Source organism: Carassius carassius, chromosome 45, assembly GCF_963082965.1.
Source record: "Carassius carassius chromosome 45, fCarCar2.1, whole genome shotgun sequence".
In the NCBI taxonomy this organism is placed as follows: Eukaryota; Metazoa; Chordata; class Actinopteri; order Cypriniformes; family Cyprinidae; genus Carassius; species Carassius carassius.
This window is the reverse complement of record NC_081799.1, coordinates 6359366-6503544: the sequence shown is the minus strand read 5'-3', so window position 1 is coordinate 6503544 and position 144179 is coordinate 6359366. Positions and strand designations below refer to the sequence as shown.

Here is a 144179-nt window from a genome sequence, read left to right as displayed (position 1 = left end):
TCCGCTGAAATCCGAAAAGTAGTTTATTCCAGGGAGTTTTAAACTAGGGGTAGGCCCACTGGGTCCCTCAGAGGACCTGTGGAGAAGTTAAAAGTAAAAAACAGTGTAAAAGAAATAACTAAAATTGCATTTCCATTTGATTCAAATAAATATATTATTCTAAAAAATAAATCATCTATTAAATAAATTGATAAATATTTTTTTTACTTTAAAAAATGAATGAATAAAAACATGTGATTAAAATAAATAATACATTAACAGTAACAGCATATATATATATATATATATATATACACAAATATATATATATTGCAAATATTATTATTTTTTTGACAAATAATTAATTTAGGGGATCATATTTAGGGGAGATTGAAACCCATGGATTATAGTGTATGCTTGACTGTTTATATTGTGCTCTTGAAACAATCGCACATTGTTATGGTAGCATTGTTAAGAAGAAAAAAAATATTAGGAACAATAATATAATCAAAATAGATGATACACAACAGTGTATGCAACCCAGGGGAGCTTAAAAAAATAAAATAAATAAAAAAAGGAAAAAAGGACACAAAACTGCAAACCTGGATAAATCATTTATTTAAATATTATGTATTGCCACAATTTCTGTTCGGTTCAGATTCATTTCTACCACCGCGCTCCAGAACACTAGAGGGCGCTACATGATAAGCGTAATCAATACAGAGAGTGAGAAAGAGATTGTAGTTTTTATGTGTAGAAATACAAAAACGTGTAATATTAATAATAAATTATATTTATTTATTTATTTATTTTTAACCACTACATCAATTTTATTTTAAGGAATTTTAACATACATACATATGAATTTGTCTTCTTTTTAATTTTATACACGATTTGAACAATATAGTGTTTTGTTATAAAGCAAAAGGGCTGAATTCGGTTTACATGTTTGTTTACATGTAAAAAGTAAAGGGTAAATAAAAACCATTTGATTACAATCTAATAATATACTTTACTATTTAGTGAAATCATGCATTACTAGACTCGTTGATTAACACAGCAATTAATAAAGTATTTGTTGTTTTATTTATATGACCAATTCCTTTTCAGCTTTCCTTTCCTTTCTCCATTGTTTTTGTTGTTTGCCGCGTATTTGTTTTATATTTATATATTTTATATTTATATCTTTTATAAAAATACTAGAGTGAATAAGTGAATGAATGATGCAGTGTAATCTGTTTCTAGAGCACGAGCGAATTCCCAGCCATCGTGTTCATCTGGAGGTGTTTGTCTCGCTCAGTCCGTGTCGAGTTTAATGTTCCACGCAGTGCTTCTGAAGTTCACTCGTTCCCAGACACAGTGCAGGAGACACAATGCTGCAGAACACAGGGTGAGTTTGTCTCATACTTGCTGCTTAGCCCGTGTGTTTTGGTGCGAGTACACTTTAAGAAACCAAGCGGTTGTTTTTACTAGTATTAAAATACTTGGTTTATATGTATGAGCTTATATTACGTTGGTGGCTGTGTCTTGAATGACCCATACGAGGACTGGACTGTGCTGTCAAACTTTGCAGCCAATGTAGCTAATTTAACTGCAATTTATTGAACCTGACTTCAGAAGATTATAGAAACATATTTCCCGTTATTATGGTATGTTTGCAGTATTTTTAAGATGTTGACATTTACCCTGATTTCCTGTGCGCAGCCGTCAAGGAATGCCAAATCAAACATCCATTGGTATTATACAGCAGTGCTTCACGACACAGGACAAAATAGACAACAAAAGTGCAATCAATCAATCATTAAAAATAAGTTTATATATAAGAGAACCTCTGTGACCTTGTTGAACTCATAGCAGGTGTAATACAGAAAAAACAATTAAAAAAAATATATAAAATATAAAATCTTAGCCTTTGCTGTTTATGATACAAATGGCAGGTCAAATTGTGAATTTTGACAGAATCAGTCGCAATACTTTAATAAGAATATGATTATATCCACAGATATATCCATCTCTGATTAGTTATGTAATGTTTTGCCTATCAATATCTGTTTGTATAGTGCAGTGATTACGATAGGATTGGATTATTATATAATTATGCATTAATTTTAGGAAGCTGGCAGGATATACCATCTTCATTACCGGAGCGAGTCGAGGTATTGGCAAGGCTATTGCTCTCAAAGCTGCGCGGGACGGAGCCAATGTGGTCATCGCTGCCAAAACTGCTGATCCTCACCCCAAACTGCCGGGCACCATCTACACAGCTGCTGCAGCGATTGAGCGCAGGACTCGCTTGAGATTACATACCTTTAGAATCGGACACGACAGAGCCCAAAATTCAAAAGTAAAAATCCCATTCATTGTCTTTATAGAGAGAGTGATTTTGTGTTCTGAGTGATTTTGTGTTCTAAAGTGTTCAACTTTTCAACAGAGTTTAGTTCTTAAAAACTAAATTCCCTGTTTATTTCTACATTTCCCATAAAGCCTCCAGCAGCGAATGCATTGCTGATGATTCGGTCAAGTTTTTCTTCCTTGCAATGTATTTAGTGTTGTTCATGTCAATATCATAACAGGCTATATATAACAAACATTGAAGTGATCTGTATTACCAGGCCTAATGTGTGCCAAGAAAATATTCCTGACACCGTAACATCACCCGCCTGGACTGTTGTCACAAGGCCATGGATTCATGCTGTTGATTCTGGCTTTGATTAACGGCCAGAAAACAGTTAAAAAACAGCTCTAAACAAATATGATTATGGATTTTGATGAGACACACAACATGGATGAATGTTTTCACTGGAGCCAGCATTATTATTGAGTATGGATACTCATATTTTGGTCAAGTTAAAGCAGCTTAATGATGGATTTGTTTCTTGCAAACACATTTCTTTGGCTCACAAGACATGATGGACTGGAGTTATGTGGATTACTGTGTGAAGTTTTTATCAGCTGTTTTGACTCTCATTCTGAAGGCACCCATTTACTGCAGAGGATCCTCTGGTGCACAAGTTACATAATGCTAAATATTTCATAAATAATTTAATGTGATAAGTCTGTCTAATTAACATCTGTCGGATAGTTGAAGCTGCTGGAGGGAAAGCAGTGCCGTGCATCGTAGACGTCCGTGATGAGAAGCAGATCAATGAAGCTGTTGGAAAAGCTGTGGAGAAATTTGGAGGTGAATTACAGTATATGAAATGTCTCATATTCCTAGCACCAGGTTGTAATTTTGTCTTTTATCTTGTATGGTTCTGTTTACAGGGATTGACATATTGGTCAACAACGCCAGTGCCATCAATTTAACAGGAACTCTGGTAACTCCAATGAAGAAAGTCGATCTTATGCCGGGCATCAATCTCAGGGGAATGTAAATGACATGAGCAGAAGTTATTCTTTAGAGTAACAGATCACTGTAAATGTCAGAAATATTTTCTGTTTTAATTGACAGCTTGTCAATTAAACTTCATTTAACTTGCTTTGAACCCACAATATCTATCTGTGTCCGCTGTTTTCATTACAGGTCTAAACTGTGCATCCCACATCTTCTGAAGAGCAAGAACCCTCACATACTTAACCTCAGCCCTCCTCTAAACCTCAATCCCATCTGGTTCAAAAACCACACGGGTGAGCGTTCTTACATTCAGTGCTCGAGGGATTTGATTTCAGACTATCACTGAACATTTATCCAGTAATAGTGACACTGATCTTGTTTTCTGCTGTGTCTGTGAAGCGTACACTATGGCAAAGTATGGCATGTCCATGTGTGTACTTGGAATGGCTGAAGAGTTCAAGGGATCTATCGCTGTTAATGCATTATGGCCCAAGACAGGTAATGGCTTTCCTGCATCAGTCATTAAATAATTCAATTTAGAGATCATTAATGCATAAGTAGATATTGCGAGTCTGTATTCTGTAATATATATATATATATATATTAATTAAAGTCTTACAAATCAAATCAAATCTCTTTATTGTTATACATCATGTGCACAGATGTAACGATGTTGAAATTCTTGGGTACAAGACTTGGGAAGTGACGTCTTGAATATTAAAGTGATAGTTCACCGAAAAATTAAATACTGTCGTCATTTACTTATCCTCATGTCATTCCAAACCCATAAACTCTTATTCATCTTTGAAACAGTGCTGAAGATATTTTTAATAAAACCTTGGAGGTTCGTTTATGATGTCTCTTGTGAAAATGGTGCACACGTATCATTTTTTCCCTTTTATTGATATTCAGAGCTTTCGAGCAGTTTGTGTTGTGTAACATGCTATGAAAAAGAAGTGGTATTGAATATGAATCAAAACCAACAATGATAACTGAATTAGTCTTGTTGCTTCATCTACTTCCAGCCATCCAGACGACATTAATGGACATGTTGGGTGGTTCTGGGATTGGTTAACAGTGCAGGAAGGTGGAGATCATGGCTGATGCAGCCTACACCATCTTTAAACAACCCACCAGCTTCACGGGACAGTTTGTCATTGATGAGGACACTCTCAGGAAGGAGGGCATTAGGGACTTTAATGTTTATGCCATTGAGCCAGGTTGGTTATGCAGTATTAATATTTCATGTTAAAGTGGTAAAGTAATACATTTTCCTCCTCAATAATTAGGAATATCAGTAATTTGGTTTGTTATTTCAAAGTTATTTTTTAGACCCTGTATACAATAACACGACATTGCTGACATACTAAACTATGAATGTCGACAAAGCACATAAAACATAACTTTTTTTTCTTTTAGGTCATCCATTGCTTCCTGACTTTTTCTTGGATCAACAGCGAGAGGATCTAGCCAGGCAGATGAAGGAGCATGGTGAGTTATGAGACATAACCAGTACATTTCCATTCATTTCCAAGCATACTTCAGGAGACGTTTCAGTTAGTGCCAATATTTTAAGTCTCTCTTCAGGTGCCACTCCAGCTTTCAATAGTGCAGATTCTGCCCCCACGGGACCTGTTTCTGACTTGTTCAACAACACAATCAGAGGAGTTCTCAGTCCAGATGTAGTGAAAACCACACAAGGAGTGTACAGATTCGATTTAACAGGTACTTATGATATCACATTTCAAGTTCTGTGGCTTTCAGTTTTAGCTAAAACACTCTTCAAAATGTTTCCTGTTTTGTTCTACTGAATAATAAACTGTAGGGTATGGAAGTCATTTCTGACACACGCCGGCACGGGGGGGGCTTTGGTAAATCAGTTATGACAGATCTAAATGATGCCACACAAAAAGTCAATATAATGAGGTCATATTATGAAGTCAGTTTTAAAGATATATCAAAATTATGAGATTTTAATTGCTGACAAGTGTATTGTGACTTTTAATCTCATTATTAGGACAAAACAAATGATGAAATAGTCATCATGATGACATAAGTCAAAATTTTGTGATAAAGTCAAAATTATGAGATGCTACGTCATAATTATTTGATGTAAATGAAAATGATCAGTCATTTCTGACTTTACAAGCTCATTATGACTTAAAGTCAAAATTATGAGATATGTCATTGCTGACTTATAAGCCCCTTGACATATCTCATAATTATGACAAAAAAGAATTTATTAAATTTTTTTTTTTGGCAAAAATTGGAAATTGACGTGCCATGTCAATTTCAACTTTTATGTAAATATGATTTAATAGAAATATGTAACTGCAAATAAACATTCAAATGTATAGTATTTCATATTGAAAATATCATGTTGAATCCAGAGGTGTATCCCAGTTTTGTACAATTAAAGGTTTCATAGAATTATATAGAATCCCTGAACATTAGCATGAAAGTAATACTTTCAAACTTTTAATTGTATAAATATGAACATAAATATAAACGAGTATGTCATAATTTTATAACGTTTTATGTCATAATTAGGTTTTAAGTATGAATTAACACATATACAGTACATTAAAATGTATAGTATTTAATTTCTGGGAAAATGCACTGAAAATATTAAAAACATAATCTTGGGTTTACAGGTACAGTATATCTCATATTTGTCCAATGAAATGTTTATAGAATAATTATGTCCCACCCCCAAATATCACCTACATCAAATATAAATATCATGATGATTCGTGGCTTTTACTGTCCTGTAGACTTCAGTCCCAGCCCTGCTGCACCACACCTGTGTGTAATTATCAGGAAACCCTGAACATCTGGATTAGCAGGTTCAGACGTGTTTGATTGGGTTTGGAGCTGATATCTACAGGACGGTAGCTCGCCAGGAGACGGGTTGGAGACCCCTTTCTGAACAAGAGACAAGCTGCATATGTCCCACCCTTCACATCTGTGTTTATTAATGTTTGCTGGCTTGATTGACAGGTGATCACGCTGGAGTCTGGTACATTGATCTGAAGAACGATGCAGGAAGTGCTGGCAGCGGGGAACCACCGGTCAAAGCTGATGTCATCATGGCCTTGGACAGCTCAGATTTCATCAAGATGTTTGAAGGTAGATAAAGAGTCGCTGATGCACTTTTACACACTACTGACATAATCATATGGGGCGAATGATAAAAACCTGAAGCACTGATGAAAACCATGTTCTCTATCAATAGGGAAATTAAAGCCCACGATGGCCTTCATGTCTGGAAAGCTGAAGATTAAGGGTGACATGGGCCTTGCTATGAAATTGGAGAAGATGATGGGCATGATGAAGTCTAAGCTGTGATATGATCAATCACTCTACCATCTCTCCTGCCTTACATGATCTACATGATCTCTTTTCTAAATCAATGTTTGCATTAAACCATTTCCTCATCATTTGTTCAGCTCATACTAATTTTAATAAATGATTTTTCTTTATACCTTCTTCACTGCATGTTCTTTAATAGTATAGTTTGCAACATTATTCTGAAAAGTCTCTTTAATAATTGTAGCATGGTAGCCGTAGTTTTCAGCAACATATCATGATGAATATAGTTAATGTTTTAGGATTTAACCACATTATTATAGGAGCTCATTCAAACGGTGTGAGCAGCTTTCACAATCTTCTCGTCATTTTTTTTTTTTTTTGTGACATGTTTTACTATAATAATTGTAGTATTGTTTAAGGGATGGAGGTCTAACTCCTAAAACTCGATGCTTATATATTTAGTTTCCTTCCTTCTTGAAAATTACTTTAGAAAGTACAAAAACAAAAAAAAGAACATGAAATTTCTTTGCTTTGATTTTCTGCTTCGGTAGGAAGCTAATATTTGTCAGAACAGGCATCTGATGCTCTAAAATTGTATGATCCTATATAGTAAAATGCATTTTGGCTTGGCTTTCGCTAACAAAAACACTTTTTTCATTAAACATCTTTGCAACTAACACAACAAAAGTATTTTAACACGTGCATTTATTTCTAGTCTTTGTGCACATAGACATTAGGTTAACATTCCTATATAAAGGTGTTTTTTTGCCACGAGTATAGTTATAATTGTAAATGCAAATGGATGTTTTGACGGAAATATTCCGTTCTGTCATGCATGGTTGTGTAATACATAAAATATGAATTTCATACTTGCATATTGCCATATCATATATCTCGTACACGTACTTCCGGTGATTGCGGAAGTACCCTCTGAACGTCCATTAAAAGCAAAATTAATGGCTTTTGTATAAAATACTGTCAAATGTAGAAGAACCGCGGACAACTGAGGGGTTTGCAGTGACAAATGATGCTTGATATCGAACAAAGAGGCAGCGAGCACCGCGCGTGAGCGGACACCGGAGCTGATTCTCCGTATGAAGGTAACGTTACAGGATGATGATTTGGGCTCTTTGTGTTGATGCAGATCATCAGACTCGTGGACTCTGTGTCAACACCGATGTAGCTGTCTGTAGGGACGACAGTTTTGTAACGTCCCCGTTATAAACGCGTCTGTGAAGAGCAGAGTCGCGGCTCGCTAGCGTTTCAGACAGAGTCGCGCTGTTTGGAAGATAAGCGCCAGATATCAGCGCTTTATGTGTCTCATAACTGAAGAGAACAGAATAATGTAGTAAAACAATGGCTGTGGGCGGCGATGTGGATGACAGGGGTGTGTCTTCAGCTTATTCGACTAATAAAACAACAACAATAATAATAACAACAGTAACTTTACTTTAGAAATTCCATGTTTTGTTTTGTTTTTTAAACTTGTGTGAAAAAATGCCATATCTGAAGTGCTTTAGAATACAGTATAATTATTAATTATTAGTTGTATATCAACATGCATCACTGTACCAGAATGTGTTGTAAATGACTAGCCGATCGCACTGATACAAGCATTTCAATCTGAGATGTTGATATTCATAAGAGCTAACCTTTACATTTTTATTTTAAAAGATTTAGTTTTTTAATATTATTATTAACCGAAAAATTTAAGACCAAAGTCAAATTTGATTTGAAAAATTTCATTAAAATCTTGAATTAATGTCGATAATGGAAATTCACCCAATCTGTATTTTAAATGCATCTTGATGCTGTTGTGAACAATTTATACTTATTTTTTATTATAAGATATTATAATAACATAATTAATATATCATAATATAATTCCAATTAAACACTTCTCCACTTGAAAAAATGTTCCCAAGTCATTTAGTCCTCTTTAACTTACCTTCAGAGATCTACCTTCATCCAATCATTGGAAGCAAAACCCCTTTATGAAGTAGTTGTTTGATCATTGAACCCTGTTGTTTATTAAATCAAAATACTTTAAATTGGATCGCTTAGAAATTTGAGGCTTTTTACTTGCTTACTAAGGACACATTTGGTGCTCTCATTTTGTTGGTAAAATCAAGTCCTGGCCGAAATTATTAGTATTATTTTTATTTTATTTAAAAAAATACTAGGCGTATATTTGCTTTGTGACAACTAATGACAATTATCACTAACTATTATCTTAACAATTTAAGATAAAAGTGAAATTAGAATTTAAAATTTAACAAAAATACTGATTTATGCCAACCTTTTATTTAAAATCGGCATTAAAATTCTAAATAAAGTTGTTGTTTTTTCCTAATGCATCTTGATGTTATTGTAAACATTATGTCAGTAAAATTGGTTTCAGCTGCCACTTCATGATGACTATAAGTTTATTATAAGCCAAAATAATAAAAGTAATAATAATAAACATTTGTATTGAAAAATTAATGATTAATCATTTTATCATTCCGTAATGTCACTGCACTTCATTGTAAATGAGTAGACTGATATCATAATCCATGGTTTATATGGTTTATAAGTGTTTATCTGTAAAAAAAAATTTATTTAGCTTTTTTCTTAAAATTATATTGTCAGCCTAACATTTTCAAAAATGTAAGTAAAAAGTTGAATTGAATTTTTTTTTTTACAAATACCTAATTTTTTGTCGACCTTTTTCTGTAAAGTTGGCACAAAATGGAAATTCGTTCCATCTGTTTTCTTAATGCATCTTAATGCCATTTCATGTTGACTGAGTACAGTTGAGGTCAAAAGTTTACATCCCCCTTTCAGAATCTGTGTAAAATGATGGATCTCAAAATCATATAGTCATTGTTTGAAAGGATTCAAAAACACGAAAATGCTGGAAAAGCAAAGAATTTGTGGGAGCTGAGGGATTTTTCTGAAGAACAGCAGGCAGTTTAACTGTTCAGGACAAACAAGGGACTCATGAACAACACCAATAAAAAAAACACAGCTGTGGACCGTTCAGGTAACAACACAGTATTAAATCATGCAAACTTTTGAACTGGATCATTTTTATAAATCCAGCTGTTATTTTCTCTCGTGGGCTTTATGTAAACATCTTTTATGTGAAATATCTTATTCAGGTCAGTACTAGATAAACAACAACATGTATGATCCCTCTTATTTTGGTAAAATAATTAACATTTTGCAGAATCTGAAAACTTTATTGAAAATGTATTGAAAAACGAATACATTTTGTCATCTCAGGGGAGGAGGCTCAACATGGAGGACTGCTTGCACACTTCCTCTGACAGTCTGGCTAAACTGGTCAAATGGGCCCACAGTCACGGGACGATCTGCACCTTGATCCCCAACCTCAAACACATGCTGAACGAGGGCTCTCACGGGACCCTCACGGCCCTGTGGGGATGCAGCGCGGGGCACGCCTACCACTGGCCCCTTAACACCACCTGCAAAAAGACTAACAAGGAACGCAACCTAGAAAGCCGAAGCATCAACACGGACAGCATGATCCAGGCGGTCTCCGTCATGCAGAACACCTCAGAGCGCTTCCTCGGCAGCGCCACCAAAAACAAGGGCGATCCCAGTCAGATCCACGACTCCTGCGACATCTCTAACTGCAGCGAGCCGTCTGAGATGGACGACAACGGCGAGGAGTACAACAGCCACCTGTACGACATCGTCTGCGAGTCCTCGGCCACCGACGAAGACGGCGACTCCGACTTCAATCATGCCTCAAATATCACGCCCAGGAAAAGATCGGGAGCTGAGGACAGCACTGACCTGGCGTTGAAGAAAATCAAACAGGAGAGAGGCGAAGACTATTACAGTGTGGCCAACCCTCAGATGCCCAGCAGCTCGGATGTGAAGCTCACTACACAGTCACCCAAACCCAACGTCCAGACCACCCCATCATCCAGGTCTTCGATGTCCCAGAAGCCTTCCTCAGTAGACGGGGACTCCATGATGGTGTCCTCGTCTCCGCTGGATGGCTCCCCTTCGTCTATGATCAAACTCCTGCGTGCACCGTTCCACGTGACCCAGAACAAAATGCAGGTGAACTCGAACCCAGCTTGCAGTCAGAGTTTGGCCAGCTTGCCCCATTCGGGAAGGATTGACGCTATGGGGGTGCTGCACAGGGACGAGTATCCCAGGCCTTCTTTGTCTTACGGAGAGGCTTCTATGGGTGTGAACCCTGAGATGGATCTTCTAGCAGCACAAACACTTAATACAGAAGCTCGAGCGGACAACTCAGGTAAAGAGCCTTATCTGGAGTCTGTGATGAGAACATCTCTGAATATCGTTGCATTGGATAACACAATATTACACGCATGCGACATCAGCAAGATTTTCTCCAAACCTCACTTTTTGGAGTTACTTTTAACAAATTGGTCTTTTTTTGTTGTTGTTGTAGTAGCCTGTCGCTATTTTATTTAAAACTGTTATTAATTAAAATATTAATTGGCATAATCTTTTATTATTTCTTAGAAGAAATTTTTTTTTAACTGCTACACTTAATGTTTGGAACATTTTTCTCTACAAAATCAAAGTTTGGCATGACCAACAAAATTGTGTTATTGTAGCTTTGTTTATTTATTTTTTATTAGAGTATTTATTCATATTTCCTATTTATTTAGGTATTTTTATATAATTTTAGATTTTCTTGTTTAACACAGTTAAGTGATTTTGTTTTGTCCTTTCTTTTTAATATTTCTATTCAGCTTTAATTTATTTATTAATTTATCTTGTAAAGGCAACATGTCTAATTCTTGTTTTTTTAAAGTTTAAGTTTTTGTTTATATTTCAACTTTATTTCAGTTAATGAAAAATATTTATTTTTCATAGTTTTAGTTAACAATAACAATACTGCAACAAAGTCACATGGTATTTGAAAATAATTTTAAGACGCTCACAAATACTTTGTGTTATTTTTTTTTTATACTTTAATACTTTATATATTAGGTTTAATTTTTGACTTTATTAGACCAGGCATTAAATATATCTACCTGATTTAGATATAGAAATATATAGAGAGAGAGAAAGAGAGAGTATAAACACTCAAAAATAATAATAAAAAATAAACGTATAAAACCAGCATGAATACACAGAGTACGTTTCTAAGAACATAAAATAGTTTTGCACAAAAGGATTCTTTTCTTCTTTATCTTGGACACTCTTATTTGTCATACTCTTAATTATAGTTTATATATATATATATATATATATATAATTGTCATTTCATTTTTTGCTTGAAAGGCATGCTTGTCCATTGTCTTTTGAGATAATGAGTCTTGGATCAATATTTTGTTATCTAATGCAAAGATATATATTACTGGTTGGAGTGACTATATAGTATTTGAATTAATGTATATGTCTTTTTGTCTGTTGAGCCTTTGTTTGCGTGAAAGGAACATAAAACCTTTTAATGATCTCAGAGCGAACATAAGGTGCTATAAATAATAGAATAAATGAAAACCTACATTGCTCAGTTGTTCAGAGCTTCAGAGGCAATGCTGATGCCTCATGAAATGTACATTCAGCTTGCTTTGAACATTGCTGAATGCAAATTGAATGCTTCTGCATGATTATTTAATCATGCCAGGCACTTTTGTGCCTAACAGCAATCAGACACTAAATGCAAATCGAATCATTTTAACTGAATTAAATAGCCTGAACAAAAAAATCCATACTTATGATGTACTTACAGTACATAGAAATAGCAGACAAACACAGAAGGTTAATGTATTCTGCATGTGTTTGTGTGAGTGCTGTGAGCTGCCTCATATTGATCTTAATTATATTTATGACGTCATCTCAGTCAATGCCATGAATTAGATTTATTACACCGCAGAAGTGTAACCCAACACTACACAATGGACATGAAACAGACTGGGCGTTTCTTAAACCTCAGAAGGGATTCAAACCTGGCAAAAATGAAGAATGCTGCACTCAAGCAATGATTTGAGTTTGGAGAGAGCATTTGCATTTGCCTAAATGTTTTCTTTAAAAGGAACAGTTCATTAAAAACTGAAATGTAATGAAATGTACTCACTCCCGGGCTATCCAAGATGTAGATGAGTTTGTTTCTTCATCAGATTTGGAGAAATGTAGCGTTACATCATTTGTTCACCAATGGATGCTCTGCAGTGAATGGGTGCCATCAGAATGAGAGTCCAAACAGCTGATAAAAACATCACAATAATCCACAAGTAATCCACACCACTCCAGTCCATCAGTTCATGTCTCGTGAAGAGAAAAGCTGTGTGTTTGTAAGAAATAAATCCATTTTAACTTCAAACTATTCCTAAAATTCAAGTCCTTTATCCAAAATATTGCTTCCACCAGTGAAAAAAAAATATCTCGTCTGAATCAGGAAAGAAATATCCATAGATCAAACACTATTTGCAAGCCAAAACAGATCTAAACAGTTCTTAACAAATATGTGGGTGGATTCTGATGTGAGACACAACATGGGATGGGCATTTTCACTGGAGAAAGCGTTATTATGAAGAATGAACTCATATTTTGGCCAGAGACCAAAAGTAACAGTCTGAAGTTAAAATGACTGGATAGATCTGTTTTTTACAAACATGCAGCTTTTGGCTTCTCAATGCATTAACTGACGGACTGGAGTGGTGTGGATTATTGTGAAATAGGCCTTTTGTGTACACAGAAAAAGTCTCAGATCTTTGAGTTCAGCTCATGAAAAATAGGGGCAAAAACTAAAGTGTCGCATTTAGAACTATGTTCAGTGAATATAAACCTTTCAAATTCAACATTTGCATCGGCCATAACTGGATGTATCCAGATCCAGACTGACACAGACACATTAGAAACTGATTTAGGCCATGTTCTTCTGTAATGTCATTCGTCCATAGGACTCCATTTAAAAAAAAAGAATTTAAAAAATAAATCTTTTTTTTTGCTGCAAATGTTTGATTTCATAACAAAGTAATGCAAAAGTTTTCCTCATTTTATTCAAGTTGGTTGAACGTTATTTTTCCGGGGCCTCCAGCTGAGAGGCCTTACGCCTTAAAACAGATGAAACAAAGAAATCAAAAGCAGATGTGACTTTCTCATATGTGCAATGCAATTTCTTTTTTTCATTGCATTATCTCTTCGAACAGTTGCGTCAAGAGAGGGCCTGGTAATATATATATATATATATATATTTATATAAAATATCTTTTACATTGTGGTTTAAATTTTTTCCATTAATTCTAGACTTGTGCTTAATTATGATTACTTTTTCATGCTAAAATTCTGTTTCCTGGGAAGTGAGCGTCTCTCTCTTCATGTCATGAATAAACTCCCTATGACACAGGCAGTTATTTAGTCTGGGTACGCTAGTTAATGAGATGCCGTCCTCTCCCATTCTGCAATAAGGCATTAAGCTGTTTTCCCAAGAGACTCTGGGGATATTTGACATTTCAGTCAAGATGGAAATGGATGATGAGGCTGTTATTGCTTTAACTCCAAATAAACCGAACAAAAAAAACAGGTGAGTTTTCTTGACACCTTCTCTCTTTATTGAGAGGAAAATGGATGTCAGTAGATTTAATGTCATTAAAATGTCATATGATTATGTGTTTTATCATAAGCATGCATTGAGACGCTTAAAAGATACTATTAAGATCTCTTTATCATGGACAAACTATAATTGTATTCTGTTTACAGGTTCACAGGAGAAGATGGATTACGCTGTGATTTTGAAAGCCCTCCATGGTTAGTTTTTTTTTTGTGCAAGAAATTAAGCTCTAAAAATATTGCAGTTTTATATGAATTGGTAAATCTCACAAAACCTGTCAATAACCTATCCTGCTTATATTTACCTTAAGAAACACTTTTTTTTGCATGCACATTTTTTAAGGTGTTACAAAGACATATTCTTGTTACTGCAATTTAATTACATTTTATTTACATATATATATATATATTTATATATATATTAATGTCAGAATGCAAACAATCTTAACAGTCACTGATGTTTTTGCTTGCAATAAAATGGACAGGTTTTGTGATCTTCTCCTTAACACTGCAGCTGTGCTGTGGTGCGCTAGTCGAAATTATCCTCTGTATTTATTTCTATAATGGATGAATTTGCATGAGGCAAATGAATTTGGAGCAAACTTTGCATCATGGCAAATAAAATAAAATCTTTCTGCTGAAAAAGGCTTTATTGTCTGTGGACTCAATACAGACCAGTCCTTTCCTGTGATGTTGTGTGGGAAAAGCATTTTGTTTGAGGTGTGTTGTGATCTGGTCCCTGCCTGCTGATTGGTCGGGACAGAAGAGTTCATCCTCTATTAAAGCTCCTAAAACGCTCATTTGATGTATTACAGAGCATCTGATTCCAGCTGCACACAGTTCAGAAGAGCAGTTCTGCCCGTCAGATCTCAGTCCAAACAATGAGAGGTATTTTGAAGAGAGAAAACACCTGGAAGAGTTTATAACAGGCATAGGTGAGCTAGCAGTCCGATGCACATTTTGGAGAATCTCAACTGTGTCAGTTTCGGCAGGGGAACTCTTTTTAATGCATGTCTCGTGATCTACGCAGATACGATAACTCTACAAAACCTGCAGACGGTCATTGATCGGATCCTGGTGTTTCACGAGCGGACGCAGATGCCTCTGTCCAGTCCGGCCCGGCTCGGGGAGCAGGAGCTGTTTCCGGGGAGCGGACTCTACCTGCCGCACTACAAGCTGGCGTCCATGCTGCAGGAGTCCCGGCAGGACAGCATGAGACTCTTCCACCTGCTGTTCGAGCACTTCTTCAGTGAGGAGGATCTGAACGGAGCCGTCGCTTTTGGGAAGAGGGGGAAAGTCCCTGATGGGAAAAAGATCTTGGACAGAAGAAGAGTGGATGGGATTATGTGTGAGTATTTGAAACGGGACAGCCAGCTTTTACTGATAACCTCAGGATGATTTATCACTTTTTTTTTGCTTTTTTTGTGCAATGGTACATTGCTTCGATTCATCAAAGAACCCTGTTGTACTTTCCACAAAAATGTTAATATCAATGACAATACTACTACAAATATTAATATCAGTTTCATTATCAATGATAATAAGAAATGAGCAGAAAATCATCATATTATTATGATTTCTGGAGGATCATGTGACACTGAAGAGTGGAGTAATGATGCTGAAAATTCAGCTTTACATCACAGGAATCAAATACATTTCTAAATGTATTCAAATGGAAAACAGTTCTTTTAAATTGTAATAATATTTCACAACATCACTGATTTAACTGTATTTTTGCTAAAATAAATGCAGCCTTTGTGAGCAGAAGAGACTTCTCCCAAGAATTAACAAAATGTTATCGATCAGCCTTCTGCTGATTTTTCGCTGATATCTTTAAATTTACACTCTAAATGGATAAAATTTGGTCTTTTTGTTTTTTCAGAACCATCAGGTAGATTTAAAATGTTATAGACCAAAACAATGCCGTTTTTCACTAAATAAAGATTTTTTAATATATATTTAACTGCGCTGATATAACAATATAGCAATAATAGCAATGACCAGTATATATATATTTTATTGCAACATTGAGAAATACAATATTTTTTGAGTGATGATACAAATGAATCATTGAGTCAAAGTTTGAATCAATTCATTGAAACTGACTGATTCACAGAACTGATACAACTTCAACATAGATTTCTCTTTAAATCAGACACTATTCAGATATTACTTTAAGATTATTTACATTTTAATAAAAGTGCATTCAATCATTTCACGTAGTTCATTTTGTGAATATTCTTTATATTTCAAAGACCAATCATGTGACCTTTTGAGTTGGTCTCAAAGCCTTCACTCACTGTTGTGTTGTTTTCCCTAAAATATTGTTCATTCAAATGTAATTTTCCTTTTTCTTTTTTTTTTGCAGCATATGTTTTGCGTTGTTCTACTATAGACGGATGGACACCTGTGGAATCGTCTAAACTGAAGAAGGCCTGTATTAATAAATGCAGGCTTCGAATCGGTCAAAAAAAGAAGCAAGAAACTTCCCAAGAGTCCTTTATTTTTTGTGACGAACAATCTTCAGGCAAAAATGACCCTTCCTATATGTAACTGCTGATCCCAAAAATTTCCATTCACAGACAAATGCTATTATTATAAATGAAATGAAAATGAAACCGTGTTTTGGCCAGCGGTTGAATGAAAGCTGTGTCTAGGACATGAACGATTCAGTCTGGAATCGTTTAAAGTTGATTCAGTTTAGCAACAGCATTAAAAGATGAATGATTCACGGTCAGACACATGAACTTTTTCTATTCCATTCATTTCAACAAAACCAACATTATCTATACTGTGATCGTTACTGACTATTGACTTGTTTAGTCAACAGAAACCTGTTTATAACCATTTAAACCTTTAGATAAGTCTAGTGCTTTAAGTCATGTAGCATTGTAACAATCAAGACAAGATATTTTGAGCTTTGTCAAACCATTCTGATGATTTTTACTCATATCCAATATCTTTAAATATAAAAATTTGAATTATCACTATATCGAAACCAGCTTAAACTGTATTTGATTGTTTTATCTTAATTTTTTCCTCTGCTGGTTTCATGAAATGATCTGTTTTATCAAGCAGCATCACACTATTTGACAATAGCATCGATTTTTCCACAGAAAAATTGAGTTTTTAGATATAAGCATCCAACAAAGTTTTATTACTCTGCTCTTTTTTGTATTGCATTTGTAATTTTTACCTAAGTGATTTCATGTAGACCAATCAGCATTTAACAGCATATAAAATGAGAGACTGCGAGAGATTATTCGGTATAAACATTCAGACAATTAACAACAACTGTTCATTCTTAATATTTCAGAATTTCTTACTGTGAGGTGTTGCAATGAGTGTGTAATAAAAACATCACTCAAGGGCTCGCACATTTACAATATTTCCTGGACTTCTTTGGATGGCATTAGTAAAGGAGACTTTAAAACATTGGAAGGCTCAGCTAGTCAGTATTATGTTTCTTACAATAAAAAAAAAAACTAGGTTGGTATATCATGTTGTCCACAAGTGTTTAATGTAAAGAGAAAAAAAATGACATTAGCATTTATTATGGTTATGAAAGAAGAGTCTTTTCATAATGGATGGGAAGTCTTCACCTGACCGGGAATAAAAGTGTCTTGTTTTGTACCTTCACACTGATGCTGAACTTGACCTTATTTTAGCACTTATACAAACCTGATGTTTATTTTCAAGTGTGTAAATGCTCCATCATCCTGGTGTGTCTTAAGTGGTCTTATTTGTCATTTTTCTGATGTGTTACAATAAAATCAATGACCAAATGTTGTCCCTGATCTGTTTTTGCCTTTGAATCAATTGCTCTGATTAATCGGCTTTTTTGCATATGGCATATAAGGGAGTCTTTTAGTGACTGCTTCTTAATTCAATGTATTTTGTTTTATTTTAATTTGGCTTTTGCTAGTTTGCATCAGTTATTTGATGGCATTAAAATTAAATAAAATAAATATTTTTTTTTAATTTTTAATATTTTAAATTAATTTACGTTTACATTTAGCAGACGCTTTTATCCCAAGCGACTAACAAATGAGGACAATAAAAGCAGTCAAAACTAACAAAAGAGCAACAATGTAATTTATATTTATAATTTATTTGAATACTCATGGTAGAAGTAGCAAAAATAGATACTTTTTTACATTATTCACACTAAGCATGTAGATCTGTGTGTTGTGATAGAAACAAAAGTAAAGAAATATGCAATACAAATTTGCCAAAATAGTGCGTACTGACTTACTGCTACAGTGCAGTAAAGTCAAGTTGCAAAAAACAACAACAATCATGATGTAAGACGCTAAAAAATCTGTAAGATGCACATGAAACAAATAAGATTAACATTACAAATTGAATAGAAGAATGTCCTGTAAACCACAGATTGCTGTAGATATACCGTATGTAGTTAATAGTGATTAATTTGGATAATAAATCAAAATGTCTTGTAATTAATTCAATTGTTTAAATCAGATGGCAGGCCTAAATGTTTACCACTAGCCACGTATTTCTTTGTTTTCTGTTAAGTATTTATTTATTTTTTTAGCAAATTTCAGATTAGCGCACAAAAATTACATTTAGATATACCTTTCCAGAGGTAGAAGGACCTCCTGAGGTAAAGCTCTGTTTCTATTTCAAACAGTTTCTCCAGCTGTGTATGAAATAGAGAGACTGAAAGCACTACTGCAGGCTGAGAGAAGCAAAAATGAGTTGATGGGTGAAACCATCAGCAGCCTGAAGCAAGACAAAGAGCTTCTGCAACAGGAACTCACCAAGAAGGCTGAGCTCATCTGTGACTTCCTGCAAGACCAGCTACGACCAGGTGACTATTCCTTATAAACCCATCATATTCCATTTCTGGATAATACCTAGATTTTATGATATGAATAAAAGCATGGAGATCAGAATGCAGGTTGTAATTTGGATAAGGAATGTCTGTTTTCTTCGATTGGTAGATAAAAGAAGGACACTTTCATCAAGTCAAATGGAGTCAGGAAGCTCACATCAGATTATCGCCTCCATTCCTGAAGAGGGCGCTGTGTTTGACCCACCAGCCCTCTTTGACTCTTTTGAGGAAGTGGAGTTGCATCCACTGGACAGGCAGAGGACCATCAAGATTTCATCAAAGAGAAGCAGAGACGGCGAGAACACACGTGTACGAAGTAAGTACTGTAAAACGGGGATTGGGATCCAAAGTCTAGCTATTTTAGATGGGCTCAGTAGATAAACTGGGATTTGCTAAATTCATTATTAATGAGTATTAATGCTAGATTTTGATTTTCGCTCAAGTTAAATTTTGTCCCAGTGTGTACAGTTTCACTTAAGAATTATGTTACTATTTTTCAGTGAAAAATGTTGTGGGCGTGATTGCACGATATATGGCGGCACTGCAAGAGTTTCGACGTAGCGTATCCATGAAAGTGGCTTTTGATAGAGTTGGCGTCGACCGTAATACCATTTCGAGAACAGCAGCCATTGCAGAACTGAGCTTGGCGGCTCCTGAAGTCTTCCATGCTCTGCCTCCATGGGACGAGAAGGAGGAAACATTGGCCCACTATGCAGTCAGATGCCGACAGGCCATGGACGACAGCATCAAAGCCAAGATTAAAAGCATGAAAGCAAAGGGGGAGCTTCTACCAATCGTCAGCAAATAAAATATTTACCTTATCTGATTTACAGTGGACATGTGACCACTCTAAAAGAACATTTGTATTTTCTAGTCACATTTCGGCCTTGATCTCTTTTGTCCTTAGCCATAATCCATCACAAAGTGAGGAATGTATGGCAGCACATTTATTGGAAACTTTCTATCAGTTGTTGTTTGCCAATTTGTCTTATTAATGGAATCAAATACTTGTTTTGTATGCCTTGTATCAGTATCATTTTGCCTGACCAGTATTTGTTTCAGTGTTAAAATTAGGTAAATAGGTAATACTGATATTAATGACTGTATGATTGCATGCTCACCTCTTCCTCTCTGAATAGCAGATTTGTGTCACGTAATAAGATTGTCAAGGTGCAGACTGTGAAAAATAAATGCGTAATGATGTTACACTACATTGTATGAACCAGTGGGTTCAATGACTGTTACTGTGAGTAATAAACAGAATATCACAATATTGAGATGCTTCTGTATTTTATTGGAAAAATTATTTTGAAAATGAATAACTAATACAAACACTTCAACCACTACAACAAATACAGAGTCAGAGATTAGAAATCTTTACCTAAGGATTGGACAGTACCCCAATGGAATCTGAGCAATGGAGCATAGTCAGGATAGTCCTCTTATATTTAACATGGTACAGTCTGTTCAATGTATTGTGCCTTGAAAATCTTGTTATCCCTTAAAAACCTTGTCTTTCCAAAAACACCTTATGGACAAAAAGTTCTTGATGTTTACCTTAGACCCTTGGCCCCCAACCCTGGCCCTGGAGTGCCCTCAACAGTACACATTTTAGATGTCTCTCTTATCTGACACACCCATTTCAGGTCTTGGAGTCTTTACCAATGAGCTGATGAGTAGATTTAGGTGAGCTTGTTTAGGGAAACATACAAAATGTGCAGAGTTGAGGGTAACTGAGAACTAGGGTTGGGGACCACTGATTTAAACCATTGTTGATCTGTATGTGTATCCTTTACTGAGAGACAGAAGGGTAGACTGCATATTTAGTTTGACATGAATGGAAAAGTTATGTCAAACTAAATATGCAGTCTACCCTAACTGAAGTCCATTTTGTTTTCTAAGTTTTGTTTCATATTACATATGAAAACACTACCTTCTTCCATTTCAGCAGACATGGATGAAAGAGCATACAGAGAACAGAATGAGAAGACCATTCGCAGCACCCAAACAGCTCTTCGCAACTTTCGGGACTTTCTGTTTTCTAAGTATCCAAACGAGACCAGAGAGATATACTTCATCCCCTGCCAAGAGTTGGACATCTACTTGGCCTCCTTCTTCGTGGATGCACGCCAAAGGGATGGCTCGGAGTATGAGCCCAACAGCCTGGCCAACTACCAATGTGGACTGGAGCGTTATCTGAAGGAGCATCACTACGCCTACAGCATTACAAGAGACCGGGAGTTCCAGAGATCCCAGGATGCCCTCAAGCAAAAGCAGCTGGAGCTCAAGTTCAAAGGCAAAGGCAACAAACCCCACAAGTCAATGAAGCTGACCTTTGCTGATGAATTGCTCCTAAGGAAACGGGGGCTTCTGAGTCGCTTCAACCCTGAGGGTCTGCTTAACCTGGTGTGGCTCAACAACACCAAGGCTTTTGGACACTGTACAGGCTTCCATAGCTCCATGCTCAAATGGGGAGATGTGCGTTTGCTCACCACAGAAACAGGACTAGAGTGTCTGGAGTGGACCTACCAGGATTTTACTGACCCTAATGCCAGAAACCGAAGGTCCACAACTGAGTGCCACATCTATGCTACCCCACATGCCCCTCAAACCTGCCCTGTGCAGGACTACAAGGAATATGCTCAGCGCAGACCTCAAGCAATGCTCTTTGAAGATGCCCCCTTTTATCTCTCCATCAAGCCGGTGGTCAACCTCGCCGCCCTGCATTGGTACAATTGCCAAGCTCTGGGAAAGAACAAATTAGCAAAGATGGTGAAGACCATGTGTGAGAAAGGCAACATTCCAGGGAGAAAGACCAATTTCAGTGTTTACCAGAGTTGCAGCTCCTTGTCCGAGGCCCAGAGCAATCAGCTAGTCCTGATCTGCAATGACCTCAGGCAACAAGCCGTTCAGTCAGGGAGTTCCCATCCTGGCAGCACCAACTTTGTCATTACTGGTTCTTTTGACTCTACTGACTCTGCTTAAAGCTGAAGTGTAATTTTTGAGCCACTAGTAGCATCAAACCGATCTGCTGTTTCCAAGCAAGTTTCCCAAACACTTCTTCTGTCTTCCATTTTTTGGACAAGCAGGTAGTCCTGACCCAAATGCATGGCATTTGGTGAACAAGAAGTTGATGTTTTGGACAGCTTAAACCAATCAGCCAAGGTTCGGGTGATTAGGAAGGTTCAGTTAGCCACTGTTGACAGATGCCTACACCAGGAGTTACCAACTTTCGGACATGAAGTGCCATTTTTTTTCCATTTAAAATGATCTGTTTTCTGATAACCTTATATTTGCCAAGTGACAATTTGGAGGGCTCTTCAAGCCTCTAATGAACTTATATTTCTCCCTAGTCTGCTGCCTTTTGTGTCACTCAGGATAGTCGCTTGTGAAGGGCTTGGGACTATGCATGTTCTCGTGATGCCATCAGCCAATCAGTGTTGTCAGCATGTCTCAGTGTAATTTTGCAGTGGCTCCAGAGTTATTAGTCACAAGGCATTCACAGCTCAAGTGATTGGATCAGAAAAAAAGTCTGTGTCCATGTTCAAAGAAAGTGGATTCTTACAGAGGTCTTGCGCCAGCTGAGCAAATGCCTTTTGGATAAATGGGAATGCTAATGGATATTTCTTTTTTTATGTATGGCTTGAATAAACCAAGAAAGGGCCACAGAGTCACTGTGTTTACACTCCTAAGTCAGTCTACAAATGGTTGCATGGTACGGGAGGAAGTAATTTATCATTAGAAAACATACAGCAGCTTTAAATTCAGTTGTATGACTGATTTAGGCCATCATGTTTCATGTCTCAATGCTCTTTAAGGTAAGTCTTAATTGTTGTTTCTGTGTATGAAACTATGTTGTTCTCTTTTTGTCTTGATTATATTGTAACTACACTTGTCTTATGTGCAATGCAAAAGGTTCTTTATCCAGTGCAGTATTAAGTCATCTTAAGGCATTTGGATGCTAATTTTGTGTTATAGTATTTTTACGATGTATGGCAACAATTGCGAGTTTGATGTTGAAGCTAATTTGTCAGTCCAGTTATTCCATATATGTTGTAAACTTATGAATGTAGTGGAACTAATCCTGCTATTACTCGTATATATTCCCGTTTTGGAAATATTCTGTGTTAATGTAGATATTCTCTTCAATAGTGAGCACTTATCAGAAATGGTTCATTGTTAGATACTGTATGTGTTAGATATGTTACAGTTATGTGCCTGTTCAACATATGTGCCTGATATTATAGAATTTATTCTAGAACATACACAACAAGGATTATTTAAGGTTACAAAAACAAACAAAATGGTTAATACTACCATAAATAAAGCAACCCTGTGATGCGAATAAAGTCAGATTCGGGTTTTAATCTCACATGGCTCAGTTTTAGAATTTAGAACTAAGATTTTTGTGGACCACGTAATTCTACTTGACATACATAACATGTTTAACTACTTAGTCACACATTTAGTTGCAAATATAAACTATTACAAGTTATTTTGCTTTATTATTGACCTTATTCTTTGGAATGGTGAAAAAGATTTGACTTTAGTAAACTATTGTAGTCATTAGATGAACTTATGAAATAATGAAAATAACAACAGAAATACAACCCGAATTCCGGAAAAGTTGGGACGTTTTTTAAATTTTAATAAAATGAAAACTAAAGGAATTTTAAATCACATGAGCCAATATTTTATTCACAATAGAACATAGATAACGTAGCAAATGTTTAAACTGAGAAATTTTACACTTTTATCCACTTAATTAGCTCATTTAAAATTTAATGCCTGCTACAGGTCTCAAAAAAGTTGGCACGGGGGCAACAAATGGCTAAAAAAGCAAGCAGTTTTGAAAAGATTCAGCTGGGAGAACATCTAGTGATTAATTAAGTTAATTGATATCAGGTCTGTAACATGATTAGCTATAAAAGCTTTGTCTTAGAGAACAGGCTTCCATAGCTCCATGCTCAAATGGGGAGATGTGCGACAGCTCCTTGTCCGAGGCCCAGAGCAATCAGCTAGTCCTGATCTGCAATGACCAGAAGCAGAGTCTCTCAGAAGTAAAGATGGGCAGAGGCTCTCCAATCTGTGAAACACTGCGTAAAAAAATTGTGGAAAACTTTAAAAACAATGTTCCTCAACGTCAAATTGCAAAGGCTTTGCAAATCGCATCATCTACAGTGCATAACATCATCAAAAGATTCAGAGAAACTGGAGAAATCTCTGTGCGTAAGGGACAAGGCCGGAGACCTTTATTGGATGCCGTGGTCTTCGGGCTCTCAGACGACACTGCATCACTCATCGGCATGATTGTGTCAATGACATTACTAAATGGGCCCAGGATTACTTTCAGAAACCACTGTCGGTAAACACAATCCGCCGTGCCATCAGCAGATGCCAACTAAAGCTCTATCATGCAAAAAGGAAGCCATATGTGAACATGGTCCAGAAGCGCCGTCGTGTCCTGTGGGCCAAGGCTTATTTAAAATGGACTATTTCAAAGTGGAATAGTGTTTTATGGTCAGACGAGTCCAAATTTGACATTCTTGTTGGAAATCACGGACGCCGTGTCCTCCGGGCTAAAGAGGAGGGAGACCTTCCAGCATGTTATCAGCGTTCAGTTCAAAAGCCAGCATCTCTGATGGTATGGGGGTGCATAAGTGTATACGGTATGGGCGGCTTGCATGTTTTGGAAGGCTCTGTGAATGCTGAAAGGTATATAAAGGTTTTAGAGCAACATATGCTTCCATCCAAACAACGTCTATTTCAGGGAAGGCCTTGTTTATTTCAGCAGGACAATGCAAAACCACATACTGCAGCTATAACAACAGCATGGCTTCGTCATAGAAGAGTCCGGGTGCTAACCTGGCCTGCCTGCAGTCCAGATCTTTCACCTATAGAGAACATTTGGCGCATCATTAAACGAAAAATACGTCAAAGACGACCACGAACTCTTCAGCAGCTGGAAATCTATATAAGGCAAGAATGGGACCAAATTCCAACAGCAAAACTCCAGCAACTCATAGCCTCAATGCCCAGACGTCTTCAAACTGTTTTGAAAAGAAAAGGAGATGCTACACCATGGTAAACATGCCCCGTCCCAACTATTTTGAGACCTGTAGCAGAAATCAAAATTGAAATGAGCTCATTTTGTGCATAAAATTGTAAACTTTCTCAGTTTAAACATTTGCTATGTTATCTATGTTCTATTGTGAATAAAATATTGGCTCATGTGATTTGAAAGTCTTTTAGTTTTCATTTTATTAAAATTTAAAAAAACGTCCCAACTTTTCCGGAATTCGGGTTGTATATTAATATATCAGTCACATATATCAAAAAATGAAAACACGATAATGGTCAAGTTTTTTACCTTTTATATAAAATCTTGAAAAAATACTAGTATATAACAATCTCAAAATCAGAAACCTCTACATTAATGGAAAACAGTCTAGCATAACCACATTACAGCTTTGAGTAGCAAGTCAGTCAATGTAGCTGATGTTGATTTACTCCGGGTCGAGTCTGGGTAACACAGGCAGTATAAGGTTACCGAAGGATGAATCCTGAGTGATGAAGAAGCCGGATGAGTGTGCATGTGCATGCTGAAACCAAACCAGAGAAAAATATGATCTGATGGACATCATCAAGAACAGATGAACACAGAAACTCCCAACATGAAGCTTATGGTACCTGTAGAGCTGCTTTCTGCTGTGCTGCGATGTGCTGCTGTTCGGCCTGATCCCTGAACTCCTTCACTGCTGGTCGAGAGAGGGGGATGCTGGGAAAGAAGAGAGAAAAACATCTTATATGGCAAAGGGTAGGGATTTTTATGAGTATGCAAATAAGCTGGTTATTGCTAGGACAGATACTGACTTAAGAGTATGGTTAATTAGAGAGAGAGAGAACACTGAGAAATACACAATAAATAAATATTATAATAGTGTCATGTTGTTAAAGCAGTACCTGGCTCCTGGGTTATTCATCGACTGACTCTGTATCAGACGTCTCTTCTCCTTATCCAGCTCAGCTAGAATAGCAACCCTGTTTTTGTTCTGAAATCCTACTGAGATCAAATAAACACACACATATAATAGTTAATAAGTAACGAGTGAAATTGAAAACTCGCAAATCTAATAGAAACAGGACGAGAGGGACACAACGACTGATTAAAGTTTAATTCCTTAATGTTTGATGTGCAACCGCACTGTGTAAGTAGTTAGCGATATCTAGGGATTTACTTTGTTTTTGGCATCTGATATGCTACAGTATTTACCTTGTCCAGGTGGATTCGAGGCCATTTTACATATGCTCTTAATCTAGATATGAAACAGTGGTTAGTACTTCTCAAATCTGCGTCAAACAAATAAACGTAATCTAAAACAGACGCATGTTATCCTATCCGCTGATAAATGAAGCAGCTCTCGTGTGTTCTTCGGTAAGCGCTTGAGGCAGCTGTTTACTCGCTTACAGCGCCACCTGGAGAACTGGAGGAATGATCGTTTGGGCCACAGGGCGAGTTTGTTTAAAGTAGTGCTGTCGAACGATTAATCGCATCCAAAATAAACGTTTGTGTTTACATAATATATTTATGTGTACTGTGTTTATTTATTATGTATATATAAATACACACACATTCAGTATATATTTTGAAAATATTTACATATATATTTATATAATTATATTTAATATTATATATATATATATATATATATATATATATATATATATATATATATATATATATGTACAGGGTATATATATATATATATAAGCAGCATATTTTTCTTAAATATATACATGCATGTGTTTGTATTTATATATACATAATAAATATACAAATTTATTGTATATTTCAGAATATTACATCCTATTCCTCGCTGCTGCAAAAGGCAAATCAATTTTATTGTTATTATTATTATATTGAAATTTAATTTATTTGAACTTGTTATTTTCTAGAATAAACCAGTTTTTGCAGCTTTTATATTATTGGTTAGAGACACATAAATCTATTCAAAATCTATTTTAATTTAAATCTTTATTTAAAAGCTTACCTGACATACAAATGAAAATCAGACAGTGATTTCAATAAAACAAGTTCAAATAATGAAGTTTCTTCATAACTGTAATGAGTAGGACCAGACAAACTTTACAATGTAGTTCAGAGGGATTTTAATTTTGACTGATACGTTTCAATCATGGTATTACCAGAGAGAAAAACAGAAAATACAAAAAAAAACCTGAACAACAAAGTCTCTAACGCTAAAGTCTGCCTAATACAACTCACCATATGAAAACATTTATACATTAGTGAAGAGTTTCATTAGTGGAAAAAAACAACATGGCAATTTTCAGAAAGGTACAAAGGAGCACTAACATTTACATTTATACAAGATGACATTGAATGGATATATACGTACAATGACATGAACTCATTGTTCATGATCTTCTTTCTCGGCCAATGTACAACCTGAAAATCATTTGCATCTGTCAGAAATTGAATGGAGGAAAGGGTCTGGAATACAAACAGCATTCATCACCATAAAAGATGATCCATCAACAACCAAAGCGGGGAGATATTAAAGTTTTGGATGGCACAGGTGAGGAACCCTGCATTCTCATGTCTTCTCCACAACAAGTAATAGCAAAAAATACTGCAGGCTATGCATTATTTGGATGATGTTTTTATGAAAAGATGAAAAAGGCCTGATGAAAAAGAATAATGCATTAATGTGAATCAGGAGTCGTCCAGCAGATCGCTTGCAGTCATGCAGCGAAATAATCTTTACTATTAGTTATGAGGATATTTACATTAAAAAGCCCTGAGGATAAAGACGGTTATTAAGGCATAACAAGGTGCATAAGGGTGTTAACCTTTAACCAGCTGTTTAATAGTGAAGTATAAAATGTGCTGTGAAATGTAGGGCAGACCAGAAACCTGTCAAAGAATGGTATGTCTTCATGACAGTGTGATGGTCTGTTTATTGATGAATAAAGGCTGCATTCAACAAGCATATTTGTGAGTCTGGGAAAGATAAGATTGAGTTCCGTCATAGTCTGATAATATAAATAAAACAGAATAAAATCAGACTAAAACTATTCTTGGCAGATTACATGCAGCATCTACTGTTGATGTTTAATCCGTGTTTAAGAAAGCAGACTTCCAGTGAGCACGCTGAAGAATCATCTGAGCTGTCATGTGAAAAGGCACTATGAGCAAAATGAAGTCAAAAAGCAGCCTGTCCTCCAGTGCTCTCATTAAATACTGCTGGGAAGTCTGTATTAAGCACCTGTGCCAACCAAACCTGAAGACCACCTCTAGTTCAGGATTTCTTTTGATTCTAGCACTTCTGAGTAATTTGATCTACCAACTGTTATAATGTCCCATACAACACTTTACTTGCCTTTAAGAAATAGCCATTAATAGAAACAACATTTTGCCAGTAAATCATAAACAGCATGTTCATCATATTTCACCCCAAAATCAAAAGATAAAAAGTAATACATAATCCCACTTAAAAAAAAAAAATATATATATATATATATATATAAAACAAATGTTTGGTTCTAATCACTGTAAAATAATTTTACTAAAGGAAAACCAACCAGTGATAGAATTTAAATGATCAGATTGAGACTTTTTGTTTCAATTATGCATAATGATTGTTTTACATATACAAAGTCTATGTAAATCAAATTTTTGACTCATTACGGTCAATGTTTATGCTATATATATATATAGAGAGAGAGAGAGAGAGAGAGAGAATATCAAATAATGCATTACACAATGCTTTCATTATGCAAGGTTATTTTTGTATAGTTAATTAAAAAAAAATCTAATTTTTGATTACTGTAAAAAGTTATCAAATTATAAATACGGTAATAAGGAGTTATTTTTATATACATATCTTCATATAATTCTATATGAACTCATTTTTTTAGTCTTAATGTAAAATAATTTTACACTACTAAAAAAAGAAATCAAACTAATACAATTATGTAAAAACATTTACAGTAATGAAAAAGAAGACATTCCTGCATTATGCTTAATGATTGCAGTTAAGGATCATGGGAAAAAAGGGGATTATGAAAAATCCTTAAGGGAGTAGTTCACACAAAAATGCTTTTTCCATTTACTCACCCTTATATATATATATATATATAACCCTGCCATTTCTCGATTTCTTCTTTTATATTCCAAAGACAGACATCATACAGGTTTGGAACAACAGGAAGGTGAGAAAACTACAAAATGTACATATTTGGGTCAACTATCCATTTAATGAGTTCTAAAAGCTTCATTTTCTTTAAGCAATATAAATGAATGATTTTGGGATGCAATATGAACTAGACATGTTCTTGGAAGGTTTCATAAAGGGTTTTAGGGACTACACGAGTGTGGACTCATCAGACTCAGAGTATGGAAAGGTTTGTTTTAATTGGGCCCTCACAAAGCTGATCAACCAATGACTGCAAATAAAACTCAAACCAAACAAACCAAAAAGCTCATTAGAAAGCTTATTGAGCTGCTTGTTTTTTCAATATTAAAGATTCTAATCTAATCTTAGATTTCTGGAGCACAGGAAACCAGTACATGCTCTGCTTCAATCTGGCGCGGCCCTCGTCCCATCCAGTGACTCTCAGACCGGCCCGTGCTTGAACATGAAGACTGAACCCGATTCTGCTCAAGGAACTAAATCTGCTGCGAGCAATTAAATATAATGAAGCTACAGTACAGGCTACTTACTGTATAAGTCATGATCAGACGGCTAAATATAACATGTGCAGGGAAGTTCCTTCCTCATCCAGACCTCCCGAGGTTATTAGTAAGGGCTTTCAGACGACAATGAATGACGATATGAAAATCCAGTTTTAAAAGACAAACACATATCATGATTATGCAGATTTAAAAGTGGAAAACATTGCCAAACAAAACAAAAACTACTTTAAAATAGCATCGATCGTTCTAAAATAAACCCTTCCGTTAAAGCAAATAGTGTAAGTCCATCGCAGGGGCTACAATGAAGTACTGTAGTCCTCCTCCTGAATATAGTGCGTCCTCCTCAACACATCTCACAGGCCAATGGGGAAGTTCTGCTTTGTGTCTTTTTATTAGATGGCCCATGAATCCATATGAGGGCCGGTAAAAGTGCCCCCCAGTGGAGCCCGAGTCTAGGTTCAGCAACACCCTAGGCCCCAAACGAGCGGGAGAGCTCCGAGGCACAGCTCTAGCAGTTGATGGGACAGTCTGTCTTGACTTTGCCAGCAAAACTGATGATCCTACTGAGGCAGCGACCAAACTCCTCCAGAATGAGGCGCTCTGCCACGGCCTGAGGCTGGTCGGTGAGTTCGGCCTGCTCGGCCTGCTCCAGCAGACAGTCACACGTCGCCTCGGCCACTTCCTTCGTTACGAATGTGTACGGCAACCTGGAAACAGATTTACACGCTTACACATTTACAAGAGAGTACATTACATTAGCTTGCAGTAGCTCTGCTACTAAATTCATTTCGAAATGGCAATCCATATACAGCTATGATCAGCTGTTCCTTCATCTTAGCTGAGCTTTCAACGTTGTTACAGGAAAGGATGAAGCTGATTGGTTAGTTCTTGTCACATGACCCGCGGTGCGCTTGCGGCATTCTGAAAAGTTGAGATGTTTTTAACTATGCGGTGTAGACTAGCCTGTTTTCGCGTGCGAGCCGCGACTGCATTGCTTCCATTATGAGCGCGCATACCGCACGCCTACATTGGAAATAACGAACCTGAGCGCGCAAAAGACGCAATATGTCACCGGCCCCTTAAAAGACAGCGCGCCGCGAGACAACAGTCACAAACCACAGAGCTACCCCGAATCAGCTCCAGATCTCTGGAAACCATGCTAAACCATAGCAGAACTCTGACTACATTTTATGGTTTGTGATGCTAAAGAACATTTCATATTATCGTAAACTCATATTTACCATAGTAAAATAATTTTCTTTGCCTCTTTATTTTTGTATACTGTAAAAACTTCGACCACATTGGTTGAAAATGAATAAAGGTTGAAATATTATATTAGAAGTTGTACTTATATTTTTTTGTAAAGTTGTCCAAAGGATTCATTAGCTAATCAAAAAAAGAACATCAGATTAATTATTTATTGTAATAAAAATAATCGTTAGATTAGTCGACAGAAAAAATAATCGTTAGTTGCAGCTCTACATTACATGTGTACTCAGTAATGCTCACAACACCATGGTTTGGGTAAAATAGAGCAAAGAAAATCCTCTAAAGAAAAAGGATTCCCTGAATTATCGTCATTGATATCATTTACTGCAATACCGGAAATATCGTGAACTATCATATACATTTTCTTATTATTATCATCAGTGTTACTAGGAAGCAGGTGAGGTGTTCTGGTGATTCATGGATAATTGGTTGATATAGAGACAGCTCAACAGAGTGAATGACACAAAACTTGTGATGGATAGACATCATAATGCAGAGCTGATAAAGGTGGGACGTACTTTCCGCCTCCGCTGGTGACGGCCGGTGTGGTTCTGGTGAGCAGGTCTGAGATCTGTGAGGACAGTTTGGTTTTGGCTGCGGTTTGCTGCTGGACTCGCACCTCTGCAGCGTCTGCCAGGTGCATCAGCGTCTTCCTCTCCGGACTCTCCTCGAAGTTCTTGCAGCCCATGCATTTGCAAATGGACGAACACATGATCTTTGCCTAATGCGAACAAACAAAAGAATGATATTTGGGCCTAAACACAAATGAAAACCAGAAATATCTTCTGTATGACACTTCCACATTCTTTGCAGTGTGCGAACACTCACCTCATAACACTCGCAGTAGTTTTTCAGACAGCCAGATTTCTTACAGTTGCAGCCTTTGCTGTGTCTCCTGTCTGACTCTCCTTCTTTGCCTTTGCCGATCTTGGGCTTAAAAGCCACAGGGTTTCGGTCTAAACATGACTGGGAGAAAATACATTACTTCATTTGAGGCCTATAGATTACAGCATTACAGAAGAACGGTCCTGTACAGAGACATGAACAAGAGGGCATTGCTATGCGGTTGTTAACTGGCAAATAGCCCACCTCTTAGTGTCTGATATTCTAAACTGTGCATCTGAACTAAAAAAATAATAATGGAATATTTGAAGTACTATGTCTGATATAAGAGATACAAAAGATATAAGAGACTACAGGTCTACAGAAAGGCAGTAATTCGTTACCTTGATGGCCTTCAGTCTTTCACTCTCATGATCAAGATTGTTGAAGCAATTAACACAGTTGCAGTTATTACAGAACTCCCCGTTGGCAAAGCAATCGCAATACCTGTGAGACGAGAGATTCAACTCTTAGAGAGTAAACTGCAGCTGCCTTAAGAATTACACTACTGTTCAAAAGTTTGGGGTGGGTAAATGATTATGTTTTAAATAAAGTCTCTTTTGCTCACCAAGGCTGCATTTATTTGATCAGAAATACAGAAAAATATAGTGAAAAATGTGTACAATTTAAAATGGCATCATTCCTCCAGTCTTCAGTGCCACATAATCCTTCAGAAATCATTTTAATATGCGGATTTGATGATCAAGAAACATTATTGTTGAAAATGGTTGTGCTGCTTCATATTTTTTGCTGCTTTATATTTATCATAGAAACCTTTCTTTTAAATCATAGAATCTCTTTATCATAGATTTTCCTTTAAATAAAAATGTTTTAACCTTACCAACCCCTAACATTTGAATAGTGGTACATGTGATGCTTTATGCAAAGCTTAAAAACAACTGGCACTGCCAATGTGTAAACTGTTTGATGGTGTGCTTGTGCACAATACAATTTCAAGCTATTCTGGCACCTCTGATAATCTGCTTCCTGTCTGCCAGAATAAACTGTGTACTTGTTGGTAAATTTGACAGTATGAGAATTGAACCGCAGATTGTTAAAAGGAAGAAAGGTGTTGCAATATTATACAACTGGATATAAAAACTATGAAAGCACTTGCCAAATGTAGCAAGTGAAACAGATTACACCCTTCAGATGGGCCAATTTCAATTTTCAGAGAAAGGAAAACAAATGACAGGTGACACTTACAATTTCAGACACTGTGACCGTGTGCAGTTGCAGGGTTTTCTCGGCCTCGAAGCTGCTTCAGACGTTGATAAACTATAATGAAAGAAGCAGAATGTAACCTGATGGTTCATTTCAGAGCCAGACCGATTTATTGTTTTGCCGATTTTATCAGCCGATGTGAGACTGCTGCATATATATCGGCGTCAGCGAATATCCTGCAAATATGCCACCGTTAATATATATTTATTTACAGAACATATAACCAGAGAAAATGCTTTTAAATGGTGTAATAACTAAGTTTGTCCACCATTGTTTGTTACTGGTGACCCAGGTCACAATGCAGAAAATTCTGACTGACACGGAATTTTACAGAATTTCTTATTTTTGATGAATAAAAAAAAAAATAAAAAAAATAGATAGATAGGTCAGTACAATCAAAGCATGATACAGAGCAGTGTCTACGAATAATTAACAGCAAAAAGACTGAATATGAATCCTCATGTTCTTTATTCAAGTTATATACTGTATATACATACATATATACAGTGTTGGGAAGGTTACTTTGGAAATGTAATAGGTTACAGATTACAAGTTACCCTATTTAAAATGTAATAGTAGTGTAACTTTTTCAATTACTTTATTAAAGTATGTAGCGGATTGCTTTTGATTACTTTTAAAAATCTCTAATAAATGTTTATTTGCAACATTTACACCATGCAGGTTTAACCTTAAAGTAGTGCTCAATACTGTCAGACTTTCACCATCCTTCATCACTTGAATTAAGATGATCAAATTTGAACATCCACTACACAATCAGACTTTAGTTCTGCATTTTACTTTAAGATTGATCTGAAGTTCAATGCAAATTTAAAATCATAAGAAATTGTTTAGTGAAACTTTTTTTGAAACCAAATCTTTGCATACTTACAGGAAACACTGCTTCTAACAATAGTTTGGAAAGAAGAAATTAATAAAAAAATAATAAATAAAAGCATATACATCAACTCAAATATGTTTATCTAATAAGCATACCTCCTATTCTGTGTACTAAACTCCTGAAACATTGCTGCTCTTTGTATATGATGATAGTTTTCTCCAAACAAGTTAAATGCTCATGAAGTGATTCATGATGGAGATTGTGTTTATGTGTTCATGTACTCATATATCGAGACGGCAGAGGTTGAAAACACTCCGAGCTTCAGTAGGCCTATGTATAGTAAATGAAACTGCAAGTCTGCATCAATATCCATGAGGGGTGGACTGCGAAAAAAATTTCAGACCAGGAAATCTCTAACTCATACAAACAAATTCATGGACAACACTATTTTTTGTATGGACCTGACATAAAAAAGGTTTAAATCTTTAGTTTGGGGACATGCAAAATAATAAAAAATTCTCTGCTGAACTGCACCTTCACTTCCATTTTTCTCTTCAGTCTCTTTATTTTGCCCTGTTATCCATCTCTTTTATGACTTTAATACTCAAGAGTTAACAAAACTATACTATCTAAATTGCCTACATGTCAAAATGAGTGCATCACTTCAATATATTTATAGAAAAATCCTAATTCATGAGTCATGTTTTTCCCTTACACAAATTTACCATGCTTTTATTATATAAAAGTACATTAACCTTGTTTTATTTATTTGCAAATGGATTACCATTTGTATTTGTTTTTAAATAAATAAATTTGTAAAATAATTTTTAATTTGTGGCATGGTGTATTGTGTGCTTTGTTGCAATAGTAACCTTTGTCTCTGGATTTATAGCAAAATATTAAAACATAAATTTTCGTAAGGGTTGTGTAGTTGTCTGTCGTAGCTTCCCCTAAACCTATAATAAAATCTCATTATTTTTCAGCTTAATTACTACTGCAACATTACAATAGATAATAATGATGTCGTTTATGCAGTATTTTGAGTGAGTGTGATCAATGTGCTGTTGCTCCTTGACTAAGTGAACAAATACAAAACTACAATAGCATCTTTACAGATGAAACTGACCTGCACTGCAAACCCTGAAAAGTAGTTTTGCTTCTCTGCTCCAGCTGTGCGCTACAGTCCACTCCGGTCTCTCTCTCTTGCATTGATTACTCTGAGTCTGATCCAAACCATTCGGCGGAGGCGCGGAGAGCGCGCGCGCCAAACCATTGCCAGTCACGACTAACCGATCCATGAATTATTAGAGATGTAAGTATCGAATGGCGGATTCGGAAATGATCGCTTTAGTACAGTACATTCAGCAGGCAATTATACGATAATAATATTAAAATAGCGGGACAAATCGTCTGCCAGGCCACCGGGAATTGTCCTGGTTCTCCCGATGTCCGGTCCGCGCCTGTTCTCCACAGACATGCAGAACGTGCAGGATTCATAATGTCTTTTGCGGCTTAATATTCATAGACACTAGTCCATGCTTTGATTCAAGTGTACTGACCTACTTTTGATTTATTTGTCCAAAATGTGGCATATTCTGTCCGCGTTAGGCAATAGCAACCCCGTTTTTATGAGTGGATTCTACGAAACAGACTATGTTTCTGCATCGTGGAAATTATAGGGCCGTGTGTCTCAGAAGAAATCATTTAAATCTGTATGTGGATGTGTGAAATATTCATATGTAATCCCCTTTGTAATCTTTAAAAATTTCATAAGTAACTGTAATTTAATTACTCACTTTTTCTTAGTAACTGTAACTGATTACGGTTACATTTATTTTGTAATTAAATTACGTAACGCTGTTACATGTAACTAGTTACTCCCCAACACTGCATATATATATACAGCATATACATGTATGTATATACAGTATATACATATACATATATATATATATATATATATATATATATATAGTTTGTTCTAATTGGGTTTAATGTTATTTACATGTGCATCAAATTAGAATGTCGAGGAAAAGTTCATTTCTTTCAGCAATTTAACTCAAATTGTGAAACTCACGTTTTAAATTTAATGCACACAGACTGAAGTAGTTTAAGTATTTGGTTCTTTCAATTGTGATGATTTTGGCTCAAATTTAACAAAAACCCACCAATTCACTCAACAAATCAGAATACTTCATAAGACCAATAATTAAAAAAAAAAAAACCTTTTAGTGAATTGTCGGTCTTCTGGAAAGTATGTTCGTTTACTGTACATGTACTCAATTGGTAGGGGCTCCTTTTGCTTTAATTACATCCTCAATTCGGCGTGGCATGGAGGTGATCAGTTTGTGGCACTGTTTAGGTGGTGTGGAAGCCCAGGTTTCTTTGGCAGTGGCCTTCAGCTCATCTGCATTGTTTGCTCTCTTGTTTCTCATCTTCCTCTTGACAATAACCCATGGATTCTCTCTGGGGTTCAGGTCTGGTGAGTTTGCTTGGTCAGTCAAGCACACCAACACCATGGTCATTTAACCAACTTTTGGTGCTTTTGGCAGTGTGGGCAGGTGCCAAATCCTGTGTGATCCAAGATTTCTCAGTAAACGAGTGCATTGACTTTGGTTTCCAAAAAAACAATGGACCAACACCAGCAGATGACATTCCACCCCAATTCATCACAGACTGTGGAAACGTAACACTGGACTTCAAGCTATGAGCTTCTCCTCCCTTCCTCCAGACTCTAGGACCTTGGTTTCCAAATGAAATACAAACCTTGCTCTCATCTGAAAACAAGTTTGGACCACTGGGCAACAGTCCAGTTCTCCTCCTTAGCTCAGGTAACACGCCTCTGACGTTGTCTGTGGTTCAACAAATTCCTTGACACGTCTGTGTGTGGTGGCTATTGATGCCTTGACCCCAGCCTCAGTCCATTCCTTGTGAAGTTAACTCAAATTCTTGAATCAATTTTGCTTGACAATCCTCATAAGGCTCAGTTCCTTTGGTTTGGTTGTGCATCTTTTTCTTCCACACTTTTTCCTTCCACTCAACTCTCGGTTAACATTCTTGGATACAGCACTCTGTGAACAGCCAGCTTCTTTGGCAATTAATGTCTGTGGCTTACCCTCCTTGTGAGGGGTGTCTGTAATTGTCTTCTGGACAACTGTCAGATCAGCTGTCTTCCCCATGATTGTGTATCCTACTGAACCAAGACCATTTTGAAGGCTCAGGAAACCTTTGCAGGTGTTCTGAGTTGATTAGTATGTCACCATATTCTAATAACAAGTGAATTATTGGGGTTTTGTTAAATGTGAGCCAAAATCACCACAATTTAAAGAACCAAAGACTTAAACTACTTCAGTCTGTGTGCATTAAATTCATTTAATACACGAGTATCACAATTTGAGTTGAATTACTGAAATAAATGAACTTTTCCATGACATTCTAATTGATTGAGATTCACCTGTATAATAAGTGAAGTTTACTGTTAAGTGCACGGATGTCATTGATTTTGAATAGTAAATTTTGTTAAATTGTTAAATACCCTGCCTCCATTACACATTTTTGTCATAAGTATTTTATCAACCTATTTGAGAGATCATTGCAAAAAAATGTGTTTATGTACAGTATTTTTCGGACTATAAGTCGCATCAGTCCAAAAATACGTCATGATGAGGAAAAAAAACATAAGTCGCACTGGACTATAAGTCGCATTTATTTAGAACCAAGAGAAAACATTACCATCTACAGCCGCGAGATGGCGCTATATGGCTACGTTCACACTGCAGGCTGAAACGACCCAATTCCGATTTTTTTTGCCCCTATGTGACCTGTATCTGATCTTTTCATGACAGTCTGAATGACACAGATACTATCTTTTCAAATACTTGGGTATGTGGTCTTGAATCCGATACGTATCCGATCTTTTGAAATGCGACCTACTTCTGAACGGCCAGGCCACATGTATCCGACCCGTACGTCATTGATACGCTACAAACGTCATAATTCTGCGTTGAAGTAGGCGGGAACGAGAAGATAAACTGATGAATTCTGTATTAGTGAAGCCACTCACATCAGTATCGCACCACTCCTGGCTGCGACTCCGCACCCACACGTTTCTCTGTACCGACGTCGCTAACACTGCTCCACAAAACGCCGAGGCCAAAAACCTTGCTCTCCTCCTTTTTAATTTTCTTCTTAAAACGAGAAGATTGTAATTGTGCTGGCTCCGATGGGAAAATAACTTTAATATTGCAAAAAGAGCTCCGCTGTTGACTACACTGTTGTTGACATCCATGTTTAACGTTAGCTACTTCCGCAAACAACGAGTGATGTCGTTGAGCGTTGAGTACTCTTCCCACATGCGGGTCACTTCTGGGTCATTTCACGTTCACACAGGAGATCACAAAAGGTCACATTTAATTGGAAATGTGAACAGCCTTGCAAAAAAATCAAATTTTTTCAAAAAAATCGGAATTGAGCATTAAGCCCTGCAGTGTGAACGTAGCCTATGCTGCTTAGTGTAGACTACAGGAGCACTGAGCAGCATAGAGCGCCCTCTCGCGGCTGGAGGTGGTAATGTTTTCTATTGGTTCATTTCTCTTGGTTCATTTCTCTTGGTTCATGTCAAAGTAATTTTGATAAATAAGTCGCACCTGACTTTAAGTCGCAGGACCAGCCAAACTATGAAAGAAAAAGTGCGACTTATAGTCCGGAAAATACGGTATATATATTCCGTTTATGTATATTGTATTATACACATTACCTGTCAAAAGTTTAGACATGAATGGGGAAGTGTGTCCAAGCTTTTGACTGGTACTATACTATAATACACAAGGAATATTGACCGATAAATCGATATTGGATTTACTATTACTCCCTAGTATCGGTATCAGCCCCCAAAACCCATATCAGTCAGTCTCAGGTTAATTTATGTGTGTGTGTGTGTATATATATATATGCGTGTATACGCGTGTATACATATATATACACATACATACATACATACATACATACATACATACATACACACACACATAACAGTGTGGCACGTGGCACTCGACTCACCCGTTAAGTGAAAGCCTGGCTTGGGTCTGTATAGGGGTGGCTGTTGAGAAGGTGGAGCTGCTGGTCAAAGTCACAAACGCAGACTGAGAGATCTATGAGAACAGGCAAGGTGAGACAATCCCACAAAAACAACCAGCCAAACTCATATGTCCTGCTCTATCGCTGATATACAGACCTGCGTGACGTATGGGGCAGGTAACACAGCGTAGCTCATGTTTCCAGAGCCGTGGGCGGGGGTGAGCACAGTGCCCGGCGGCAGGTTGGTGAGGTTAGGCTGGATCTGTGGCAGATGTGTGGCTGGCATGATGAGACGCTGGGGGGTCTGACTGGTGGTCACCACCTGGGCTGCTGACGCCAAGGGTTTGGGTACTACCTGTGTACAAAAAGATGATCAAGCATGTGTGAAATTAGAGCTGCACAATTCTGGATAAATTGAGAATCACAATTTTTTTCTCAAATTGAGATTACGATTCTCCCACAATTCTGAACTTAAAATAATGTGACACAAAATACTTATTGCTGCTATTTAAAAATGGATTTATTAATTTGAATGAATTACATATTTTAATATACAATATGCTTTTAAAATAATACATTTAATACACCAATTTTTTATGTCAAAATTATGCAAAGGTGGTTTGAATGTAAGGTTCAATGACTCACTCATAAATACTACACTTGTTTCATTACTGGATGAATTGGTGTTTTTGAACAAATCTTTTGAATGAATGATTCAATGACAAATCTATGTCACTTATCACCAACCCAGGGGCAAAACGATGCTGTCGACACAAACATTATTTGCAGCCCCAGTTACTTTCACAAGATGACTTGCTCTATTTTGATCGCCATCACAGACACCAATCTTTATATCCTAACTAAAAACTTTCCTCTTAGTATTTGTGATAAAATGAATGATCGTAAAACAGAAATAATAATGTGTAGCTGAAGACTACTGTTTGTGAAGCTGTTCTTACCTAAACATGCTAACGGTCTGCTCTCTGTGTCAGCGGCAGCACAAACACAGATTTTAATCTTCTGGTATGACTTTTTCCAAAGGCTTAATAGACATGGGTGAATCGCGTTCATTTAGAAATCAGATGTCATGGCTGTTTGAATCGAGATTGCGATCTTTTAACGGTTAATCGTGCAGTTTCTACTATAGATTATCAACATCAAACCAAACAGCAAAAAGACCAAAAGCTGCACTACCATCTGTAACGATGTCCCTGTTTAACTGTGTGTAGTGAGCAAGGTGTTTGACTGTGTACCTGTTTGATGCTCTGTGCTGACACGATTGGTACAGACATCCGTACTGCAGCGTTCATCATCACAGGCTTGGCTTTGTAACACAACAATAGATACATTATTGAATTTTCTTAAATCACTCATAAGCCTATTTATTTTCAATCCTATCATTACAGTCAGTCTTAAAATGGATTAAAAGGTTACATATTGACAGATCATTGCCTATAACAGGAATGATGTAACTAAATATTTTGAAAGACTGTCACAGGGGTACGGTTGGGAAATGAAAACCAGTTCTTCTAAATCTGTAAAGTGTAGTTTGATCACAGAATTAAAAGACTCCTATGGTTCTTTTAACTAAAAGAATAGTTTGTAAAAAGAATAGTTTGTAGCTTTGTAGCTCAATTGGTAGAGCACTGCAATATCGAGCGCAAGGTTGGGGGTTCCATTCCCCGGGAACACATGATATGTAAAAACTGATAGCCTGAATGCACTGCAAGTCGCTTTGGATAAAAGCGTCTGCTAAATGCATGAATTTAATTTAAATCAGACACATTCAGTGTAATAATTTAACACCTGAAAAGATAAACCTTATGAGTTGATTCTCTTGAATCAAAAACTTGGTTTACATCAAAAAAATTAGTGCTGTAGTTATTGATACTGTTCATGACTACAGTAGTACTACACATGATGCAGTCACATAAAAAAAAAAAGGTTACCACATTCAACAGTTACAGTTATTAGTTATATTAACATACAGTTCAGATCAATTAATGGATTGCATTAACAAACTTCTAAAGACTATCTTCTAAAAGTAGATGTTATGGTTTAACAAATGTATCAAATAATGAAATTAAATTTTTCAGAACAAAACACATTTGTCTAACATGGTGCTGCACAAAAAAAACTTACATACTGTATAAATTAAAAAAGATGAAAAAATATCCTGGTTGTATGAAATTCCTTAAAATAATAAGTCAATGTTTTAATATCTTATTATTATTATTTTTTTTATTATTGAGAAATATATGATTTACTATAAAAGAGTAATACATTTCTGTGGTAAGTTTAAGCAAACTATTATTTGGCAAACTATTACACACAGTTGTGTGAGAGGAGTGTGTGAAAACCAGCGGTCTATAACGGTCAAAATCCACCAACTCATTTTTTTTTTTATAATCCCAATAAATCAAAAACAGTCTCTCAGAACAAGCGATTTCTGCAGACGATGACACTTGATTTTTACAAAAGTTGAATCTGAAAGTGGGATCAATATCAACACTTTGTGCATGAACATCAGCTCCAGTTAGAGTAAGTGCGTCACATTTTGTTTTCCAAACGGTCTTTCTGAAAGAGCTTCTTGGCACTCAGTAAGGCTAATGTTGCTAAAGCTACCACTGTCTCTGCTAGTTTTCACTGATGCTGACTTCACGTGCTACCAGAACCTTCATAAATTGGAATGTGGTAGTTAAAAATTGCAAATTAAAGCAATGTGAAGTTGGCTACTTGCGAGTTTGACATTTTCGGTGCCCGTGATAGTTTGTTATTGTCTGTATGACAGAGCATGAGCTCTTGAAGCTTTGCCTTCTTCTGAAAGGGGGCAGGGAACTCCAGCTAATTTTCATTTAAAGGGACAAACACAAAAATGGCACATTCTGGCTCATACCCTAAAAGTGGTGATTTTAACAAGCTTTAAAAAATTATCTGTGGAATATTTTGAGCTAAAACTTCACATACACACAATCTCAGAGCAGTTTCTTTAGATTAAGTTCATGTCCTCATAACGTGAGATGACAGATGCTGAAAACATGCAGACTCCCAGATTTTTTCATAGATTTCTTTTTCTTCCTATGCACCTGATTGTTTATGTGTAGGCTAAATAAAGAGAAAGAAAACTGACCAGCCCTATTTGGCAATTGGAATTGCATTTTTCTTTTTACCCAATTATCCATAGAAGTATTAGCAAATTTGCAAACAGAAATCGTGATACACTCACCTGGTTGGATTGAAGGGTTGGTGTTGGTGCTGCCGCTTGACTGTGCGGTGCTGCTGCCGGTGGTGGCCGTTACCAGACGCACATAATGGAATCGGCTGCCCGGCACCTGGATCTGCTGCACATTGGGAGGCGTGGAGAAGGGGATGATGGTCTTAAACTGGGATGTTCCCACTCCTCCCACCGTCTGCACTTGCTTTACAGTCTGTACACAGAAACCAGCATTAAAATATAGTGCTGTTGTTGTACACAAAACTGCACTGTAATACAGGCTGTTATTGCAGAATGGGACAGTTAAAACCTAGATTTGACCGTAGAGCAAACTGGTTTGGTTTGTGAGGGCTCTGGTTGGACGTACCTGTGCAGTGGACTGGCTGGTTCCTGCTTTAGCTGGAGAGGTGGCAGCAGACTGCTGAACTGTGAGGATTTGCTGGCCCAGAGCCACGTTGAGCGGCAGCGTCACAGACTTCTGAGGTGAGTTTGGAGACTGACTGGCCACTGAAACCACAGTCAGCTGCAGACAGGAGAAACGGGAGGAAGAGGGTGATGTCAGAAGCCAGAGTGTGGCCATCATTGAGAAAAAAATGGCATCACAAAGACAGGCGAAGGACATTGCAATGCCAGTTTTTATATTTAAAAGATTTAATACCTTGCTGGGAGACTTGAGAGGTGAGATGGCGACTTTGCTGTTACCAGACACATTCTGTGGCACAGTGCTGACGGTCTCACCAATGGTGATGGTGCGTGGAGGTGTCACCGGAGTACTCTGGGTTACAACTCGCCCTGTGAACAAAAAAAGGGAATTCAAATTTAGAGCTGTAAAAAGAAAAAGCACTCTTGCTCATGGTATAGTTTATGAAGACAGACAGAAGAGTACCAGTCACTACAGGAGCCACAGAAGCTGAGCTGGACAGTCCTTTATTGTTCAGGGCTTTTGTGATGATGAGCTTTGTAATCATCGGTCCAGCTGTAGATACTGGGGTCTTCTTTGTGATCTAGGAGGAGAAATACAATTATTTCAGCCGCCTATGATAGACAATGAACAGGAAATAAGATTGGACTTTAAGGTCATTAAATTAACCAATGCCATTTTTCCTTAAAGAAAAAAAATAAAATACAAACATGGCTGTAAGAAATTAATATATTGAATATAATCGATGATTTAAAAATATATATTTATATAAAAATATAGATCTTTAAAAAATTACTGTAAGCATTATAAATAGCTTATTTTAAAAATACAGTAACAAGACATTTTTCCTTACAGAAAAACATTCACAAATATGTAATATAACAAAAACAATTAGTAATAGCTCATTTGAATTATACAATAAAAATAACTCATTTTGAAATATATATTTTTGAAATATTACTAAGAATATCTGCACATTTTAAAAATACAGTAATAAAAACAGCCTTTATCCTTAAAAAAAAAAAACTATAAAGATAATTCATATTAACAATAAGTTATAAACGGTAAAAAAAGTTATTTTTTGCATTAAAAGAAAACAAATATGACTAATTATAAATAAGCAAAAACCGCTTATTAAAAATTAAGAAAAAATAAAATTTAAGTTTTTTATTTTTAAAAATGACTATAATAATCAGAGATGCAAACAGGTGAGGGGGGTAAAAGGTGAGAACCGAGGGCCTGCTCCACATGGAATTAGTTTTAAAGGGATACTCCACCGTGTTTTCATATTAAACTATGTTTTTCCCTTACCTAAGACGAGTTGATACATACCTCTCTCGTCTCAGTGCGTGCACTCAATCGCTTTGGCACGCGGTGACACTTTGAAAGCACTTAGCTTAGCCCATTCATTCAATATGGGCCAAGCAGAGAAGCTACCAAACACCTCCACGTTTTCCCTATTTAAATACAGTTACTCGCGTAGTGTAACTCGACCTAGGACGGTAACACAAAACAAAACGTTGCACTTTTCTAAGCGTGTAAAATGGATAACTATATTAAGCACTTCGTCTTGGCGCAGTAATATCTTCACTCGTGAAAAATCCTCTCACCGGCCCTCGCTCCCTCTAGTGAAGATATTACTGCGCCAAGACGAAGTGCTTACAAGCACTTGCCATGGTATTCCGCCACACAATATAGTTATCCATTTTACACGCTTAGAAAAGCGCAATGTTTTGTGTTGTGTTACCCTCCTAGGTCGAGTTACACTACGCGAGTAACTGTATTTAAATAGGGAAAACGTGGAGGTGTTTGGTAGCTTCTCTGCTTGGCCCATATTGAATGAATGGGCTAAGCTAAGTGCTTTCAAAGTGTCACCGCGTGCCAAAGCGATTGAGTGCACGCACTGAGACGAGAGAGGTATGTATCAACTCGTCTTAGGTAAGGGAAAAACATAGTTTAATATGAAAACACGGTGGAGTATCCCTTTAAGCTATTTGGTTTACATGCTCATTTGCAGTTACTTTAAAGTTGTTGTTTTTTTACAAATATTTTTTATTACCCTGTATGTCAAAAACTGAAATTTTTCACTCTCACACACACACACTCTCACAAAAAACTCTAGTTGCAACATTTTACAAAAATCTGGATTTAATATATTTGGTCAAAATCCCATGTTAAAAAAGATGAAGTGCTATGCAGGCTATATAAGACAATACCGGCAGATTAGATGGCAATGCTGACCTAAAATGCAAAATGTTGCATTTCCACATCTCAGACCTCAAATACATAAAATATTTCCTTTTTAAGACCGTAAAGAAAATACTATACAAAACTTCCTAGCAGTTGCCAAGTGGTTATCAGTCTTACTTTTCCAATACAAATAAGACCTGTCTACTTTTTCCTAACTCAATATAAAAAGTTTGCAACTGGCCCCAGTTCTTTATTTACCCTTGTAAGGATCCCCCCCCCATCCCCCAACAATAAAAACACTTTCTCATTGGCTCTAAGCAAATCTCATAGGTGCTCTATATTGATAAAAAAGTGAGATGTCACCTAAAGTTGAGGAGTTTGCATCCATAAATAATAATACATTAAAAAAATTAATTTTCACTTACTAAAAAAAAAAAATAATGTACGAATATGAAGCCTTTTCTATTCTTTCTATGCTTGTGTACAAAGTGTAAAAGTGACTAACTACTTCTCAGCTGCAGCAATTACAGATTTTAATATTAGGTAACATCTGGACATTTCATAAAAAAATAAATAAATTATGAGAAACTGTGGCCAAGGGTCTTAAAATAAAATGTCAATATATATATGCTTAATTTCTGCGATGTCTGCAGGAATTTTTTGTTTGTTAACACCCACCTGAAGTGTTTTGAGCTGCTGGGCCTGCAGTGTGGTGGAGCTGCCCATCAGCTGACTGGCTGAGCTCACTGCTATCACAGGCTTCCCTACGGTCGTCAACATCTTGATCTGCGTGGGCTGGCCCTTGGCGTCCCCTGTGCCCTGGGTAGTGGCGGGCTTGCTCCAAGTGTGGGGCAGAGCCAACATAATGGGCTGCCCTGTTTTACTGAGGCCGGCAACCAAGAGTTTTTGGCCCTCTGGCTTGAGCACAGTAGTGCCTGGAGACTTGCCATCTGCAGCGGAGGCAGCGGACACTTTGTTGATAATGAGCTGGTGGTTGGCCGGGACAGTAACGGTGGAGATTTTGGGGAGGTTCTGAGTCACCGCAGGACTGGTGGTTTTGACAGAGGTGGTGGTGCCAGATATAAGGCCAGACGGGGCGAGGAGGAGCTGAGCTCCTGAGCTGGTGCTGCAATGAGCGTCGGTGGAGGTGGAGCTCATCTGCATAGACGTAGTGGCTGGACACAAGCTGACGATTTCAGGCACCTCTGTCTCCATAGGGACCTGCGGCGGCTCAGGATCAGATTGGGGAGGAGCGGCAAGGTGATCGGCTGAGAGCTCCTCTTCCATCGCGATGGCTTCTGTATCCATAATCTCATCAGGGAGGAGGCTGTTGAGCTCAGGTGAAACCACATCCATCGTGTACGGAGTTACTGAAGACACACTGTGGGGGAAAAATGCATTTCTTAAATGACTAAATACATAGAAACATATATAGCCCCAATTCAAATCTTATTTTCACCAAGGCTATTAGAAATCACTCTAATATGATGATCTGTTGCTTAAGAAACATGTCTTCTTAATGTTGAAAATAGTGGCGCAGCTTAATATTTTTGGTTAAAATTCTTTTTAGGATTTTTTGTTAAATAGAAAATCCAAAAGAACAGCATTTATTTGAAATAGAAACATTCTGTAACACTGTCAAATCCTAAAATATCTTATATAATATAATCATATATTTTTTTCAAGATATAATATAGTAAAACTATATAAAACGCATACGTTTCATATTATTTAGCATTATATATAAACATTATATATCTTTTTAATATTATTACATTTTTTTTTACAAATAATAAACCATATAAAATTATATATGAAACTAATATTTAATATGATTTAACAACAAACATAATATTTAATTATACTTATTTTTAATGCGCACACACATAAAACACTCCCTTTTTACAAATAACAAATGATATAAAATATAGAAAATTATTATATTTATTATAATTTAACATTAAACAAACAATATTATGTAACTATATCATGGTTTTAATATCATTAGAAATTTTCAGATTCTGGTTCCATTAAAATAATTAAACAACCATTTAAAAAAAAAATAGTGGCAAGGCAAAATGCACAATACTGTTTATTACTTACTTTCAACTTATATTTATATATTTATATATATATATTTATATATATTTATATATATATATATATATATAAATATATATAAATAAATATATAAATATAAGTCATTTATATTTTGTATAACAATAATCGAAGTCTATAGTCTCTTCCTATAGCTATACGTGTGTGTGTGTGTCTATATATATATATATATATATATATATATATATATATATATATAAACACACACACACACGTATAGCTATAGGAAGAGACTATAGACTTCGATTATTGTTAGTATATATACTTAACATTATGACAAATATTTTGCATAAATTATTCCATAACTTTAGACTTGTGATAATTCTATTGACTTTTTCTGGGTAAAGAAAACAAGTTAAATATACTCTGAAATTACATGGCTTGTGGGAACCATGTTTTCCTTTTCCACATGTCTGTCTACACAGGATTCATAAACACTGATGTAATGTACTGAGAACAACTCTTACCAATTGTGTTGTTTATGTAGCAGTTTGGATTGAAGCTACTAGCCAAACCCATTATAATCAAACAAAGCTGCATGATCGCAAAGACTAAAAAATAAAAAGGACTTTGATAATGCTTTTGTCACATATTCCGCTACAATCAACTGGCGGGCAATTTAAATTTCCATATTTACTAAACACTTAAACTGCGACAGGACCGCTCCCATTCATCACAAACACTCTCGTATAAACGCTGTTTATACTCCGCTGCTATGCGGCTAATTAGCACAGGAGCTAACCAGCAGTTAAAGGGATAGTTCACCCAAAAGTCATAATTATGTTATTAATAATTCACCCTCATGTCGTTCCAAACCAGTAAGACCTCCATTTATCTTCGGAACACTGTTTAAGATATTTTAGATTTAGTCCGAGAGCTCTCAGTCCCTCCATTGAAACTGTGTGAACAGTCTACTGTCCATGTCCAGAAAGGTAAGAAAAACATCATCAAAGTAGTTCATGTGACATCAGAGGGTCAGTTAGAATATTTTGAAGCATCGAAAATACATTTTGGTCCAAAAAAGACAAAAACTACGACTTTATTCAGCATTGTCTTCTCTTCCGTGTCTGTTGTGAGAGAGTTCAAAACAAAGCAGTTTGTCATATCCGGTTCGCGAACGAATCATTCGAGTCATTATCTAGCTCGGCTCGGTGTTCATCTTCAGTTCTCTCTTTACAGCAGTTCAGTCAGTGTACTGTTTGAGTAAATGAATTACTCCGGGATATTGGTTTGTTTGAACTCAGAGGGAGTGTCAGCCACATTAAAAAAAAGTTAACAACTTAAGTCATTTGTGGATTAATGCGTATTGGAGATGAGAACCGTTTAAAACGGTTCAAAAAGATCCGGTTACATCGAATGATTCGTTCGCCAACCGGATATGACAAACTGCTTTGTTTTGAACTGTCTTACAACAGACACTGAAAAGCAGACAATACTGAATAAAGTCGTAGTTTTTGCTATTTTTGGACCAAAATGTATTTTCGATGCTTCAAAATATTCTAACTGACCCTCTAATGTCACATGGACTACTTTCATGAAGTTTTTCTTACCTTTCTGGACATGGACAGTATAACGTTACCATACACACAGCTTCAATGGAGTGACTGAGATCTCTCGGACTAAATCTAAAATATCTTACGGGTTTGGAACAACATGAGGGCAAGTTATTAATGACATAATTTTGCAAATTGGGCGAACTAACCCTTTAAACACACACCTATATATTAGAGACAGCTGTCACAGCTAACAACATGAACTAGCATCAAAACTGACAGTAGTGACGTGCGCTTAACAAATCGTGCTCAACCATTCACATTTTAAAAAAATAAATAAAATAAAATACACTTTTATGCATGCGTTTAGTCGCTCAAACGTAGCATTTAATACTTTTACAGCCGTGAACCAGTGAAACAACAACAGGCCTCTCTGGATATGCCTGACAATAACAATCAGTATTTAATCCTTTACCTCAACAGTTACTCCACTGAAACCGAACGAGAGCGTCTGTCAGTTTCACATCAGACGGAGTTTGTTGATATTAGACGCGCCTGCTCGCCTATTATCCTGTTGCCATGGAAATATCTGTATTTACATGGCATTCATACGCGTGCTCGTAGACAGCGATGTGTGTCTGCGGTTAGAGAGAGATCTCGCATTGCGCGTCTGTTTCAGGCCGGGGCTGGATTTCGAAAGATCCGCCATTTTCATCTCGTCATCATTTCAGTCTCCGCTTCAGACACGAGAAGCAGCGGCAGAAAAACAGTAGGGTTTGTTGTTTTGTCACACAAAGGAGGAGCAGAATAGACAAACGACGTTCACAGTTATCATTTTAAGACTTAAAAACCTCACTCTTTCGTTATTCGTTTCAAACCTGCATAACTTTTTCTTTGCCGAAACGAAACATGTTTATCAGTACGACAGCCTCGGTTCCCATTCACGGTCAGGACAGATGAATGAAGATTGATTTTGTCAGCTTGATAACATATTTCTGGCCCTCCAAAGACGAAAAAGAAGCCATACAGGTTTTAAACAACAGGAAAAAAAACCTCTTCAAATTCGTTCTCCTGAATTATTTTATTCGTTCTCCTGAATTATTTTAGTTCAAATGAATTGGTACAATTTCGACGACATATATATATATATATATATATATATATATATATATATATATATATATAAAAGTGTTCCTGTAGCTCAAATGGTAGAGCGTTGCTTTAACACATGATAGGTAAAAATGTATAGCCTGAATGCACTGTAAGTCGCTTTGGATAAAAGCGTCTGCTAAATGCATAAATTTTAATTTAATATATATATATATATAAAATTAAAGCGACTAACGTTACAGTTTAGACAACAGAAGTGCATCAACAATACTTAATATTGGTATATTACAAAATTACAAACATTAAACATAAAATAAACATCCTGAGCGCAAAAAGTGAAACTTTTTTTGTGTTTTAAAACCTGAATTGTTAAAAAAAAAAAAACCACGTCGCTCAGTCACAAAATTATACATTTTCATATTTTTTATATATATATATATTTTAATTTTAATATATAAATTAAAAATCTCACTTTTTAAATGTAACTAATAATGCCGTGAACCAATGATTAAGCAGAATCAAACTCTAGTCTAAGGTGAGTATGAAAGGCGCGGGCTGTCATTGACTGTCAGGTAATGTTATAGCCTCGAGTGCTAACCAGTTAGCCACTAATAACGAGCACCATTAAGCTTTGCTCGTGTTTGGTTTGTGATGCAGAAGTTCCCATTTCATTCGTGATCATAGCTGGGCGTGTGACGCACTCTGAAGCGAGCTGACACAAACACACACACACACACACACTGCTAGCAGCTCGGCTAACTAGCGCAGATCATGTTGCCCCTTCGCTGAACACACACCGAGCTCAAAGATCTTCTTACGCTCGCTCGAGATGAGAGTCCTGACGCTCTTCTGAAGTCCTCGAGGCTTTCCTCTCAATCACAGACTCTGAAGTCCGACTCGGCGCTGCATCGCGTCGATCATCCGCTCTCAGACGGAGACGATTGTTTAAAATACCGCGCCGAGCGCCATTTCACCTCGAACATCCCATAATCAAGCCACGCCTTCGCACGAAACAAGAAATGACGTCACGCCCTAACTTCCGTGCAGTATCGCATGCAGAATGATGAATCAGGATCAGAAAGAGCTTTATTACCAAGTGTGTTTGCACATACAAGGAATCTGTTAGACAACAACAGCACACAGATTATTAAAATAAGATGTGAATAAAACACACATACATAAATATAAATAAACAACACAGACACACACAAAAATAATAAATTGTATGTACGGGTGTGTACGGATAGAATAGTAATAGAATAAAAATTTAATAAAAAAACAAGTTGTAGGGATGTACTAATGATTAGGAATGATTATATATACAATAAGATGTTACAGAAAGAAATGTTACAGTTTTGCCATCATATCAAGCTTATTCCTATGTTCATTCAAGTTTTGATTCAATACTGAATCAAAACTTTTTTACTTGTTTAAAATGTTTACTGGTCAAGTAAATTACTCAAAAAAGCAATCTGTTATGACATGGCATCACTTATAAATATACAGTAAACAATAAACGTTTGTTAGGATGCAGAGTGCAATAGAAATATTGATGCAGCCATTGGATCATATTTTAAAACGAATGCTAATGGCAAATGATCAGAAAGTGAATCATCAATATTCACCTTACATATTAAAATTCGATTTAATTTATATAAAATATTATTATATTACATTAATTACATTATTGTATATAAAATATTGTAACTAACGTTACAGTGAAATAGGCTTTTATTTATAGGATATTTTATAAATACACTTTGTCTATAGCTCTAATATTGTACTACTTTTGTGTATATGAAATAATTATAGTAGCACATGTTGTTGCAGTAAAATTGTTTACAGGATTTTTATAGGAACTTTTATAGGAGCATACCTCATAGCTTAATTTCTATTATATTATATTACATTATATATTAATCATATTATTAATTACATGAGTGTATATGAAAATAAAGTAGCATGTTTTGGTGAAATAAAACATTTAGACTGTTTATTTTTAGGATCTTTATACATTTAGTTCTTCTTTATATTATTATATTATATTATATTATATTATATTATATTATATTATATTATATTATATTATATTATATTATATTATATTATGCTATGCTATATTATGTTATATTACATTATGTTGTTATATTACATTATGTTGTTATATTACATTATGTTGTTATGTTATATTATATAGCATGTTATTGGCGCTAAAAAATCAGACTGTTTACTTACGATCTTTCATTTCATGTAGCTCTAATATTCTATTTTATTTTATTCATGAAAATAATGTTTTTATGAGAGGAATTTTATTATTTTATACAGATGGATCTAAAAACCCAATCAAACAAAAAGATGACATATAAGTGTATATTCCAAGATTTAAGACGAAAACGAGTTTAAGTGACAAAAAAAAAATCAACAAAAACTGATAGAGAAAACCTGCTAGTAGAAATGTATACATCACTGTACAGACTAAAATAGAGGGTATACAGTATAATTGTAAACTGTTGTTGTGTACAGACAAATATTGGGATAACAGGGAATGAAACATCGGATAAGTTAGCAAAAGCAGCATTAAAGAAAAACATGGTGGATGTTCCCAGTACTTCTGGGAAGAAATTGGATAAAATAATAATAATATGGCAACAAAGATAGGAAAATAGCAGCACAGGTAGGTGGTAGGCCTATTATAATAATTATATAAGTAGGAAGTATGGAAGGCACAGAAATGAAGAAGTAATGGTTTCTAGATTAAGGAGGGGAGACTAAATTCAACACTAGCATTAATGTGGAAGCAAGAAAATGGTGTGTGTGATGAATGTGTTGTTTTTGAAACGGTAGAGCATGTGTTTTTTACAGCATAACAGTGTTTTTAGCAATATAAGAAACACGCTAGTGAGCCTCGTGGACCTTCTGGGAAAGGGTTTTGAGTGATAGTCAGATATTTAAGGTGGTTTTAACATTTTTAGAGCTACTAGACCACAGGATTTAGTGTTTGAGGATGAGGATCATGATGCTTCTGCCCATATCGGAAGTTGAGGAGCCCAATGCAGAAGCCGAACACACAGCGGTCCTCTCAGGTGGGTGGGGCAATACAGATTTTATTTTATTTTATTTTATTTTATTCATCACCCGTGAGCATAAGATAGACAGTAGGTGGCGGTAACGCTCCTAAGGAGTGAACGGCCATTGAGCAAAAAGAAGCAGCAGAAGAGATTGGAAATAGACTGTATAAAAACATGGACGTAGTGTCCGTGACGTCACCCGTAGACTCCTGAAGAGAGTTTTTGAAGCCTAAAGTGTGTAGAGCGGGCCGTCGCCATCTTGGCAGCGCGTCACTGCGCGACTCTCCCGGACAATCAAAAATGGGCAAAAAGGCGGGAGCTAGTTGCTGTAGCCACGCCCACCTAGCGCGACGGCAGTGTCAGCAGCGGCAATCTCCCTGTCACTCAAGTGGCCACGCCCTTAATTATGCAGAACTTTAAGTCTTAATATAATTTAAACGGATGAGTTTAAAAAAAATTCACCCCCTCACAGTTGTCATGAAGGGCAAAATTAGCTATTTAGACCAAAATCATTTTTTGAACCAGACTGTAAACATGTTTTTTCCTGCTGTAAAGTTGGGCATTTTAACATGGGGAGTCTATGGGACTGACTCCCTTTTGCAGCCAGCCTCAAGCGGCCAGTCGATGAATTGCAGTTTTAGTCACTTCCTTATTGGCCTCACGAGAGAGAGCGGGAGGTTGGCGCTCGGATTGGAACATAGATTGGAATTGATGCAGTGCGCGCTCTAGCGGCTCGCGCTCGCTGTTGTGTACGCGCCGACAGAGGAAGATGGCGTCCGGCGTGAGGCAGGAGCTCGCGCAGCTGATGAACTCCAGCGGGTCTCACAAAGATCTAGCTGGGAAGTATGTCACTTTAAGTCATTTACTCAAATTGTCACTTACTGTATGTCTGTTGCATGAATTAATTATTGCTTAGTTTTTTGAAAGAAAGATGTAATGCTGCAGTCGAGATGAGTACAAGCTAACACCACTCAGCTAACGTTAGCGTGAGGAACTGCAGTGCATGATCTACATGCTTAGATTATTGTTTAGTTATAGTGCAAAATCGCTATTATTAATGGTTTGTAGTTATAAGAAGCATTAATACATACTCGTATGGTAATGTATTTATGGATTTAATGTTACATTTTGCAAGGACTGGAGTAATGACAAGAAGTTAGCCTAAATAGCACTTATTTACTGAATTAAAGACGCAATTAAATGAAAAATTGAGACTTTTAGTTAACGTCTGTTTGATTTGAGGTAATTTATATGCTAGTGTGTTCCTAAAAGTGGACAACATGGTCTTTCATCAGACATACACAACATTTAACAGTCTTTCTTTTCTGGTTAAAATATGACCAAATATATTGATGACTCATCTTGCATTTAGGGGTGTGTTTAAAGTTTTGTCCAATCAGATGTTCTAGAATGAACATGCCCTGCCCCCAACAGCACTTGCTTCTTTTTTTGCTCATAATTTTAATGACTGTTTTGACAGATATCATCAAATATTAGAAAAGGCTCTTCAGTTTATTGATGCAGAACAACTTGAGGCACTGAAAGCATTTGTTGAAGCGAGTAAGTACACTAATATTTAATACACAAGTCTGGCCATATTAATAGAATTGAATCAGCTTGATATGAGAACGTATACATTCCTCTCTTTATATTGTCTAAATTGATGAGCTTCGCTATTTCTCTCACTTGTGCAGTGGTCAATGAGAACGTCAGCCTGGTCATATCCAGACAGCTGCTGACAGACTTTTGCACGCATCTTCTAACCCTACCGGACAGCACTGCGAAAGCTGTGTGTCACTTCACCCTGGAGAAGATCCAGCCCAGAGTCATCTCCTTTGAAGAACAGGTACGTGTCATGAAAAACACTCTCAGATCAATGCTGGAATCATGTATGAGCCGATCTCATGCTCTTCCAGGTGGCTTCGATCAGACAGCATCTAGCCACAATCTATGAGAAAGAGGAGGACTGGAGGAACGCAGCGCTGGTTCTTGTGGGGATCCCGCTGGAGACGGGTCAGAAGTAAGATCACACACAAGCTGAAGCTGCTTATTTGCATCTGCATGTCACTGCTGATTAGTTTGTTGTTCATGTCTGTTTTTCTGATTCAACAGACAGTACAATGTGGACTATAAATTGGACACTTACCTCAAAATCGCCCGTCTGTATTTGGAGGATGATGACCCAGTTCAGGCCGAGGCCTACATCAACCGAGCGTCTTTACTTCAGAATGAATCCACCAATGAACAGCTGCAGATTCACTACAAGGTGCACCATCCGTTGAACTATATACAGTGTACAGTATCCAGTTGGGCTGAGCGGTACCTACTAATAAGCAGTTATTAACTGTCTTGTAAGCTGTTAATGAATATATATATATATATATATATATATATATATATATATATATATATATATATATATATATAATATATATATATATATATAATATATATATATATATATATATATATATATATAATATATATATATATATATATATATAATATATATATATATATATATATATATTAATTAAAAAATGTGTATATAGATATGATTTTATATTTAGAAAACCATTTAGCTTGTTATATATGTAAACAACAAATAAATTAATGTAAATAATATTTTAATAACTGAATTATAAATGTATTCCTATATTAATGATATAATTACTTACACAAAATATATAATACAATTCCGTATACAACTTGGATATCTCTATGGCTGGTGGTAAAAAACAAACATAAAACAATTGTTTTGTGGTCCAACTAGTGTCAAAAGACCCGGTACTTCAGTACCAAGCCGGTACTAAAAAAATTCAAATGTGACGGTAGCAGGTTTCTTTAAGTACCGGTGGTACTGAGAACCCGGTTCTTGATGAATACAACGCTATGATTTCAGCGGAGCAGAAAACACGGATGGAATGTCAAAATCCAGTCATGAAAATGAAACTTACATTTTATTATGGACAGTCACCGAATTTGTCAAAGTCAGCATAAATTAATCAAATCAAATCTCCATATGGACCAGTATCTGTAAATGTTGGTTGAGATATGAATCATGCATGTTCTGCGCGTCTCTGTTTGAATTAATGAATGGCAGAGATGTGCGGATTTGTTTACTACATAGACTGAAGCACGTGATGCTTGCATTAATTTCAGCGTCTGCCGTCTCAGTGAGGACATAAATACATAAACAACATCACCAGAACTGTTCTGAGTCACTTCACAAGCATTTTACCATTTGATTTGATTAAAACCAGTGTCTATTCAAAGGTATTCACGGTAATCCGTCAAAATAAAAGTTCATTTTTACATAAAGGCATTGTGCTAGAGATATTACAATTATTTAGTAGATTGTATGTGATACTGCTACTACTGTTGAAAAAATTAATAAAACTTTTTTTTAAGAAATAAATCACACAATATTTCTTCCATTTTTTAAATTTTAATAGCAAATCCCCTTTATTTACCAAAAAATGTCATGTTTAAATTTCATTAATTAAAAGACAAATTAAATTTGGGTGAAACTTGTTTACTGTTTTTCATAATTATATTACTTGTAGGGATGGGCATTTTCCACAAATATCACATTCGAATATTTGAGCTCACAAAAAACGAATATTCGAATATTCGTTTATTTAAATTAAGTTTAATGAGTCAGACGTTATTTTTCAGCAACATTTGTTTTCGTCATTTTGAACAAGCTTACAATAAGCTTGAACATTACACATCGTGTTTTGTAGCTGAAAACCTTTAACAATGCGTGCAAACAAACAAAAGTACAGATTAAAAGCAAAAAAAAAAAAGTGAACAAAGAAAAAACGTAATGCAGCCTGCAGCAATTAGGCTATTGTATAGAATGTAGCTTACACTTAACTTTTAAACTGTCAGCAAATCTTTTTTTCTTTTTTTCTATTGTTTCAAATGTTCTTGTTAAGAAATACGGGCATGTAAACATGATCGGAGGAAAGTCGGCTCCTTAGTCTGTTAACAATAAGGCCGGCCGCGGAGAAAACACGCTCTGACGACACAGACGTTGGCGGGACTCACAAATAACGGTGTGCTAAGCGAATACGTTTTGTGAAGCGCTTCGTGTTTTCGTTTCACCACTGAATGGGATCCTCATCTGGTGGAATACATGGAATACATGGCTCCAGCAAGAACTGTTCCCACTCGTCTCGGCTGGACTCTCTGTAATCATCGCTGGAGAACTGGCTCAGCCTTTTCCGACGAGTGGGCATTGCATCTTCTTCATCGTTGGTGACGGCGGCTGCATCCGCACCACTCGCATCAAGGGAAATGATCCGATAATGTTCAAAAAAGTTTTTTGTTTTTCTTACTTCTCTCATGTTTTCATCGAGAAACCTGAGATGTTTGTGCCGAGGGTCTAGGGCAGACGCGAGAAGAGGAGTTTTCACTGCATTCTCCAAGTTAGCGGTGTTTATTCGTTGCTTGAGAGATGCTGCAACAATGTTCTTGAATTCGGTCAGTTTCTGTGATTCTCCACGGCATATTTGAAGTACTGTAGAAGGCCGCAGCTCTTAGGGGGGCGTTCACATATCGCGTCATTTGCATGCTCAAGTTCGTTATTTCCAATGTAGGCGCGCGGTATGCGCGCTCATAATGGAAGCGACGCGGTCGCGATGCGCACGCGGTGCGACGCGGTCCCGTTATTTCCAGGCGCGTCCGCACTGCATCGTGTTAAAAACATCTCAACTTTTCAGAATGCCGCAAGCGCACCGCGGGTCATGTGACAAGAACTAAACATTCAGCTTCATCCTTTCCTGTAACAACGTTGAAAGCTCAGCCAAGATGAAGAAACAGCTGATCATAGCTGCTGAAAGCGATTTTTTTTGTGCTGCAAATCTATTTATCCTTTGCTGAAATTTCCGCATCTTCATGGAGAGAACACGTCGCCTCAGGAGCGCTTCTGCCCGAGCGCTTTGGAAAGGAGAAAGCGGCGCGCATAGCCTTTTCCACTCCTTATTAGGCGCGATATGTGAATGGCCCCTTAATCATTCATTATTTATTTTTTGCTTGCATACACCTTCAAATATGCCGTGGAGAATCACAGAAAGTGACCAAATTAGGTTTTATTGTGAACTTTTTTCTTTTTTTCTTTTTTTTGGGAAATTCGAATATCATTTTTATTTATCGAATAATTAGAGCAGAACGAATATTCGAATGTTCGACTATCCGTGCACATCCCTAATTACTTGTAGAAAAACTTTAAACACAATTGTAAATAAGTATAAAGAGTTGCATTGGTTTTATTTTTAGTGATAAAAAGGGTTTCTTTATTAGCATATTTTTATGTTTTGCTTTGGAACCGAAATTGGTACCGAGAATCGTGGATTTTCACTGGTATCGGTACCGAATACTGAAAATTTGGTACCGTGACAACACTAGGCCCAAACATTCTAATGCAAAAGTAATTGTATCCAAATACTAAGGTCTGTTAGATTACTTACTGGACAGTGTGTGATTTTATTTTTATTTATTTATTAATTTTTTTATATCTGGCTGCTTTATAATTATTGTGAACTGTAATGTTTTGCAGGTATGTTACTCCAGAGTTCTGGATTATCGGAGGAAGTTCATTGAAGCAGCTCAACGCTACAATGAGCTTTCTTATAAATCCATCGTCCATGAGACTGAGCGCCTGGAGGCCCTGAAGCATGCTCTTCACTGCACTATACTGGCGTCCGCAGGTACTCTTCATTACATCACTAACAGTCAAACTGCTGGAACTGTGGCTAAACTGTTTCAGACTCATTTGAAGATGTACACATTATATATTCAGTTCTTAATGTGTCTAAAAGGTCAGCAGCGCTCTCGTATGTTGGCTACACTCTTCAAGGATGAACGCTGTCAGCAACTTGCCGCCTACGGCATCCTGGAAAAGATGTACCTGGATCGAATCATTCGGGGAAACCAGCTGCAGGAGTTTGCTGCCATGCTGATGCCGCATCAGAAAGCCACCACAGCCGACGGTATTACATGTTATGCTTTAGTACAGTCATTCATTCATGTTCTTTGCTAGGAAAGACTAATGACTAACATTTGTCTAATGCTTTCAGGTTCAAGCATCTTAGACCGAGCAGTCATTGAGCACAACCTGCTGTCTGCTAGCAAACTCTACAATAACATCACGTTTGAAGAGCTAGGAGCTCTTCTGGAGATTCCTCCTGCAAAGGTACAGCTCACTGACTGACTGTCTGGAAACGTCTGTTGTAAATTCATGTCTTTGAAAGAAGTCTTTTATGCTCTCCAAGGCTGCATTTATTTGATCAGAACAAGACAAAGAGTAATATTGTGAAATATTATTACAATTTAAAGCTGCAGTCTATAGCTCTTTATCTATATATCTATATTTGAGAAAGTACATAACCAGCCAGTGTTCAGAACTCTGAAACTCTGAGTCAGTGTCTCAATTCATAAAGACCTGTTTCACAATTGGAGTCTCCCGAATTCTAAATGGAATCTAAACGGACAGTTGTCGCTACCTGCGTTACAATACATATAATAATCAAACATCAAATAATGATGAGTGGTTGAAAAGACAGCAGCAGCAGCATGAATGATTCATTAACATGGGCAGCGACAAAACATTCTTCTCACGCTCCACTGACACTCGTGATGTGAAACAGTCGTAATAGACAGTTGAATCGTTGTCATTCAGGAATAAGATTATGTGGGTGTTCGAGCCTGCATGGGTCGAGATTGTGATCTTAAAATTATAAATCGAGCAAATCTATGTGAACACACGAAATGTTTTGCGAGTATAATCGCCACGATATCTCGTCACATCCCTAGTTTGATGGGATATGAGCTAACCGATCATTAGATTTAATCACCATTAGTAGTGCGAATTTTTTTTTTTTTTTTTTTTTTTTTTTTTTTTTTTTTTTTTTTTTTTTTTGGCGCAATGGTTTTTTCCTCAGTTGGTCAGATCACAAGGTTTAGACTTGTTTCTTATTTGTTCAGATGACAATATCTGGTGAAAATTCTTATTTGGGTCATACTTCGTGGCCTAATGGTTAGAGAGTCGGACTCCCAATCGAAAGGTTGTGGGTTCGAGTCCCGGGCCGGCAGGAATTGTGGGTGGGGGGAGTGCATGTACAGTTCTCTCTCCACCTTCAATACCACGACTGAGGTGCCCTTGAGCAAGGCATCGAACCCCCAACTGCTCCCCGGGCGCCGCAGCATAAATGGCTGCCCACTGCTCCGGGTGTGTGCTCACAGTGTGTGTGTGTGTGTTCACTGCTCTGTGTGTGCATTTCGGATGGGTTAAATGCAGAGCACAAATTCTGAGTATGGGTCACCATACTTGGCTGAATGTCACTTCACTTCACTTCCAAGACGTAGAATCTGTTATTCAGAAGTACAGTGAATATCCACACTAGAGCAGTGACTGACAGCTACAAATCAACTTAAAAAATTAGATTCATCCGCGCTGAGGAGCCATGCACAACCTACATAAAGAAAATAATTCTGCAAATAGCTGCAATTGCAGGTTTCAAACACAGATTGGTGACAAAGAGGCAAAACTGCAGCTTTTAAAGGTGCACTAAGCAATTTTTTAAAAACATTTTTGACTGCAGTGTCAGACCGAGGTTGTTTATTTTTGATTGATGAGTAATGTTGATGTGTGCGTATGTGTGCGTATGTGTGGGGCGGAGATATACAAATAGGGTTAAGGTCCTGTTGGGGTATCGGCGTGTTTGTGCTGGTCCTTTCAAATATCAACATTGTTTGGCAAAAATCGCTTGGTGCACCTTTAAACTAAAAGTTTTCTATTAAGATAAATTGTAACATGTAACGTATTCCTGTGATCAAAGTTGTATTGCATCATTACTCCAGTCTTCAGTGTCACATGACCCTTCAGAAATCATTCTATAGATCCTCCGGAAATAATTCACAGCTCTTCACTTTTTCCACATTGTGTTATGTTACAGCCTTATTCCAAAATGGATTAAATTAATTATTTTTCTTAAAACTCTACAGACAATACCCAAAAATTTCACCTTGTCATTATGGAGTATTGTTTGCAGAATTTTGAGGAAAATAATGAATTGAATCCATTTTATAATAAAGCTGTAACATAACAAAATGTGGAAAACGCGAAATGCCGTCAATACTTCACAGATGCACTGTATATACTCGCATCTTTGTTTTCCAACAGGCAGAAAAGATAGCGTCTCAAATGATTACTGAGGGCCGCATGAATGGATTCATTGACCAGATAGATGGCATTGTCCATTTTGAAAGTAAGTTTGGTTTGGGGCTGAATATGTTGTATAGAAACTGTGTAACCATGAATAACATTGAATGATGACTCTTATTTCCATCAGCGCGAGAGCCGTTGCCCACCTGGGACAAGCAGATTCAGTCCCTGTGCTTCCAGGTGAACAACCTCCTGGAGAAGATCAGTCAGGCAGCACCCGAGTGGACGGCACAAGCCATCGAGGCCCAGATGACCCAGTGAACTCTTCTGAACACTTTGCTTTCTCTTTTCTCATTGGTCAAAACCCAAAAAACTCCCATTGGACTTAATTCAACCCAGCACATATATATTAATGTTCTGTTGAACTTGACATTTTGGCTTGTGAAGTTAATATTTTCATATTAATGGTCTATGAGTATCCGATGCTGAATAAACACCGTGAAAATTTCTTTGTGTCTCAGAAATGTTGTCTCTGTTTTGCTTCACGTCTTTACTGCTAGAAACCACTATTAATCAAAATGTCTCCCTTTTCACGTCTGATTTCAGTGACAAAAGATATAATTTTATGGTGAAATAATACAAACCTTGTGAACAGTTTTTACTAGTAAGATTTGTAATTTAACTCTACAGTGGTCATTCTGACGAGTCATAACATAAGTAAAAAGCAACTATTTCTAGTATAAGATTTTGTTACTAGCCAGAATGACAAAAAATATGCCCACTAGCAATATAATTTCAACACCTTCTCTATTAGGTCTCGTGCAAAGTATATTGGGAACTACTTTTGCAGAAAAAAGTATAACACCAAAAGAGACAATTTAGTCAAATGAAAAGTAAAATTTAGGTAGAGTTTATTAAATAATAAAATTACTGCTTCAAAACAACATCCCATGATATTAAAAACCTTGAAGTGGAGACTAATCAATGAACCAATCAATTAAATAAGGTTATAAATGGTTTAAATTGTTATTAAAAATGATTAATGATTAAATGCAATAATTATGAATGAATGAAAGTAAAAACACCACAAATGCATGGTTGCTTTTGTGAAGTAACTCACACACACACACACACACACACACAGTTGCTACCAAGAATCCTGAGATCTTTACAGAAGACCGATGTATCCAGTCTTCCAGAGACCATAGAAAATGAGTAGAAGAAACCACCCTCAAGCTTACTTAGAAACACAGTGTTTGTGTTTGTGCTGCGTTATCTTAATTATGAATACACTGGTTTGTAGTGCAAACAGTTTTTCCATGTAGTAGAGCTAGATTGTCAGCTGATTCCCCAAAATGCTTTGACGATATAGAACTAGAGTCTGAAGATTGATCTAGTTTCTCTTGGTTTGCTTGATCAGATGCTTGTGGAAGCCCCTTCACCTGCTGCTGTGATTCTGGAATGTCTCGCTGAGAACTATTAAGCTTTAACAAAGATCTGACATCATGTATTTGCTCCTGTGCTCTTGTCTCTGCGTTGTCTTCAACCATTTTATTCAATTCCTCTCTTATGTAGAGGTCAGACTTCTCCAGAAAAAACTTATTATACTGATATGCAAGTGGTTGCTTGCAGTGTGATTGTCTGACAGATGTGATTGCCCAAAGGATACTTACTCCAAATAAAACCAAAATAGCCATCTCCTTAAAAAGAAAATGTATGGATTAATTGCAGGATAAAAGGTACACATGTGTTCAGTAACTACAACAATACTGTCTTTGATTCAAAATTTTAGATTTTATTTAACTTAAAAAAAGACAAGAAAGGTATAAATTCTTAAAAAAAAATTTTTTTTCATTTAGAAAAATAGTGTCCCTTTAATTAAAGACCATTGTTATGCTTCGAAAGTGTAAACCCACTGAGCACTGTGCTATCAAGCTAATTTCTCATTTTTTTATATGGGGATGTGTAATTTATGTTTTTAAACAAAATGTCAAAGTATCATCAAGTTATGACAAACCTGATTTTACTCATAAAAAAGAGAACCACAGGCGAGAAGTCTTCTGGGTTTTTATGTCATGGCTGCAGTACTGTATTTTTCCTACTAACTGTCTGACTGTATCAAGATCATCCGGAATGGACTTTTTGGACTAAAAGGTAAGAGTGAAATGGTCTCTTTAACTCCAAATTACACTTTTTCTGGCTCCTTGTGACATTTTCCCCCCTCAAATGCCGAAACTATCATTTATAAAACTAGCATTTTCTGTAACTGTTCTGTAACAAGCATGTGAATGTGAGGCATGTACACCATTGGCTGTTGGCCATTATGTATCAGGCTGTAACATTCTAACACTGCATCATTTTACACAGTACACATTTGGCACCGTAGTGTGTTGTACTTTTTACCCCACTACCTTTCATAAAAAACATGTCCTTCCTATTATGAACTGAAGAAATCATACCTTGCGCCAAGATGTGAGAGCTGTGATTTGTGAATGAGCAGATTCTTTTCAATTAATCTTTTAAATAGGTTAGCACAACGCACTGAATTATTTACTTGTGAACTGGACCTATTTATTGGTGAACTGGACATTTACATATCATATGTATCATGTATCATGTACTGTACCATCTGAACTGGTTAGGTTTTGGGTGGAAAACTAAACATTAAAATAATGCAGATGCATGCATTTTCCCCGCCGTCTTAAATGTTTTAATTGTTATAAAATGCTCTGGTTACTAACATAACCTCAGTTCCCTGAGATAATGAGAATAAGTGTTGCGTGAAAACACTATGGGGAAACTCCTGTATATTCTGAATACTGAAGCATGATTTGTTAAAGTTCGTGTATCTGCACAAACAAATTGCTTTTCAGCCCACCAAAATGGGTGGAGCTGACTGCCTAGGTCATCGGTATAAAAAAGCCTGTCGATTCAGCAGGGAAGCAGGATGACTAGGTGGACAAGAACCATTCCTTAAGGGAAGGGAAGTCCAGGTTATAAATCCTAGCAAGGGTATATGGTGAAGACCAGTTGCTGCACAGATATCTCTGATTAAGACTGGATCAAGCCCAAAAGGAGGTCATTCCTCTGGTGGAGTGGGCCCTCACTCCAATAGGACTCTGTGAGCCCACTGAAGTGTAAGCCAGGGCTATAGCATCAACTATCCATAACTGGCAGCTCTTTAGAGCAGCCTCTGAAGCATATAAAGAGCTGGTCTGATTGCCAAAAATGGCCAGAGCTCGCCACATAAACTCTAAAGGACCGGATCCGGCAGAGTAAATTAGGACCCTGCCTTTTCTCTGAGTTATGTAGAGCTAGAATAGTAACAACCTGTGCTCTGAACAGCGTGGAGAGCACCTTGGGCACATAGCCATGTCTTGGCTTGAGGATGACCAATTGCAGCCATGGATGAGGCCCTGAGGACCGTGGACAAGGTTGCAGGTTGAACACAATTTAATATATTTTGGATGAAAACCAGGAGGCTTGTGACTATATCATTAACTGGCAAGTAAAATACAATGTCAAGGTTCAGAAAAGTATGAAAGACATTGTCAGATTAGTCCATCTGCCATCAGTAGCCGCATTTCCGCTGTCGGGCCAGTGCGAGCCAGTGCGAGCCAAATGTCACTAAAACACGCCCTTTACACGCCTCTCAGGAACAACGTCACGCAACCTCATCATTTCACCAACAAAGAGAAGTTATCAGAAAACTAAGAAATAAGTCACTGGAACTAGCGCGATCACACACGAACATGATAAAAGCTGCCGTTTGTTTGCATGCTTTGTTAAATATTCAAATTCAAAAGCATCGATGTTTTAACTATAGAATAAGTGATACATTGATCATAATGAATTAATTTATCAGGACTCAAAATTAATCACACATAAATACACTTATTTCTATTTTATTTATTTATTTTTAACGCTTATGCTTCAGTCGAGTCTGTTTCTGTTTATTTGTAGCCACATTTAGAATAAATGATAATATCTCTATTGTTATAAAAGCACCCGAACAAAAACATTATTATATTTTTTTATGATAGGCAACGTGGAGCTAAACTCTCGAGACGAGACTTGTGACAGATAATATAAGTTACTAAATAAATACACGATTGTGATAGAGAATAAGAAGCTGACGTCTTGATTTCTTCATGTGGTCATATTTACCATGTTTACTATGGTAACATGTTTAGCGTGCATAGTCTTTTGCATCGCTTATAAATATTTATGGCTTGAATGGTGATTATAATCCACATTGGATTGCGTTATTTCAAACACTCGCTGCTGACTGAAAGTGAGTTTTGAGCTCAACTTATTTAAAAAGTGTTTAATGCTGGGGTTATATCTGTTAGCTTTCTGAACGATCCGCAGTGCAGACGCTCTCTATTTTTATAAAAGCTCCCGAACAAAAATCATTATTATGTTTTGATGATATGCTACGTGGAGCTAAACTCTCGAGACGAGACTTATGACAAATAAAACTTGTTAAATAAATTCACGATTGTGATAGAGAATAAGAAGCTGACGTCTGATCTCTCCTGGTTGCATTTACCATGTTTACTATGGTAACGTTAATGTTTAGCGTGCATAATCTTTTACATCGCTTATAAAGATTTCTGCCTTGTTTAGTGATTATAATCTACATCGGCTCAAGTTATTTCAAACACTCACTGCTGAGTAAGAGTGAGTTTTGAGCTCAACTTATTTTAAAAAGTCTTTAATGTTGGTGTTAAAGCTGTTATCTTTCTGAAATGATCTGCAGCGCTGAGCTCTCCAGACGAGGAGAAACTCAGTCTTTGTTCATAACCACTCCTCTAGCCCCAGCTGGCCCGCTTTGGCCCAAGGTTTTCGTCAGGCCAAAAAACCCTGGCCGTTGGCCCCGAGGAAGCCCAGACGAGGCACGATCAAGCCCCGGAAGTGACAGTGGAAACGCGACTGGCCCTGGCACGCACTAGCACTAGCCGGTTTAAGCCCGACAGTGGAAACGCGGCTAGTGGTTCAACCGTAATGTTATGAAGCGTCGAGAATACTTTTTGTATGCAAAGAAAACAAAAATAATGACTTTATTCAACAATTAATCTTCTCTTTGCCCCCCCCTCACCGTAGCGCCATTTTGGAGAATATGATCTGAACGCTGGTGGCATTCGCTCTTCTGTGTCAGCTGCACCACAAGGAAACGTTTTCAATGTGTATTTACACTTTGATTTGAACTAAAACAGCGCATCTGTGCAGCGCGCCTGACACAGTATAGCGTACGCAGTTTGCATTCAGTGGATGTTCACCAAAATGGCGGTAAGGTGATGCGGAGAGAAACGGAGATGAATGGAGGAGATGAAATGTTTTTCGTCGCCTTTTAACGTTACGGTTTAATCACTGGTGGCAGATGGATTATTCTGATGACGTCTTTCATACTTTTCTGGACTTTGACAGTGTAAGTCACTTGGCAGTTAATGGGACAGTCACAAGCCTCCCGGTTTTCATCCAAAATATCTTAAATTGTGTTCTGAAGATGAATGAAACTTCTAGGGGTTTGGAACGACATGGGGTAAGTGATTAATGACAACATTTTCATCTTAGGGTGGAGTATCCCTTTACATCCAAACCTTCCACAAAAAAAAAATGTTTTTTTTGAACAACTGGGCACTGGTATTAAACATAGTGTGAAAAACCCTCATCTCTCTAACAAGCTTATATGCGATTGAAAACAACATATACAAAAATATTATACAGGCTATAACATCTGTTCCTACATAACCAGTATAACCGGTACAACCATCTACTGTGACAAGCCTTATGAAGACTGTTTGAAACAAAAAGTATTTAATTAAGTAATCTAAAGTGAAAGTACTTACTCGAGACAAACTTTTTTTGAGTTGGATTTCTGCAGTTTCAGCAGGGTTTTTTTTTTTGCAAAAGATTTGCTCATAAGGAGGCAAGTCGTAGTTAGTTGTGGTAAGACACACATAACTGTCCCCATCCATCAGTACTGTAATTATCCACAGGCTCACTACTGAGAATGCTTTAATAAATGACATTAAAATAATAATGCGCCTGTATGTTTTTCCTGTTCCATTTCTGCAGAAAATACTCCTTATGTGCTTGTCAATGGAAGTCGTGGCCTAGTGGTTAGAGAGTATGACTCCCAACCCTAGGGTTGTGGGTTCAAGTCCCGGGCCGGCAATATCATGACTGATGTGCCCCTAAGCAAGGCACTGAACCCCCAACTGCTCCCTGGGTGCCGCAGCATAAATGATGTTCACTGCTCTCTGGGTGTGTGTTCACTTTGGATGGGTTAAATGCAGAGCACGAATTCTGAGTATGGGTCATCACTTCACTTCAATAATCATCACTAAAATGAAAAGTGAGATGGCAGGACACGTAAACTGCGCAGATATTAATATTTTCTTTAGGGTCACAAGGACATTTAAAATCCATCTTAAACACACACTGGAAAATAATCCAAAACAAAAAGGCAACAAATGCACTTCCAGCTGGTTCAGAAAGTTTCTTCAGGTTTTTTCTGTGGTCAAATGAGGTTCTGCTGTAACTACAAATGGTCTTTGAAGAACACAAAGATACAACAGTTGGAAAAAAAGCACTGTCTGAAAAACCAAGTACCAAGGAAGGAATGAACTCTTTATATCATCCTGAAGAATGAAAGAAGTAAAGAATTGGCCCCATGGTGAAAATACCTCCCCTTACATAGCTGTTTTGGGAGTGAGCTGCTGAACAGTCTATCAGTGATTACATTCAGTTATTGCATCTGATACTTACTGTGTCATTGGAAAGCTCATACAAGAGTTCATACAGAGATTTCTCTCTCAATAATTTTATTGCGCAAAATTAAATGTTATGTTTAAGTTAATTAACAAACGATTTAAAACTATATGTAATGTATGCACTGCTTATAGACACAAGACAGGCAATGATTTATGCAACATATGCTCTTAACAAAACAGATGAATATTAACAAATAATAACACACCGGAAAATGCAAACACCGATCTACAGTAATTAAATTATGTTAAAGGGGTCATATGATGTGATTTACATTTTTCCATTCTATTTGGAGTGTTAGAAGCTCTTGGTGCATGAAGAAGATCTGTTGCAAAGACTAAAGTCTCAAATCCAAAGAGATATTCTTTATCAAAGTCAAGAATCTGCCACCCTCACATGTCTACATCATTATGTGGAAATATTTGCGTAATGCCGCCCAAATGTTCACACAAAGAAAGAAGGCGTGGTTTCAGTAGCACAGTTACAATCATGTCAGGGAGATGCTGTGTGTATCTAGGCAAAAGCAAAATAACTTTATTTGGCCTTCCGAAAGTATGCATTTAGGAATCTTTAAGATTACTTACAACTGAACAGCAACACATTTTATGGATGACCATTTCGTGAACCTAGGAGAGGAGGTAATTCTGACTTTGCTACAACAATCTGCCGCTTCTGAATCAGCAACTGGAAATATGTTTTGTTATTAGTTTAATTATTTGCTATTGAATGTTCAAATGTGGAGTTTTGCCAATAGTATCTGTCCATGTGTGTGTGTGCACCTGTGTGTGTGTGTGTGTGAGAGAGAGAGAGAGAGAGAGAGAGAGAGAGAGAGAGACAGGGTCACACAGTGGAGTCAGCTGTCTTAAACGTCCGTGACTTGTGTTCTGCAAACACACACGAGCTTCATCACTGTGTCTGTCACATGACCCTGTTCTTCTTTCGGGCTTGAATGTATGGTAAATCTAAGGACATTATTAACTGTCTTAACATTTATTTTGAAAGTTGAAGCTGGCAATTATGGAAAGGGGTGTGACATTTGCGATGAGTGCTTGCTGTGTTCAGCCAATCACAATGCACTGGGTCAGTTGGCCAATCAGAGCAGACTGCGCTTGTCAGAAGGATGGACTTTGTAGAAAATGACACGTTTGAGAGAGGCGGGGCATAGAGTACAATAATGCACAGTATTTGAAATTTAAAAAAAATTTTTTTTACATTAAATTATGTCAAAATGGATCATCAAAATGGAAGACTCATATTTATTTTGCAAAACTAATGCTTCTCCTATATGTTTGATTAAGAACTAGAACTGTCTCTGGAAAAAGCAGAAACATAATAGATTACATTAATAATGAAATAAATATGTTTTGAAAATAATCCTTTTAAAGAGCAGGTCATACGGGTTTTTGAAAAATATCTCTTTTGCAATTTATGAAGTAGCTATCCTTAAATGAAACAATCTGCAAAGTTGTTAATCAAAAAGTGCATGATAAACAAATATATTTTCTCTTAAAAGAGAGAGTCGACTTAACGAGTCATCATATTTTCGAAACTTTTATCTGTTACTGGTATATGTCACTGGGTAACACATTTGCACAATCCCTGCCTGCCCGCGAAATACAAACAGAGTCTGACATGCCCACAAACACTTTTGCTATTAGTGTGTTTACTTTTGCTATTAGTGTGTTAAGTTGAGATAATGCTGTATTCAAGGATACCACAGAAATACAATTTGAATAATTTGTTTTGTGCATGTCTTTTTTATCAATGACTGCTTCTCTAATCTTTGTTTTTATCTTTGTTGGCATCTAATCTTCTTAATTCGGACTAACAAGCTCTTGGAACCACAACCTGTAAGTAGTACGATTTATACGTTATGTGTAAAGTTTCAATTGAGGGCTCAAAATATCAAGTTTTTTGCTAATATATGATGTATACCTAGTGCAGCTTAGGTTTCCAGGTAAATATTGCCATACTGAAGTAGTTCTGATAATTTGCTGTGAACCCACTATTTCCTAAGACTGTCAATTAATGTAAACTGACATTGTTCTAATTACTTGATTTAATAATAAAGAATGTAGTGTAGCACACAGACTTTATAATCATTGTGAAATTGCTGTTTTTTTTTTGCTCCACCGGCAGTTATAGGGTTAATGCGCGAGTTAAGGCTGGAGCTCCTGTGATGCAGCTGTTCTGCATTCTGATTAAAAGTTAAGACTGCTTCCTTTGTCTGTCATTCTTCAAAAATTACAGTAGACATATTTTGGTTTACAAACTGTATTGTTTCATCAGTTAGTGACGTTAACACTTGGCTAACGTACCCACCATTAATGTTTTAAGTGTTCACAGTCTAGCAGTTTTACTTCATTTTAGTATAAATGGCCATGAGTCCTAAGGAGAGATCACACATCAGCAGCGTCAGAGACGAACGGAGCAGTCTTGGGAGGTAATAGTGGAGCACCTGAAGAAGAGATAAGAGGCACGATTCACGAACACTGTTCAAGGTCTCCATTAATTTGTGCTTGTAGTAATTTAATGTGTATATTTTTTTTTTTGAAAACATTGAATCGCTAAAGAAATTGTTATTAATTTGATTCGATTTAAATTGATTACTGTCCAAGATCGGCGATTCACAATTCAAAAATCATGTTTCAAGATCGATAAAATGAGTGAATCGTTACACCCCTAGTGCCTGGTCTTCCAGAAGCAGAAGAGGAAAAACGCGAAGGGGCAAGATTGTGTTATACAAGCCTGTCTGAAATCCTGTGCTTCAACAGATCACTGGAGCTGTGCAAAGTCCCTTCATGCTTCAGTCGCTCCACCATTATACCCATCCCAAAGAAACCCAAAATTACAGGACTAAATGACTACAGGTCTGTGGTCATTTAGTCATTTGAAAAATGGGTGCTGGCCCACCTGAAGGAACTTACTGGACCCTTGCTGGCTCCTAATCAGATTGCTATGGAGCAAACAGGTCTGTGGATGATTCAGTCAACATGGGGCTGCATTGTGTTCTGCAAAATCTAGACAGACCAGGGACTTATGTAAGGTCCTGTTTATAGACTTCAGCTTGGCTTTTATGACGATCATTCCAAACCTCCTCCTGCCCAAACTAACTAAGCTCTCTGTGCCCACCTCCGTCTGTCAGTGGATCAACAGCTTCCTGACTTTCCCAGCTAGTGAGGCTGGAAAATACACATCCAGCACCCGTACAATCAGCACTGGTGCCCCCCAGGGTTATGTGCTCTCCCCACTGCTCTTCTTCCTCTACATGAACGACTGCACATCTAAAGACCCCTCTGTCAGGCTCTTAAAGTTGCAGATGACACTACACTTATCTGCCTCATTCAGGACGGTGACAAGTCTGCTTACAGGCAGGAGGTTAAAGAGCTGGCTGCCTGGTGCAGTCTTAACACTGGTGCTCAAAACAGTGGAGATGACTGTGGACTTAAGGAGAAACCCACCTGCTCTCCTTCCACTCACCATCATGGACAGCACTCTAACGACATTGGAGTCATTCAGGTTCCTGGGGACCAATATCTCTCAGGACTTGAAGTGGGACCTTTGACTCCACAGGTTGTACTTCCTTCGCCAACAGAGGAAGTTGAACCTGCCACAGGAGCTGCTGAAACAGTTCAACTCAGCCATCATTGAATCCGTCCTCTGCATTTCTATAAAAGTTTGGTTCAGCTCAGCTACCAAATCAGACTTCAGAAAACTACACCGGATAGTCTGGACTGCTGAGCGAATTACTGGTACAACCCTCCCTACTCTCCAAGAACTGTACTTATCCATGTTAAACAAAAAGGGCTAAGAAAATCATTCTGGACCCCTCACATCCAGCACACTCCTTCTTTGAACCGTTGCCATCTGGTCGATGCCTAAGAGCACTGAGCATCAGAATGACCCGGCACAGGAACAGTTTCTTCCCTCAGACAATCCATCTTATGAACACTTGACAGTAATTGTGGAACACACTACATATTTTCAATTGAGATACAGAAAAATGTTTGATAAATAAGGAATGGCCCACTTTACCAGATCAGCCGACCCACTTTACTTGAAAATAAATTTGTCTGCTTGAGTGCATCTCGATATGCTTATTGGTATATACTTTGCAAACCACATATTATATGAACTGTATTCAAATTTAAATATAAACTGGCCCTTAAAGTTATAAAAAAATCATCATTGTTTAAAAAAATGCGGCCCACTTTACCTGCATTCACTCAAACAAACCATAAACAATGGAGCTAGTGGCCACTTTGATTTATTTAAAAACTATAATAGCCTAATAATGATAATGAACTCTCAAGAAATTGTAGCATTACAGACTACAAACAACTATCATGAACAAATCCAATATGTTATGATTAATTATTATTTTAAATAAATAAGTAGAGATACTGGTCTATATGAAAAATGAAGAAGAACATTCCCTTAAGAAAAATAACCATGGTTCTCTTAGCTAAGACGCTACGGGAAAAGTCTCTTTTCACGAAATACTGAAGCAAAAAAATTATCCTTAATTTAGAATTTTTGTAAAGCGCATTTGCAGCAGTACACAGCCATAGGCGAGACGGCTCTCTCGCTCATTGGCTGCTCTGCAGCAAGTGCACAGCCTATCGAGCGCAGGCTGAAGCAATATTAGACCAATAAGGACGCTTCGCACCCATCATGCCACTTCCCGCCGAAACGGGTGTGGCCCAACCCTATAAAAGGAGCTCGAAAAAGCTGACTCACCTGATTTTTCATCTCTTCAGCGAAGCTCTCGCATCGCTGGATCACGAAGGAAGCAAGCGCCGTCTGATAGGCATCTCAGCGGGACAAGCCACTTCTGAAGCTGCTGGCCTTTGCCGCCTTCCACTGCCGTTCCTGCTGCGCTCTCCGGCGCACATATCCTTTCAATTCTGTTATATCCTACTGTTCTTTATGCGTGTGTGTGTGTTCGCCCTGCGACACACACTCGTAAAAGAGCTTGCGTCTTTTTTAAGATGCCTTCCTGCGGCTCGTCAGAGCCCCACTCAGCGAGGGAGACCGGTACGTCATCTGTGTCTCCTGCCTGGGTGAAGATCATGCAGCGCTCGCTGACGGTGGATGCCCTCACTGCGAGCTGTTGCCATGGTGACTCTGAGGACTCGCTTGGCCTTTTCTCTGAGCCTGCATTCTCCGCTGCGCTGAGGCGCCGCACTCTGCTAGCTTCGGGCAGTGAGGGCTGGGCGAGCTCCGAAGATCTCGCCCCTTTTGCTCAGAAGCCCAGCAAACGAGCTGACATCGAGAAGGAGCCGAGGCGAGTGCTCACGCTGGTCGCGACGAGTCTCGGCCTCGAGTGGTCTGCACCAGCGCCCCCCCTCTCGTTCCCGGCTGGATGGTAGTTTGCTCTCGGATGAGCGTACTTCTCAAAGCCCGCCTCATTTCTTCCTGAGCTTCACGAAGAGGTGGCAAAGGCTTGGAACGCTCCATATTCAGCGCGAACTCGTTCGTCTGTCTCACTAGCATTCTCCACACTGGATGATGCTAAAAACAGGAACTACCAGTCACTTCCGCCGGTGGAACAGGCGATAGCGACGCACCTTTGTCCGCCCTCTGCTGGACGGCGGACGAAAGCGGTGTTGCCATCTAAAGCCTGCTGCATGACGTCACCTCTGCTCGCGCGAATCTTCTGCTGCTGAGCAGGCTGCGTCTGCACTGCACACGATGGCTGCTTCATCGAAGCGCCGGTGTGCGAGTTCCGTACACCGGTGGCCCGGTTGCGCCTAAACAAACAAAAAAAAAACCCCAGATATTTTCCGAAATAGGTGTAATTTCTGGTGTCCCGGCCACGGCCGATGGTGCTATAAATGTAGTGACGATGCTCAGTGCCCATCTCCACATATAAGCACAGCCCTTCACACAGGGCTCGCACCCATGAAAGCGACTCGCACCCATGAAAGCGAAGTCGATCATGCGCACTGCATAGTAAACGTGCCCACTCCTCAGTGCCCACAATTACTATGTCACACGCGTCATGTGGTTTCTGTAAAAACGAAACGCGTGCACGTTCGTCCGGCCACGGCCGATGGTGCTATAAATGTAGTGACGATGCCCACTGCTCAGTGCCCATCTCCACATATAAGCACAGCCCTTCACAGGGCTCGCGCCCATAAAAGCGACTCTAGTCGATCGCGCACACTGCATAGTAAACGTGCCCACTCCTCAGTGCCCACAATCACTACGTCACATGCGTCATGTGGTTTCTGTAAAAACGAAACCCGTACACGTTCGTCCGGCCACGGCCGATGGTGCTATAAATGTAGTGACGATGCTCACTCCTCAGTGCCCATCTCCGCATGTAAGCACAGCCCTGCACACAGGGCTCGCGCCTATAAGATCGACTCAGATCGGTCACGCGCTCCACATAGTAAACGTGCCCACTCCTCAGTGCCCACAAACACTATGTCACACACGGCGCGTGGTTTCTGTAAAAACGAAACCCGTGCACGTACGCTCTGCCCAGGCAGACAGCGAGTCGAAAGCAGTAAATGTGCACACTTGCAGCCCACAGTTACTCGCAGACATCACGAGTCCCACGGGACCCGCTCAGCCCTCCCTCAATCGGTGAAGCGCCGGGACGGGTGTGATCAGCGCACTCCCCGCCTAAAATGCCACAGGCGTAACGCCCATGTTACAGCACACCGAAGCGCCGCCGTTGCTCAGTCAACAGAGCGCGCTTCGCATCCAGCTCTTAGCCATTCATGCAGATGCATGTTCAGCGCTTCCAGGGATTTCGGATTGGGTGCTAGGCATTATAAGGAGAGGCTACTCGCTACAGTTTTTTCGACGCCCTCCGCGCTTTTTAGCGCGCATCGAAACCACGGTCAAAACAGAAGTAGCACGCATACTTCGGGCCGAAATATCAAAACTGTTGAGCAGAGGGGCTGTATAGCCTGTGTCTCAAGCTCAGAGTGGGGGGGGGGGGGGGGGGGGGCTGGGGGCTGTACAGCAGATACTTTCTAGTGCCCAAGAGAGACGGGGGTCTCAGGCCCATACTGGATCTAAGACAGCTGAACAAGGCATTGGTGAAACGCAGTTTCAGAATGCTTACGACCAGGAAGCTCCTCGCGCATATTCACAGAGGAGACTGGTTCATGTCAATAGATCTGAAGGACGCGTATTTTCAAATACAGATGGCGTCAAGTCACAGGCGATATTTGAGATTCGCCTTCGAGGGCCAGGCATACCAGTTTGCAGTCCGGCCGTTCGGCTTGTCCGCAGCTCCTCATACGACTCAGAGGCATGCGAGTGCGGAACTATTTGGACGACTGGCTGATTCTGACTCAATCACGAGCGGAGGCATTCAGAGCGTGGTGAGTTCTCTCCGCTGCGGCGCGACCGTTTCGCTCAGAGAATGTCAGAGGATGCTGGGTCTCATGGCCTCAGCATCTCCGGTTCTACAGTTGGGCCTGCTCCGCATGCGCTCCCTGCAGTTCTGGCTGAAAGCGCGGGTATCTGGTCGACTGCGTCTCAAGGTCAATCAAACCCTAGACAGCAAACGACTGGTACCAATCAGGTGTAAGCCTGGGGACTTCCTCGAAAGTGAAGATGGTGTCGACGGACGCCTCCACTTCGGGATGGGGAGCGCTGCTTGAGGGCAGACCGTCCTTTGGCCTGTGGTCAGAACGGGAAAGGCTCCAATAAATCAACTGTCTGGAAATGCTGGCAGTGGAGAACGCGCTGACGCGCTTTTGTCCCCGAATCAAGGGACACCACGTCTTAGTCCGTTCGGACGACATCTCTGTGGTGTCCTACAGAAATCGCCAGGGAGGTCTCGGGTCCCGAAACCTGTACAGGTTGGCAGAACGCCTCCTGGTTCGGGCTCAGCGCAACTTGCGCTCGCTGAGGGCAGTTCATGTGCCTGGGCTACAGAATCTGGGTCCAGACAGGCTGTCCAGAAGCAACATTCCCATGGGCAAATGGTCTCTACACCCGCAAACAGTCCGGCTGTTGTGGGAGAGATTTGGCAGGGCGGAGGTGGACCTCTTCGAGTCCCACGAAAACGCTCACTGCCCCGCGTTCTTTTCCAAGGACGAAAGCGCGCTGTCACGGAGATGGCCGTGCTGCCCGCCTTATGCTTTCCCTCTCGTCTCCCTCCTTCCGCAGGTGATAGAACGGGTGAGGGAAACGAGATGTTCAATACTGCTTGTAGCACCTTTTTGGAAGAACCAACCATGGTTCCCAGATTTGATGCAGTTAGCAGACATCGCTCCGTGGCCAGTGCCGTTGAGGAGGGACCTCCTCTCGCAGGCCAGGGGCTTGATTTGGCACCCTCAACCGGAGTTGTGGTCCCTCCATGTGTGGCCGCTCAACGTTTACCCGCTGATCTCTCAGTGGGAGTGCTAAATACCATCACTCAGGCTAGAGCTCCGTCGACACGACGGCTGTATGCCTCGAAGTGGTCGGTGTTCTCCAGCTGGTGAACGGCTCGGGGATGTTCACCCCTTAGTTGTGAGGTGACGGAGGTTCTCTCCTTCCTACAGGAGCTGTTGGATAAGGGCAGAGCCCCATCCACGCTCGAAGTTTATGTGGTGGCCATCGCAGCGTTTTCTGAACAGCGCTCGGTCAGTCAATAGGAAGGAACGATTTGGTCATCCGCTTCCTTAGAGGAGCTAGGAGGCTGAATCCTCCCAGACCTCCGTCAGTCCCTATATGGGACCTCCCGGCGGTTTTGGAGACCATGAAGGGTCCCCCTTCTGAGCCTATCCAATCGATTAGCCTCCAGCATCTGTCGTTCAAGACAGTATTCTTGTTGGCTCTCGCACGTGCTCTCGGACGCGCTCTCGGTGAGCCTGTCGTGCTTGGAGTTTGGGCCTAATGATTTAAGGGTCATACTCAAACCTAGGCACGGTTATGTGCCGAAGTCCCTCAACACGCCGTTTCGGGCTCAGGTTATTGTCCTGTCTGCCCTGTCGGTGTCAGGAGAGGATGGAGACTCGAGTCTTCTTTGCCCTGTTAGGGTTTTAAGAGCTTATGTGTCTCGCTCCGCTGTCTTTCGACAGACTGAGCAGCTGTTTGTCTCGTTCAGTGGATGTTCCAAGGGAATGGCTGTTTCGAGACAGACTCTATCCAGATGGATAGTTAATGCCATAGCGTTAGCTTACGCTCCCAGGGGCCTTCAGTGCCCACTGGGCGTCAGAGCACACTCCACAAGGGGCGTCGCCTCGTCGTGGGCGTGGTCTACTGGGATCTCCTTGCAGGATATATGTATGGCGGCAGGTTGGGCCTCGCCGTCTGCATTTATCAGGTTCTATAACCTGGAGGTTTCCGCCTTGCAAGCAAGGCTGCTGTCGGTATAGCCGAATCAGGGCCCTGATGGGAATTCTGAGTTTGTGAGCATTATGCGCTGCCGACTGTTATATGGGCAGTATTGCGTAAGACCCGCATTGCCACATTGGTCAGGCCTTGCCTCGACTGTGTGATGTTATATTGCCGCATCTACGGGTGCTGCTAGATATGGGACGGAGGGCTCCCCCCCTTTCCTGTCCTGAACTCTTTTTGAGTCCCTCGGGTGACTTTGCACTGTATATCCTGGGCGTTGCTTCAGGTTTATTGGTGTGTGATCCCTGTGCGCACGGCGTTTTACATGGGGTTCCCATAGCGTCTTAGCTAAGTCGCAGTACGAGAGAACTCTCGTAAGGGAACGTACTCGGTTACTAATGTAACCTCGGTTCTCTCTAGAAGAGGGAATGAGTACTGCGTTCTCTGCCGTGCGTACGATTCACTCTGGTTCGCTTCGGCGATGAAATAAATCAGGTGAGTCAGCCTTTTCGAGCTCCTTTTATAGGGTTGGGCCACACCCGTTTCGGCGGGAAGTGGCGTGATGGGCGCGAAGCGTCCTAATTGGTCTGATATTGCATCAGCCTGCGCTCGATAGGCTGTGCACTTGCTGCAGAGCAGCCAATGAGCAAGCGAGGCGTCTCGCCTATGGCTCTGTACTGCTGCAAATGCACTTTACAAAAATTCAAAATTAAGGATAATTTTTTGCTTCAGTATTTCGTGAAAAGAGACTTTCCCCGTAGCATCTTAGCTAAGACGCAGTACTCGTTCCCTCTTCTAGAGAGAACCGAGGTTACGTTAGTAACCGAGTACGTTTTATTATAGTAAAACTGTAGTAACCCATGGTTTTTTGGCGTGTTGACTACCATTTGTATAACCAGAGATTTACTAGAAATACCATGGTTAAACTATGGTTAATATAGCAAAACCATGGTTAATTTGTGGTTACCATGGTTTAACTATAGTAACCATGGTTTTTTGGTTTTATTTGTAGTAAAACCATGGTTAATTTTCGTAAGGGTTTAAAAGTTCTAATAATATTTTCAGAAACCTCTCTCATGCGCTACACGAGTTGTCATATTATATTGTTGCGGTTATGTTTACAGAGGTGAACTGACAGCACTGAAGCTCTTTCATGAGATTTAAATTCTCCACTGTAATACAACCTCATGCATAATACAGCACAGTGACTGTAGTGATCATGAATAACACTGAGAAAAGCTCGGAAAACTGATGATATAGGCGCATACTCTCCAGCCATGGCAGCCAATCATTAACGTCCTGTTCTATCATAGAGTGACACGAGTCATAATCTGAAAACCATGCCCACCGGGGGGAAACAATCCAATGCATTCCATTAACTTTGTATTGAGGGTAGCTTCCTCCTTATTATTACCGGAGCTGCTCCTCTCAGTCTTGTATTCTTCGCGAGATTCAAATGCTCCGCTCTACATCCAGCAGTTTTTATATTTGGATGTAGAGCAGAGCAAAAGCTACTGTCAGTTAATGAAGATTTGACTAAATAACTCACAGCTTGATTGGATTCTTGTCAGGTCAGAAATGAAAAACTTTCAGTATTATGAACGTCACCATCTTTGATTTTACTTTGGACACTGTTGCTTTGGCTACTAGTAAGGAATACAGGCTTGACTACTGTTGCATGTTCATATAAACAGTATTCCAAACACAACTCTAAGCTGCTGTGTGAACGGGACATTTCGAGAGTCTCACCTGTACAGAAAATGCAGTTGTCAATCCCAAAAACTGACAGTATGAACGTAGCCTAAGGCATTCCAAAGGAGTTTGAGAGCATGGCAGACCCACCTCTGATGTCGGTACAAGCTGCCGGCATTCCAAGAGCTTTAGCACTGGTCATTACAGAGACTGTTCCTCTATCATCAGTGCTCCCAGTATTGGCGGTCGCCATTCTGTGTGTTTACATTGTTCTGTTCCCATGAATCTGCACCAGAGCATATCAGAACTCTCTGATTGTCCTGTGTTGGCTATAAAGGCTGTTTGTGAACTCTCTGCCTGCCTTGTTATGCCCACAGATATACTTATTGGGGCTCTGTCACAAGCTCCAGCTGGAGTGCCCATTTTCTTTATTGTGGATTACTCTTTTGCTTCTGCTTTGGATATGATTATTTGGTGATATATATTGTCTATAAAGGCTGCATTTGAATAATCAACTCCATTTTAGGATTTTTTTTTTGTTAAGATTGAGATTCCTTCGATTCAATAAACAAACAAACAAAGAAACAAATAAAATCTTTGGCATTTGCCATTTTGTTTCAGCCTCACCTGTCTGAACATTTCTTGTACTTTTTAGTGCCTGCCTTGACCATGTGCTTGTTTTGTGACCACGTCTTTTTTTTGCCTTGGCTATGGCTGTTGTTGGTGATTGACCCCTGCCTGTTTGTACTTCTGCTTTTACTGTTAATAAACACATATATCCCAACTCCGCTAACTTGTCATCACAAGTATACATTATTTAAGGCTATTACATTGCTATGGGATATATATATATATTGCAACGGTTGTTGTCAAGTAGGCCTAAGGGTTATTCATAAAACCACACTGATAACCGGTTTAACCTTCTACCATGGCAAGCCTAATGTACACTGTTCAAAACCAATAAAAAGCATACTTACTCGTGAAAAACTTTTTTTGACTCTGATATCTGCATCTTCAGCAGTGGTTTTGATAATTTTGCAAAAGGTTTGCTCATAAGGAGGCAAGTCATAGTTAGTTGTTGTAAGACACACATACCAGTCCAGTGGCGCGCATATTGGAAAGCTCTCGGTGATTAAATCTGGTCTCTCCCGCAAAAACTATTTCTCACAGACTAAGTGAAAGAAATTTCTTTTAAGCTCATACACAGGTTCTACCCTGTAAATAAGTCTATAGAAAGATTTAAATCTGACATTGATCTTACATGCTCTTTTTGTTCGAGTTCTGAAGAAACTGTCATGTCACTACACTCAAAAACTTTGGGATGATATTGGTGTGTTTGTCAAGTGTAAGATTTTGCCAGGCTTCTCAGTACATATGAAAAACATTATATTTGGGTATTATGACTCTGACCCCATTTAAAATTTACATTTTTTCCTAAACAAATTTCACATTCACAAATGCAAATTCTCCAACTGTGAACTTGTCTTCTCTGTTTTCCTAAAAGAAATGGAAAACTATTTGAATGTAAAGCTCAGTATCTACTAATAAGAAAGATATAAGGACTGTTAGAATTTGCTCTGCCTTTGATCTCCTTGTGTAAATTTTTTTAGGTTTTGTCCCTCTTTTCTTTAGTTCTATTTGATTCTTTATTGTTTTTTTTTTTGTGGTGAATAGCATGTGATGTATGTTTATACTTTTGTATGTTTTTGTTCTCTGCATTAATAAAAAAAGAAAAAGAAAAAAAAGCTCTTGCTGTGATTTGTATGCAATACGTCGTGCCTTGTGTTACTAAATATGTAAATAATATTTGACCTTCGATCGTCTCAGTCTGTAAAGATGTGTTCTCAGGAGAGGCACGGAGCGGCATCATCTTCCTCCTCCGCTTGTCCTTCAAGGACAAATAAAATCGATACAAGTTTTTCATGTTACAGTGTGCAACAGTTTGTTGCGGGTTATTATTGTCACTCAGTAACACAAGCTTACTTTAAGCTGCCTTGAAGGACAATAGCTCATCTTTACAGACTGAGACGATCAAAGGTCAAATATTATTTACATATTTAGTAATACAAATCAGCGTGAGAGCATTCCAATATGCGCCCGGTCAGAGATCACCTGTCCATCAAAAGCTCACTATCCAATCAGAGTAGATCACTGTAAACCCCGCCCCCACGAGAAGTTTGTGTCAAAACACCCATAGACAGTAAAAGAAATGGACACAGCGACCCCATTGGAACTCAATTGAGACAATTGAAGCCCATTTTTAGCGTTTTTTAGCACTTCCGTTTCTGACGCGCAGACTCAAACGAAGCTTGAATATCGAAGGTTTATACAGTCTATGGTCAAAACACCAAACGAAAAACGTAAGCGTAAGCAAAATCTGTTGCAATGCATTTAGAATCCACGATTAGCGAAAACGAATCTTTGAAAAACATTAACAAAGAATGAAGCATATTTGAAGAGCCTGTTAAATTTGTGCGAAAAATTAAATTTTTTTCATTTTGATTGTGTTTTTCTTTTGTTGTAATGGCATTTTTTTTGATAGTTTCTGAAAAAGTTACGTTCAGTTTTATAGAGTTGCGTTCATTTTTATTGAAGCAAATGTAATTCCATACACAGGCTTAATTGCTACTGAGAGTCCTTTAATTAGTGACATTAAAATAATCATGCTCTTGTATGCTGTTCCTGTTCCATTGATGCAGAAAATACTCATTATATGATTGTCAGTAATCATCACTAAAATGAAAAGTGAGATGGTAGACAAAGTCACATAAACTTCGCAGACATGAGTATTTTCCTCAGGGTCACAAGGACATTTAAAATCCCTCTTAAACACATACTGAAAAATAATCCAATACAAAAAAAGCAACAAATACACTGCCAGCTGGTTCAGAAAGATTCTTCAGGTAATCGTTGGCAAGAAAGGCGGCATTATAAATGGAAATGGTCCTTCAAGACACAACAACTGAAAAAGAACTGTTTGAAAAAGCAAATCTTTTTTTAATGCTGTTGGAAAACAAATGAGGGATTTTAAGAAAGTCTTTAATGAAGGAATAAAGAAAGTACAATGCCATAAAGCACTGTGACAATCAAATAAAAAACAAATGGAAAATATAGAACTATGGATCTAAGTTCCTGATTGTAAGCATACAAATATTATAACAAAACCACTTTAGGGTTTAAACAAGCAGCTTACATTCGAATAATTTCTTGGCATAACTTGTAATTATCATTTACATTCAGCAAGAAAAATGTTATGACATAATAATGGAAATATCCAGTATACAAGTCACAGTCAGACATGCCCCTGTGATGCCTGATTACTCGAGTCAACCTGGCACAGATTTTACTGTGTCAACAAACATTTATAGCTTTACTGACTTATGGACAAATGCGGTCACAACGAACCAATTACAACACAGCTTTAGTATTTTCATGACAATTGTCAATATGTCTGCATGTGTATTTAATATATATATATATTATATATATATATATATATATATATATATATATATATATATATATATATATATATATATATATATATATATATATATATATATATATATATATATATATATATATACACAAACTAAATTAGTAATATGTCTGAAATATGCCAACACTGACCATAAAAAGGCTAGGCAACATTTTTCCATGTCATTGCTAATAAAAAATATATTTAAATGCACACTTTCCCATCTGCAGCCCACACGGAAACAGGTGTGAGCAGTAATGAAGATGACATAAATACAGTGGATAAAGGGTCAATGGCATTTAAATGTTAGGTTCTTCAGGCAAAGATTAGAGATGTGGATTTCTCCCACTTTATGAATGGATCTTGGGACCCATAGAATAGTTTGTTCAATGATTTTGCCTCTATAAACCCCTCATTTCTGTGAACCGACTTTGCTCCGATTGGTCACATGGCCAAGACTGTTGTCATTTGTCTACTGCTTAAACAGCGTGCCGGAAAATATCTAAATAACAGCATGAGAGAATTCCTCAGCAGAGTATACATTCATTTATTCAGTTGCGACAGCTGACATAGGTTAGCCAAGCACTACCAAGAAATACTGATTTATTAACATTACAGTTTGCAAAAAAAAAAAGGCGGTGCGCTGTGTAAAGATCTATGTAAAGATCAGTCAAATAACTGAATGTGAATGTCACACTCAGAACTAAAAAAGTGAGTTGAAAGCGTACCGAGCCGCGGAAGAGACACTGTTTCTCAAGCGCTTTCCGAGCAAAGTGAAACACAGACAACTGCATACCCCCCCCCCCATCCCCTCACAGTTTTGCGTAGGGCCTCCAGAAGTCTAGGATCCTCACCTCTGATAAACTCGATGTGGTGACTGTCACGCTGTCTGGTCTCTGTTTCCCTGAGTCTCCACTAGTGGTCTCACTTCCCCATAGGCACCTCACCGTAGGCACTACAATTCCCACAAAGCTTTGTCCCTTCATCACAGTAATTGCACTCCTGTTGATTGCACTCAGGTGTCTTCACTTGATAGTCATTACCCTGCCTATATTAACCGGTCTTTTTCTGTTTTTTTTTCATGGAGTTCATTCCGTCACCCAGTTTCCTCATCTTCCGAGTTTCCTCGTCTTCCGAGTTTCCTGTTCCTGTTCTTATCCCTGTTGTTTGTTTTGGATGGATTTCTGGTTTTGACCCCTGCTTGTTGAATTCTGTATTTGGATTACCCATTAAATACCACACTGCGTTTGGATCTCTCATCTCCTGTGTTTCTCTGGGTTCCGATCGTAACAGAAGGACTCCATCAATGTTGAGATCCAGCGGTGTGGGACTTCATTCCCGCTCCCCAGCCAGTATGGTGGAGCGGAGGGAAAAATTCTTAAGATTAACCACCCTCCGCCAAGAGGGCAATGAGGTGGGTGCTATGGCACAAATGTTCCGGACCCTGGCGGATGGTATGGGATATAATGATGCGGCCCTAAAGAACATTTTCAACACCGGGCTGGATGACCCGGTTCCTAGAAATGAAATGGATCAGTTGGACGCTTTGTTTGTTGGAGTTTGTGTTTTACCTACAACATCGGTCTCCGTGGAATACCCCAGCCACACCTGTTGCTCCCGGTGGGATGGCCGATTCTAGACCGGGGAGTACAAACCCGGAGGACCGCCAGCCCAGCACCACTGCACAGTATGGTCGCCAGACCAGCGCCACAGCACAAGGTGGTCGCCAGTCCAGCGTCACGGTGCAAGATGGCCACCAGCCCAGCGCCACAGCACAAGGTGGCCGCCAGCCCAGCGCCACTGTCCAGGATGGCCGCCGGTCCAGAGTCATGGCACAAGATGGCCGCTTGTCCAGCGCCTCTGCACAAGATGACAGCCACAGTTGACCCTCCAGAGTCGAGTCAAGTTCCCGTTGACCCTCCAGAGTCGAGTCAAGTTCCCGTTGACTCTCCAGAGTCGAGTCAGGTTCCAGTTGACCCTCCAGAGTCAAGTCAGGTTCCCGTTGACCTTCCAGAGTCGAGTCAGGTTCCCGTTGAACCTCCAGAGTCGAGTCAGGTTCCCGTAGAACCTCCAGAGTCAGGTCAAGTCACCGTTGACACTCCAGAGTCAGGTTAAGTCACCGTTGATCTTCATGGGCAAGGTCAAGTCACTGATTATCTTCATGGGCAAGGTCAAGTCACCGATGATCTTCATGGGCAAGGTCAAGTCACTGATTATCTTCATGGGCAAGGTCAAGTCACCAATTATCTTCATGGGCAAGGGCAAGTCACCAATGATCTTCATGGGCAAGGGCAAGTCACCAATGATCTTCATGGGCAAGGGCAAGTCACCAATGGTCTTCATGGGCAAGGGCAAGTCCCCAATGATCTTCATGGGCAAGGGCAAGTCACCAATGATCTTCATGGGCAAGGGCAAGTCACCAATGATCTTCAAGGGCAAGTCACCAATGATCTTCATGGGCAAGGGCAAGTCACCAATGATCTTCATGGGCAAAGGCAAGTCACCATTGATATTCATGGGCAAAGGCAAGTCACCACTGATATTCATGGGCAAAGGCAAGACACCATTGATCTTCATGGGCAAAGGCAAGTCACCATTGATCTTCATGGGCAAGGGCAAGTCACCAATGATCTTCATGGGCAAGGGCAAGTCACCAATGATCTTCATGGGCAAGGGCAAGTCACCAATGATCTTCAAGGGCAAGTCACCAATGATCTTCATGGGCAAGGGCAAGTCACCAATGATCTTCATGGGCAAAGGCAAGTCACCATTGATATTCATGGGCAAAGGCAAGTCACCATTGATCTTCATGGGCAAAGGCAAGTCACCATTGATCTTCATGAACAAATGCAAGTCACCATTGATCTTCATGAGCAGAGTCAGGTCACCAATGATCTTCATGAGCAGAGTCAAGTCATCATTGATCTTCCTGAATCCAGTTTAAACACCACGGAATTACCAGAGTCTCTCCACGTATCTGCTGAACTACCAGAGCCTCTCCACGTCTCTGCTGAACTACCAAGTTCTCTCCACGTCTCTGCTAAACTACCAAGGTCTCTTCACGTCTCAGCTGAACTACTAGAGCCTCTCCATGTCTCGGCTGAACTACCAGAGCCTCTTCTCGTCTCTGCGGAACTTCCAGAGCCTCGTCACGTCTCAGCCAAACTCTCTGAGCGCTCGACTGATCCTGTCGTGGCCACGGAGGCCACCCTTAACTTGTCAATGTTCTCTGTTTCAGACTTGCTCTCCTGTGTCATCGATCCCACTGTGGTGGTCTTCTGCGCCACCCGGGTGGCCCTCTGCCTCGACCGCATGGATATGGTGGTCTTCTGCGCCACCCTGGTGGGCTTCTGTCTCGACCGCATGAAGGTGGTGGTCTTCTGCGCTGCCCTGGTGGGCTTCTGTCTAGACCGCACGGATGTGGTGGTCTTCTGCGCTGCCCGGGTGGGCTTCTGTCTCGACCTGTCTTCATTCCTTTACCCAGTTTCCTCGTCTTCCGAGTTTCCTGTTCCTGTTCTTATCCCTGTTGTTTGTTTTGGATGGATTTCTGGTTTTGACCCCTGCTTACCTATTACCTATTAAATACCACACTGCGTTTGGATCTCTCATCTCCTGTGTTTCTCTGGGTTCCGATCGTAACAGAGACTAGCGGTATGGACATAACATAATGTTTCCTCCATCTGTTTAAAAAAGGTTAGAGAGAAACACTGCACCGTGGCTGAATGGTCATACTCATGCTCTCGAGAAAGCAACTTGTGACCTTTTGAATTATAAAAAAAAAAAAAAAAAAAAATGTAGAGGTTTTATGAATAGTGCAGGGTTGTTAAATTCAGTTCCTGTAGGGCTACAGTTCTGAAGAGTTTCTGCAGTCTTCCAACCCTATAAACCCTCCTGAAGCAGCTAATCAACGTCTCCAGGATTATAAACTCCCAGGCAGGTGTTTCTGAAGCTGGTTAGAGCTACACTCTGCAGGACAGTTTGACACATGTGGTCTAGTGTAATCATTTGGCTTCACACAAGTACTACTAATGTAGACATTTCTCACAATGGACACAACTAATGCAGTGAGTCTGGTGTCTGAACACCAAAAGTGAACATGTTAATAATCTCTTTGCTGATTGGCATGCATGACAAGGCGACAAGCAAATTTTCTAGAATTTTTTTTTACTTGCACGGAAGAGGGCCAATTCGTTTCATTCACATTGCACAGCCGGTATGAAATGGCAAATGGTTCAAAAACACGTAAATTTTAACATTGGCAACAATATTTAAAAAAACATTTACGTATTGTTTGCATTTAAAAAAAAATCACAGCATTAAATATGCTCAAACAACATATATGCATATTCTACAAGTGGTTGACGTGTTAAAATTCACATATTTTTAAAGAATTTTGATTCCATACAGTAGGTGCGAATTCACGTCTATTTGCATCTTTGCATTTCTATGTAATCTACTCATATTATTATGTTAAGAGGAGCGAGTTTGTCAGCTGACCAATCTGAAGAATTGGTGATATATTGTTTATGTGTAGAGTGTCTTACATTATTATTAATACACAGAACACACAAGTGTAATAAAATAAATTGTATTAACAAAAATATAAACAAGAGTAATCAACACAAATACTAAAAAAAAAAAGTACATAATATGCATACATTGTCAATGATCAAGTTATATGTTGCTATGGCAAAGTTACATTATCTATTATGTAACCTTATTACATTATACCTTTAATTTCGAAACAACAGTTAGACAGTATTAACAAACTAAAGACTCATCTCAAATGTTCTCTTCACGTTGGAATATTAGGAAAAATTATGGCTGCTCAATTATGCTCCTCTTTGCAGATCTATTAAGATTGTCAGTCAACATTTGTTTTGGTTTTTTAAAGCACCACAGTGTTTACGTCTCAAGGATGTCCACCTATGAGCAACTTACACAACAGCGCCATAAACTGAAACAGAAGAAAATATTTTAACTTTAAATAATGTGATTTAATATGTTTGGCTCCAAAATCCACATGCAGGACTATCGATGCTGTCCAACTTCAAATAACCAAAGATGTAATGAACACTAAATCTCATCTAAGAATTTTTTTTTTAATTTATTTATAAGATTGGAAGGGTTTGTGAAAAGAATATTTGTTGCAATACAATGTTAACCAGAGTTGTCTGTACATGTACAGGCATGACATATTGCATCATGGCAATACTACACAGTACTTGTAACATGTTTTATTGTGTTTGTAGCAGATATTAAGAAAATGAATACAGCTGTAACTTTACAAAGAATACACTTTGAATTTGGCTTCTGTAGCATTGCATTGAAGTTCTACCTACATCTGTAATTACACTTTTCTTTAACTGTTTACATAGATATGCTATGTTTCACAACACAACCAACAGACTACATTGACAATATACTAAAATCACATAATCAGCAATGTGCTGGTTACACCACCCAATCCCTTCTGAGCTACATTATTTGATAAAATTAATGTGGAAGCATGAGCATTTTGAGTGAAATAAACCCTCCAAACGTACTGAATGGAAACCACAATGCTTTGAACTTTTCATAAAATTTCAAATGATTAACTTCAACTTCCTTTAACATTGAACTCCCTTAGAGCAATACGTAAGGACTCGCCATAGAATAGATGCTCCTTTTTCACTTCTCATGGTTTCAGTGTTCCATTACTCTTCCTTATTTTGATATCTCTCTTCATTTGGCAGGCTGCACAACTCATGCAGCAGTACGCGACCATGAAGTCAGTACACATGGATCCCTGGAGATGCAAATTAAACAAAACTGTAAATAATAGGCCCTATCTATATATTTATGGATAGATAGATAGATAGATAGATAGATAGATAGATAGATAGATAGATAGATAGATAGATAGATAGATAGATAGATAGATAGATATACTGACTGGTATGTTGTATTTAGTTCTGTATACACTTCGGATCGGCATGCCTAAACCGCATAAGAAGCACTCATTCATATCACAGGCAATGGAACAGCCCAAACAAGGAAGACAGAAGAGGCCACAACAACCTAAAAAAACGACATGATTGATATAAAAGTAAATCCAGTCGGCAGGATAGATTTACTTACGATATGTTAAGTGCTCTTGTAATAACTTACATACACCTACGTCGTCACAGCAGCTCATCAAGCCCGAGTGAAAGTCTTGGGGTTCAAATGCAGCAGGTTGAGAAGTGACCTCCATGATCTAAGACAGGTAAAGACATTTAGGGTGTCAAGAACTTTTTATGCTGTTAGTTCAGTGAGGTTTTTCCCCCCAAAGCATTTTTCAAACCTGTAATCAGCCATAGAATTTGACAAATATGTTTTTTTTTAAAACAATAGTTAACATGAGATTTAAATAGTATGTACTTGTACAGGAAGCTTACCAACAAGTAAGGATTATTAAATTGTAGCCTTACCTGATTTTTCTCAGTTGAGTCAAGATATTCCACTATGCACTGAAACGTGGACACCACATGCCAAGATTATATAGGGTTTGAAACGTCACATACTCAGACCCACCCTTGGAAATGCATATATAAAGGTCAATACTTACTTTTTATTGTCGAAATATGCATTGCCCTTTTTTATAGGTTCAAAGTCCAGTAAGGCAAGCTGTAGCCAATGATTAGAAATAACCACAAATGTCTTTTTTCCAAGAATTTACTGCTAGTTTCCTATTAGCTTTCACACCTTGATGTTATTTGCTGCCACACCTCTCATATCTGTCAAACCATTTGACAAGAAACTAAAATTATTATAGATACTACTCCCCATTATGGATACTGCTATTAATTACAAATACTTGACAGCTGTCATGGCTTTTGTTTGTTCAGCAGTTTGAGCCTCAGAATCGATTTATTGCTAGCTGTTGCTATGAGTATAGAAACTACCAGCCATTTTTATGACTTTTAACGATTCGGAGTACATATAACTATACAGGACACACTGCTATTAGGGGCCTATTAATACCTGACTGTACTGATAACATTAAAGACAATACAATCATTTCAATAATTAAAATTAAACAATTAATAAAAAATAAAAAAAAGATGTGTGTGTTTATCATGAAATTATGTAATGTTATAAATCTGACTTTTTTCTTCCGCACTATTTCAGGACATTTACTTTAATTAAAGAGGTTTGTTCAAGTCATTTTCTTTATGAATAGATTTTCCCTAATCCACTAGAAAATCAGGAAAGGGAATGAGTAAGTATGGAAAAGAGCTTTGTCATCTATGTACATGGGTCATTTCTTTCCTCTCCCTGACAAAGTCTAAGTGGCTAGACTCAGATCTTGGGATATCACATCCGCTCCACCCTCGGAGTCAGATGGACAATAAAGCATTTGAACTTAAAGGAAAATCTGAATGGGAGCAATTTAGACCTACCTTAACATATCTACTCATCTGCTGTTTGGGTTATATACATATTTATCACTTTTATGAGCAGAAAGACTTAATTACATACTGTGAAATAACCAGAGGAAAGTATGACCTTGCATTTTATTATTCATTGGCTTTCGTGCCATTCTGCAGTCTGATGTTTTGTATAATGATCACTAAATTATAAGTAAAGCTGCCAGGTCACCTCTCACATTTTTTCATGCTTATTTATTTCTTAAGAGTTAATTACCCATGGCACTTTAATGTAAAATAAATGTGTCATTTTTTTTTTCATTCGTTCTATTGAAGCATTATAAAAACATAAGCTTTGTAAAAGTATTCGCATGAAGGATTGTGGGTTGTTTTAATTTCATTTGTACACAATCACAAAAAAATAAAACAACAAGAAGGAAAAAAAACACTCCAACTCTCAGAGGCAAGTATAAAAGACAAAATTTATTTCTAAAGTATAAAGGTGTTATGTACAAATGTGTCTGGCAGAAGGTATTTTATAGTTATGTTCCAGCTGTGATTCTGTCAAAGCTTCAGTCCGTGTCTGAGGATCCAGAAGAGCTGTCAGAGGAGGAAGAGTCTGTGTCTTTCTTTTGATGTTTTTTCTTATGTTTCTTTTCTTTCTCTCTTTTCTCCCTTTTCCCTTTCTTTTTGTGGCCCTTGTGCTTTTTCTTCTTCTTGCTCACTTCTTCCCCATCATCACTCGATGAATAAGACCTGAGAGTATCAAATCATGAATATCAGATCAAACATGACAGTAATGACACCTAAAATAGACAAAAATCTCATATCACTATAAAAAAAATTGTTTAAATTGTATATATATATATATATATATATATATATATATATATATATATATATATATATATATATATATATTCATTCTTTTATCCATTCTATAATATCTGTATTGTATTTTTCTACATGGAATATCAAGTGCACCGATAAGAAACCCATGATAACCAGTTTGAGAAAATAAAACGGTTACAAAAAAACTGCATGTAGTTAATCAAAATAAATATGTAGATATATCATTTTGAATGCAACATTCAAAGCACATTTTTATAAACTTTTACAAGTGTATTTTATACACTTCTGTTATGTTAAGCAAGTGAAAAAGTGCTATGATTGATCACACGTGTACCTCTTTTTGGCCTTTCGATGAGATTTGTCTTTGATTTTCTTTTTGTGTTTTTCTTTCCTAGAATCTTCATGAGAACCTGTGTTTTAGCGACAAAGGATCATCATCAACAATATTATCACTCAGTTAAAACATGTCAAATCTATGTATACACAAAAAGCAGGAAGACTTGAGACAGAACTGGTAGAAACAAGCACTTTAAGTCTGTAATGATGGAAAAACCTTTTGAATGGCTGCCGAAGACCTTCTCTTTGCTAACAGCCTCCTGCTCCTCTTCCTCACTCTCCTCACTGCTGGTGCTGCTCACGTCCAAAACTATGTCCTTCCTCGGATCCACACGGACAAAATTACGACATTCAAATGTCAGATGACCAGCTGAAGAAAACAATGAATGAAGAAAAGGAGAGAAAGAATCAATATCACATGGATGAAAAGCAATGATAGATACATCAGACAGACAGACAGATAGATAAACAGACAATTAAATAGATAGATAGACAGATAGACAATTAAATAGATAGATAGATAGACAAAAAATAGATAGATAGATAAACAGACAATTAGATAGATAGATAAAACCGATAGACACAGTCAAATATATAGAGATATATAGATAGAAAATAGACAGACATATAGATGGATAGATAGACACGTAAACAGATGATAGACAGACAGAAAAGACAAGACAGAGTCAGACAAAAATAAACATATACTGACAGACGGATAAACACAACCCCAAAACAGACACAAACATGAAATCAGACAGAAACAAATGAGATAGAACAGACAGAAATTATGATGATCACACTCACGATATCCACATCTTTTGCAGCCTGCTCTGATGTTGTCTTTGTTTGGACCTGTTAGAAAACAAAAAAACACATTCAGTATCGCTTCAGGATGTGAATTCATGAGCACACATCACAAAACCAGCCACTAACGTTATCTGACAGAAAACGCGTTTCCGATCGATGTCTAATCCAAATCTACAAAGATTTCAGAAGGTATCTATCTCACCATTTATAAAACAACGAGCAGCTTGCATTATATTAAACATTGTTGAAAATATATCTTACAAATTAGTTAACAGTTACCTACAACTGAGATTAAAATCTGAAATCTGAAACACAAGGATCTGTGTCTGATGTAAAGCGACAGCTCTGTTGTTGACAAAGTAACGATGCTAATGAAGAGAAGGAGTTTCCAGAACATTCCAGAAGCACATCAACAACATTCATCAAAACTAATGGACGACCCATTCATCTCTGCGAACACATACCTGGGACAGCCATGACACCATCGACAGTTTATTAATTTAAATTATAAGAGATCAAAACAAAACAACTCGTTTGTTTTTGCTCCACCGCTCTTCAAACCCATAGACCGTGAAACCGATCCGCTGGGTAAAAGGCTCCGACTGGAAACGTCGAGGAAGTTACTCTGTGGTTCCACTTACAGACTCGTTCGGCAGCGAGATAACAAATAAAGAGCTCAATGGTGTAAAGAGAACAGACTTTAAGGACGCTAAATGAAAACCTGTCCAAGAAGTTTTATAAACCCATTAAAGAAAACCCTGTAATCAAAAGAGACTGTGATTGGTCCGTCTTAAGCAGCGCGGAGAAAAGTAACATGTTCCACCTGACAACACAATCAACAAGTACTTCAGAAGCCTGAATTACACTTGTATATTCCGATTTTATATATTTAGAATTACATATTTAAAGATAGGAAAACGTTTATTATGCTTTATTTGAATTCTAAATCTTCTGATAATACTTTTTGAAAGGATATATTAATATTTATCCATTCTCCGTCCCGGTAGAGGGCGCTAAGCCCGTGGAGGAGTGAGGAACTGATCCTCTCTGGCGGCGTGACATCTCGCTTGAAAACATCACAGAAGAAAACACTTCATATTTGTCGGACGTGTTTATTATGTTCTTGTAATATCTGCGTATAATTTGTACGTTTGTTATCAACCAGCTTTGAGGGAAATATACCCAGATAATACGCATTAAAGATGAGCAACATATATATTCAAGAGCCACCCACGAATGGAAAGGTGAGTTTCAAACTCATATTCATGGAAAATAATGAAATGTAACATCCATCAGATGACATATTTTACTCCATTCTTCGTCTAATTTGTATTATTTATAGTTTTCATGCAACACTGTACGTTTTTATTAAAACAACGTAACGTTAGTCCTTTTATTACATTTACTTCATTTTTGTGTTATTAGCAAGCTTGACTTATGAAATTATACATTTGTTAAAAAATATATCTATATCATCACACCCACACGCACACAATCACTCACTTCCCACTTTATTAGGTAACGTTACACGTTGCTAGTACCGGGTAGGACCCCCTTTTCCTTCAGAACTGTCTTAATTCTTCATGGCATAGATTCAACAAGGTGTTGGAAACATTCCTCAAAGATTTTGGTCCATTTTGACATGATAGCATCACACAGTTTCTGCAGATTTGTCAGCTGGACATCCATGATGCGAATCTCCCGTTCCACCACGTCCCAAAGGATTGAGATCTGGTGACTGTGGAGGCCATTTGAGTACAGTGAACTCATTGTGTTGTTCAAGAAACCAGTCTGAGATGATTTGAGCTTTGTGACATCAGAAGATGAGTACACTGTGGTCATAAAGGGATGGACATGGTCAGAAACAATGCTCAGGTAGTCTGTGGTGTTTAAACGATGCTCTTGGTACTAAGGGGCTCAAATTGTGCCAAGAGAATATCCCCCACACCATTACACCACCACCACCAGACTGAACCCTTGAGAGTTGAGATGTTCTTTACACCAAATTCTGACTCTACCATCTGAATGTCACAGCAGAAATTGAGACTCATCAGACCAGGCAAAATTTTCCAATCTTCTATTGTCCAGTTTTGGTGAGCCTGTGTGAATTGTAGCCTCTGTTTCCTGTTCTCATCTGACAGGAGCAGCACCCTGCACATCTGCTTCAGGTTTCGATGTGTTGTGTGTTGGTATTATTATATATTATATAGATGGTATTCTGCATACCTTGGTTGTAACGAGTGGTTATTTGAGTTACTTTTGCCTTTCTATCATCTCTAACCAGTCTGCCCATTCTCCTCTGACCTCTGACATCAACAAGGTATTTTCATCCACACAACTGCCCCTCACTGGATATTTTCTCTTTTTTGGACCATTCTCTGTAAACCCTAGAGATGGTTTTGCGTGAAAGTCCCAGCAGATCAGCAGTTTTTTAAATACTCCAGCCGTCTGGCACCAACAACCATTCCTCATTCAGAGTCAAATATATATTTTGCATGGATAATCAAGGAAACCTAAGTTGCTTAATTCCATTAACAGTTTATGTTGAAACATCAGCAATAAAGTTATTCTTGTGTTTACTTCATAAAAATCAGTAAAGATTTTACAGCTAAGACACCTAAGATGACCATGAATTATACTAAAATGCCTTCTTATAAATTATCAATCAGATGGCATAAAGCATTTAGTAGATTGTGAACCAGTATTTTCTTAAGCAAAGTGTTGATTACGTTAATACTTTAGAGGTCAATTAGAAGTGTGCTTATCAAATATAATGCAGTAGGCTATATTTGCTCTGTATACCTTTTTTTCATTTCCTGTGTCCAATGTCACTGAAAAGCACCAAACCTATTGTATCTGTGTAACGACACACTGATTTGTTGTCACAGGTCTTGCTGAAGACCTCCGCAGGTGATATTGATATAGAGCTCTGGTCTAAGGAAGCTCCCAAGGCATGCAGGAACTTCACTCAGCTCTGTATGGAGGGTAGGTGGCGTCATACTACGAGACATAAAATGCAAACAAGACAAGGCACTTGTCACAATATCATGTTTTTAAATCAAACACCTTGAATACTCCTCATAAACATTCCCCTCTGTTTTGCAGGTTACTATGATGGCACAATCTTTCATCGTGTGGTGCCAGAATTCATTGTTCAGGGAGGAGATCCGACAGGCACTGGGACGGGGGGGGAGTCCATCTATGGGCGCCCTTTCAAGGTTGGGTTTGCTTTTGTTATTTACGAGATTAAGTGGATGTGCAATTGGCATATGTATAAGAATGTGCAGGAAAACATGATTATTGTATTTAACTGTTGGGTTTTTTTCAATGCAGGATGAATTTCACACCAGATTGCGCTTCAATCGGAGAGGTTTGGTTGCGATGGCAAACGCAGGGCCTCATGATAATGGGAGCCAGTTCTTCTTTACTCTCGGACGGGCCGATGAGCTCAACAACAAACACACCATTTTTGGAAAGGTGAAGAATATTTAATGACCCATTTAAAAGGATAGTTTCCCAAAAATGAGAGTAGGCCAGGATTTTCTGCTAAATAAACAAAACAAAACAGAAATTTAGTGTTTTTTTTTTGTTTGTTTTTCAGCAAGGATGTATTCAGTTGATTGGGATTGGCATTAAACCGATTTATAATGTTGCAAAATATGTTCTTTTCGATTTTCTGTTCATTAGAGGATCCTGAAAAAGGTATCGCAGTTTCCAGAGAAATATGAAGCAGCACAACTGTTTTCAAGATTGATAATAATCAGAAATGTCGCTTGAGCAGCAAATCAGCATAATATAATAATTTCTGAAGGATCATTTGACACTGAAGACTGGAGTAATGATGATGAAAATACAGCTTTGAGGACAGAAATAAACGACATTTTTAAAGTAAATCTAAATAGAAAACCAATATTTTAGATGGTAAATGATATTTAACAGTGTTACTGTATGTGTGAGATAAATTCAGCTTTTGGTGAGAATTTCAGCAATATAAAAATTTTTACAGGACCTGAATTTTTTGTGTACAGTAAAATAAATGTAATTTTTCTATGAACTAGGTCTTTGCACACTTGAGTCTGACATTTTCACACGTTAGAAAATAAATACGACCTCAAGTTATGTCAATCATGTTTACAAACTGCCGTCCGTCATAAAAAAATTGGATCAGGTTTGATTTTCTGCTTTTTTGCATCCGTAGCAAGCATTTCGAATATGAAAAAAGAAAAGAAAAATGCATACACCTCAGTGTGCAAGGACCTTTACTCATTTATCCATCAGTGTTGATAAGCATATGTTGCTGTTTTTATTGATAATCAGTTTTATTTCTTATTTTTGTTCGATTGATTTCACAGTGTGTGTTGTGCTTCGGCTGCAGGTCACAGGAGACACGGTGTATAACTTGCTCAGGTTAGCAGAGGTGGAGTGTGACAAAGACGAGCGGCCGCTCAACCCACACAAGATTCGATCCACAGAGGTTCATTCAGTCCCATCATCAGCTGGCTTTACCGTTGTCATTTTATTGACCTTTGTTTTCAAATGAAGTCGTTGGCTTTGTGCAGGTCTTACATTCTCCCTTTGATGACATCATTCCACGTGAAATTAAAGTTAAAAAAGAGAAAAACAAAGGAGAAGGGAAGAAATCACAGTCCAAAGCAACAAAGTATGTCACAAGTACACTATTTCTTTCATTTATAGATACCAGCATTAAAGACAACGCGATCGAAGCATTCACAATGCGTTTAACGTCTGTGAAGTGACGTATTCCAGTGGTTCTTAAGCTTTTTGACTCAAACTCTTCCTGTTGTCGAATTTGATGTTTGAAGGTCACATAAGCTAGGATATTTTTTATATTTCTTCTATAATTATGACAATAACTGCTTGTTTTCAAGCTTCTTTTAAACAGAAAGTGAAGAGTTGATATGACAAATAATAATCATGCATAGATTTACAGCAAATCACTATTTGTTCTGTTTTTTATTTTTTATTATTACATTTATAAAAATGTCTTAGTTTTGTTGCTGTAATGTTTCCGTAATGTAATGTTGACCAGGATATTTTTTCTATAGGAATTTTAACTTGTTGTCGTTTGGTGAGGAGGCTGAGGAAGATGAGGAGATGGTCAATCAAGTCAGCCAGGTAGCTTTCTGTCCAATGAGATGATTCAATGATTATATATGTAGGTGCTCTCAACATTATTTCATTTATCCTTGCAGACCTTGAAAGGAAAAAGCAAAAGCAGTCATGACCTGCTGAAGGATGATCCCAAGTTGAGCTCCGTTCCTGTCGTTGACAGGTCAGGAAACAAAATCAAGTAGACTTCACAGAAATAATACTGCGTTCCGTCGTTATAGCTTTGTTTCATAATGCAGATGTAAGGCATAATTAATGTGAAAACTGTTTAATTTGTGGGTTTTTTTTTTTTTGTATGTAAAGGAACCAAAGTGGCGGAGATGATTTTGAGGTACGTTCTCTTTGGTTTGTGTTCGGTTCAGTGTTTCTGAGGATGTATTTCAGTCTGTGTCTGTTATCCGCTCCAGGATGCAGGTGATGATTCAGAGGACGACAGCGATTGTGAAGCAGAGAGGGAGAGGATCCGAGAGAACATCTCACAGAAACTAAAGAAAGACAAGACGGAGGAGAAGTCGTCCAATCCAGACACCCTGAAGAAGACTTCACGCAGGTGTGCCATTTATCTTGGGGTTTTTCATCTGTACATCAGGGACAACCCCAATCTTGCTTCTGAATTGTTTAGCTCTAACACACCTCGACCAGCTTATCAAAGTGTTTCCGAGTGCTAGAAACTTGTGCAAGCGTGCTGAAGCTGAACTCAGCCCTGCTGTATGTAATGTGATGGAGCAGTGTCCAGCAGAAGGCACTGTTGCTCTGTAAAGTTCAGACACTCGTTCTCTTCAGGGACGGGGATGAGCTCCTTTGGCTTTAGCCTGACAATGTTTTGTGCTCTTTATGTTCCCCTGATCTGGACTGCAGCCTCACACCCCTGTTTATTAAATATTTCTTTCCTATTCCAGGTTAATATGACAGCTTTATGTAAGATGACACATTTTTATATTTCTGCTTGTTTAATGGATCGAGCTCTTATTGATGATATTGTTTCTATATGGCCAGTAAAGATGAATCGGATTGGTTGATACAACACAAACACATTTTTTTTATTCCCTGCTTTGAAACGATCTTTCTCTAGTCCGTTGGAATCCATAATCCATAATTTTGCTTCCTCCAGTGAAAAAGTCTTCTGAATCAGGAGAGAAATATGCACAGATCATGCACCATTTACAAGTGAAAACAGTCCGAAACAGATCTAAACCAATATGTAAGTGGATTTTTGATGTGAGGAGGACAGCAGGGAATGGACTTTTTCACAGGAGGAAGCGTTATTATGGATTTTGTCCATTTGCAATGCTTTAATGTTAAAGACCTTGAGACCCATTTCTTAAGGATTATGTTGACACATCATCTTAGCTTCAAGCTTATATGAGAAACACTGAATAAAAAAAGACATGGTCAGTGCTGTAAACATTTTTTGACCTTGAACTTCAGAAAACAATGCAACTTATTACAATCAGCTTGTTTAGTTAACTCCTCTAACAACTGACAGCCTCAGCACTTTTGTTCTTCTAAGAGTACCAAACAGTCTATTGAATTGTAGAATTATTGTTAAGGCCATTGAAAATTGTTTAGCATTTAGCAATGCAAAGAGCACTCTTAAAACTAAAAGAAAACATATAACCCTTGTCAACAAATATATTAAATCAGTTTCAGTGAGATGCACACATACCTCAACACACAAATCACAAAGACGTTGATGATCAGAAAATGCTAATTCAGTACAAATATGAAAACTATCATAGTTAGTCATTCTAGAATATAGATAGAACTTGCTTTGGTGTTTGCTGAAGTTAAATTAAATGTAAAAATTAAAATGTATGCATTTAGCAGACGCTTATATCCAAAGCGACTTACAGTGCATTCAGGCTATCAATTTTTACCTATCATGTGTTCCTGGGGAATCGAACCCCCAACCTTGCGCTTGATAGTGCAGTGCTCTACCAATTGAGCTACAGGAACACTAAAAAAAATAAATAAATATTAAACTTTTTCTAGCAGGTTTTAGCTGTATGAATGGCAATTGCTAGTACTTGTTAACTATAACTTATAGTTTCATGCTAAATCACAGATTAAAAACCAAGAGGAGCACGGAGTGGAAATACATAAAGCCCACAGTAGAGTTGAATGCAGCATCCTCACTGGACACGGCCAGGTCCCTCAAGGTGAAGCACATATCTGGCTCACAAATATCTGCCACGGCAGGGGAAACGGCCAACCTGGCAACCCCAGCACTCCTCCTCCTGAGACACAAGACCGTATCATTTTCTGTCTTACATCGGAGAAATTAATTGTAAACATGCTTCTGGAATCATTTTTATCTGAAAGCTGGCACTGTGGCGTTTCTTCGAGAGCTGCCGTTGACTTTGCTCTGCGCCCAAAGATGCTTTATATCATCACATTCATTTACAAAAACAGAGACGCTGCTAAAATTTGGAAACCAATGAGTTTGAGGAATCCTTGAAAAAGAATCTCGTAGTTTTATGGTACCACAAATAATGACCTTAAGGTATAAGCTCTTAAATATAGTCAAGGGTCAGTTCTTTACAAATTTAATAAAGCAAAGGATTTTTGATGAGAAAAGTAAAACTGACCGAGGTAAATGTTTAATGTTTGCTTTTTCTAAACTGGTCACAATCATGGTCTGGGGGGTTGCTGGGCCATTGCTTATCAAAAAGTGCACTTCACAGTCCCCCTTGCTGTTCTTGTTAAAGCAATGATTCATTTTCATGTTACAGCTGATAACTGATGAATCATTTACATTAAAATTCTACACTATTTTGTCAAAATAAAATAAATGTGAAAAGTGATTTTGCAAGATTTGCAAAAGATTGTTTAACAGCGTTGTTTAATTGTTAGTGTCTTTTAGTTTACATTAGTGAACACTATATGATGATGAACGATCAAAAATAGTTCGGTAAGATTTATTTTTATATATTATATTATTATATTTTAAATAAAATTAATAATTTTATTATGTAAGGATGCATTAAATTGAACAAAATGTAAAGCATAGGCATTAATAATGTTACAAAAGATTTCTGTTTCAAAGAAATCTTGTTCTTTGGAGTATGAAAATATGAAGCAGCACAACTGTTTTCAACATTGATAATAATCTGAACTATTTCTTGAGCAAATCAGTATATTAGAATGATTTCTGAAGGATCGTGTGACACTAATGATGCTGAAAATTCAGCTTTGATCACAGAAATAAAGTACATTTTAAAATATTTTCAAAAAAAAAAGTTATTTTAAATTGCCATAATATTTCACAAAACTTGTTCAGTAATGGATTTTACTGTAATTTTTATAAAAAAAAAGTCACCCCAAACTTTTGAACAGTAATGTACAGTTACATTTTTTGTATTTCATAATGCATATCTGAAACTAAAATAAATAAATAAATCTGTGATATTAGCCTCTAACCAGTATGGTACTGATATGTTGTGAATAACTGTATCAAATGCACTTAGTTAAGCTTTATTTGTTCCTGGTAAACTATGGGTGTACAAAATTAATTTCCATATCAAATTTATGTGAGAGGTTATGGCAATTTATTTGCCAAAATGTACTTCTTTAGATAAAGGGAATCCCTGACTGTGACCAAATATTCAGGTATCGATTCCACTGAGGTTTCTTATTTTTGTGGGAAATTTTAGAGCGCAAATTCCCTGTATAGACTCAAACCTTGTACCGTCTCGTCTTTAAAACCCATTTCTCAGATCCTCTCTCACATCAGACTCATTGTCACAGTCGCATCTCTTTCATGTGATCCTTGAAGTCAGCGTGTGACCTTTGAAAACAGGGGGATTAAAGGATTCATAACCTCACCACTGACTGAGGCGCTAAAGGAGGAGAACCCTTCCCCGCAAGCCCCCTTCTCTGGAAGCACACCTGCCTTATCTCAGCCGTTATGTGTCTGGATAATTTTCCGATCATAATAAACATGCTTTTTTCTTTTCCTACATAATGAAGTAATGGCCAAACCCACCGAGTCTCAGCGCTTTGATTGACAGGAAACAAAATGCAGAACGACTGTAGTATATTAAACGCAAGCATGGTGTTTGGCTATAAGAACTGTAACCCAACACAGTGGTTTGTCTTGGCTCACAATCAAAGAGTTGGCTGGTAGGTAGAGTGTTGGTGCAAGACAAAGAGAGCATTGTTGCAGCCCAGAGCTCTCTCCCACTCAGGCTTACAGGAGCTTACAGGGGAAGGGAGAAGCTTTGGTTGCCAGTCACCTGGAAGGAAGCACAGGCTGTGGGACGGATCTGATGTTGCTAGGAATAAGTCTGCGAGGCTTGAGCTGAAATCTAGCTCTTCTGGATCCATGTCTACTGCTTAAGATAGTATTTCATTTCCTGGTTGGCTTTCTGTACTGTTCGGTTACCAAGTTCAGCGGGGTTTAAAAGAACGCTTCCGGGATTCTTCAATCAAACGTTTTTCTTTATCTGGAAATTTATGTGTGATCTTAAATATTGATGACTTTTTCAGTTTTGTCCACAAAAAGATAGAAAATGCTTAGCATTGTCTGTATGATTGGCTTGGAGGTGGCATTAATGAATAAAACAGCATGCTGATGGGAGTCCCGGCATCACCACACAGAGCAGATGGTAGCCGCCACTTACACTCAACACGACAGGGCACAACTAAAACACAAAGTGCTTCCATATGGTTCTTGGATATAGCCATACGCTCTTAATATTTTCATTTAAACCTGAGTGATTTACCATAGCCATAATTCAAGCGAGAAAACTGTGAAACCCTGGGCAAAAGAATAGGCAAACAAGTACCTGACACTTTCTTAGACGACATGTAATAAAATAATACTTGCTTATATTTCAATAAAAACAGCATTATTAGTATTATTAATAATCAAATGTCAATTGCATATATTATAGTAAATGTAACTTTAATAATGTATATTATAATACTTAATAAAAAATACAACAATTTTTAAAATTGCGATTAATTGCATTATTGTCTGTGATTTAATCGCATTTTTATGCACAAAACTAATAATGCATTTTCAAAAGCAGTGATTTGTGCACTCTTTTTCATTGAAAAGTATTATATTACTGCTATATGAACACAAGTGTTTTAACATTTGGTTTGCAAACACTTAAAACAAATAAGCAGTGTTCCTTTTACATAGTAGCAGTTAAAATATTTATTGTAGCCTAGGGCGCGGGACAACACTTGATGTGTGGGATGCGGGAGAATAATTAGGGTGTGCTCACACTAGACAAACTTAACCGTGCTGGAGCGCGTTTGATGCCCAAAGTCTGGTTCGTTTGACTAGTGTGATCTCTTTTCACCTTATAAAGTCATGATTACGAGCTCATTGCAGTCTATTCTGTTAAAAATAACAGTGAACAGTGGATTGTGAATGTTGATGCTTAGCCTAAATAATTTGATCGGGAGCATCCCCTCCTGTGACCCATGATTTGTCTGTATGTGCCAGTGAGCAACAGACATTCATTTTAATAAAAAACTACGTTAAAGTGCGATAAAATAATTGTCGGTAGTATTTGTGTTAACGTTATAATAAAGCTTTAACTTGCCCTGCCCTAATAATAATTAAATGTTTAATAAAATATAAATTAACCTGTTAACAGTCACATTTTTGAACATAGACTTGAAAGTGCAAGATCCAAACCTACATTTTTATAATTCATGACTGAAAGCATTTTGTAACATGATATTGATGTACCATTTTCATGGTAATTCAATGTTTGATTTTAAAATGGGTTTCAAGGGATGAATTTTGAGATTTTAAGTTTTCAAGTGATATATAATTTCTGATGATTTCTAAAATGTGATTGAGAAAAAGGCAACAAACACAGAAGACTTTTTTTTTGACACAGGTCAGAACTCCTGCTATGATGTAGGTTTTTGAGGTGCACTCTTGCTATAAATTAATCTATTTATTTTCCTACATAATTTTTTAACAAAAAAAGATTGGTAAAGAAAAATATCTATTTAGGAGTCTTAGACCTTTCCAATGATATATAGTTCATGATTAGATTAGGATTTAATTGTAATATAGTGAAGTAAACGTAGGCATCCCGTATACGGGACGGGGTGACAGTTAACAGGTTAAATGTATTTCAATAAATGTATTCTCTTTCTGTCTATTTAAATTGCAATTAAATATATTTTTACTGTGTAACAAAAGTATGTAAAAAAATAAATGATGTACAAATAATTAAAATTAAATAAATACATTACAACAAAATAACTCTATAATAAATATTATGTATAGCGAGTAAATTCTTCAATTCTTCATCATATTCAAGTCATATGTATTTATATAGCTCTTTATACTATACATATTGTGCCAAAACCGCTTTCAATAATGCAAACAAAATTCAATTCTGCTTTAAAGAAGCTCTAAAAAGGACAATAGTAAACAGAATTATTAACTTACAGTATAATAAAATAGAAATTTCATTTAAAATGTATGTTTTTACATATTGTGAAATGTACAAAAGATTCACAATGTAAAAAAGAAGTGTAAAAATAATTTATATATAAATGTGTGTGTGTGTACAATTTAATAATACAATTTAATTTACATATATTTCAATAAGCATATTACCGTTATATATTTAAAATGTTCTTGTCATTTTATTATTATTATTATTATTACTAGCATTCTATATAAACACTTGGTACAAATATTTTTAAGGTGACTTCAACATGTGCTGCTTTATTGTAAGGTATTCATATTGAAACGTTTTATTTCCTCATGTTAAAGTTTGTCCAGACAGCACTCCCAGCATCCTTTTAGCTGAAGGGCCTCATCAAGGACCCCTTGACATTGCAGTAATTCTCCTGTTCTTGTGACCTCTGATCTATGTCAGTGAAGGGCAGGAGAACTTACAACAGTAGCGTGGATTTGCAGCCATGTGAATCCATCAAACTACTGAATAAACTTAAGTGGACTCCTGTCGTTATCTGCCTTTTGAGACAATGGAAATGTCTCTTTCAAGAGAGTCCAAAAAGCAATTATGCACCAAAGACGATGACTTTTGGGTGCAGTGTCACTGTTTCTAATTGACCGCACCTGTCAGTTGTCATACATCATAATCCGATGCTGTATCAGCCTCTCAGGGAAAGGTCACCCGGATCAGTAAAGCACTGGCCCTTTTTGTGTGGAGGCCAAAAGGGATCATCTAATTCTTGGCAGCTGTGTCACGGATCTGCAGCCCTCTGTAGCATGTGTGCCCTGTGTGAGGCAGTCTGACGGAGCGGCTCCAGACTACAGCATGAGGATCTTTTGACGTGCAGCCGAGCAGAGCTAAGAAATTAATGGAGCATCTCTGTTATTTGTTCACTGTTGTAAATTAAAGAGCCCCAAACGCCCATGCTGTTTTAATACTTAAGTATAGAAGCAGTTTTATCTCATAAAAAAATCTATTTTGTGAGATTGAAATATCTTGGTATCCTATGGAAATGATTTCAAATAGCGTGTTTTTAAAACTAAGCTGCAAGATGAATTCTGGACAAATTTCTAACCTCTAACAAATGAATGTATCAACACATGACCGTATACATTTACACATCAGTGAGTTCAAAAACCATCCACCCATTTTTAAGTGCATTTTGGTATATTGCCTTAAAAAAATGCTCGATGGATGTGCATAAATTCAAAAAATGCTTATAAAAAACATATGCGCTCACTAAGTCGGATACATTTCTGATAAAAACATGCAAACAAACTATGATGGAAACACTTACCGAATAAATTTCATAATGCACATTCAAAAAAGATGTGACTTTGCAATGGGACAGCATAAAACTGGACCAACCAATGGGCCGATCTCATTGCACAGCATCTGAAATAGTGGTTTTGTCATTCTAAAATGCTTCAGCAAAGTCTCGTGCTTCGTTATAGTTACCGTAAGCAAACAACAGGCTCCAAAAATAAGATAGCATGACTACATTTTGTTGTCTGCGCACTCTAAAGCTTGTAATTTATTGTATACATAAATTATTATATACAGTGCCTTCTCCTACTGCAACAGATTTAATTTTCCTTCGTGATATTTAGCGCAACTTAATCAGTTAAGTGACGATTTTGTTCTCTTCAACTCTCGGAATGGGAAACGGTGCTTTATTCGCAAATGTTTAATGCAATATTCCAATTTTGTGCGTAAGTTTAATTTGTAACAGAAAATCTAACGGTAGTATGCTCAAACGTTTGCCTGATCTTATGCTATTTCGGTGTGTAGCACCCTACTGCTCTGCATTTCTTTTTGAAGAATCCCAATGAATCTGCCAGTTTTCTGATCATTTCAGTCTGCTCTTCAAATTTCGATGCCACATTTCAGAGTAGATAGCTTTATAATATTTGTCACTTTATAATGTAGAGATTATAGAGTTCACTGACAAAATACCAAACTGTCTGTTCTCATATTATTAGCAGGTCATGCACCATTGTGCTTTGCAATCGCAAATGCCTACTAATAAACTGTAATTTGACTTCCAGCAAGGACTCAACATTTTTGTTAAGTTTACTTGTGGTGATACACACATACTTGTGGTTTGGAGCTTTAGTTGTGGTACAATTTGTTAATTTGTGAGCAAGCGAGTGGTTGAAGGACGCAGTATATACCTAGCCTCTTTGTTATGGTTACAATTTCTGCGCTCTGCCGTTTATGTCATGTGTTTGGCCACCACTTGACTCATCAACTCCATCATTAATATTTATTATGGAACTCTGTTATTAAAATTTTCAGGCTCCTTTTTAAAAAAATATAGGTAGACTTTGCATTTAAGTCAGAAGGAGACCTGGAAAACTAATATTCTGAACCATCCTCTTTGAAACTCGATATCGTATGATTATTATACACCGACTCTGCTTTAACAATCTGCTTCAAGACCTTGAAGACATTTGCCCTCTCCAGATTATACTGCTTGATTATAAAACTCTGAACCGTGTGTAAAAGTCAAAATCAGTACAAGTGGAAATCGAGGAACAGTAATTCCACTCCTGCAAAGTGCGAGGAACCACTCTGCGTCCGTTTTGGAAAAACAGATCAAAAACGTCCCACTCGCGAGACGTTTTTTGGACCGCGACGGCAGGCTGGTGGAGGGGCCAGGGTTAAATGTTGAAGTCTCGAATCATGAGAAAGATTGGCCGGTGAAAAGTAAATCATCCAGAGCTCCCCGGGTTTCGCTTATTTGAATTGTCTGAATGAGCGACAATCTCTGGCTGGTCTGGAGAGCCGTGAGTGACGACAAAGTCTTTCCTCTGCTCCTCAGACTTTAAATGTGTGCGTCAGGTCTCGTCCAGCAAACCCTCTCTCCCGTCTGATTTGTGAAATGACGGTCTCTTCCCCGCTGGCGGCCCGAGAGGGTTTGGTGAATGCTGTCATTGTGTTGGCTGAGGGGGGATGTCTGTGCTCCCTGGCTGATGAGGCCACAAGACAGTGGGCACACTTTGGCTCCGCTTCAAAGCGCTCACTCGTTAATAAACTCTCATCCCCTCCTCCTTTTATCACAAGGACACTTTATCACAATGTTCTTTTCTTTTCTTGAGTTAACAAATGCCTTTTTATCTGGCGCTGCTGTCTACCAAGGGCATATCTCACAGCTCTGCTATTTTAAACAGCCCATCACACTTCAGCGCAGTGCTGCTTATTAATAGCTTTGCTATTTTAGACAAATTGCCTAATTTTCTAAACATCAGGATCACAGTTACTTTAATCTGTAGAAATGGCTTTCTATGGATGGTTTGGCTGCTGTTTTGTGTCTTTTTACTCGATTCAGTATTTCGCGACTACTTTTTTCAGCAACAGTTTTAAAGAATCTTTCTGAGTAAATTAGTTAAAATTAGTGTCTACATGAACAATAACACATCTGGGCCTGGTTGGATAAACTGCGAAGACTTTACTTCGTTATGATTTTTTAGTTATGAGCTATGATTTTATAGGTCATAACTTAAAGTTAAGTTTAGTAAAAATGTAGATTGGTCTAATCTGATACAAAATTTGGTTGGTCATACTGGCTTTTAAGAATCAGTACATAATGGCTGTGTTTTTGCAAATGGCCTTTAGTTTAATACAATAGACATTTTGGTTACATTTTACTTAAGGCCTTTATGTATAATGCATTATAAAGAGTTATTAAAAGGTATAATGCATTACAATTATTCAAAATATGCGTTGTAATACATTACATCTTGTCATAAATAATTATAACCAAATTTAAAATTCATAATGTATTAACTGTGGTTACAAAATTATTTATGAGATTGTAGAATGCTTTATGTGAATTACAAGGTATAATTGATGCATTACGACTACTTTAATAATGCATTATACATAAAGCCTTTAAGTAAAGTGTTACAGATATTTTAAACGTTTTTGCCCCTTGTAAGTTTGTTTCCCGCCAGAGTAATGCAATAAAGCAGGTTTTATGTACAGGTTACGTACGTACATACATGACACTTTGATTAGTAAGCAAATGTGGTGGAGATGGACTCCATTTGAAGAACAAAAGGATATTCTGATGAATTTGTTGAGCCCTGAGGAGTAAATTAGCAGGTGTTCCTCTCTCTTTGCATTTTTCTCAGCTTTCTCCACTCTTACTGGCAATCTGGCTGAGGGGCCCATTGTGTTGCTGTTGCCTAGGATATGCTTCTCTTGTTTGGTAAATGGTAGCATGTCCAGGCAAGCAAAATTATCACTTAGTTGGAGGTGTTTCCCCAATATGGCCTGCTCATTTCCGACCAAGGGTCAAAGTAGGCCTCTAATAGATAACTCCTCACCCTTGTGGAATTGTCACGTCTTCTCTTGTTTCTTGCTGAAATGTTTATTTGTTCATTCCAACACAATCTGTCATGGTTTTGACCAGCATGGCTTGCAAAACTGTTAAAATGGTTAACTAGTTGTATCTAAAGCCTGACTATTACATAGACAGCAACACAGCTACCACGTTCAAGGCCCAGAAAGGTAACAAGGACATTGTTAATATAGTCACTGAAGAGAAGAAATTTGTCGAATAAAGTTGTTGTTGTTGTTGTTTTCTTTACACACAAAAAGTATTCTTGTATCTGCATTGCATTACGGTTGAACCACTGATGTCACATGGACTATTTTAAAGATGTCCTTACTACCTTTTTGGCCCTTGAATGTGTCCATTGCATTTCTGCTTATGAAGGGTAAGAAAGCTCTTGGATTTCATCTAAAAAAATCGTAATTTGTGTTACGAAGATGAACAAGTCTTACGGGTTTGGAACGACATGAACAGAATAGTGGTGTCAAAACCAACGTATTAACGCAGTTGATTAATAAAAAAAAAATGTTTAACGAAATTAACACAGAGGCGTAGCTAGGTTTGGCCATCCTACTCACAACTGCTAAATAATAGTTTATTTAGTCGTAGAGCATCTTTACGACCACATCAATTGGGAGACATTTCAGATGCGTGCTCCAACTTTACCTCAGCAACAGGTGCAAGTCAAGCAAGTACGGAAACGGTATTCTGCTTGTAATGCGTGCTTTTCAAGTGCACACACACATATACGTCAGCCCTCGCTGTAGCTTGTATCATTTCATATCAAAGCACAAAAAGAAACGACGAGAAAAGAATGACTATAGTCAATGTTTAAACGTTAGGGGAAAAAACTGAGACGTCAGTTGGTGTCAGTGATACTTGCGTTCAGTCATAAAAAAACGATTGTTTCTAAATTTAATTGAAGAAAGTGACATTATTGTTATGTAAAATATATTGAAAAACTTTAACGTTAGCTGGGATTAATCACGATTTATCGCGATTAATTTCAGAAAGAAATTGTGATTTATTTAGTAAAAATATTTTAAGCGATTGACAGCACTAGTACAGAATTTTCATTTTTGGATGAACTATCCCTTTAACTGTCCTTCTATATACCAACAAAACATGTGCAGGAAATGAGATTGTCAGCTTTAACCAAGACAGAAGGCTCTGTAATCATGTGTATACCAAGATCTCCAGCAGTGGAATGCTGCTGAGTGGCTCGCTTGAAGGTGATGCACTCTTTTCAGGACTGGAGACCCATAGAGGAGAACAAACAAATACCAGTTTCAATTGGGTGTCCCTTTACCTGAGTGCTCAAACAGTGTGGACACTGAGAAGAGGTCATCTACAAGGTCAACCTTTAAATCATCTACGATGCCCTACTTTTGTCCCCTGAGAACCTAGAGACTAGGAACCTGGAGGTTGGGGATCCAAGGTTCAACAGGAGTAACAGAAAGGAGTTGCCTGAGAGAATGTATGTCAGCTGAGAGGAGCAGATGGATGAAACAAAGGCAGGCATTGTTACGGGTTTGAATGGCTCACGTGTTTCTGGGCTGGAGGCCCAGACTCTGCAGCTCACCTGTGCTTTGTAGCCATGTAAGAACCTGGCATCAAAACATAGCTGTCAAGTCCTATGAAAATATTATTATACCCCAATAGAAGATGCTGTCTTGGGAGCTGCCAGAAGAATCTGTTCTCTGAAAGGCAGATGTGGGTGGGGGCACTGTTTGCACATGGAAGCAACTTCCTCTCACAGACTCGCTTGGCAGTTTATCTAGAGGACCTCACACCTTGGAAGTGTGTGTTTGCCTGGGCCTGTCCTTATCAGCTGTCCTGTGACATCTGCATTTATTGTCTGAACAAGAGCACTGGCTGTAAGATTCATTTTTGTGGAGTTTAGATTACCTCAGATTTAAGACCAGTGTAAACTAATTTTATTGTTGTCACTTGTGACAGTGCTTTATTTTTGCAAGCGACCATGGAGCAGGAGCCAGAAGGATGATCTTAAAGTAGTTGCTCAATTGTGGTTTCAAACCAATAATCCCCAAGGAGTAATTTGAGGTAAAATGCCTCGTTCAAAGGCAAAATGGTAGTTCATTGGTCACCCCCATGTGGTTTAAACATGCAACCTAATATATATCTGCCAAGATTTTTTAAAGCAGTACTCAGACTCGTGACATTTCAAACCCATATGAAGTTTGTTCTTCCATGCAACATAAAAGGAGATGTTTAGTAGAACATTAATGTTGTGACAGTCTTCTCTACTCTTTCTTATATGCTGCAGGAATATTGTCAAGGCCACTCTTTGTGGTTGAGCCATTAGCTCTTGGCTCAAACTTTGTTCACCTTCACCTTGCACCTTCACCTGCAAATTAAATATTCTTAAAGGAACACTCCACTTTTTTATTTTATTTTTTTTAAATAGGCTCATTTTCCGCAGTTAAACAGTTGAGTTTTACCATTTTCTAATAAATTCAGCTGATCTCCGGGTCTTGCGGTAACACTTTTATCTTAGTTTAGCATAGATTATTGAATCTGATTAGACCGTTAGGATCTCGCTCAAAAATGACCAAAGAGTTAAGTACCCTTATTGGGTACTAAGACCGACGGAAAATGAAAAGTTGCAATTTTCTAGGCCGATATAGCTAGGAACTATAATCTCATTCTGGAGTAATAGTCAAGGAACTTTGCTGCTGTATCATGGGTGCAGCAGGTGCAATGATATTAAGCAGCGCCTGAAAATAGTCCCAGCTAGTTTGTGTAGTTGCAGCAATAGCAGAGTTGCTGGGGAATATTTTCAGGCGCTGTGTAATATCAATGCGCCTACTGCACCTGTGGTACAGGTTGCTCCTGCCAGACCCCAAGATTGGCTGAATGGATTCGAAAACTGTAAAACTCAACTGTTTAACTCTAGGGGAGTTGGAAAATGAGCCTATTTTCAAAAAAAGTGGAGTGTTCCTTTAATACTCCAATTCCTCTTCACTCCAATTTTGTCTTGTTTCCTAATTTAAGAATAATTTTAAGAATACTTTTGTATTCCCCAAAACATGTCCTAAGAATGGTCTTATCTCTTAAGATTATTTTCTTTAAAAAAATTATTAAAAACCATAAAATAATAAGGATAAGGATCATCAATTTCAAAATAAAACTGTCACGAGTCTTTTGCTATGCCTTTGATTACATGCAGACGAGTACACACTTGTTAAGCAAAAACACTTTGTGCTGCCGCTTTCTTGATCTGAGGTGTCTACAGTGATCTAAAGGGCGCCAAAACTGTATTTATTGCTTGAATTTCCTAATAAAATGGACAGAATTTTAAATCTGAGACTTTGTTAACAACACACAAAGCTGCTAAGCGATTTTTTGGGGGATGGGAGGCGCACTATATGTACTGTTCATTCATCAACTGAACAGCATCGATTGGGATTTAAGAATAGACATGATTGTGCCGAATTCTAAATTTAGTAACCGCTCTGCAAAAATGAGTCAAATATGGACCTAATTATGCAATTTTATAATTGCAACCATTTTCGTCAACATTCAGTGTGACTATTAAATAGTGTGTGCACTTATTACGATTTTTAGTGTAAAGGTAGTGCAATGAAATGCAATTGAGGTATTTTTCATTTGAGCTCATCTGCAAGTCTTCTTTCTTTAGGGAGGTTGTTTGAATTCAGCCTCAGGTCAGAATTGGGCCAAATTATTTCCATACTCATTTTGAAGAGCTCTGTAGTCTACATGAATTGATATTCTCCAGTTTTGACGCAGACGTAGGTTTCTGTTGCCAGGTAAAGAGCACTGATTAGCTCCCGAGCCATGCTAAAGATCTTAGTAAGACCTCACTGTTTGAGCTCGGAGGGGTTGAGGTGTATCGGTTCAGCCACAACATCCTTTCTTGAGGTGCCAGAACACATGCTGAACTTTTGATCTACCAAGGCGCCACATGATTTATTAGAGAATTTTACACTTCTAATGCACGTATTTGTTTCTGACACGTTGGAACACTATGCCGAAGGTAATTGTTGGTTTTATTCCCGTGTTTTTTTGTGAACACTCAATCCCTTTGTTAATTGTGGAATGAAAAGCTTAATCATTTGGAAACCCCGGAGCTGAGGAGATGCTCATATCCTGTGTGCTGCCCTGAGGATTGTGTTTTCATATCAACCATTTCAAATAAATAAATAATAATAATAAATGAAGATCAGCACCCTGCAGACATTGAGAAATGTTCTTGTTTTCTCCTGCTTGACTTTTAGTTACAATCGCGAGGTTCGCTCTTGCGAAACCTTACGCATACAGCAGCTCTTTTTGATTGAACAAATAACTTTGAGGAAGGCTTATGGAAGTATTTACACACATTTACAAAAAAAATCACTGAATTTCATGAGGTTTTTGCTCTTTTGTTAAGAGACAAATGAATGGCTGTTCATGTTTGAAAAATTTCAGTTTGAAATATTTTTGTGTCTGTGATGACTTAGCTACATCCAAGGTTTATTTTTTCGTAGACTAATGTTTTTAAATTTCAATTTGCGCTTGAAAACATTTGGTCTTTTGAATATATGTAAGATTTGGCTGTTGACCATGTTAACTTGTTTTAATGTTTTATTCATAACTTGAATGATTTATCTCCGATAGCAGGAAAATATCTTCAACTGCTTTGCTTAAAAAGTATGCTACATGTTTTTCCTTCCGTAACATGTTTTTGCCTTCTACATTTTGAAAGACTTATTGAGAAAGTGATCCTTCCAAGACTGGAAATTAATTCCAGCTCTCGGTTGAATGTCTTTCCACAGTGATGAATTGAGAAAAGAAGCTCGCCAGCTGAAGAAAGAATTACTTGCAATCAAACAGCGAAAAGAAGATGGTGTGAAGAAAGAAGAGGATGTCAGTGAGGGTGAGTGCCTCAGCCACAAAATCACAGCTGTTTGTCTTTTCATTGACAGAATTTGAAGAAAGCTCTGTATTCTTACCAGTTTTCTTTGAGATGTCAAGTTTTATACTGTTTTAACAGTGAAAACGTCATTTATTTCTCACATATGGTGTAGTGAAAGTATTTCAACCTCTCCCAAAATCAAGTCAACATGATCCTCCAAACAACTGAAATGTTCTTTTTTCAGAGGTTTGTTTTTCTACATCAGGCCTTGCTTTTTTATGTCAAAAATATCTGAAGCTGCTGTGTATGTGTGCGTGTGTGTGGACAGCATTAAATGTTTCACATTGCTAGCTGTTATTTAGTCGATTCTTTTAGACAAGCCTAGTTAATTGCTTACCTTTTGTGAGCATTTTGAAGAGCAGTGAAACTTTTTTTGGTCATTGTTCGGGAGTTGTTTACTCAACCCCATGTCATTCCAAACCTGTGAAATCTTTGGAATACATAAGAAGAAATTCTACTAATGCCGCGTTTCCACCGCAGGAACTTTACTCAGGAACTAGGGACTTTGGGCCGGTACTCGGTGTGTTTCCACCGCAGGAACTTTACCCAGGAACTAGGGACTTTGGCCTGGTACTCGGTGTGTTTCCACCGCAGGAACCAGGAACTAAATAAAGTTCCGGGTAAAAAATACCCCTCAGAAAGTCCCTGCTGGCGAGGTGGTACTTTTTCAAAGTTCCGGAACTTTCAGTTCACGAAGTTCACGAAGCATTGGTTGAGTTCAACCACCATTTGTTCGGATCATTTTCAAAATATTACTGTTATTGTGTCATGAAATGTAATTTTAAAAGTATTTCAGGCGAGAATGTAGTTGTTTAAAACTCAACTCTGTGGCCTATTTAAAAATGTGTTTCGCCGATCTCAGAGACGGTCAGCTCCACGCGACCAGCGGTAGCTCAGTGATCATCTATCTGCCGAGAAGCAGCCTTACCTCGGCTAGACCTTCTGATGTGTGCCGCTGGCTCTGATATCTCTTTAGTGGTTAAACATAAAATAACATTCGTTTTGGGTAAATCTAACAGGTTTTCTTTGGTCTGTATTCAATTTATCTATATGTTAAAATGAAAATAAAAAAGGCAAATTTATATAATATTTCGTTTCATTGTAATGGCTATATATATATATATATACATACACATTATTAAGTTTAAATGAAAACGAAAGGAGGCAGTGGTATTTGATATTTCGTTTGATTGTAAATGTGAAGTTACAGAGAGGAAAATTGCAGTAGCCATGGTCAGCTGACTGAAGTTATCAAGTACGCTGCTGTTTGCAGATTTAACGGATTTGCGTCATGGCGGACATCACACTCCCGAGTCGAATGCCCAAAGTCTGAACTACCGAGGATGCATGTCCAAAATCAGCGTACTTAAGAAACCGGGTAGACCTATGTCACCAGTCTATTTGCCTAATCTTCCCGGTACTTTAGACCGCGGTGGAAACGCAGAAAGCAACAGGTCTGGGGGAAAAATAGTTCCTGGGGAAAAAAGTTCCTGGTACAAATGTTCCGGGTAATTTGGTGGAAACGCGGCAATAATGTCCTAAAAGAGGGCCCATTGTCATTTATGTTGATTGGATTGTTCAAAATATTCAGTTGTATGGCTGCTTTTTGATAGCTAATTCATCAGTATATTAAAGTCAATTTAATTTGTTTAAAAATCCCCCAGTGACAGCAGCATATAATCCATATGACACTTTCAATTTTTATTTTCAATGCATACATTACCTTTGTGTCTAATTAATTGAAATCATGAAACCTACACAGTTTAACATCAATTTATTAACAGTTAACCTATGAGTAAGGCCCTTTTTCTTCTTCTCAAATTCACACACACACACACACACACACACACACACACACACACACACACACACACACACACATACATATATATATATATTCTATATAAGTTCTGTTTTTTCCATACATTTTTTGGATTCCATTTTAATGGTTTCATTAAATGTTAATAATCATAATGTTAAAAGCATCTCTGATTGATTCATTTTCTCTCTCTCTCTCTCTCTCTCTCTCTCTCTCTCTCTCTCTCTCTCTCTCTCTATATATATATATATATATATATATATATATATATATATATATATAATTATTATTATTATTTTTTCTCAGAATTAGTGTGTTGTGTTTTTATGTTTTTCCGGTTAATAAATTCTGGTAAATATTTTTTCCCCCTGGTGAATATTTCTTAAAAGAATAAAAAAGTATACTTTATTCTCAAAAATAGACTTTTTCATTATGCAAAATATAGTTCCTTTTTTTCCCATCCACTTCAGACTGAAATGAAATATGACCAGAACATACTTTCATTTGATTCTCTCATTGACTGATGTGATTGTAACAGAATCTCAAACTGTGTGAAGGAGTGTGGGTCTTCAAGCCAAGTCTGGGTCAAGATATTACAATAGAGTTAAAGTCTAGTTTCCAATATTCTCCTGTTTGCAAAATCAAGTCTTTCTGTGCTCTCTCAGGCAGCATTCCTTTCTAATATTTATCATAACCATAGAAATGTGCCTTCACCTCCCAAATGTCGGCAAACTTAATATTTTTTGGGCAAATCAGACAAGAGCAACAAGCTATTTGAAGGTTCCTGTCTTCAATGACAAAGACATTATCCTCACAGGACTTTTGAGCTGTGCATCAGTGATGATGAAGAGGAAGTGCGATCTGAAGAGTGAACTTGTTTAGTTAGATGGTCCATTCAGTCTAACATCTATTGGTAAAGGCACTAAGAACTTGCCGGAAGTGCAAACAGGGCTCAGAGCCATTTCTGTTTCTCAGATTCAGAGAGCACTCTAGGCTCTAGGTCTTTTTGTGAGGATTACTGCATGCTTGAGATTTGCTCAGACAAACCTTTGACCTCTACAGAGCTTTCCAATGGCCCTGTTGTATATCACTGTCTTCACATTGTGTGTTTTCAGGGGGCAAAGGTGTGTCCCCTCACCCTAGTCAATGTTTTTTAACGTTTAGCTTGGAATGTCCTATTTACTCTCAGCAGCCAGTGCATGTTAAAGGCCTACTTAATGAGCAAGAAGGACAGCATTTATTATTTAGTGTGATGACATAATCATTAGTTTAATCTTTAGTTAGTTGAACTTAACATTTAGAATGTGTAAAAAATTAAATTGCACATGCAGATGTACAATAGTACAGAAGGCTTTAACATTCTCTCATGTGCTCTTCATTTGGCGCTATGACAGTTCCTTGACAAAATGCTTAAACAGTCTTTTGTGCCAGTACAGTGTTGACATTATCCACATTTTTGTGGGCAATGTGGAGTGACCAGTCTTTGCTTATACAATACAATTTAAAAGAAATAAATAAAAATGTAAGCGTTACAAATCGTAATGCTGACAGAGGTACATTGTCAGTTTTGTTTCGAAGGGCTTTCGTAATGATTGTGAAAACACGTTTTACTAAACTGTTGAAGACATGTGAAATGCTCGCGTCGCTGTTGATAGACATGCAGATATGTATTTATTGATTTAATTATTCACAGGAAAAGTATTACAGTGGCAGAAATTTGTCAAATGTCTTTGTTAACATACATTTTAAAGTTAAGAAGCCATGTCAAAGTTAAAAAGTTTTAAACGTTTAACTGTTCTCTGTGCTTAAATTGCACAGATTGTGGGGAAATATATATATATATATACATACACACACACACACACACACACACACACACACACATATATATAAAACACAGACTACTACATAGACTGAAGCGCGTGACACTTGCAGTAATTTCAGCATCTGCCGTTTTTTTACCGTTTCATTTGAGTAAAACCAGTGTCAGTTTAAAGGTATTCACAGCAACCCGTCAAAATAAGTTAATTTTTACATAAAGGCATTGTGCTAGAAATATTACTATTATTTAGTTGAATGTATGTGATACTGCTACTACTGTTAATAAAACTTTAAAAAACTTTAAAAGAAATAAATCACACAATATTTCTTCCATGTTTTAATTTTAATTGCAAATCCCCTTTATTTACCAAAAAATTAAATGTGTTTAAATTTCATTAATTAAAAGACAAATTAAATTTGGGTGAAACTTGTTTACTTGTTTTTCATAATTATATTACTCGTAGAAAAACTTTAAACAACTGTAAATAATTATAAAGAATGGCATTGGCTTTATTTTTAGTGATAGTGTTAGTTTTTTTTGTATTAGCATATTTTTGTGTTTTGCTTTGGTACCGAAATCAGTACCGAGAACCGTGGATTTTCACTGGTATCGGTACTGAATACTGAAAATTTGGTACCGTGACAACACTAATAGATAACATATCACATGTTGAAAGTGAGACTTTTGAAATGTCATGCCAAATTTTGGCTCATTTTGGATTTCATAAGAGCTACACATTCCAAAAAAGTTGGGACAGGTAGCAATAAGAGGCCGGAAAAGTTAAATGTACATATAAGGAACAGCTGGAGGACCAATTTGCAACTTAAGTCAATTGGTAACATGATTGGGTATAAAAAGAGCCTCTCAGAGTGGCAGTGTCTCTCAGAAGTAAAGATGGGCAGAGGATCACCAATTCCCCCAATGCTGCGGCGAAAAATAGTGGAGCAATATCAGAAAGGAGTTTCTAAGAGAAAAATTGCAAAGCGTTTGAAGTTATCATCATCTACAGTGCATAATATCATCCAAAGATTCAGAGAATCTGGAACAATCTCTTCGCGTAAGGGTCAAGGCCAGAAAACTAACTGGATGCCCGTGACCCTCGGGCCCTTAGACAGCACTGCATCACATACGTACGGGAAAGCTACTGTAAGGGAAATCACAACATAAGGCTCAGGAATACTTCCAGAAAACGTTGTCGGTGAACACAATCCACCGTGACATTCGCCGTCGCCGGCTAAAACTAAAAAGAAGCCATATCTAAACATGATCCAGAAGCGCCGGCGTTTTCTCCTGGGCAAAGGCTCATTTAAAATGGACTGTGGCAAAGTGGAAAAACTGTTCTGTGGTCAGACGAATCAAAATTTGAAGATCTTTTTGGGAAAACTGGGACGCCATGTCATCCGGACTAAAGAGGACAAGGACAACCCAAGTTGTTATCAGCTCTCAGTTCAGAAGCCTGCATCTCTGATGGTATGGGGTTGCATGAGTGCGTGTGGCATGGGCAGCTTACACATCTGGAAAGGCACCATCAATGCTGAAAGGATTTCCTTCTACTACATTTTACTGAATTCCCAACCCCAAAGAGCACCTTCAAAAAAAAAAACCTTTTTTTGAACTCCTTGAGCACCCTGGACTTTTTTTTTTTCTTTCCATAAATAAAATTTTAATTAGATTTTTTAGAAATGTAATTTTCACAAAAATGCTTGTATTTCAACAGCATATTGCACTAGAACAATGGCCTGTTTTTGTCCCATGTGTGTTGGAGAAACTGAGATATACATTAGTGTTTATCCATCTAGCAGCAAGGTAGAAATGGTACTTTAAAACTGACGTTGACATGTTGGCGAGGTTTTCCATCTGAGTGTGCTACACTCATGTACCTCATTTAATCTGGGTTCAAAAATCCCTATTTTTGTTAGCATGAACCAGCAAGGGAGAGGTGCGTTTACTGTCTTGTAGATACAGTACGGTACATCCGATAAGGTGCTTAGCATTCATTCAAAACTTACCTTTCTTTGTGCAACTTAAAGTGTTGAATAAAGTTGGACGTTGTGGCAGCTCCGTCTGTAATCTTCGACCTGCATGTTTTGCAAATTGCAACTTGTTTTTTGTCGACTACCTCGTAATTTTTATAGCCAAACGAAACTATCTTTGGTATCATTTTCCCAACTGGTGCATTGTTTCTTGGTGCGCTTCAGTGGTTGTCTTGCAATGTGCCTGCTTAGATGCTGTCGAATCAAACAAACGTGGGACTACAGTGATTGGATGTCGTGCAGGCAGCGCGCGTGCTCTCGGCATGCATACAGGAGGTGCACATTTTTCTCACAGATGCAGATACACTGAGAGCGGCGTGGCCGTGTGAACATTTTTTTTCCCCCAGGTTTTCATGGGAAGTAGCAAGTCTTCTCGAGTCAAAAGGGGCAAGTCCAAGTGTAGTCACAAGTCATTGATGTTAAAGTCCAAGTCAAGTTGCAAGTCTTTGTACATTTTAGAAAACGATTCAACCCGGCGCTCCGGTGAGATAAGAACTCGTAGTAGGTGCTCTGGGAATGGGGAAGCAATATAGAATGAAAAATACACAGGTCCCAGGCACTCAAAAATAATTCAGGTGGAGAAGGTAAACGTTAAGAAGCCTTTATTGTGGTATGGCCAATATCAAAATTAAAATGCCGACATGTTTCGACCGCAATGGTCTTCCTCAGGGCAAGGTGATAATCACAATTGGTGTGCTCACACATAAAAACACTCCAAACCACTCCCATCATCAATAAGCAATTAGTGGACTAATTAAGTTCAATATCAAGATACGGGTAATCAGGTGTATGAGATCAGGAACCTAAAAAGTAAAAGACAAAAAAGGGACAATGCAAAAAGAACAAAAAATATAATATTAACATATATACATACATATACACATACATACACGTATACATACATGCAAACAAATACCTACATATAGTAATATTAAAGTAACACAAAACAAAGATAAATGTAGTAAATACAAATTAAATATATACCCCAAACTATATCATAAAAAACGTTTGAACTCTATATCCTCATTCAAACCTGGGTAATTAAGTGCATCCAAACGATGGATCCAAAATGACTCATGTTGGCTCAATTTACGAATCCTACCACCACCTCTATTTAAAGGTCTAACATGTTCTAAAACCTCAATTTTTGGGAGTGGTTTGGAGTGTTTTTATGTGTGAGCACACCAATTGTGATTATCACCTTGCCCTGAGGAAGACCATTGAGGTCGAAACATGTCGGCATTTTAATTTTAATATTGGCCATACCACAATAAAGGCTTCTTAACGTTTACCTTCTCCACCTGAATTCTTTTTGAGTGCCTGGGACCTGTGTATTTTTCATTCTTTGTACATTTTGTAGAGTCGAGTCTGAATCAAATTCATGACTCGAGTCTGACTCGAGTCCAAGTCACATGACACGAGTCCACACCTCTGTCATGAGTAGAGTAGAAGAAGGATCTGGGTACTGAAATGGCCAGCCTGCAGTCCAGATCTTTCACCCATAGAAAACATTTGGCGCATCATAAAGGGGAAGATGCGACAAAGAAGACCTAAGACAGTTGAGCAACTAGAAGCCTGTATTAGACAAGAATGGGACAACATTCCTATTCCTAAACTTGAGCAACTTGTCTCCTCAGTCCCCAGACGTTTGCAGACTGTTATAAAAAAAGAGGAGATGCCACACAGTGGTAAACATGGCCTTGTCCCAACTATTGTTAGATGTGTTGATGCCATGAAATTTAATATCAACTTATTTTCCTCTTAAAATTAACCACTTCAGCTGTTATTTAGATTTTTTGAGAATTAGGCATATGCAATTTTGGACCCACCGGTGGGTCCCCAGAGTTGATGTGGTTAAAAATTTTCTCAGTTTAAACATTTGATATGTCATCTGTGTTGTATTCTGAATAAAATATTGAAATTTGAAACTTCCACATCATTGCATTCTGTTTTTATTCACAATTTGTACAGTGTCCCAACTTTTTGGGAATCGTGAGTGAGTGAGTGAGTGAGTGAGTGAGTGAGTGAGTGAGTGAGTGAGTGAGTGAGTGAGTGAGTGAGTGAGTGAGTGTGTGTGTGTGTATATATAATGTATGTATATATGTCTAAATGTGTTTGTGTGTGTATATATACTTTTATATATTGTTAATGTTATTAACATTGTTCTAAATTTTTTTTTTACATAATAATTTTAACATTAATTTATGACTGAATATACTAACATTAAAATGTACACATATGATCGGTTCATTTTCAGCTTAACAAAAGCAAGAATAATCATTCTAAATAACATCTTAAACTGAACTCCAGTGCTCACGTTTTTAACTGTCCTCGTTGATGTTCTGCTTCTCTGTTAAAGTGAAAGTAGGCTCTCTTGCCATCTAGTCATCTGGTCCCACCTCCTAATCTCAATGTTTGGGTTTGAGTCCGCTTCTCTAGTGTTCATGTGTCCACAGAGGCTACTTCCAGCTTTGTATTCAGTCCCGAAAGCAAACACATTCCTCCCCTCTCTCTAATAACAGCAAGCCGCTCTCTTGGCATCTGGTATCTTATTTTAGGAAGAAGCCAATTGTCTCCTCCGCAATTCAGCAAGGAAAGTAGAAGACATTTGTACCCTTATGAATTATTATTTTCGACAGACATCTCTTCAGTTTTCAAGACATAAATTATAGCATGTTCGTCTAGTCTGGTTTTCTCTTTCTTGGCATGGCTGTGATTTGTGAGAGCCAAAAATAAGAGAGACATGCTAAAAACACGGTCCGTTTTATACCCACCCTAAATGATGTGGCAACATTCTTTCTACCACTCGGAGTTATTTATACAGGTTATGCCTGTGTGCACGGGGTGTTTTATTTCAATGGCGCCTTGTCAGTCAAACACATTGATGTGCAAGAGAAATTGTGAGAGTGTAATCTTATAAAAAGATGTAATAGCCTTGTATTTCTTATCAAAGAATTGCAGTGCATTTATGTACATGCACTAGATATGCCACCAAATATCAACATCATATTTTTCATTGTTCGAAGTAAAACTTTTAGTTGGTAGATGTCAAATTGGATAAGTCCACTAAAATACAGCAAAACTTTAATACTGTGAAATATAATTACAATTTAAAATAACTTTTCTATTTGAATGTATTTTAAAATGTAATGTATTTCTGTGATCAACGCTGAATTTTCAGCATCATTATTCCAGTCTTCAGTGTCACATGATCCTTCAGAAATCATTCTAATATGATGATTTGCTGCTGGTTTATCAATTATTATTAGTACTCATTTATAAATAATGATTCTTATAATTATCACATAAGTAGCACAACTGTTTTCAACATTGATAATAAGAAGGGATGTGTCTTGAGCAGCAAATCAGCATATTAGAAAGATTTCTGAAGAATGAAGTAATGGAGTAATTTAATTTAAATATTTTAATTATTAATTATTTTTTAACTCCTTTATTTATTTAATTTATTAAAATAGACAACAGTTCTATTTTACTCTATTTTTGAGAATGAGAGACTTCTTTCTCACACTCAAAATCTTTTTTTTAAATGATTTATTTAAGTTTTGACTGGTTTTGTGTGTTTGTATAAAAATACAATGTATAAAATATATTCCTAAAACCTTAAAATGAATGTAAAAATATTAAAACCGCTTTACAGCTCCAATAATACACAAGTTTCAACAGAAGAATGAATGTATGTGGTTTTATAAAATTGTAAACTTCACATTTCTCATTTTTAATGCACTAAGATTCACTGCAATTGTTAGTGTCTCCTAATCATCTCTGATGTTTATTTTTTTAAGAACTATTGAGAGACAAAATTTCTGATAAAATGTTGTAAATACAGTAGGCCTTTGTAGAAAAGGCCTTCAAAGATTGACATTGACAGAGTCTGACTCCAGATATACAAAGGTTGAGAACTGCTGCTTTCATGTGTAATTATTTTTGGTAGCCTCCATTTTTAAAGGGGTCATATGATGCTTTTTTTATGATTATTATTTTTTTATTTGGTGTAACAGAATATGCACTCCTTCTGTCTGTGCGTGAACATTTGGGCGGCATTACGCAAATATTTCCACATTGACATAGACATGTGGGGGCGTGCTTGAATGAGCCGTTTTAGGGGTGGCATGGCAGAGTTTTAACTTTTATAAAGAATATCTCTTTGGATTTGAGACTTTAGTCTTTGCAACTTTACAGATTTTCTTTATGCACCAAGAGCTTGTAACACTCCAAAGAGAAAGGAAAAATTGAAATCACATCATATGACCCCTTTAAGATGATTTAAGATCCTACACATAAGTAATGGTGTTGTCTTGAACACCAGATTAACTGTGCTCCTTCTGATTAAGATCAGATCTTTAACATTGAATTACACAGTCAGCAGAAGCTCAGGTCTTCCTGTGCTGAAGACGCCGGTGCTGACTGATAGCCCCCAATTACTGTAGCTTCAAAATGCCTTGAATTCATCCCTTCGATCTTGACCAGCAAAAGGGAAATAATCCACCTCCCAAATGACGAGGTGTTTGTCGTCCCCATCAACCCCCTGTTGCCGGCTGCTTGATTTGTAGCTCTTTTCGTCCCGAGTGACAGGAGAGGGATGGAATGTTGTTAGAATAGCCGTCAAACTCAAAGACAGTACTTAGCAACACCAGCTGGAGTCGATGGAGTGTGCTGCTGTTGTAGGCCCTAAGGGTGCCATCATTCAGCAGGCCTGTGAGTCGCGCTCTGCAGCTGGGCCCGAGCGCGAGCGTTCAGCAGGCCGAGTGGAAGGCATCACTTTTTGCTCACATAAATCACATAGAAAAGGGTTGTTACCAGACTTTTCAGAAAGGTGGTTTCAATCACAACTCTGAATTTGTGGCATTCATGCGCTGAATGCCTGTGTAAATGAGTAATTGCATGGTTTGAGTAGCTAATGACAGCCATTCTCTTCAAATAACTTTTTCACTCAAACTTTAGTTACTCAATTAAGTTCCACTCTACCTGAACATTACACCTCTGGTAAGTCCAGCCCAGAAATGCTTTTAACTAAAGGACGAGATGTTTGCCTGTCAGGCATATTAATGGGATCCAGTGCCATGTGTTTAAGTTCTTGTGTCCTGATAAAGTGGTTCTCGCTTAAAGTCATATGATACATCAGTCAAACTAACAATAACTTTTGTAAATGACCAATCTAATGATTATTAGAATAATCATTCAACTGTATTGGTACTTAATGCTACAATTATTCAACTGCTTTACAATAATTCAGATCTTGTCAATTTAACCATTTTAAAACGGCATTTAATTACCATCACTGCAATTTAATGTTCTTTTCTTTTTTTCCTCCACTCTCTATCTCTTTGATTGGGCCGGATAGTAACAATAGCCTCAGTGTTAAAATGTTATTTCTGAGTCAAGCAGTATATTCATTCACTGAATCACTTTGAATATCGTAACTGACAAGTCTAATTTAAAATGTTATTTTAGGTAATTTTATTATATTTTAAAAAACTGTTACAAAGACAGTGTTCAAAAAAGTTTAATTTTTTTTTATGTTTTGAACGTCACTTAGGTTTAACATGGTTAATCAAATCAAAACTTTTTACAATTCAAAATAAATGTTTGTTTTTATTTAGAATTTTCACACGATCCTTTAGAAATCATTCTAATATTCTGTTTTCTTCTCAAGAAAACGTGTATAATTATTGTCAATGCTGAAAACTGTTTTTTAAATTTTGTGGAAACTGATATTTATTTTTTGAAGTCAAGTCACCTTTATTTATATAGCGCTTTAAACTAAATACATTGGGTCAAAGCAACTGAACAACATTCATTAGGAAAACAGTGTGTCAATAATGCAAAATGATAGTTAAAGGCAGTTCATCATTGGATTCAGCGATGTCATCATTTCTGTTCAGTTTAAATAGTGTCTGTGCAATCATTTGCAATCAAGTCAACGATATCGCTGTAGATGAAGCGACCCCAACTAAGCAATAGAATGAATAGACTTTTTTTAATAACAGTATTTATTTGAATACAAATCTTTTGTTACATCAAATGCTGCTTTTTATTACTTTAATGCATCTTTTGCTGAATAACTATTTATTTTTTTCAGAAAAATCTGACCCCAACATTTTCAACGATAGTTGATGAACAACACAAAAATATATATCATATCATATCACATCTGAGTCCTTTAAAGAAACGTTAAAACTGTTGCAGCAATATTTATTTCTGATTTATTGCCATGCATACACGGCATATACAAACCGCTCAAAGAATGTAAAAGTTCTTGTACTTTGTTTTAATACATGTTTATTTCAGTCCTATCGAAGCTGTATCTTTCACTGTCTGGACAGCGGCCATGATAAACATGCTTTCAGCTCATATTGGCAGCCCTTGTTTTATAGATTTGAAATGATGTAGAGTGTTCGGTTTTCTACACAGTCAATGTGTTTTAATAGTCTTTGGCTCATTACTTTCTTTCTGTCTTTCTAGTTTTCTATTAGCTCATGCCACAGACTAAACATTTTCAAACACACTCGGTGGCTCTCAGACGAACGCATGGCACGCTCTCTCGGTTGCTGAAAAACAAATTTCCAGCCTCTCTCCAGTGTGGTTTTCATAAATACGAAGAATAAACAAGTGTTCCATTTGTGAGGGGAAAAAGATTTTTCGTTACATGACGGCGCTAACGTAAAATAAATCACCCAGATGTTGGAGGCTCCGTCTGATGTAGTTTGTTCCCCTTGAGCTTGTTGTGGAGAAAGCATTCAGTCATAGTTGCCGTTAGGGCAGGTGCAGTCGAAAGAGTCTGTACCCGCCGGGCGATCTGTGACGTCTGAGCTGGGGAATTTGCAGTGGCACATTTAATGCCTTCAGACACCAGTGTCAACAGTCCAGCCTTGATGTTATTGACTTTTCCAATTCCTGCAATTCTGGCATGGGATTTGTAGAATACACTTTATTTTTAGGCACCTTTCTAATTGGTGCATATGATTAGGAGGGAATTTTATTTGACTATTATATCGTCTTGCAGGATTCAGGGTTTTCTAATGTAAGCATTTGTAGTAGGAAACTCATTTCATTGGATAATACTGTGTTTCAGCATTGTCTGTACATCACACAATGAGCTGTTGTCCAAAGTTTGTTGTCATTTGTTTAAACATTGTAAGAGTTTAAACATTCCAGCCCCATTCCAGTCTTTTTTTAATTGTGCATTTTCTTAAACCAGACAGAAAAAGTCTAATATGTAGTAAACCATTTACATTTTCAGCTACAATTTTGTGAAAAAAATGTATATTTAAAATAAAACAAAATATCTAGCCTAGCATTTTAGAAAATGGATTTAACATCTAATAAAATGCAGTACCGGGAAAATGCATAAATATTTTCTGAATATTTATTGAATATTTATAAAATATTCACACTGAAAATGCACAAGTATTATTTGTATACACTCGCAATAGCAACAAAACTTTTTTTATCTTAGGTTTTGTAAAATAAAGAAAAGGAATAGTGTGCGCTTTCTGCATTTTCAGTCTCCACAAATATCATCATGAAACGATTCACAAAATTTTTTTATAAAAAGCTGTGAGCATGCATTTTATATTAATGCATAAAGTTGCAATGCTGCATGACAACTGTAAACTAATTGGCCAAGGAATTATATTATTTAGTGAAAGAATGGTTTATTCTTATTATTTTCATGAATGTAACTATTTATTGAACTTTGTCCAAAACCCTGTTTTCTGTGGTTAAATCACTGTAAGGCACAGTATTTGTTTACTCTCATCTTTCTGGTTTCCGTTTCACTTGGAAATGAAAAATCTCTTGGCTTTGGAAAGCGTGTTGTGCACGCTTATGCTGCAAAATGCCATCAAATAAAGCTGTTATAACATGATAGAGGACATGACAGAAATGTTATATTTCATTACATGCTGACATTTGCCATTTCTCATTCTCTTGTGCCCCCCCCCCCCTTATTTTGTAGTGTTTGCTGTGAATATCCTGAATGATGAGAGCCTCAGTGTTACGTAAACACATTTTGACGTGTTTCCCATTTAATATGTTTAATCCTTTTAGTATATATGTCTGTATATCACATGTTTATCCTTATAATTTGAATAAAATCCATTTCTTTATAGCGCAGAAAGTCGTTCAGACTGCAAAAGTCATAAATTTTGGCCTTTGCACTGATGAGGGTCTTAGGACCTAAATTTTGGCATTGGCGATATGATTATTCTTGGAAGGAAGTGGCCCACAGGAGCTGTCATCATCATCTAAGTTTATAGCAGTATAAACTTTATGTATTTCATAGTTATGTCCATATGATAGTTATAACTTCTGCTATGGAATTCGGCTATTTTTCTTTTCATGTAAATTCTTTCAAGTGAGTCACACTACTATATATATAATATACAAAATAATAGACAGATTGATCCCTGAAGGGAAGTTAATTTCTCTTATCTACATTTTAATCGCTCTTGTTTTCTCTCAAAGGTGACAGTAAGCCAACCAGTGAGGCGGTGACAGAGTACCTGGAGAGCAGGAAGAAGTATGAAGACATGAGGAAGCAGAAACTGAAGAGAGGTTCTGGCCGAGAGGCTCAGGTAAGTCATGGCTTCAAGAAACTTCAAGACACTACGATTTTCTTCAATATTATAATGGTAAAGATTAGATTTGGAAAGTTCTGGCTTATTTCAGCTTAAAATAAAAGACAAGTTTCTTCTTAATGGAACCTTTTACCTAAGAATGAGATTGCTGCCATCATTTACTCAAGATCCAAAACTTTTTGACTTTCTTTCTTTTATGAAATTCAGGAGAATTTATGAAGAATATCATAGCAACTTGTGTGCTTTATTGCAAGTTCAAAGTCTAAAGTCATACTTTGTGTGACAAACAAAGTGAAATTGTATTCGTCATTTATTAATAATGCAATACTAATACGAAATTACTTCAAATGCACAAAACATGAAGCAGGAGACTTATTAATAATTTATACTGAAACTGTAAATATAATGGTAGAAGACTGTAAAAAAAAAAAAAAAAAAGTAAATTCTCCGAAGTGTCAAGAATTCAAAGTCGACGTCATAAATATTGCCATTAACACAAAGAAAAAAAGACGCAAACAGCGTCATGAACTTTAGCTCTATATATTTCATTTTACATTTCCTTCACTTGTTTTCACTATTAAATACAGAAGTATATAATAAAGAACAAGAAGTGCTATTTAAACCATTCCCTTTTTACTAAAAGATTCCACCATACTGTGTTCTACCGTTGAGAGTTTTACTTGTGGGCTATCATTCAGAATTTGCAAGTTATTTGTTCATGCGGTCTACCACAGTCTGACCACAGGCTGTAAGTCAATTATCTGTTGTAAGGTCAATTGAATTATTCATAGCAAAGATTTGACTCAAGAATAAATCAAATGTCACTACTTCAACATGCAGTGAATGACAGTCTGTTTCAGCTGTTTTTGTCCATACAATGAACATTATTGGAGTCCCAAACAACACTGGACCTTATTTACTTTTATTGTTTGGACACACTCAACATTTATTCGAAATATCTTCCATAGAACCTAATACAAAATGTAGTGCCTTACAGATGAATCATGAGATCAAAAGTTCAATATAACGTAGATAAATATAAATCTTTCACACTACTCAAACTTATATCATCACAAAAAATATTTATTTTGATCACTCGACCTTCCTATTGAATAGGAGAATGGAAGTCATTACAGGTTTGGAATGAAATGAATGAAAAAAAACCCCCCGAAAATCAAAATAACACACTTTCTCTTGCCTCTAAAGACACTCGCCCTTTTGGAACGCTTCAAATCCAAACTATCATCTGCGATTTCGGAGTCTCCTAGTGTTCCAGAGGAAGACGTCGAGGAACTTGGCGAGGATGACGATAAGGGCTGGTGAGTTGCTTTTACTCGCTTCTCCATTCCTACAGAGGTTTAATGCACTAATGGACTTGCAGTTGTCTGTGATCAAATGCATTCTCACTAACGCGCGCCTCATTGGTTGTCCCAATGCACAGCTACCGTTTCGCATTAAGGTAGCCGAGCTATTTATTTGGACTAACATAGCGAAACGTTCATACCTCTCTCCACATCAGGCACAGCTGCTTGCCTTAAGTGTGCCTGAGCCACCTCGCTCTCCAGCCAAGTAATGCGTTTGGCTCTGCAGCGCGCTGACACCATTAGAACAGTATGCAGTGTTTGTTTTTGCTGCGTTGCAATAGCCACTTGTGGAGAAGTAGTTTTCTCAGCTGACTTAACTGAGTAAATAACTGCTTCAGCAGACGGAGTGCCCAGATGGAACGTGTCTCACCCACCGAACGCCAGACAGGGCACGTCAACCTGCAGTCAGACGCGTGCTGTCTTTTAACAGACACTCGTTATGGGTGCCAGCAGAACCCGGTGATAAACCACTGTTGGAACCATTGTTTCCATAACACCAGCATATGCTTTGGATATAGGCGTGCTGGTGTCCTTACCAGGCTTTTTAATCAGCATAACCAGCGGCAATCACTTTGAAGACCAGGTTTTGGATCCAGGATCCAGCTCGACCAACATCAAACCAGCACTAACTGACTGCATTGCTAGCGGTCACCCGTGTCTCTTCAAATCTGTCTGTCTACTTCTGTCTGTACTGTCAGATATGTCCTAGTTTGACTTCTGCAGCCCTTGTAAATCAATAGAGAAGAGTGGGGTGTGTCGCACACCTTAATTGAGGAAACATTGTGCAATATTTTTTACATGCAACTGTATATTTAGAAGAAAAGCTTCCATAACATCCAGTTGCCTGTGGCATGACAGCTAAAATTTATTCTGTCATTACAAACTTTTCCAGGGCCCAAAATATATAGGACGTGTGAAATATTAACTGTCTAAATCGTGTAATTTTTTGGCTATATTTTTTGCCATGAATTAAAACATTTTCACAAAATGGTGCCTGTGCCAGTGACTATGATATATAATATATATAGCAAATAAAATGCAAAAATTTGCAATAATGTTAAGAAAATTAGTCTTTAAGAATAGAATTGATTTTTTTTTCTTATTTATGTTCAGATTTTTATTTAAATGATCAATAATTTACATTTTTCTCTGTGCTTCAGCTTTATCCCTTTATATGTTTACCATATAACATAGCAAGTTGTACACCTTTTTATTAAAAAGTTATACTTTTGGATCAGTTATCAACACTTACTTATAATTTCAGTTGGTGGCAGGTCAGGTAAAAAGTGGCATATCTTACCCCATTCTTCCCTACGGATCGTTTTCACAATATCACTCACTACTAGACATTGTGTTGGACATTGTTTACGTCATGAGCTGTAACAACTGCCTCATCTGTCTGCGTGTCACTGGAGACATTCCAGTCCAACAACGTACTACGAGATTATGAAGACAGAAAAGAAATAATTACCATGTCACAGCGGTGCTAGATCGCTAAATCACACACACCACTCACTGAGCAAATATTAAGTCTGTTCGGTTTTATTTTTGCTCTCTGTTAAATATGAAGACTAAACACAGCTTAGATTTTCTTTTTGGCATCCTCTACATTTTATATCTTTTTTTCAGTCCTGATCTGATGGGACCGTTTCCATGTCGGGCCGAGGGTGTTATTGACAGCTGAGTTCTTTGGCCAGGATAACATTTATGATGCTGCGAAATGAATCAGGCTCCAGGGAGCATCAATCTTAATGCTGCATGCGAGGCACAAAGTTATGGCCCTGATTGTGCGCTTAAGTACACAAATAGAATATCAATTAGAAATGTTTCAGTTTGATTCTGTTTTCTCCATAATCTTCCTAGCACATGTGATGAAGATGCATGCGTTTGTAAGTACGGCCTCTGAGATGGCGGTAGGTACTTAAAAACTGATTTTGCTCATCCACATTTATGGCTTTCAGTTTGAAAGATGTGTTTTTCTATTTAATGAACGCTCAACTTGATTGGACATTACTGTGATTCATAGATACACTTTATATCTAAAGCCCTGCCATGACCAGTGCGTCACACGGCACTTCTAGTTTTTCCGAGGATTACGGGAAGCAGACTGGTAAATCATTCAGTTTTTTTGGTCTCGGTTAAAACGTATAGCCTCAGCGGTTTGCTTTTTTGGGTCCCGTACTAACGTATACCCTATTTATTGATACAGTTCATTGAAAACCCAGGGTAGTTTTCCGTTGGAAGCGTTTGAAGTGACTCTGTGGGTTGGATGTGGCACGTTTATGCTTAACCGTTTGGTAGACGTCCGCTGCAGTCGATTCGCACTTTCGCAGGAAAACCGTAAATCATAATCAAACGTAAAGAATGAGGTCCTGCACATGCGTCTGCGGGGAGTAATGTCTTTACACTTGATGAATTATCAGTCTTAATGGTGTGCGAATCCGTGCTGGAACGGTGACGTGCTTAGGATAAAGCAAAGATCTGTCAGACCGTCGTCCTCCCTCTTCACGCCGCAAGCCACCGCAGGGAAATGAATGGACATGGCGTGTTTTTCTCTCGTACTCGCTTTTCATCAAAGACCTTGAGTCTTTATCTAAATATATGCACTCAGATGCTCCAACAAATACCACATGTGAGCGCAAAATGGGGGGCGCCGTCTGAGCCCGTGTTTCCTATCAGTTACTTTGTCTTCAGGATGGACTGTCATTGCTGTCTAAGGACCCCCACGACGCTGGGACGTTTTAGGTATGACTCCAGAGAGGGCTGGAGGCCCCTTGGTGCTAGAAAAACAGCAGTGGGAAGTCTGTACCACTTTCTGAACGCCTGTTGCACCCCACGAACGGAACATGGGTTACAACAGGTCAGACACTGGAAGTCAAGTCTGGGCCAGATTGTAAACTATTCCATGTGTGTCTGCGTCTACAAAAACCCCTTTTCGCCCGGGCCTCCACTCCTGCTTCCCCCTCTTTTGCAAAAGTGAAAGAAAAATAAATTCAGGAAGAGGCTTCCGAGGGCCTCGGCATCATGGCAGGAGCCCCTCCCTGATAAGAGCCCCAATCAGACGGTGAGATTTTTGCGCGAGCCATAACTCTAGGCGAGGAGTTCGACGGGCTGTCATCACCGAGACTGCTAGACAATTTATCAGAGCCGGCTGCTTTACACGACGGGAGTCCTGCGGGTCTGCCAGAGTATAGCCATGACATTCTAGATGAGCTGTCACATCTCCTACCGACTTCAAATGGATGCAAGCGTGCACACACACACACACACACACACACACACACACACTCGACTGAACACTTAAAAATGGGCTTGCACGCACTCGCAGACTTTTCATGCGTCTCTTTGGCTGAATCCAGGGGTTCTGCGATGGCTCAAAATAGCAGCGTGGTGGATTACTTACCAACCAGAGTGCTCATAATTTTAGAGAGCAGGCTGCTTCCATTCTTCGGTTCCTTCATGCATTCATCTTGACTCGGACAACCGGCTCAATTTAAAAATCTTCCTTCAGCTCCTACAGTTACTTTCTGACACACTTCTGCGAAACCACCAAAACTTGCACTGTATTGAATGACAGCTGGGAGCCGTTGAATTATTGAAACGTCCCGTTACGTCTTGTTCTTTCAAAGCAGCCCTGGGCTTTGGAGGCGAGTGCATTTACTATGATACCTGCACCGCAGATCTGGATTTGTGAAGGATGGAGTCTTTCCAGAAATTCTGACCTTCACCAGAATAGCTCCAACAGGTGTGGAATGTCAGTTCTTTAAGCATCTTTCTTTGGTTTAGATGAGACCCCAGAGAGCCATCTGGCCGTGTCCGTGATGTATAACAATGACCTGTTTCACCCTTCCTGACGTTTCTTTGAGGTTCTCTCCATGTCTTGATTCAGACAGTTCCTCTGTATCCATCATCTCAGTATGAAATGTAGGTCAACAGAGCAGAGGTGAGATGTGTGGATATGCACCTCATCCTAGGCTTACTCCAAAAACAACGCCCTAAATATGACCTCAGACAGAATGAAAATCCATTCATCATTTACTCACGTCGTTCCAAACTTGTATGAATGACTTGCTTCTTTGGAACGCAAAAGATGACATTTTGAAGAACACATATGGTTAGTTAATGGGGAGCAAAGCAACATTGGAGCCCATTAACTGTGATTGTAAACATGGATGGGTTTTAAACAACATTAGAATAATTTCTCTTTAAATATTTTAGCGTAGACATCATAGAAGCTGTAAGTAGAACCACTCAGATATGACAGAACTGTATTTCTGTGTCCTGTTGGCGTAGTGTAAACAGTGACTTGGATTGGGCTGCAGTCTTCTAGAGTCCTCAGGATGCTACTTTAGCCAGCTGTGAGCTCTTCTTAATGATCCTGGCACTCAGGAATGCTCCGTGGAATGTAATTCTGCCTGCCAATCACCTGCAGCGCTGCCGTGAGCAGACAGTGAGATGTAAATGAGTATATGTGCTATATTATTGAGACCTCCTACTTGAGCATCGCTATAAAGGCTTAAGCTGAAGATCAGATCGCAAATTTTTCATGCAAATTATGTAATGAGACATGCAGTCAGTTAATCGGTTAAAAGGCAATTGCATGTGTGTGTGTAAATGTATTTTTACAACCAAACTGGATAAGTGAGTGTGTGTGTGTGTGTGTGTGTGTGTGTGTGTTTGTATATAAATATTGATTGCACCTATCAAAGTGGGAATAAATGACAGATTTTTCATTTTTGGAAGAGTTATTCCTTTAAAAATGCTTTGAAACAGGCTTTTTGTGGACTCATCATAGTCGGAAGTCTGCTCTGACTCGATCTGTTCCACTGGGAAATTCCCAGCACTTGTAACTCTGATTTCGATGATTTAGTGGGCCGTGAGCTGTGCTTTGCTGTTCTTTTGAACTGCACTCTGTTTCCCCTTGTGATTTAGGATGGCCCATGTTCTGCAGTTTGATGAACAAACCAGAAAGGTAAAAGATGCCAACATGCAGGACGAAGACACGTTCGAGATCTATGATCCACGCAACCCCGTCAACAAGAGGAGACGAGAGGAGAGCAAAAAACTCCTGAAAGAGAAGAAGGCCAAGAGGTGAGACTGTCCGTCTGGAGTGACTCCTACCATTAGAAATGGTACAACATAAGGCAGATAAGCATTTCTAGCTGAGAAGAATTGTATTAACTGTGTGTGGGAGGTATCTGCAGACTCTTTATTGAAAAGACATTCATTTCTGTCTACAGATTTTGAGGATGCTTATGATGATGGCAAACATTTATTGTTTTTAACCCATAGATGTAAGGAAATGCCGCCATCTTATTCTTTGGTGATGTTTTTTTATTTTTTTTGCATCTTTATGCCAAACAAACCTCTTCATGAACCAGTTTAATCATTCTCTTGAAATGAAAGTGTATGTTTTCGTCACGGTAATAAAATGTATTATTTCTGCATTGTTGCATTGTTGTTCACTTTGTGACCTAACTAATAAATTGTTTAAATTCACTGTCCAACTACACAGACCAAATAACCCTAAAACTGACATCAGTAATAGTAACATAACTGAAGCAAATACAGATAGAGGGCTAGGTGGCCATTTCTTGACATAAAACTATATGGTGTGAAAATACATTCATTGATTCAATCTGTAACAAAATTCATTGGATCAATTATATGATTTAATAATTGATCATGATTAAAAAATTAACCATAATGACAATAATAATAGCAAATATGTTGCAGAAGCCATAAATGCTCTCAGACACAGAATGTGCAAGACTGAGGAAATGCACACTTTAAATGAAGAAAGTTCAGTTGGTATTTTCAAGTTTTTTGTTTTGTTATAAAGTTGTAAGTAGCTCCAACTGTGCTTTAATGCGCCTTTACTTGATTGTCTTTATTATGTGTTATATGCCATTAATCGTTTAATAGCTAATAATTTCCACCCCTTCTGAATGACATTTATCATTAAATTATTGTTTCTGTATATGTTCATGATACTCAAATAATTTGCGCACATGAAGTAACGTTTGTTTTGTTATTTTTATAATACATTTTTTTAATTGAATTGGTTCAATAACAATAATTTCAATGCAATGGCAGCATCTCACATCTATACTTCGTGTGGTACATCGTAAAAGAGAAGCCGTGAAAATGTGCGAGAGCTGGATCCACTCCACATCTGCCCTGAATTGAGCAAGTCCGGACCTCTAGAGTTCAACCTGTCCATTAAATAACAGCAGTAATGCAAGACACACATGTCCATCGTGAAGTAAACCAGTCACGCTTGACTCATCCTGCAGCCGTACGTCAAAAAAAATATAGTCTGAATCATAGTTTGCACAGCCATTTTTAATTTCCCCAACCAAAACCATCCCATTTGTTTAAAACTGTGGCAAGATAATAAACAGTGCCTATCGTTTTTCCTATCGGTCTCAAATTTTGTTACCAAAGAGCGGAGTCCATTGGTGCTCCTGATGATGCCGGCTGACTGTGGTTTGGTCTGAATGATCTACCACGAGTCCGCGACCAGCAGCGCAGTTTGGCCAGCGTGCAACCTTTTACTGCTCCTCTGGGATCACGCTTAAATTTTCATATGGAACAGGAAGGAGAGTTAATGTTACACCATAAGAGCCGCGTGGCCAAAGCCGCTGCAAATTTAAACCAGGTGGGACGCACCAAAGCCAGTGCAGCTACTAGCGCTCTGACTCGCTCTACTGTGCCTCTGTCACACGGAGACTTTTATAAAACCACTGGGTCTGCGATTTCAACACATCATTACACCACGCACGCGTTCAGGGCAGTTCCTAAACATAACGGGGACTGATCTGATGAATTATGGTGGATGTATGGAAGGAGAGTTGCTGTCTGTAATAATAATAGTAATAAATAAATAATAATTGAGAATAAAAAAAATTCAAATCAGTGCAAAAGATAAGAAACTATGTAATGTTTTCAATAAGTATTATATAGTCAAACAAATTAATCATACTACTGAATAAGCAAAATGTTTATAATTTAAAATATTACACTGAAAAAAGGCTTTGAAATATTTTCTATAATTGCAAAGAAAGTAGAAAGACTGTGGTATTTTCTTGTACAACATACTCTAGTAATCTGTGTTTTATTTACAGCTTCAAAAAATAATTATGTATAGTCTACATTATATTCCACATATTTAATGTGTGGTTATTAAATGTTTGTGCTCTGTGCAATTTTCATTTATTTCTTGTGTTGACAGTTGAAACCATCATTGTAGATAAAACGTAAAATTTATCTTAATTATTTTATGTACAATTTTATTTTATTCAGAGCCCTGCACATAAAATGGGAGGAAAAAATTATTTCCTTGTTTTCGGTAATCTTGGGTATGTTACGAATATGTTCTCTCTTTTTAATCCAGTTCAGTTGTGGCCACAATAATAAAGATAATAGTCATCATGGGCAAAATTCTTAATGCATAAATGGGAATCTATCATTTAATTTAATTTAATATTTTATATACATATATTTGGACATTTTTCAAGCTGGATTTTAAGATTATTTTACAAATATTTTATTTGCATATATTAATAAAAAAAAGAAAAAAGGATTTGCTGTGTTGGTTCTGAGACTGGCTCTTGGTCATGCATTTGACTTAATATTTGAATTAATTTTATTTAATATTTGTCATAATTTTCAAAGTGCTACAGTAAATTCGCATCAGCTCTTTTGCAGGTGACTGAAGAACCCAGAACCCAGTACTAAAAGAATGCTATGTATAGTTTTGCACAGAATTTTAGTTTGCCGCAGATTAACATGGGATAAAGGCAATAGCATTTTAATTTTGTGAAGTCTTTAAATGCATTTCATGGGCATGGGGCTAAAACGAAAGCTGGCAAGAAGCACTGTGTGATATAGGTTAGGGCTGCACAATTAATCGAATTTCTAATCACGATTACAATTATGGATGCAACATAACATGGACTTTAAGGTGAGAGAAGACAAGACATTGTGACACTAAAAACACTTAACATTCTTGTCACTGGCCAAAGATACCAAATACCCATCATTACTGCAGGTCACATGACTGTGGGAGATTGAATGTGGCAGTAATGTCATTATCTTGCTCACTATCTGTCTCTGCCCTTGTGAATGAGCACTATAAATAGATCACTTAATCAATTTTCCCCGGTCGAGAACAGGATGAATCCTCACTGCCTTTAGACCCTGTAGAAGCCAAGATCTTCCCGTTCTTTCGCCTTTTTTTCTTTGGCGTCACTGCTGCAGGAAAATGACTTGTCAGGTGATCTTATTAAACCTTTGGTCTCATTTGAAACTTTTGATGCAATTATTTTAGGTACCCTGTTTATTTTCTCACTGATAACACACTGGGGTTTGGGAAATGGGGTTGTGTCCTAATATTGTTTTTGTGACTTAATCTGTTGGAAAAGTGTCTTTATTATTGCTGGGTTTTCAAAATAAAAATAAAAATGGTCCATAAACTAATCATTCTTTTAAAATAACTGAAAATACCTTATTTGTGTTACAACGCAAGGTATATCAATCTTTTTAATATATGCAAATTTGCCATTGTACTATTTTATTGTATAGACTGTTTTTCTTTACCATGCGGGTACATCAATCTTATTCGTTCTGTTCATAAAACTTTTATGTTTAATATAAGCTAATCTTGTCTTTGTGAAATTGCTGATGCTTGTTTTTTCATTGAGTAATATTGAATCCACCTTAAGAATTAATTTTGTTTTAAGAATTGGAAATACTTAACGTAAAATATCAAAATAAGTGCTACAAATGTGAGAATGCAAGATTTGTTGCTGTTGAGTTAAACGCTCACTCGTTCTCTGCGGTCTCTTATGGTTGTTAATTTTTAATTTGGGTACGACACAGACATGTTACAGGTAATAATATAATCAGAAAATCATGGCAATAAATGATTTTTTAAGTCAGTTTAATAAGTTGAGACGACTTTCACAGTCAATTTGATTCAGCTTAAAGGCATAGTTCACCCAAAAATGAAAATTCGAATTAATTATTCATCCTCATGTCGTTCCAAACCCGTAAGACCTTCGTTCATCTTTGGAACACAAATTAAGATATTTTTTATGTAATCCAAGAGCTCTCTGACCCTCCATAGACAGCAAGGATCCTTACATGATCAAGGTCCTAAAACGTAGCAAGGAGATCGGTAAAATAATCCATGTGACATCAGGGGTTCAACCTTAATGTTACGTAGCTACGAGAATACTTTTTTGCGCAAAAGAAAAAAAAGAACAAAAGTAATCGGCATATACTGTGTCAGCTGCGCAAAGCAAAAACAACGTATCTGCATGGCGCAACTGACACAAATCAACATACACTGTTTGCGTTCAGTGGATACTCTCCAAAATGGCTCCAGGTTGAAGCGGAAGAGACAAATTGTTGAATAAAAGTAAAATTATATATATATATATACACACATATACATATACATATATACATATACATGTACATACAGGGCTTGACTTGACTTGCTCACTAGCCAATGTGGCTAGTGGTTTTCCAAAGTTACTAGCCACATTTTTGTTGTTGTGAAATTACCTGATAAAAATTGACTATGGCGTGCTAATATTTACTTGAACTAGATTTACAACCCTTTCAAATGTAACAACTGTACACACCCAAATCAAGACTACATAAATGTATAACAATACAGGTCATTATCATTAGTTCTGATAAGGTTGTGTGTAAAGCTCCTTTTTTAAATAAATCCATGTATTAAGATAAAAACATAAAAAGTAGCTTCTTATTGCATAATAAAAGTGGTGCATGGATGTAGAAGATAAACAAAAAAGATAAAAAACTAAACTGAAATAAAAAAAAACCTTTAGCATTAGAAACACTGTCTGTTTAAATATCAGAATCAGACTCAGAATTACTTTATTGAACCACACTGAGAAATTCTTTGTTACAATGGAAAGTAGCTCAGTCACGAAACCTCACAAAAATTGCATGCCATGGTTCGGACAAAGTTGCTTTAATCTTCATTAAAATTTGAGGGGAATGTTCCTCTCATCATAAAGAACACATTTTAGTTTGTGTCGTTTTTGTATATGTAAAAAAAAAACTACTGGTAGGTTGCAACCCTCTACGGACACCTTGGCAATTAAATCGCCATTGGCTAGTAAATATTTTGACCAAAAAAAAAAAAAATATATTGTGAAAACATTTACAAAAATACTGATATAGGATAATGATACAAATTCTAATAATAAGAACTATAAAACACACTAAGGATTACTAAGAATTAATGAGGTGTTGGATTCATGAATATTAATTTGGTTTTGTGCATCCCCTCGAACTGATTTGCTGAAATCAAAACCGGGACGATAATAGGTGAGCGCCAGCCAATGGGATTGCCGTTTGAGCATTAACTCCACCCTCTACAGGAAAACCCGGCTGTTCTTAAGACTTCCATAGGAAATACAACAAAGAATATTGTTTCAATGTAGTGAGTCGATTCACTTGCGTGAAGGCGATTTGTGCGCCTTCACACTAGAGTTTACGGTACATCAAATACAGGTGCGCTGCGTATCCATTGAGATGAACTGAGAAATGTCACAGATCGCTTGACGGAGAGTGAAACTCTGAAGCCCTCAGTCAGAGTCAGAGTGTGTGCGAGTGAAAATATATCTGTGCTAAACTTATACTTGGCCTCCAAGTCACACACTGGCAATTATTCAACCCGCCAAAGTGGCTAGTTGGAGTCACTGTGTTACCCGCCACGAGCAAAATCCACCCACATTTGGCGGGTTGGTGGGTGTTCATGTCAAGCCCTGTATATGTATTTATATATCTATATACATATATATTTTGCGCACAATAAGTATTCTCGTATCTTCGTAAATTTATGGTTAAGCACCTGATGTCACATGGATTATTTTACAGATCTCCTTGCGATGTTTCTGGACATTAATCATGTAAGGACCCTTGCTGTCTATGGAGGGTCAGAGAGCTCACAGGATGCATCAAAAATATCTTAATTAGTGTTCTGAAGATGAATGGATTACGGGTTTGGAACGGCATGAGGGTGAGTAATTAATGACAGAATTTTCATTTATGGGTGAACTATCACTTTAACTCATGTTTAAATGTTGCTTCTAGTTGGCTTATAGGCTACTTTTTTTAATGAATTTGATTAAATATTTAAAGTAATACAATTAATCTTTATTTATTTATATACAAATTATTCATTCATTTATTTTTAACACCACACACCCATTTTTATTGTTGTGGGCTACACAGCGGGGGTGCTGCAGAACCCTCGGCACCCCTACTTCCAGCCGTAATGGACACAAGTACAAATGACCTGAAGGTGGACGCTTTTACAATTACACTAAAAGGTCTTTTGCTTGCTGTAGAAGTAAAGACTATCAGTCAGAAGACAGAAGCATGCAGTGGATTGTGAACGACAGGTTTTTCAGTAAAGTTTTAACTGAGCAGCCTCATAACACTGAAGGGATTCACTTGGAAGCCTGAGTGATATTACCCATGAATCATTTGCTCCTGACGGAAATTATGTTCATCTAAACAGGACAGTCTATTCTGTGTCTCTCCATCCAACACAGTCTGATAACAATCAACTGTGAAGGGCTGCTAATTGTGTTATAAAGCATAACCGAGACTTCAGAGAGATGATTTCATCTGTCAAGCACAAGAGGTGGATGTCAAGAGGTCTGCGTTTCTGATTGAACTTCAGACAGTGTGAAGTAAACCGTCATGTGCTATTTAGCATTACCTTGGAAAATCCGGTGTGTTTGCAGTCCACAATTCATGTTAACATTTAATGTAATTAAATTTATACGGTCCTAGCTCAATTCACGTTTAGTTCCTCCTCTTTTATGGTTTTGTTCCTTTTAGATTCAGTGTTTTCAGCATAAAACAGTGTACTGTGCAATTGTACAACAAAACTGTTCAACATTAAGTTAGACCCTGAGTTTGTCTTTCTAATCTTTTATCAGAATTTAATGTCTTGTTCTTCTGAAATAACTTTCCTTTTTGATTGACATGGCCAAGGCCTCTTAGTTTCAACCCATTCCCTCCAACCACCATTAAATGGCAAAAAACAGCAACAGGTTTAGGCTGCTGCCACTTTAAGACTGAATGCACAGATCTAATGTATTGACAAGCATTTGACAAGTATTTTCCCTGCTTCATGTTCATGTTGTCTACTTAAAACATAACTGAGTGAGTCTTTTGCCGCTCAGTACACTTTAAAACACTTTTTTTTGTATTGAGCACATCCAGCAGGGGGCTGTATACTTATGATCATCATTACACAGGATTTAAATGATTTGGGACTATGCTGGATGTCATTGACCCTCAGTTCCAGAAATGGGCCAGTCACCAGGGGGCATATTACAGAAAGATCCTAACTTTAAAATTGTATCTTTTCTGTTTGGTAACCATGGTAATTTCAGGTAGGACCACATTTAGGATAAAAACCCATTACAGAACAGCGTTTCCTAAGTGTGTTATCTTATCTTAACTACAGGAACCTCCTTACTTGACAAAAAAATCCTAAAAGCTATCCTAACTTAACCTAATTATTTGAAAAATAACAGAAAAACTGCATACAATTGTGCTGTCCAACAATAGTATTACATTTATTGGTTGCACTTTTTTACAGTAAGTGTTCTTACAGTGTATTTATCTAAAAAAGTTCTGGTAATACAGGGTAACTACATGGGGTAGGGGTAGGTTCAGGGTTATTACCTAGCTATTACATAGTTATTGTAATTACTATAATAAGTACATAGTATGTACATGAGGAACAGGACTGTAAAATAAAGTGCTACCTATTTATTAAAAACTGAAAATGTAGAACGGAGATGTTTAATGATAGAAAGACTCTTGGAGGACCCTGAAGATGTGTTACATTTTGATGACAAAACACTTATAAGTACAGACTGCCACACAACATGATATTACATTTAGCAACCATCATTACAGAGACCAACAAAGCGTCATGGAGCATTACCGGTTAAAGTGCAAGTGCCTTACTGTTTTTTTGCAAAAGGCGATTTTTTTGTTTTGTTTGTTTACCTCATCAGCAGCTTGCAGTGTTGGTATATTGGTAACAGACCTGAGAGTGGATCGTCGAGCTTGATAATGCAATTGAAGATTTCCTAACTAGAGAGATAAATGTATGCATTTAGCAGATGCTTTTATCCAAAGTGACTTACAGTGCATTCAGGCTATCAATTTTTACATATCATGTGCTCCCGGGGAATCGAACCCCCAATCTAACACAATGCTCTACCACTTGAGCTACAGGAACACTAGATAAGATACAATTTTTTAAGATAGGATAAGAATCCCAAATCAAGTTAAGATTTGCCTCTGTAATACGAATTTCTGATCCTAAAATCCTAATTTAACATATCAAAAATTAAGTTAAGACCTAAGATAAGAAACTTTCTGTAATATGCCCCCTGAGCTGTAAATGCCGCAGGTAAATGACATCATGACAGAACTGATTGGCTGATGGCTACACAAGAACTCCCACAGTCACAAACGCTTCTCCTGAGGAAGATTTTAGACAGGGAAGACTAAATATGTAGTTTCCTCCAAATGAAAATGCTCACAAATTTTGACATCCACACAATTAAAGTCAGTGGAGTCCTATATATATATATAATGGACCCCATTGACTTTCCCTGAATGGACAAAACTGCAGAAATACCCTCTGATGGCCACTGGTAAAAACATCCAGTGGGCATCTCATTAAGAATCTGTCACTGGAATGAAATCTGTCAGTAGCAGCAGTGCTGGTGCCAACCGCAGCGTCAGTGAGTGAAATCTGATAGTGTGTAATGATTGAACCATCAACAAAAACACATTCATTTTCCCTCCTGTACTTGCCAGACTTCTGGATCCATGGTGCATTGCTCTTGAAGACCTTGGTACTAAAGGAATTTGACGAGACCGATCTGGAATGAATATTATTTCCCGAAAATTTTAAAGCATAGAAAGGAACCAGTCAAAACAATAAATTAAGCCCAAGTCTTCAACCAAGACCAAGGTTAAACTCTAAAAAGGAAACCTCAAAAATATTTTACTTCGGACTGAACGACATTTTGCATTGAATTACACCCTGGATGGTTGTTATCTAACCTTGCAGTCTGCGACTGTAATAATATTTCCATTTAAGGCCTGCCTGAATGTATACTATGGGAGACCAGCAAAACTTGGGACAAGGAAAAACCCTGAACTTTAAATTATTAACCAATGAAGCAATCTTAACTCTTCAGCATGGGCTGAACTTTGTCATCGTCTCACCTGATACATAAACATCAGAGTCGCTTTCATGGATTATTCATTAGTTTCTATTATTAAACCTCCCAAATGTTGGATATTCTGGAGTTATGATGAAGCTCCCCATGTCTGAGACCGTTCAAGAGGCCACGCTTGGGCGGCGTGCGAGACTGCCGGGGAGGAAACGGGCCGGTCTGCTTCTCATTTTCATACCTTTTTGAAAAGCATGTCTGTGTGCTGCCTCAGAGGAGATGTTTGAAGTACAGTCACATTAATCCACATCTTGAACGCTGACATTTTCCTCATAGCTTCGCCAAAGAAAGAAATGGTGTTGTTTGGTGGGACGTGTCACCAACATTGGGTTTTCACACAAACTCAGCAGACAATTACTTTAACAGTGAGAGCTTCTGTAGAAGTTAATTCAAAGAGATAGTTCACCTAAAAATCCAAAGTTATTTACCCTCATGTCATTCCAAATATGCATGACTTTCTTTTTTTTCTTTTTTTTTTTTTTCATGTTCTGGTTATTTTGACCTGGACAGGATTTTCTTTTTCCAAAAATGCTAGCTAATATTATCGCATTGGACAAAGCTTCCCACAATTTATTTGATAATTGATGTACTTTTCTGGGATTTTCCCCCACCCCTTTTGAAAATAAATCAAAAAACGTGGTTAGTTAAACCATAGTACCACAAATTAGCCATTGTTTTGATACACTAGTCATAGTTTAACCATGGTACTTGTAGTAAAACTGTGGTTATACAAATGGTAATCAATGCACAAAAACAAAAAAACATGGTTACTTCACTTCAACTAATAAAACCATGGTAATTGTTCATAAGGGGCCTTGTTAATGCTTGTGGTATTTCCTGTTAATGCTATGTATTTGGATTCAAGCTTTTTTTTCATCAACTTAAAATGAATACAGGTTGTATATTTATTTTAGGAACTGATTGATTGTAGACCTCATTGATCTGAGATTATTATGCACCTCAGTTTTGAGTGTTTTGCCAAAATTGTCTGCAAATGTATTTTGTTTGTTTAAATAATTCTTTCATTTATTCCTGTACATAAGCTCTGATCAGTAAACAACCAATACACCTAAAAGAAGAAATACAAAATTTGTGTTAATTGAAAGACAGAAAGCTGACTAGAAGACTGAATCCAAGAACTGGTAATGATGTAGCATAAAGAAAGATTTATTGGCAAGTTTTAAAAGGCTGGTCATTTTTGACTAGGACCACCAAATGTGCTGAAGGATTTAAACACAAGGGTTAAATGGGGTTCAATCAGTGTTTTTTGGACCCTGTTGATTTTGTTTACCTGGACAGAAGCAGCATTGTTCATTTCTTGTTTTGTGTTTCACAGAAGAAAGTAAGTTATACTTTAACAATATCTTGACATCAACGCTCCGTTGCCCAGATTACCCAAGATAGACATCTGCACCCTCACTGGTGCTTGTATGAGTACTGGACTCTAGATGTCTCCATAAGCCATCTTTCCCTTGAGCGCTAGGGTCAATCATTAAAAACAAGTTTACCTCTTATTATTATAACCTTTTTGTTTTTGGTTTCGCCCGTACTGCAGTTTGGTAGGAATGGACTATTGTTTGCTTATTCAGAACTAACTACCTTTGTGTAATGCTGTGCATGAGCTGTTTTTCAGCTGTTATATGCATACATAATTACAATTCACAATTACATGAGTTGTAAACGAAACATGATAGAGACTGCTTTCAATGAAGAGACTGTAAAGAAAGAACAAGGTTAGATCAGATTACAGGTTCAGTTGGTGGAGTTGGGGTTGGAGGAGGGAGTTAATTGCATGCAGCGATGCGATGGAAGAGGGGAATTTAAATAGACCGTGTGTGATAGGTGTCAACACTGGATTGGTACACGCCAGGAACAGCTGACTGTCAGCTGATGCAAGCTTGACTAACGTGGCCTGCTTGAACTAACGTGA

The 144179-nt window shown here is 37.7% G+C and overlaps 7 protein-coding genes and 1 pseudogene across 13 annotated transcripts; 4 read left to right on the top strand and 4 right to left on the bottom strand.

The window, feature by feature from the left end:
• The first annotated feature begins 1217 nt into the window (after positions 1 to 1217).
• On the top strand, positions 1218 to 6786 carry LOC132127356 (hydroxysteroid dehydrogenase-like protein 2; annotated as a pseudogene).
• Positions 6787 to 7542: 756 nt separating this feature from the next.
• LOC132127843 (uncharacterized protein KIAA1958) lies at positions 7543 to 23301 on the top strand. Of its 4 annotated transcripts, XM_059540010.1 has the most exons (6): positions 7543 to 7725; positions 9893 to 10901; positions 14324 to 14371; positions 14989 to 15108; positions 15204 to 15521; positions 16542 to 16838. In XM_059540010.1, exons 1-6 carry the CDS (start codon positions 7720 to 7722, stop codon positions 16724 to 16726), a joined length of 1686 nt encoding a protein of 561 aa, XP_059395993.1. In that variant the 5' UTR covers positions 7543 to 7719; the 3' UTR covers positions 16727 to 16838. The 4 variants fall into 4 exon arrangements, with proteins under 4 accessions (XP_059395993.1, XP_059395992.1, XP_059395991.1 ...); XM_059540009.1 differs by lacking the exons at positions 14324 to 14371; positions 14989 to 15108; positions 15204 to 15521; positions 16542 to 16838 and adding exons at positions 18825 to 19004; positions 19138 to 19344; positions 19529 to 20299; XM_059540008.1 differs by lacking the exons at positions 14324 to 14371; positions 14989 to 15108; positions 15204 to 15521; positions 16542 to 16838 and adding an exon at positions 20980 to 23301.
• Positions 23302 to 25385: 2084 nt separating this feature from the next.
• Positions 25386 to 26508, bottom strand: inip (ints3 and nabp interacting protein). 2 transcript variants are annotated; one of them, XM_059539010.1, is made up of 4 exons: positions 26302 to 26508; positions 25992 to 26088; positions 25719 to 25806; positions 25386 to 25630 (listed from the first exon to the last, which is right to left on the bottom strand). In XM_059539010.1, the coding sequence occupies exons 1-4, from the start codon at positions 26324 to 26326 to the stop codon at positions 25535 to 25537; spliced, it is 306 nt and encodes a 101-aa protein (XP_059394993.1). In that variant the 5' UTR covers positions 26327 to 26508; the 3' UTR covers positions 25386 to 25534. The 2 variants fall into 2 exon arrangements, with proteins under 2 accessions (XP_059394993.1, XP_059394992.1); XM_059539009.1 differs by having other exon boundaries at positions 25992 to 26091; positions 26302 to 26505.
• A 2936-nt stretch (positions 26509 to 29444) lies between these two features.
• LOC132127779 (protein lin-54 homolog) lies at positions 29445 to 50591 on the bottom strand. 2 transcript variants are annotated; one of them, XM_059539877.1, is made up of 14 exons: positions 50378 to 50591; positions 45538 to 46240; positions 43135 to 43252; positions 42907 to 43040; positions 42616 to 42771; positions 42261 to 42462; positions 40288 to 40358; positions 39192 to 39389; positions 39017 to 39108; positions 33103 to 33174; positions 32241 to 32343; positions 31843 to 31980; positions 31533 to 31735; positions 29445 to 30452 (listed from the first exon to the last, which is right to left on the bottom strand). In XM_059539877.1, exons 2-14 carry the CDS (start codon positions 46213 to 46215, stop codon positions 30254 to 30256), a joined length of 2364 nt encoding a protein of 787 aa, XP_059395860.1. In that variant the 5' UTR covers positions 46216 to 46240; positions 50378 to 50591; the 3' UTR covers positions 29445 to 30253. The 2 variants fall into 2 exon arrangements, with proteins under 2 accessions (XP_059395860.1, XP_059395859.1); XM_059539876.1 differs by having other exon boundaries at positions 50399 to 50591.
• A 2767-nt stretch (positions 50592 to 53358) lies between these two features.
• Positions 53359 to 61327, top strand: LOC132127780 (COP9 signalosome complex subunit 4-like). The gene is made up of 10 exons (XM_059539878.1): positions 53359 to 53491; positions 54129 to 54208; positions 54343 to 54494; positions 54565 to 54668; positions 54761 to 54914; positions 58212 to 58362; positions 58474 to 58644; positions 58732 to 58847; positions 60837 to 60921; positions 61006 to 61327. Exons 1-10 carry the CDS (start codon positions 53418 to 53420, stop codon positions 61137 to 61139), a joined length of 1221 nt encoding a protein of 406 aa, XP_059395861.1. The 5' UTR covers positions 53359 to 53417; the 3' UTR covers positions 61140 to 61327.
• A 25846-nt stretch (positions 61328 to 87173) lies between these two features.
• On the bottom strand, positions 87174 to 88572 carry LOC132127517 (placenta-specific gene 8 protein-like). Its single transcript, XM_059539419.1, has 4 exons — positions 88509 to 88572; positions 88207 to 88294; positions 87992 to 88116; positions 87174 to 87844 (listed from the first exon to the last, which is right to left on the bottom strand). The coding sequence occupies exons 2-4, from the start codon at positions 88289 to 88291 to the stop codon at positions 87734 to 87736; spliced, it is 321 nt and encodes a 106-aa protein (XP_059395402.1). The 5' UTR covers positions 88292 to 88294; positions 88509 to 88572; the 3' UTR covers positions 87174 to 87733.
• Positions 88573 to 89917: 1345 nt separating this feature from the next.
• On the bottom strand, positions 89918 to 92186 carry srek1ip1 (SREK1-interacting protein 1). 2 transcript variants are annotated; one of them, XM_059538543.1, is made up of 5 exons: positions 91910 to 92186; positions 91443 to 91490; positions 90853 to 91005; positions 90634 to 90709; positions 89918 to 90203 (listed from the first exon to the last, which is right to left on the bottom strand). In XM_059538543.1, exons 1-5 carry the CDS (start codon positions 91920 to 91922, stop codon positions 90020 to 90022), a joined length of 474 nt encoding a protein of 157 aa, XP_059394526.1. In that variant the 5' UTR covers positions 91923 to 92186; the 3' UTR covers positions 89918 to 90019. The 2 variants fall into 2 exon arrangements, with proteins under 2 accessions (XP_059394526.1, XP_059394525.1); XM_059538542.1 differs by lacking the exon at positions 91910 to 92186 and adding an exon at positions 91648 to 91835.
• Positions 92187 to 92473: 287 nt separating this feature from the next.
• cwc27 (CWC27 spliceosome associated cyclophilin) lies at positions 92474 to 133373 on the top strand. The gene is made up of 14 exons (XM_059538541.1): positions 92474 to 92689; positions 94334 to 94430; positions 94551 to 94663; positions 94779 to 94922; positions 95821 to 95919; positions 96005 to 96105; positions 96512 to 96581; positions 96659 to 96738; positions 96879 to 96906; positions 96983 to 97125; positions 112151 to 112251; positions 126452 to 126561; positions 127771 to 127883; positions 132861 to 133373. The coding sequence occupies exons 1-14, from the start codon at positions 92648 to 92650 to the stop codon at positions 133021 to 133023; spliced, it is 1404 nt and encodes a 467-aa protein (XP_059394524.1). The 5' UTR covers positions 92474 to 92647; the 3' UTR covers positions 133024 to 133373.
• The last annotated feature ends 10806 nt before the right edge of the window (positions 133374 to 144179 follow it).

Bases quoted from the DNA above. Each gene is read 5' to 3' on its own strand.
- inip (XM_059539009.1), bottom strand. From the start codon at position 26,326: ATGGCCTCGAATCCACCTGGACAAG. The intron at 26,092-26,301 runs GTAAATACTGTA...ATTTGATCTCAG, and splicing joins CTCGAATCCACCTGGACAAG to TAGGATTTCAGAACAAAAAC. The intron at 25,631-25,718 runs GTACCATAAGCT...GTTTGGTTTCAG, and splicing joins AGCAGAAAGCAGCTCTACAG to CATGCACATGCACACTCATC.
- LOC132127843 (XM_059540007.1), top strand. The intron at 10,902-20,976 runs GTAAAGAGCCTT...CTTCCATTTCAG, and splicing joins AGCTCGAGCGGACAACTCAG to CAGACATGGATGAAAGAGCA.
- LOC132127517 (XM_059539419.1), bottom strand. From the start codon at position 88,291: ATGGAGGTCACTTCTCAACCTGCTGCATTTGAACCCCAAGACTTTCAC. The intron at 88,117-88,206 runs GTAAGTTATTAC...TCGTTTTTTTAG, and splicing joins CTGTGACGACGTAGGTGTAT to GTTGTTGTGGCCTCTTCTGT. The intron at 87,845-87,991 runs GTCAGTATATCT...TTGCATCTCCAG, and splicing joins GAACTAAATACAACATACCA to GGATCCATGTGTACTGACTT.
- LOC132127779 (XM_059539877.1), bottom strand. From the start codon at position 46,215: ATGGATGTGGTTTCACCTGAGCTCAACAGCCTCCTCCCTGATGAGATT. The intron at 40,359-42,260 runs GTGAGTGTATCA...TGTGTTACAAAG, and splicing joins CAACCCTTCAATCCAACCAG to CCAAGCCTGTGATGATGAAC. The intron at 39,390-40,287 runs GTACACAGTCAA...TTTTGTACACAG, and splicing joins CAGCACAGAGCATCAAACAG to GTAGTACCCAAACCCTTGGC.
- LOC132127780 (XM_059539878.1), top strand. From the start codon at position 53,418: ATGGCGTCCGGCGTGAGGCAGGAGCTCGCGCAGCTGATGAACTCCAGC. The intron at 54,495-54,564 runs GTACGTGTCATG...ATGCTCTTCCAG, and splicing joins TCATCTCCTTTGAAGAACAG to GTGGCTTCGATCAGACAGCA. The intron at 58,645-58,731 runs GTATTACATGTT...TAATGCTTTCAG, and splicing joins GAAAGCCACCACAGCCGACG to GTTCAAGCATCTTAGACCGA.
- cwc27 (XM_059538541.1), top strand. From the start codon at position 92,648: ATGAGCAACATATATATTCAAGAGCCACCCACGAATGGAAAG. The intron at 94,923-95,820 runs GTGAAGAATATT...CTTCGGCTGCAG, and splicing joins AACACACCATTTTTGGAAAG to GTCACAGGAGACACGGTGTA. The intron at 126,562-127,770 runs GTAAGTCATGGC...TTGCCTCTAAAG, and splicing joins GTTCTGGCCGAGAGGCTCAG to ACACTCGCCCTTTTGGAACG.
- srek1ip1 (XM_059538542.1), bottom strand. From the start codon at position 91,687: ATGTTTAATATAATGCAAGCTGCTCGTTGTTTTATAAATG. The intron at 91,491-91,647 runs GTGAGATAGATA...GTTTTCTAACAG, and splicing joins TGCTCGTTGTTTTATAAATG to GTCCAAACAAAGACAACATC. The intron at 91,006-91,442 runs GTGAGTGTGATC...TGTTTTCTTCAG, and splicing joins CTGCAAAAGATGTGGATATC to CTGGTCATCTGACATTTGAA.